At 34.4% G+C, this 139,206-nt stretch overlaps 11 protein-coding genes across 13 annotated transcripts; 4 read left to right on the plus strand and 7 right to left on the minus strand.

The window, feature by feature from the left end:
• Nucleotides 1–216: 216 nt before the first annotated feature.
• On the plus strand, nucleotides 217–11,287 carry LOC129939541 (PAN2-PAN3 deadenylation complex catalytic subunit PAN2). The gene is made up of 19 exons (XM_056047583.1): nucleotides 217–405; nucleotides 607–791; nucleotides 978–1,147; nucleotides 1,236–1,356; nucleotides 3,659–4,802; nucleotides 4,872–4,993; nucleotides 5,053–5,149; nucleotides 5,208–5,312; nucleotides 8,278–8,393; nucleotides 8,468–8,641; nucleotides 8,773–8,969; nucleotides 9,039–9,180; nucleotides 9,245–9,314; nucleotides 9,386–9,530; nucleotides 9,604–9,760; nucleotides 10,023–10,234; nucleotides 10,298–10,519; nucleotides 10,592–10,701; nucleotides 10,768–11,287. Exons 1-19 carry the CDS (start codon nucleotides 342–344, stop codon nucleotides 10,932–10,934), a joined length of 3,720 nt encoding a protein of 1,239 aa, XP_055903558.1. The 5' UTR covers nucleotides 217–341; the 3' UTR covers nucleotides 10,935–11,287.
• Nucleotides 11,288–20,083: 8,796 nt separating this feature from the next.
• LOC129941772 (mucin-1) lies at nucleotides 20,084–27,301 on the minus strand. 2 transcript variants are annotated; one of them, XM_056050498.1, is made up of 3 exons: nucleotides 27,099–27,301; nucleotides 26,604–26,676; nucleotides 20,084–21,512 (listed from the first exon to the last, which is right to left on the minus strand). In XM_056050498.1, exons 1-3 carry the CDS (start codon nucleotides 27,138–27,140, stop codon nucleotides 20,326–20,328), a joined length of 1,302 nt encoding a protein of 433 aa, XP_055906473.1. In that variant the 5' UTR covers nucleotides 27,141–27,301; the 3' UTR covers nucleotides 20,084–20,325. The 2 variants fall into 2 exon arrangements, with proteins under 2 accessions (XP_055906473.1, XP_055906474.1); XM_056050499.1 differs by lacking the exon at nucleotides 27,099–27,301 and adding an exon at nucleotides 26,925–27,028.
• Nucleotides 27,302–30,548: 3,247 nt separating this feature from the next.
• On the plus strand, nucleotides 30,549–30,910 carry LOC129940498 (uncharacterized). The gene is made up of 2 exons (XM_056048852.1): nucleotides 30,549–30,698; nucleotides 30,763–30,910. Exons 1-2 carry the CDS (start codon nucleotides 30,658–30,660, stop codon nucleotides 30,908–30,910), a joined length of 189 nt encoding a protein of 62 aa, XP_055904827.1. The 5' UTR covers nucleotides 30,549–30,657.
• A 90-nt stretch (nucleotides 30,911–31,000) lies between these two features.
• Nucleotides 31,001–37,097, plus strand: LOC129940497 (mitochondrial import inner membrane translocase subunit Tim10). Its single transcript, XM_056048851.1, has 2 exons — nucleotides 31,001–31,151; nucleotides 36,700–37,097. Exons 1-2 carry the CDS (start codon nucleotides 31,001–31,003, stop codon nucleotides 36,825–36,827), a joined length of 279 nt encoding a protein of 92 aa, XP_055904826.1. The 3' UTR covers nucleotides 36,828–37,097.
• Nucleotides 37,088–39,332, minus strand: LOC129940496 (leucine-rich repeat-containing protein 57). Its single transcript, XM_056048849.1, has 4 exons — nucleotides 38,266–39,332; nucleotides 37,525–38,094; nucleotides 37,271–37,453; nucleotides 37,088–37,202 (listed from the first exon to the last, which is right to left on the minus strand). Exons 1-4 carry the CDS (start codon nucleotides 38,443–38,445, stop codon nucleotides 37,149–37,151), a joined length of 987 nt encoding a protein of 328 aa, XP_055904824.1. The 5' UTR covers nucleotides 38,446–39,332; the 3' UTR covers nucleotides 37,088–37,148.
• Nucleotides 39,333–61,991: 22,659 nt separating this feature from the next.
• Nucleotides 61,992–63,421, minus strand: LOC129940029 (GPI mannosyltransferase 1). Its single transcript, XM_056048253.1, has one exon. The coding sequence runs from the start codon at nucleotides 63,419–63,421 to the stop codon at nucleotides 62,081–62,083; it is 1,341 nt and encodes a 446-aa protein (XP_055904228.1). The 3' UTR covers nucleotides 61,992–62,080.
• A 28-nt stretch (nucleotides 63,422–63,449) lies between these two features.
• Nucleotides 63,450–63,659, minus strand: LOC129940032 (uncharacterized). The gene has a single exon (XM_056048255.1). The coding sequence runs from the start codon at nucleotides 63,657–63,659 to the stop codon at nucleotides 63,462–63,464; it is 198 nt and encodes a 65-aa protein (XP_055904230.1). The 3' UTR covers nucleotides 63,450–63,461.
• A 33-nt stretch (nucleotides 63,660–63,692) lies between these two features.
• On the minus strand, nucleotides 63,693–70,312 carry LOC129940031 (uncharacterized). The gene is made up of 2 exons (XM_056048254.1): nucleotides 70,173–70,312; nucleotides 63,693–63,940 (listed from the first exon to the last, which is right to left on the minus strand). The coding sequence occupies exon 2, from the start codon at nucleotides 63,932–63,934 to the stop codon at nucleotides 63,710–63,712; it is 225 nt and encodes a 74-aa protein (XP_055904229.1). The 5' UTR covers nucleotides 63,935–63,940; nucleotides 70,173–70,312; the 3' UTR covers nucleotides 63,693–63,709.
• Nucleotides 70,313–74,560: 4,248 nt separating this feature from the next.
• LOC129940247 (sister chromatid cohesion protein PDS5 homolog B-A) lies at nucleotides 74,561–80,186 on the minus strand. The gene is made up of 13 exons (XM_056048511.1): nucleotides 80,049–80,186; nucleotides 79,595–79,980; nucleotides 79,305–79,512; nucleotides 79,068–79,236; nucleotides 78,254–78,995; nucleotides 77,922–78,185; nucleotides 77,760–77,853; nucleotides 76,876–77,685; nucleotides 76,669–76,805; nucleotides 76,522–76,601; nucleotides 76,190–76,452; nucleotides 75,798–76,118; nucleotides 74,561–75,732 (listed from the first exon to the last, which is right to left on the minus strand). The coding sequence occupies exons 1-13, from the start codon at nucleotides 80,127–80,129 to the stop codon at nucleotides 75,637–75,639; spliced, it is 3,651 nt and encodes a 1,216-aa protein (XP_055904486.1). The 5' UTR covers nucleotides 80,130–80,186; the 3' UTR covers nucleotides 74,561–75,636.
• Nucleotides 80,187–82,171: 1,985 nt separating this feature from the next.
• LOC129950466 (uncharacterized) lies at nucleotides 82,172–95,318 on the plus strand. The gene is made up of 2 exons (XM_056062407.1): nucleotides 82,172–82,803; nucleotides 95,228–95,318. The coding sequence occupies exons 1-2, from the start codon at nucleotides 82,172–82,174 to the stop codon at nucleotides 95,316–95,318; spliced, it is 723 nt and encodes a 240-aa protein (XP_055918382.1).
• A 2,697-nt stretch (nucleotides 95,319–98,015) lies between these two features.
• On the minus strand, nucleotides 98,016–115,746 carry LOC129940916 (metallophosphoesterase 1 homolog). Of its 2 annotated transcripts, XM_056049444.1 has the most exons (6): nucleotides 115,307–115,746; nucleotides 115,040–115,242; nucleotides 114,862–114,971; nucleotides 114,645–114,744; nucleotides 99,577–99,739; nucleotides 98,016–99,515 (listed from the first exon to the last, which is right to left on the minus strand). In XM_056049444.1, exons 2-6 carry the CDS (start codon nucleotides 115,063–115,065, stop codon nucleotides 98,853–98,855), a joined length of 1,062 nt encoding a protein of 353 aa, XP_055905419.1. In that variant the 5' UTR covers nucleotides 115,066–115,242; nucleotides 115,307–115,746; the 3' UTR covers nucleotides 98,016–98,852. The 2 variants fall into 2 exon arrangements, with proteins under 2 accessions (XP_055905419.1, XP_055905418.1); XM_056049443.1 differs by having other exon boundaries at nucleotides 115,040–115,746.
• Between the last annotated feature and the right edge of the window lie 23,460 nt (nucleotides 115,747–139,206).

Raw genomic sequence — 139,206 nt, forward strand, 5'->3', positions numbered from 1 at the left:
ACATCTCAACGGATTGACAGCCACGCAGTGCGCAATTATTTGTTAGGGCTATATTAAGCTTTGTGTACATTCACATTTAAAAAAAAACATTAAGAAAAAACACTTCTGGCAGTACCTTTGTTGTCAAATCACTCAATCGAAATCCAACTGAGCAATAGATATCATCGCTGTTCGCTGTCCAAATTCAGCCTGACAAACACACAAAGTAAAGTAGTGTATTTTGTTTTGAGTTTTGATTTTGAGTTTTGACGTCGAAACGAAAAAGTGGAAAGTTGGCTCGAATGCAACAAAAGATTTTACAATTAGATTTTCGATATTTTTTGCCTGAAATTCCGTAAATAATGGACTTTGTTTATGTTGGCGGGGATCCAATAGTCCAGCCAGATGATATCCTATCCATATCAAGTGAGTATCAAAACAAAGCGGCTTCGTTTCTTAAAGAAGATTTCTTCAAAATCTTTTCTTGATGAAGATTATGGTGGGTCGGATGGGGTCGGGTCGGTCCACCATTACTGTTGCACTTCCAAACAAAGAAGAGTCAACAAAATGTGTATATACATTGCCTACATTCTATATAATATTGTATATAAATGTTTTTCTTTTGAGATGTTTATGATGACCCAAATGGCACTGGACACTATTCCCCGAGCTTTGGTGGATTCAATGTGGTCTCCTCGGACGTTGATTACGTGGAACTGGTTCCCATATTGGCTGATGGCGGTGAAAACTTTGGAGTCTCAGCAATTGCATTCGATGACTATGAGGAATTGGTTTGGATGGGAAATCAAGGGGTATGTATATATTTTATACGGTATAGGTACCTTACCTACATAATATGTAGGTACCTATATGCAAACATTGTAAAATCCTAACTAGGTCAAGTATTGTTTTCATTTTGAAAACTTTCGTTTTGTGTTAATTTTTCTTTTTATTTGTCTTTTCTTGTCTTTTCTTTTTGTGGAAACAACAAAACAAAGGGACACGTAACATCTTACTATGGCGGTAGCTTGCAAAAGTATACATCGTTTCAAGTGCATGCCACTGATATTGTACGGCAAATTACAACTAATGATTCTGGTATCTTGGCACTAACCCAAACATCACTGCGTCATCAGATTCGACGAGGTATTCCAAAGTTTACACACAGGTATGTTAGTATGGAGCCTCAATTAATCCAAACAAAAGTCAATATTTATTAAAGATAGTTTAATTATTGTTTTTGTTTTTTTACTTAGATCTAAACACATGACAGAGATGGTGTGTATGCAACAAATGTCTCCACATAGACTTGTCATGGCCGGTTTACAAGATGAGATGATTGATCTTGATTTGATAACATTGAAGGAAACTAAGTTGGTACGTGTGAATATGTAAAGCTAGTGCAAAATTCTCGATGCTATGAAACAAACCTTAAATTACAAGTAATATAAAACCCTTATAGGTATTTTGAACCATAATAAGTTATTTTCCAGTTGAAACAGTTTATCCTAGGTATGTTGAGAAAAACTAACAAAAATCTACTATAAGATCATAATTATACACGGGCTTCTTTTACTTACTTCCTTACTTTAAGGTGGCGCTATAGTCCTGTGTAAACTAGGGCCTCACCCAACAATCTTCTCCATCTAGCTCAGTCCCTAGCGAAATGTCTCAAGTTTCGCGCTCCAAGTTTGGTGAGGTCACTTTCCACTTGTTCGCGCCACCTGATCCGCGGTCTTCCTCTACTGCGCTGTCATCTGGGTGTGGATTCGAAGACTTTCCGGGCCGGAGCATTTGTTTCCATGCGATCTACGTGACCCAGTCATCTAAGTCTTTGGACTTTTACCCTTCCTGCTAAGTCTACGTAGCTGTACAGCCCATACAGCTCGTCGTTCCGTCTTGTCCTTCACTCCTCTTTGATGCACACTGGACAGTAGATCACACAATGAACTTTTCTCTCGAAACGACCCAAGGTGCTTTCATCCGTTCACCGTTAAACCCATTTTTGCCGCCTCTGCCTCAATACTCACAAAAGCTCCATTCACATATTACGGCAGAGAAGATTTTATAGGCGATGATGTGAAGAAGACTGATTCCTCTATAGTTGGTGCAACTTATCTTTAGCTGCTTTAAAAAGCTCGGCATTGAAGCCATCCGCTTCAGCGGCTTTATTAGACTTCAGCTTAGATATGGCAATCTTTACTTCGCCTAAGTCGAGAGAACGGGATTGTTGGCTTTCGTCGTCTAATTTGAATGTATCGGTTCGTCGTCGCCGTTATACAGTCTGCAGAAGTGGTCCTTTCATATCGTTAGCTCTCGTCCTTTTATGTAGCGCAGCTTTGCGTGCCTGTTGTTTGGCTGCATTTGCCTGCCGACATTCCTCATCAAACCAGGGGTTCCTTGTTGGTGGTTTCTTCAGAGGCGACTTCTCTGATTGCATCTTGGCAATGTTGGCACTGGTTTTCAATACATTGTGATGGCGGCAGGGAACTTTGAGAGAGGTTACTTGTAACTCGTCGGAAAAGGATTTGGCGATCTCTTGCGATTGTAGCCTTATTAGTCAAAAAACATCTCAACATTAAACTCGTACAGTTTTAAAGTTTGTTCGTATTCAAGGGCCAAACATCATGTAGTTTTTGTTTTTTTTTAAGACAAGAAATAAGTTGCTATGCAAAATAACAGTTAGAATAATTCAAGAGAATAAGGAAGAATTAAAAATAACTGCTCTCAAACAGGCTAAAGAGTTTATAAAAGTATCTGGGAAAAGTATATCCAGAATGCGTTCAAATAATTTTTATAAAAACAACAGAAAACACAGTAAAACCCACAAAGAGAATGTAGTTGTATTTCCACGAATGGCGTGAAATGCTTAAGAAATGTTGTTGAAATTATTTAAAAGGAACAGTATCGAAGTGATTTATGGTTTATCAATTTTATAATGGGCCAACCTCAAAAATTAGCATAATTTCCCAGTGTCGAAAAGTTAAGAAAAAGAGAAAAGAAAGTTTGAAATTCTATCAAGACATTGTCCCCAAGTACAACGCTCAAAAAATGCGTTCTTGGGTTGCTGTTAACTGTCTGAACGTGATCTAGAGTCTGCAATCAGCAAACATTAATGTTTATTTGGAAAACCGGGTGAGATCGCACAATATTTCTAACAAAAAATACCTCAAAAGGCGCTGCTGGAAGAAACATTAGGGTGTTGCAATCAAAATATCAATGATTTTTTTCTTAAAATCAATATACTTAGTTATATGATCTTGCGGTAAAGGGTTCCTGTCGCTAGGCAGAATTCAAAACGTTTATACCCATATTAAATAGAGGTCTTTAAAATTTTATTTTTAAGCTATTTCTGTTTTTTTCTTATTGCATTTGATTTTTAGTATTTATTTATAGCAAAAAGTTATAGTTTTAGTGGATCTAAGAAAATTTTACATTTAAGTAGAAAAATAATAAATAGATAGTCTGTATTCCTCTGGCTCTAGGGAGTAGGTACCACTCTGTGCTCTAGTTATCTAAGTTAGAAATGATTTAAACAAAAAATAAAAATTGAAATCGTAGTGAAATGTGTTCTAAATATTCAATTGATTTTTCTCTCCTTCCGAATGTTGTAGGTTTAATTTCCAATCTTAACCTTAATCTTAAAAATAACACTTACCCAATTTAAATATTTTTTTAGCAACATGTTGGAACAGCGGGCTGCACTGTGCTTCGAAAGAATTCTCGTTATCTATTCGCTGGCGATCCATTCGGTACGGTTACGCTTCGCGATATCAATTCCCTGAATGTTGAGCATACAATCAAGACTCACGCTGGAAGTCTCTCGGACTTCGATGTACAAGGCAATTATTTGATTTCTTGTGGATTTAGTGGCCGTCAGGGAACATTATCTGTCGATCGGTTCCTGATGGTTTTTGATCTAAGAATGCTTCGTTTAGTTTCACCAATTCAAGTTCTTATTGAACCGCAATTGTTGAAATTCCTGCCATCGCAGAGTTCTCGACTAGCTGTTGTATCTTCGTACGGACAGGTTCAATTGGTGGACACAGTTGAATTGAGTGAGCCCAAGGTGTGTATGTACCAAGTGAACACATCCGGCAGCCAATGTCTATCATTCGACATCAGTTCATCATCGCAAGCAATGTCGTTTGGGGATCAATCTGGGCACATTAGCATACTTGCATCGGTCAACAGTCCGCAACCACAGTTCAATGCATTTTCTCGCGACACCGAGTTTGCTGATCCAGTTGCCCAGCTTCCCATGGTTCCCATAACCGATACGAATTTCCCTCTGTCTTCAATTGTTTTGCCCCATTTGGTTACTGGCACAAGGTGGTTCAGTGATTGGCCTGAGGAATTGCTACGTTATCAATATCGCCGGCCAAAGCCCATAGACCAGGATATTTTGGCAACAATGAAAATGCAAGGACCCATTGGTTATTCCCCAAATCCTCGACTAGTAAGACGCAACCAAATACCATACGTGATGGAAATTAACGGCGGAAACTCAACTAATGGAAATGGCATTCAAAATTCGAACAAGACAACCGAAAATGGAGTGAAAATTATACCAAGGAGATACCGAAAAGTCGATATGAAGTACACAAAGCTCGGTACTCAAGACTTCGAATTCGAGCAGTACAATCAAACTTGTTTCGCTGGCCTCGAAGCAACATTGCCTAATTCGTATTGCAATTCAATGTTGCAGATTTTGTATTTTATTCAGCCATTGAGGAAGCGTTTGTTAGCTCATTCGTGTGTCAAAGAGTTTTGCTTATCTTGTGAATTGGGTTACCTATTTCACATGCTCGACAAATCAACAGGTGAGTCAGAGGGAGAAGTAGAATTTGTTTGATTTAACTTTGTTATTATTTCTTTATTTTTATTTTTAGCTGCATCACCATGTCAGGCCAGCAATTTCCTTCGTTCTTTTCGTACTGTTCCCGAAGCTTCAGCATTGGGTTTAATTCTATCTGACCGTTCGTCGAATGTTAATCTTGTTAGTTTAATCCAGGTGCGAGTATTATTATTACAATTGGTCTCTTCTTTTGTTAATAGTATTTTTTCTTATAGAACTGGAATCGGTTCATATTGCATCAGATGCATTCAGAAATTCTCGATTCACATAAAAACAGTCATTTGAATAGCTTACTGTTCCCAGCAACTTATGGTTTGATAAAAGTTTAAGATAATTTTAAATTGTTACAATATGTTTTTGTTTTTTACAGATGATTATAAAGCACTAAATGAAAAAAGCTCAAGAACAACTAAACCGCAATCCACGCAAGAAACTAGTTTAGAAAAACAACCTGGAGAATTCACTCATACAGCAGGTAAGACAATTGGTTTAATTTAAATTATGTCGCTATAAAAGACTTAGGAATTTTACAATCATGTTAAGTTTTAACTTTACACAAATTACTGATCAATTTAAAAAACGTAAGTATCCATATCCTTGATTTGAACGCTCCTTAAAAATGTTTGCAACACAGTTGCTGTAAATTCGAAGCCCAAAAAGGGCTTTCTATTCTAATCTCCTGCATACTCGTGCAGCTGCAAGAATATTGATAGACCTTGATATACACAAATGCGCTGGCCCAGCATATCGAGCCCTTCCCGCCATTTTATCGTAAGCGACATTTTCAATAAAAAAGAAAACTTAATTATTAAAATTTGCTAATAACACATAGAACCTTGGAGGCTGTTGCTATTTCTTAACTTAAGGATAATTACTAATTTTCAATACTGACTATGGGTACAAGTTGTTTCAAGGACCAGCAGTAAGCTTTTGATTTGTCGTTTACGATAAAATTAATTTTGGCGCTTACAATAAATTTGCGGGAAGGGCTCGATATGTCCAGCCTTTTCCAAAAAAAAAAAAACAAGATCTTAAAGGCTCATCAATCATCAGCTGAAGAAATACTTAAAACAATGGAAGCTTCTTAATGACATAATTTGTGTACCACCAGTAATTTTTTGCTTTATCTAACTAAATGGTGGCACACATCTTTATGTGGCTTTGGAGAAAGTAAAACTATAGGGTTTTTCAATAAGACGGGTAGATGTTGTGTATAGATTTCGTGGGGTTTGCTGTATGACACGTAACGACGTCTCTCTTAGTTATCATCGTTATGTAGCACCTGCTGTTGGTGACCGCCTCTCTAAAGTCTTTTTCAAAAAAATACCGCAAAAGGCCGAGGTGTTGTGCACGGTGATGAATAGATTGCCTTGGGTTTTGATGTACATTTCACGGACCGCGGCGTTATTCTCGGCCGATCTTCCGTATAAGAGTCGACTGCGAAGAGCCACAACGTCTACCGTCAAATGGACGCAATGATTGCGAACACTCATTTTGATAATAAAGTTGTATCATTTGAACGTGCTAAACAACTACATAATACACAAAAGATTTTTCAGATGTAACCAAAACAAAACGGCTGCCACGAGTCGCCGAAATCTACCAGCGCAAATTTAAAACCCCTATATTACACATGATATTTCAAAATTCGAAAGAATTTGATTTATTCTTATTGTAAAGATATTCTTTCCTTGTAACAGTTTAATACAAAATGTTTTGAATAGTTTAAATGCTGGTGTTCCTCTGGTCTCAAATTTGTCTGTGACTATTTTGCTTATAAATAATATTTTGGGTGCAACTTCTAATCAATTGATTTGTTTCGCAAATGACAGTACTCTTAGAACTTTTTTATTTTTTTGTATCCTATCAAAATCTTTAAGCTATGTTAAAGCTAGACAAAAATTCTTGAAAAACTATCGTAGATTTCAAAAACTTAAAAAATATCTTACTGGCCCTATGCGGGTGCTCTAAGTTAATCCATTGTCTTATAACTACTAACTTTCGGCCTAAGAACAATTTTAATACTAAATAACAAGAACTTAATCTAAAACCAAGGAAATTAAAAGAAAAAAAAACAAAAAAATTGGTATCTTTATCATTATTTTTTTATTTTATATAGCACTTAAAACTAAATTTAAGAAAAAAAAAAACGAAACCATTATAATACTTAACCTCCTTAAAACCAACCAAAACCAATAATACTACTTAAAAACTAGAACAGCCACAGTAGGTTTTTTTTGTGTTATTTTAATTTTTTTTTTGGTGCCACCCTGACTGTTCCTAACTTATCCTCAAACCTATGTAAACCAAACGCCCTAGACAACTCTAAATGACATTGTCAATTTGAAGCCACCAAAACTGGTTCTCCTGCTTCACACTATCTCTCTCATCGGTCCCAATTGGGAACAGTCCTACTGAACAGAAGGCACTCGGCTTCGTCCAGTGCGAGGACTTCTCGACTATAATATGTAAGCGGAACCGCCTCCTTATCCTGTATCAGCCCTAGATTGCACTTAAACGTGCACTTTTGTAGTACTCAATGTTGGGGTATTAAGCCCCAAAAATTAAGCTGTTAGCCAACGACATCGCTCTTGCAATGTGACCCCTACCAAGCTTCAGCAAGATATTATCTAATCTGTTTATGTTGGCTCTGTTGTATAAAACCTAGTTAGAATAGTAGTGTAAATGCTGAATAACATCGGGTAGTTAACCGCAACCTTAGCATTTTATATTCAATACCAGATTCACACCCTTGTCATTCGTATATCGAACATCATCTTATGATGAGCCCATTAAATTCAGATCGTGACAGCACACTTTCCAGTAGAGAATTAATAATCGTGTAGAATTGTATGTTTCAAAAACTCAATGCTGTCTTGTGTCGTTAAAGCGCTACCCACACCTTGAGTAGAGGAAACTTTCAGAACTCGGGTGTATCACAGATCACTTTCGTGCAATCCATACATATTCGACGTTGCCAAAAATGCCCCTATGAAATGAAATAATAAGTTGTAATAATACTCGAACTTCCAAGAATATCAATCAGTTCACCATTGAGCTAAATTTCAAACGTGCTTTTATGTGTAGAGATTCCTTTTTCAACTCAACATCAAGAATGTAGAATTTGTTCACCTTTATTTTCCCCTCTTATTTTTATTTTTAATTTAAGGAAAACGTACACCGGTATCTTCTCTTAAATCCTTCGTTAGATAACAAACCTAATGCTTGTTACGTTGTTGACAGAAGTAACCCCTTAAGTGTAATCGTTCACATCAAGAGAAAGAAGCAAACAAAGTTAGGGATGCATTCAGTTGCTAAATTAAATTTTTGAACTGACATACATTTTCTTTTGTGAATTTAACTTAAGAAAAATAATACAAACATCGATTTAAATATAATAAAGCTGAAAGTTATGTATTTAACTTTTTATTTTAACACAGATGAATCGAAAGAAGAAGAACGTGAACGCAGTAAAATTAATGAAGAAACCGATATCAGTAAACTTTTTGGTACTCGTCAAATGTGCACAAATCGATGTTTTAAATGTAATGAAGAGGTAAATTGAATACACAAATATTTATATTTAAGTTGTTGTTTTAAACTATGTATTTTATTTTCTTAAATGAATAGAAATTCAAGTCAAATATACTATTGGCATGCGATATATCATATCCGTCAAGTAATAAAGAATTGGAACACTTTAATTTTGGTACGATACTCAAAGGATCCCTTGGAACCGAAAAGAACATCCATGCATTCTGTGAAAGCTGTAAAAAGTTTTCACCCACATTTCAAACAGTTAAGGTATGAGAGCAAAATTGAAATTTTCATTTAAGACGATGAAAATTCTATCAAAATCGTATCCATTGTTTTCCTTGCGCTAATTTTGGAAAATATTTTTCTATTTCATTTAAAAACTAAATTTCTACTTTAAGGTAACCGGTCTTCCACAAATCCTTTCCGTAAATTGTGGTTTAAGCAACGAAAAGGATTTGTCATTCCTTAAACGACAACTTAATCGCAATTTCGTATCGACGCCCTCTGAGAGCCCGGCAATATTGAATACCACCAAACCGTGTCGATATGGAGTGAATTGTTCGCGTGGTGATTGTCATTTTGTACATCCAGACAGGTTATTTTATTAAAATAAAATATATTATGCTGAATAGCCAATTAATTTTATTCCTTTTTGTTAATCCAGAAAGTCTCCTTCAAATGCAACAAACAATAGTTCCCCGAATTCTCGACAAAATTCGTGGTTCCCTTTAAACTTTTCAATGGCAATAGACGTAAATGGCGAGTTAAGTGTTCAGACTGAGAATAGCAATACAAAATCTGAAGAGGTTTGAAGGACACTTCATATAATATTACAATGTTACTTATAACGATTATTATTATTTTTGATAGTCATACAGTGAAGATGCCGATTCTCCTGTAAAACGTACATCTACTCCAATTGATACTCCAAGAAAAAATGGTAAGAAAATAGTTTAACATAAAGTTTAAACTATATTAGAATCAATTAATACCCGTTTTTCTTTTTGTTAGTCAACGATACTTATAAGGAATACTCGCTTAAAGCCGTAGTTTGTCAAATAGATGATGGAACACAGAAGAATTTAGTGTCTTTGATTAATGTGGGCTCCCGTGGATCCGATGACCAGAATCAGTGGTATATTTTTAATGATTTTAGGTAGGTTGTTACTACAATAGGTCATATTGTGCAAATTAAGCTCTATTCCACTATTTTTCATTTTTTAACTTAGCATTTCACCAGTTTCAACGCAAGAGTCTGTTTGGTTTACTTTGGATTGGAAAGTGCCTTGTGTGCTCTTCTATAGCAGTGTGAATACAGATGATGAATTTGAGAGTACCACTGAGGAAACTGAAAATGATAAATCCTTCTTAAATCCTTTCCTTCAGGTAATGAATTGATTTGTTTACTTACTTACTTACTTAAGGTGGCGCTACAGTCCTGTGTGAAATAGGGCCTCACCCAACAAACTTCTCCCTAGATAGATGTCTCCAATTTCGTGCTCCAAGTTGGGTGAGGTTACTTTTCATTTGTGCTCGCCACCTGATCCGCGGTCTTCCTCTACTGCGCTGTCCTGTGGGTGTGGATTCGAAGACTTTGATTTGTTTAATATTTAAAAAAAAAAAAAACTATTTCTGTCCCTTTTTCTAGGACATGCATAATCCAATCCACCCGTCTGTTAAAAGTGAAACACTCTTCAAGCCTCTGCAACCAAATGAAATGCCGCAAGCAGGAGATCTAGTTGCAATGGATGCCGAATTTGTAACTCTCAATCCAGAGGAAAATGAAATTCGCCCCGATGGCAAAACAGCAACTATAAAACCAGTACACATGAGCGTTGCTAGAATTTCTTGCATTAGGGGGTAAACAAAAAAACAACAGCAATCATTGTAGATCATAGATATTAATTTAACTTTGATTCACAGCCAAGGGCCTGATGAGGGAGTTCCTTTCATGGATGATTATATATCAACACAAGAAAAAGTTGTCGATTATTTAACACAATTTTCCGGAATTAAACCTGGCGATTTGGATGCGAACTTTAGCAATAAACGTCTAACAGCTTTGAAGAACTCTTATCAAAAACTCAAATATTTAGTTGACATAGGAGTTATATTTGTTGGTCACGGTTTAAAGAATGATTTTAGGTATATATATATTATACAAGCATAAAAAGCCAAATGCAAACCTTATACAAATCTTATTTCATTTCATTTTAGAGTAATCAATATGATTGTGCCATCTGATCAAATAATCGACACAGTACATTTATTCTATTTGCCACACCATCGAATGGTGTCCCTGAGGTTTCTAGCTTGGCACTTTTTAGGTATGTCTTGTGAAAAACTTTGCCTCCAACAAACGTTCATGCATTATAAAAATAAAATAATTTCAGGAACAAAAATACAATCAGAAACACACGACTCTGTCGAAGATGCCCGCACAACTCTGCAACTATACAAGCACTATCTTAAGTTACAGGCCGAAAAGAAATTCACAACAGCCCTTAAAAACTTATACGATCGTGGCAAACAATTATCTTGGAAAGTACCAGAAGATTAAAAAAAAAACAACGGCCAACGCTTTTCAATCCCAACGTTTACGGTTAATTTTCTTCCAAGGACATACATATATACATATAAGAAACGAGTACAAACAACAAAGCTGATTTTTTTCGTTCGTTATTCCACAATTTTTGAACGTTATAGTTTTATACAAAAACAAAAAGTTAAACAAATAATTAAAAAAAAAAAAACATGTATCATTGGAAAAGATAAAACAAATTTCAAAAATTTAAATGATCCTTTTGTGTTTAGTCGACGCGGTTTATTTGTTTTTTAAAAAAAGTATATTTATTTTCATACGGACTTTCCAATGGATGCAAAACAAAAATAAATATTTGCAAAATATTAAAATAGTGTTTTTTTTTCAATTTTTCTGATTTATTTCAGGATGTTAAAATTTTGATTGGATAGCAATTTGTGTCAAGGTCCTTCCGATTATTCTAATTAACATATTCGATGTTATTCTGCTGCCCGCTCCGATTGAAAATTCTATTCACTTCAATGTTTCACTAAATTTTTCTCAAACCACTGGTTAAAAGGATTGAAGTAGACAAAAATATGGATGACATGACATGCTTTAAATTGGTAAGAAAAGAAATGACTCATTTAAAATGAGGAAGTCAACTTATTTTCGTTTTACACGACTGTCTACTGTATTCTCCTGTTACTAAAACATCCAACAATCACAGGATTTTTATATAGCAATAATAAATATCTATGTATCTCACTATGCTTCTTCTTCAAGCTATAATCTGTCGACGATATACCTACTTGTCATATTTGTGCACCTTTTACTTTAAAATCCCATGACCCTCAGTGTCACGTTACTATGTAATTTTTATAATTTACAATATGCTTTTTATTCGTTACTATGGTGTTTGTATAAACTGTACCTATCGTCAGCATACCTACTGCTACTTGTCGTTTCTGTGCACCACTGTGTAGCGTTAGTATGATATTTTTATTGATTACTATGCTTAACTTTGAAAAGCATTTTTTTTGTACTTTCATGAGTGCATTTTCATTGCACAGCTCGTCCCTTCTTCAATCTTGTATTCATGTACCGAAATTGTCTTAAATATAGCATAAAATATGAAATCCAAGAGGAAATCGACACTATTATGGCTACACTTGCTGGTGATACTTCCAAATCATAAAAATTCTTTACAAAAGCTAAACAAAAATTGAAAAATGCAGTCGATAATGTTATTTGAATACAGAAAAAGGGATTTAAAAGAAAATATATGAAAAACCCATCCAAATATTCCATACCAAAGCCGATTGTGGAATATAAATTTCAGGAGTCAACTCAATGGAAATGTTCAAATGGTAGACATGTGCATTCAAGAGCACACAAGCGTCCACAGGTTTTTCTCAAAACCCACCTCTGTCTATCAACTCCTACTCTCACCTCCCCGCGGTGAACATCGGGTGCCTAGTACCTCAACTGGAGATTGGGTTCCAACCCCAGTGGAAAGTTGTTGGGGGCAGCAAACGAAAGAGGGGGGGAGAGGTGTTTCCACTAAGGCACCTCTCCTTATCCAGGCGGCAGCGGACGACTTCTCGAGATAGAATTAACGGTGGCGTCTTCAGTTCCAGTAAGGTTGAACTACTTAGTGAACACCTTATAGGGCTTCTTCGACATATTCGGAGCTCAGGCCTGTAAGGAGCGGTTTATCCGGCTCCCCTTCCTTGGAGTTATACTAAGGATCTGGCCCTCCAGGTTGGGGGTTGTGCCGTCGGGGTGACTTTCTGGCCACGTAAAAATACCTTAAGTTTCGAAGCACCAACAAGCCTCGGATACTGACGGATTCACTGTTGACAACCCACGAAAACGAAATAAGGACAACAAACTTCGGATATGTACGTGGAATGTTAGGTCCCTTAACAGACCACAGCAGCCGAACAATTAGCGGAAGCCCTAAACTGCTGCAAGGCAGATATAACAGCCATCCAAGAAGTGCGATGGGATGGACCGGGCAAACGCAAACTAAAAGACTGCGATATCTACTACGGCGACTGCTACCGAGAACAAAGACAGCAACTATTTGGGTGTGGATTTGTTGTTGGAACTAGGCTCAGGCAAAAAGTCTTGAGTTTCAACAGTGTGAGCGAGCGCATCACAACAATCCGCATCAAGGCTAAATTCGCCAACATAAGCCTAATATGCGCGCATGCCCCAACAGAGGAGAAAGATGAAGACACCAAAGACATATTCTTCGAGCTCTTGGACAAGACATATGAGCAGTGCCCTGACTATGACATTAAAATTGTCTTAGGAGATTTTAATGCCAAGCTAGGAAGAGAAGACATCTTTGGTGGCATAATCGGGAGATACAGCCTGCACGACACTACCTCCGACAACGGATTCAGGCTGGTCGATTTCGCTGCGGGGCGAGACGTTCTGGTAGCTAGTACACAGTTCACGCATCTTAATATCCACAAGGGGACATGGAAATCTCCTGATCAATCAACCGTCAACCAGATTGACCACATTGCGATCGACGCACGACACTTCTCTAGTATCCAGGATATCCGAACATTCCGAGAGGCCAACATTGACTCGGACCACTACCTCGCTGTAGCCAAGGTACGGCTACGGATATCACGATCCAAGCCAAAACAAGGAAGTACTGTGAGAAGATTCGACGTTAGACGGCTACAATCGCAAGAGACTGCCATGTCCTTCTCCGATCGAGTCTCTAATAACCTCTTAAGGAGTCCTATGCTTCCTGCATTAAGCATTGAAAACCAGTGGCAACATTACCTTGCAGCCATCAGAGATGCCGCCTCTGAAGTGCTAGGTTTCACAAGGCCACCACAGCGAAACCCCTTGTTTGACGACGAATGCCGGCAAGCGCACGCAGCGAAACAAGAGGCATACAAAACGGCGCTGCACAAAAGGACTAGAGCTGCTCGTGAGCTCTACGAGCAGAAGAGGAGAGAGGAACACCGGCTTCTTAGATGGAAAAAAAGAGAGCATGAGAAGCGCGCGATCGAGGAGATAGAGGGATGTCACAACAGGAATGAGGTTCGTAAATTTTACCAAAAGGTAAAAAATACCTCCCAAGGGTACCAGCCACGAACCGAAGCCTGTAAAGACGATCAGTGGAACATCGTAGTAGAACCGTAGTCGATGCTGAGAATATGGAAAGATCACTTCTCCAAATTATATAACGGCGATGACGAACCGAATTCCGCTGTAAGGGAGATAGAACCACTCAACCTCGGCGACGCAGATCAACAATTCCGCCTACCCGACCTTGACGAAGTGAAGATCGCTATATATAAACTTAAGTCAAACAAAGCTGCTGGAGCTGACGGCATCGCTGCCGATGACTTGGTACGGAGCATGCACCAACTCATCTGCAAAATATGGTCGGAAGAAAGCATGCCCGATGAGTGGAATCTCAGCATAGTGTGCCCGATACATAAGAAAGGAGACCCTCTAAACTGCGCCAACTACAGAGGCATCAGTCTCCTTAACATTGCGTATAAGATCCTCTCTGCCGTATTATGTGAACGTCTGAAGCCATTCGTCAACAACCTGATTGGTCCTTATCAGTGTGGCTTCAGAGCAGGAAAGTCCACTATCGACCAAATATTCACACTACGGCAGATCTTGGAAAAAACCCAGGAGCTTCAAATCGATACCCACCATCTCTTTATCGATTTTAAAGCCGCGTATGACAGCATCTATAGGGAAGAGCTCTACCGAGCAATGTCTAGTTTTGGCATAGATGGAGAATGGAGGAGAAGATATAACGACCAACTGTACAGCGACACTGACCTAGTTAGCAGAATTAAAGTCCAACGGCTTAGATGGTCATGTAGAGCGGATGGACATCAACGCTCCAGCCCGGAAGGTCTTTGAATCCAATCCCGAGGGACGGCGCAGTAGAGGAAGACCGCGACTCAGGTGGCGCACGCAGGTGGGAGAGGACCTCAACCAACTTGGCGTGCGAAACTGGAGACAGCTAGCTATGGACCGAGCTGGCTGGAGACGCTTGTTGGTTAAGGCCCATGTCCGCCCCTGACTGTAGCGCCACCTTAAGTAAGTAAATAAGTCAACTCAATATTAACAGAAATAACCATTGAATTTTAAAATTTTTGTTCATACATTTTTTTAAAATACTATCAGCCCATTCATAGTATACGAATGGAACAGGCATTTCTCCGACTCATAACATTTTTTTATTTTTCATTTTAATGATACAAATTTCTCATAAATCGGTAACACCTCCGGAAAATTTGTTTAACGAATGCCTGTTAATTAATTAAAAAAATAAAAAATTAATATTTCTAAAAATTCGGAGAAAATTCCGTTCCTATCGGATACTATGATAGGCCTCTAGTTTATATATTGGCTACTATAAAGTCTCTTAATAAGGATACCACTGCAATTGTTGGGGATGGTTCATGTTAGTCAGACTTCATCCCCACGAAGCAAGGTCTTCCTTAAGGTTGTGTTCTGTTTTTTAATGATCTTCACGCGGAACTTCAAATTAGTACTGTTTTAGACGATCTTCAAAATAACGCCCTCTTATATGCGGACGATATTGTATTGTTGTTAAATGATCCTTCCAATTTGCAACAGCTAATTGAGGGTTTTAGGACTTACTCCATTCAATAGAATCTTGAAATAAATCTTGATAAGTTTGAAATAGAAGAAGAGCAGTGTGCGAAAAATGGTTTTACAATAATTCAGAATTAAAAGTGTCTAATCCATACAAATATCTTGGCGTAGTGTTTAATTACGACATGTCTTGGAATGAGCATCTAAAAAACAAATTGGGAGCATCTATAAATTCCATAGTGGTCGAGACTGCTGCGAGACAATACCGTCCAATACTTAACAAAGTTCAAAATAAACAATGCCGCCTCAAAAGCTATTATGTTGTATTCTGCTCAAGTTTGGGGATACCGCGAATACAAACAAGTCGAAAAATTGCAGCGCTTCTTCATGAAAACATGCTTTTTACTGCCCGATAATGCACCTAACTATGCTCTGCAAATTGAAGCAGGTTTACCGAAGGGTTTTCTTACGTCCCTCCAGATACAATTTTCTTTCATAAGACAAAATCTAAGTCTTCCTGCTAATAGATTACCCAACATTTTATCGAAAGCCATTATAAACAAGGATATCTTCTGGCCTAAGAAATGGTTGGATCTTTTTCATTGATGTTCGTTGAATTTTTCTTTTGATATGATTTTACTTGAATGGCCCAGCTTACATACCATTCTCTTCCTGAAAATGAAAGAAAAACACTGGACTGAATTTACAGTTAGTTGCAACTTGATGTATGATATGCTATGATTTCCATACTTTTTAAAGCTCGCTGCGGGCTCCTAAACATCAATAGAAGAGCCTTCCAAGGAGATACATATGGAATATGTACATTATGAAATACAAATTGATTGGAAAATACCATGCACTGTATTGGAACCTGCCCAGTATTCAAAACGTACAGAAGAAAATTTCTTTGCAGCGGCATGCTTTCTCATTCTCAACTTTTCAACATTCTTAATGGCTACTGCTACTCAAACTTATATTACTTTGTATAAGCGTCAATTAAATACCGCAATCTTATTTTATTACAAATTAATTTTCATAACAAATGTATGTCACTTACTAAGTTTAGTAGACTAGAAAGTAAGGTAAGCTTCTAGCATCTGATTGGCCAGCTGCCAAAAAATTGACTTCCAATGAAGACAAGTTGACTGGACATTTAGTAAAATAAAAATATCCCTAACTATCAAGTCAAGTCAACTTATGTCAAAATGACAATTGATCATGTTTTTTTTTATTCAACTGCAATCTGAACTTTATTACTCTATGATTTATTTATTTTTTGCACGACTCCATATAACGTTTTGTGTAAAAGGGATTTATAGGCAATAATGTTTTTGATAATTTTTGTACGATGAACTGAAGGTATAGGTAAGTGAAGTAATGTTCCAAGTTTTAAATTTATGTCACTTGAAAAACTAGCTATGTAGCTGCCTTGGTCAAAATGGTCGCATTCACAAAGCTAGTGGCTACGTAGTCAAAATTCAACTAGCTTTGTGAATGCAAAACTACACTACAAAGCTAGTCAATCTGGAAATGTCATAGTATTGACAAATGCAATTATATAAAATAAGAACAAAATTTGATTTGATAACTTTAACTTATCTTTCGTATTTATAAATTTAATAAAATCAAAACACAATTTTAATGATTTATATTATATTTAAATACTGAACGATTTATTTCATTTTGAATTCGTGTGGTTTACCGAGCAGCTGATTGTGAAACGTCAAAATCATTCTCCACTAACTTTGTAGCCGAATTTTTTACACTACGTCGGAGGGGAAATTTCAACTACTTTTTTAGTTGGATTTAGCCAATCAGAATCCCTTGACTTCGTAGCCATTATCTTTGTGAATGCGACCAATGTACGTTTAAAGAATGACGTTGGGCAGGTTCAGACAACATAAGGGACTTCATTTGCAGTCAACTACATTGTGTATTTTGACCAAGGCAACTAGTTAGTTTTTAAAATGTCATGAGTTTCAAATTGAGAACTTTATTTCGCAAACCTCTACTTTAAGTTCATATTAAAAAAACTAACAAACGCATTATTGTCTAAAAAAATTCAATAGGCAAGCTGCATGTCCATCAAGATTTGTATTTTGTATTGAAAAGTAATATTATTTATTTGTTTTCCAAATTGAAAAGAAACCTTTTTGCACAAAATATTTAATGAAGCTGTGCAGAAAATAAATAAATCATAGCGTAACAATGTTCAGCTTTTAGTTGAATGAAAAATCATTATCAACTATTATTTTGACAGAAGTAGACTTGACTTGATAGGTAGGGAGATTTTCCTTGACTACCTTTCCAGTAAACTTTGCAATAAAATTGCGTTAATTGGAAGGCAAATTTTTGGCAGCTGGTCAATCAGATATTAGAAACTTGCCTAACTTTCAAGTCCTTTTATCGCCTGAACCTGCCCGTTGATTGCAAATGAATTGAATTTTAAACCAGCAGTACTCATTTTTTGTAAAATCTTTTTGAAGTTTATATATGTCCAATGTTATGAAAATATAACTAATCTATAATACATTGTAAAAAAATGATCATTTTCGAAATCCCCGTTAAGTTTTCAAGAAAATAACTTACAGATAGTGTAGATATTTTTATATGGAAATCCTTAAAAATCGAGAAATGTAAGATGAAAACATAAGTTTCTTGTTAACTGTGCCTTACACATTATTTAAAGGACATTTTCGATGAATCTCTTTAGTCAAACAATTTAGCTTTTAAAGTGAAACATTGAAATAGGATTCGTGAAATGAGTGGTTTCAAAAATGCTCGTTTTCAACCGAAAGTTCGATTTGCTATCCATATGAAGGATAAGGATTAAAATATTTTTATCTTGGGATCTAACAATTCTGGAGGATTACAAACTGTAAGCTATGTTTTATTCTGAAGTTTCATTGTAAAACAATACTAGTGCAATATATAACCTACTATATGTCGATTCTTTAGAAATAATGCCCAACGCCCCACGTTGGGCGCCAATTTGTAACACTTTTTATTATTCGCGAGTGAAGGGTTTTTAAGATTATTTATTATTATTTTGAACAAATTATTACAAAGCAAACTAAACCGACGACGGCGGCTGCGTAGCGAGGAACTTATCAACTCAAACAAAAAAAGTGCGACAATACAGCTCGTTGGCGAAGCTGTAACCGCGGCTGTTAAGCTGGGTTGGGTTCTTTTGGAAGAATTATTTTTATAAATTGTAACAATTTTGATTGATTTATAAACTCAATCGAATTGCTACAATTTGGAAATATATTATTGCAAGTACCTACAGTGTGGTACGTTGCAATTAAAATTCCAAAACTTTGTGATGGGTGAAGCGATTAAAAAAAAGACACAATGAACGTTAGTTTTTTTAATTAAAATGTATTTTTTTGGGAAACCGTGGGATTGAAATGTATTCCAAATAAAAATTAACAAATTACAAGAATTGAAATAAAAAACAAAGCAAATGGTAAAAGAAAATAGCAAACAAAAAAAATTGGGCTTTTAATACCGGATGCGTCTCAAAAAAAAATATACATATATTCGAAAAGAACAAATAAATAAAGAAACAAACTACTTATCTTTTTTTTTCTCGTATTTATCCTCTTATTCCCGATTCTCACACCTCCATCCTCGAATCTTAATTTTTCTTGTTAATTTCCTCGATTTCCTGACCTTTTATCCTTCTCCTCGATTTTTCTTTCTCCTTTCAAAATTCCTCGAACTTTTCCTTCTCTATCACTTATCGCTTGCAAGGTTTTTTTAAGAGTGCCTTCCAAGCTAGTTCCCATCTATATTTTTCCTCCCTCGTCCATTCCATTCACACACACATTCCTCCAACAAAAACATTCGTTTTCGTGATTGTCGGTCATGGCATCACGGCTACCTGCAAGCTTTACGCTCATCAGGAAAGCCGCAGTGTTTGACTCTCAGCGAAACTTTACTTTCACACACACAATCACGGTTTCGACAAGTTGTTCGTTGAGTTTCCAAAACTTGCCGAAACGTAATGGACGAGTTAAGCCCCTTTCTCAGCTTCTTATTTTTCGAGGAAAATAAAAGAAAAACAAAAATCGACAAGAAGAGTCTTCTAGGCATTTTCCTATTACTACTTATTACGCACAAGGTTCGAGGTGTGAATTTCGTACCAACCATTACGTTAAATTAAATTAAAAACGCAACGTTAAAAGCCCATTTTTTACAAAACGATTAAGAAAATCTACGTTACTAGTTAAACGTTTAAATTGAAATATGTTGTTGTTGTTGTTGAAGTAAGGGTCCGACTGTCTCATCCGCCGGCATTTTCGACCTTGTCGAAAGAACTCGTTCTCGACCACCTGCTTTTGCAAAATGAAGGCTAGGTACACCTGTGCCCGATAAGACCATGGTTGCCCTCAACTTTGCCGATATTTTGCAGCCACAACTAGGGAAAAGAAAAGAACCAAAGGCTGGTTTTTGTTGCGGTAAAATGTACCTTTAAATATTTAAATGAGAAAAAACTGTATGCGGTATTTGAATATAAAGCTCTTCCTGACGCCCATAAAAATCATACTTAAAGAAAAGAAATCACATTTAATTTCTATTTCTTTATTTGTTTTAAACGATCTTAACAACAACTTTCAATTATTGTTTCATCGAACATTTTTACAAGGCTCTTTTTTTTTTCTTTTGTTTTTTTTTTTACTTTAATTTCTTAATTTCTTTTAATTACAATAATATAATTAATTATTTTTATGAAAAATAATGATTATGCATCATTTTAAGTTTTTCGTTTTTTTATTTATTTAATTTAAAATTTTTCATGAACTTATCTTTAAATATTGTCATAATCTTCGTCCAATTCTAAATATGAGTTTTTATTTGTTGTGACTGCTGCTGATGCTGCAATTGGTGACGTTGTTGGTAATGAAACCGGACTTATTACACTGGGTAGTGTAGACGTTGTGAACGTTCCACTTGTTACTATATTGGAAAGATCTATATTTATGACTGGACTCTCAGGTGCTGTTATGGTCGGCGTTTGAAGCTTGGCTAGTGCTTTATCAATAACACTCTTATTAGGTTGTTCTACGGTCGGTGAGGACGATGAAGAAGATAGTGACTCTGAATAATTAGTGTCTGAAATGTTGGTATGTAAAGCTAAATTACTATAATCTATTTTAATAACTGGCTTATTGCAGAAGTCGATGCTGACAATGGGCGCAGGGATGACCGGTTTGTTTGTTTGATTTATGTACGACTCTGCTTTGGTTGTTGGTGCTGTCGTATCTGTACAATTATTTCCTGGTACAGATTTAGCTTGGTGTCTTAGACGGCGGAGATCTGTTGGTAGAGTTTGTTGATTTGGTTGGTCGTGATGTTCTTGTTCCTGTTGTTGTTGATTTTGCTGGACTTTTACTGATGTTTTTGTTGTTGAAAATTGTTGTTGGGCTCGTGCTATTGCTGCTGGAGCTGAATCTGTTCGATGGAGTTTTGGTGGCGTGCTTACAGGTTGTTTGTCTTGTATTTGACTAATACTACGCCCAATAGCATCCCATTGGCGTTTCAACTTATCTCGGTTCTCTTCAGAGGCAGTACAATTATTATTTAACCCTGGCGGAGTTGATTTGAACGTATTTGCCACCACTGTTGTTCCACAACTTCTTGTTACCCCATTATTTCGTATTACACACGAAGCGCCTCCACCGCCATTGGTTGGGTGTATTTTTTGTATTATCTCGGCGGCCGCGTTGCAGTTGCTTGTGGATGGCATACTTAAATCATACGGCATATCCGATGGATCGATTGTAGTGGCTTCTGGTGAGCTATCATTGCTTACTGCTTCTTCGGCTACACTTATGTCTGGGATATTTTTTACTAGTTCACGCAGAAAATCAAAGCGATTTTCAGCCATAATGCATTGTTTCATGTGGGAGGGTGATAGTGTTTTGGCATTGCGTGAATTGGTAATTTTTAATGTCTTCGTTAGCAATGATTCCACAAAGAGCTCCAATGTTCTAGGTATATTTTTAAAAGCAACAGTTAAGGAAAATATTATTTGGTAAATTAAAAAAAGATTATTTATACAAATAAACTGTATAAGGAAGTGAAATATAAATATGGTCTTGCGTGCTTAGATAACTATTTTTTTTAAAGAACCTACCTAGTACCTATCTTTAACACTTTACAACTATGTGCATGGCCTTGAAACAGGCCTCTTCGAATACAACTACAACAAACAAATTATTATAGCTTTAGTAAAATACTGTCATCGAATCCGAGACATTTGGCAGCACTTTTCATGATATCCAAATTTTATAACTATTAAATATTTTAATTGTAGGTATAAAGGTCTTTGTTTAGCTTTGTTTAAGAAAAATTAAATAAATTATAGAAATATTTGTTTATTGCTCAAAATGCTACTTATACAACTTTAAATGCTTTCTACGGGCTAGTTACCCTATTCTGCTGATTCTTTTAAATCTTTCCATTCATAGAATGATTTGCGAAATTTTCCTAAAATTGTTTCTTTAAATCTTTGATATTCGTTATAAAAATCAAATTCAATTGTTTAAGCTTACTTAACTGTCAGATAGCGAAAAATCAAAGATGAGTCAATCAAACAAATGATATTCAAATATTGTTAATAATTAAACCTCTTCAAAAAAATAACAAGTTAAATAAGAAACCTTAAAGCTACTTCCCTCATCTTCATTTTAAATATTTTCGTGCTTTGAATTAAATATAAATTCAGTGTTTCTAAATGTTATATATTACAAAACCTTTATCATTATTACAACCAAGTTTTGCGGCGCTACATTTCGTAGGGTCTAATGACTTGCAACTCTAAACCATTCCCAGCTAGCGAATTATGACAGAAATAGAGAGGACTAAAAGTGTTGATGCTGATTCGAAACCTCTGTTTTGAAAAGTATTACCGGTGTAAAAAAAATCTAATTTTGATTAGCACAGGCAAGGTTTGAAACCAAACATCTGATATGACAGGCCTACGCAATAACCGTAAAGAATAAATTAATCCATGGGCAAAACAAATCAATTTATTTTTGATCTAGGTCTGTCAAAACAAAATTGATTTATTTTTGATTTAAGATCAAATCTGCAGATCTAGATTTTTCGGCAGATTTAACCCTTTGCGCAAATACTAAGACAATTTTTATTTAGCTTGGAATTTGATACCTCTACCGCACTCCATACCACGTAAACAAAGTTACAAACAAAAATAATACAATGACAAACAAAAGAGCAAATCTAATTTTGTTCCATGCACCACGAAAAAAAAAACAATTTTTGTAGGAAATCTAAATGTACCCATGAAAAATCCCATAAGTTGTTTTTGTTTTTTCATAATTTGTATCCTATTCGATTACTTAACTTTCCTGAATGGCAAATGGATTTCGAATAAGACTTTGGAAATTCTAATGTATTTAGAAATCAAAATAGGGTTCTCATGTATGACATTTCCTTCTTTCGAGCAAATGAATCTTCAGTTGTGTTCCGATGAACCAATTTTTTGTCGTATTCTTTCTGCATATTTTTTTGACACACTTCCTACAAGCGCGAAGAAGTCATTTTCAGAGTGAGTGTCAATGTTAATTCATGGGTTTTCGCCAACATTTCACTATCCGCTTCTGGTCGTTATCTTGTTTAAATATCCAATATAATTGTAAATCATTAACATTATCGATTTCTAAATGGGTGTCCAGATTGTTTCTTAAGATTTCACAGTCATATGACCGACCCCATAAACATCCCAAGCCTATCACTGACCCGACGTGTCTAACCGTCTATTTAATGTATTAAGAGTGCAATTGTTTAGTAAATGATGTCTGACGTAAGGTCTTCTATCATTTTCAAACAAAATTTGGATTCTTCTTCAAGTCATCAAATTCCAAAAATACGGACTTTTATAAAGATGTCTTCCGAAGAACTGATGTCTTTGATTAAAATTTTGTTACGCTTAGCAAAGCTTTTATTCAAGTTTTTTTTCTTGAATGACTTTCTTGTAATCCATCATCAATTGGGCTCTAATTTGTTCCGGTGTTAAAAGGGATTTCGTTAGAAAGCGTTAAAAGCTGTTTTGATTTATTTGATAATATAAAGTGTGTTGCTAATTTAACTTCATGATAAACATAAAATTGGGGTTACTTAAACAAAGGTTCGAAGTTTTTGATAGCGTTCCCAGATGATTTGTCTATCGCATGGAGTTGAGCTGTTACTTTATTATTGTCTGCAGGTTAAATATACAAATAAGCTGAAATCAATTTAATTGTTTAATTATAATAGCTATAACTTGTGAACTTGTACAATTAGCTCTTAATATGCTCAGTAATTGGGCTGGTAAGTGTGAACTTAAAAAGTCAATCCACTTATGACAGAACTGATTTAAGAGAAAACGAAACGTTCCAATTATGAACTGCCCTACAATTATTGTGTTTTCTTACACATTACTGATACGACTAAATATCTTAGACTGGTTCTCGGTCGTAAATTAAACTGAAAATACAAACATCCAAGAAATAGAGAGAAAAGCCTCAGTTGCCTTTTATAACTTCAGCAGAATTTTTGGTAGGAGATAGGGTCCAAGCCCTAAAACCATTCTGTGGATGTACTGCCATTGTAAGGCCAGATCATGGTGGCCGACCCTTAAGAGGATTACTAATCTTAAAAATATGCAAAAAATTGAAAGAATTGCATGTATAGGTAATACAAGTGCCGTAGTCCCTTTCGATATATTCTTGCATACAGTTTAATGACTGAAAAATGGCTTCCTTTGGTCAAAGGAACATAAAGACCAGTATTATCATAGACATTGCTAGATGGAAAACTGGGCCTTCCGGTTCGGTATCTTTTCATGTGATCCTCCCCTAGCAAGATCAATAAATCTTCCATATTAATGAAGTGTCTTTCAAGCAGAAGTACTGGCGATTTCTGCTAAAGATCTTTCTTCCCACAATTTGGAAGACAAATGCACAGACATATTAGACATATTTATAGATGGTTATCCTCTGTTAGGTCCCATGACACTGTGTCAGTGACGGTAGTGAAAAGACAGACGAATTCGCCAGAACGTATATCAATGATATACAGGCCAATAGAACAAGTAAATTAAGACATTTAGCAAAGTTTCATTGAAATCACAAACAGCAGATGGGCAGCTCTTGAATCTATGTCTAAAGATTTCCAAAGGCAAAACAAAATTCCATTTGCCTTAGTTGTTTTTGGAATTACAAAGATTTAACTTTGGAACCGAAATAAAAAAGTGTTATCTCTAGTGTTTAAAATCTTATTTTTTTTAATAGTTTACAGGCCGTTCAAGAGGTTATTAATACCCTTAACATGTTTACGTTTAAACATAGTGTGAATGTTAGGAACATAGGGAAGGATTTAAGAGGAGAAACCGGTATACATTGGTCTTAAAGTTTCGAATATAAAAAATGATAGGGCAAAACAGAGTAATAATTCTACATTCCCGATGAAATAATCTGCAAAAGAACAAAAGGCATTAGTGGGTTAAAATAATATCGTCTATCAATTTCAAAGCTCTTTTTGGATCCTATCTAAAAGCTTGCTTTTGGGGTATCTGCTTAAATATGCGAGTTATATCAAGTTTTGGACAAATGAAGGCTTTCCAAATCACAGCCAGATCAGAAGGGGTAAACATTTCTTGCATCTTCGGAGAAATCCGAAGCACCTAGCAGCATTTTTGGTAATGTCGAATATGTGATCATTCCATAAGAGGTGATCTGTGACACAAATTACGATTACTTAAAGTTAATTAGTTTCCTGGATGCAAGTGCAACTCTTTAACGATAGGATACAGCTCCGAGTTTTTGAAGCATTAAATTGTAATAATTATTCCCAATTGGACAATGCTGTCGAGATCGGAATTTAATGAACATAACATACACTGCCATTTACATACGTCCTACATCCGAAGGGCAAAGATGTTAATCTAGAAACGAGTATGGAATGATAAAGAGAACTTTATTTACCGAAATAGTTTAATGAATTAGAAGTAGCAGACAAGTGATCATTTATAATAAAAGCAAAACAAATGGAGGCCTTGGGGAGATTTGAAACAATTCAATACAACTTGTATTCAAAGGTTAGAAAAATAGTTGATAATCCAAAGAAGTAGAAATTCATCAGAACCACAAGAACGCATTTTCGATAAGAGAGATTGATCCCAAATGCTATCAAATGCTTTTGAAATATAAAGTGCAATAATCTTACTCTCTCCAAAACGATGTAAATATTTGTTCCAGTGTTAGGTGAGAGAAACCAGTGGACCTATTGCTACAAAAGACATACTGCCGGTAATTAAGAAGCTTCTGTTCTTCGAGATATTTCTTAAGATTCTAATGAATAATACGAGTAGTTTCCATGATCTTGGAAAGAAGTGATGTGAGTGCTATTAGACAAAAGTTGGAGGGGGAGCAGGATTCGCCTTTTTTAGGGACAGACAAATGCTGTTTTCCATTCGCTCGGAAAGGGACTCGTAGAGTAGAAAAGATGGAAAAACTTACGCAGAGGTTTTGCCGACGTTAAAGAACACCTCTTCAGAACAATAGCGGGGAAACCATTCGGACAAAGAATTTAAGACTGATTTCAAAAGTGTCTGAAAACTGGGTACTGGTACACCTACCCTACCTGCTATACTACCTATCTAAAAGACTTTAATTTCAGAAACTAATTCTTATCTGCTTGGTTGGTTTTTTTTTTCACTTTAGCTGACACAATTGAACTTAAAAACTGAACAAAAAAATTATTATAATTTCCTGACTTAAACTTATTAACTGAGATAACAATATTTTGAAGCGTTGAGCAGAATACTCTTAATTTCAATCATAATCTATTATCACAAGCGACAAGAGGTTTAGATTCAAATTTGGAAGATATTTTACTTAAAAATTAATAAACTTTTAAACTCTAGGATAAATGACACCTCCACATTTTGAGCAAACAAATAGAAACACTATTTTATAAAGGAAAAACATTCACGAGTTAAATATATGTTGCTAGGTATTAGATAGATTGAGTATACCAAAACGATAGTTTGGTTTTAAGTCAACATAGCTTTAAAAAGGATATAGATTATAACTGGAACTGCTTGCGCCACTTTTCCAATTTCCTCGTCACTCTGCATTATCTTTTTTATTCTTCCCTGAAAGAAACAGAAATGTATTTATTATTTCCAAAAAATGTTAAAGCACCTGCCTCCACAATTATTTTTATCATATTAAAAAATATTATGCTAAACAGAAACACCAAAGAAACACAAAAGGGAATAACAAAGCTATTATAGTTTGTTTTGAATTTTAATTCATTTATTTGCGATTTGCAATTAATTAAAATTCAATGTTTGATCACAAAAAAAGGGAAAATCACAAAAAGAAAAAAAACTTTGATTACACATTTCCCCAAACGCCGCCTTCGTTTTCGTTGGGATGGATAAGAGTTGGATTAATTCAGCACAAATGGCATCATGATACAAACTTCGGACGACAACGACGACGACGACGGCGACGAGAGTTTTATTTTGGTGTCTCACGAAAATTGATACAAAATTTGTTTGTTTAAACTTACCGCCGGAAATCGAGCATTGTATTTTTTCTTTTTCGATGGCATTTTCAATTGGTTAGCACTTGGTTTGATATATTTTATAGAAAATTGTGTCTATAAAGTGAAAAATAAAATAGTTTTTGGCAGAAAAATGACATGGCATATGTCTATTTTGTATGTTGTTTGACTTTTCTTTCCCTATTTTTCTGGTGGCGGATGGAATTAAAAAAAAAAGTTGTAGAGATCGTAGATTGTTCATTTATTCATCTGTTCATCGGTTCATCGAGTGTGGATACCGAGTGAATGAGGATGGAGAATGAATTGTTGTTGTGCAGTGCTGTCGGGTAAGTTACAAATGTACATGAAAAATGTGCATTTTGCATACGCACTTAAATTAATTTGGATGTTTTTGTTTTGCACGTTCGGCTATGTGCGAATTGCCTTAAAATGTTTAATTCATTTTCTTTTGTTTAAATTTTTAAACTAGCATGGCGTATAAGTGGGTGCATGGTTCAACTTTCGGGGCGACTTTCCATTACCGCAGCACGAATTTCCTTCTGATTTTTTTTGTACAGTTAGGTAGGGGTCTCAATAGAACATGTTTAAAATATTAGGGCGAGGAAACAACTTTAAGTCATAAAAAAAAATATTTTCTTTTTCTGACTTAAACGTACTTTTTTTGTATTGCATTTTTTGAGCCTAAAACAAGTTTTTTTTAATTGATAGCACGGCGTACTAACAACTAGGTATGTAAGGTGGGGCATGCTGCCCCCTGCAACCCACCTGCTTGGGGTCACTATAGGATTTGGGGTGGGTGCGAGTTTGGGTATATGCAAAGTACTTTTCCATTTGAGCACTAAAATAAAAGAAATTACAAAGAAAAAAAAAAAACAAGTATGGCAATACTGAACAAAAAACAGGGAAGAAATGTCAAAATCAACCATTTTTGTGTGTTTTGTATGGAAAAAAGTGAACTTTAAAAATTAATTAAAAATAGAAATAAATGTTTCCTCGCTCTAAAATTGCTATAGTTATTATTTATTTGCACATATCTATCGAATAAAAAAAACCGCGAGTCGAAATTGGTGCTGCGGTAATGGAAAGTTGAGCCGCATTTGTTCTTTTGTTTCATGGTTACCGTACATTTTGAGAAAATTTTAATTAATTCCAGGCAGGTGCTTTTGAAATAGAACGAAAGAAAAGAAAAAAGAGATATGATGTATTTTAGGGTTCAAATGCAAAAAGCACTTTAGATAATACCCAACCCTAAAATGCTAGTAGGGGGGGGGGGGTACAGGGGACAGTGTACTAACCATTCAAAAAAACTTGTTTTAGGTTTGTAAAGTGGCTAAAAAAAAGACCGCAGAAGAAAATTTGTTATATGAACTTAAAGGTGTTTCATCGCCTCAATATTTAAAACATGTTCTATTGAGACCCCTATCTAACTGTAAATAAAAATCTGAAATAAATTCGTGCTGCGGTTAAGGAAAGTCACTCTGGATAAGTAGGTTTAAATTTATGCTGCCTTTGTCAAGATGAGTTGAATGTTACATTTAAAACAAAAAAAACAAACGATTTTTGGGTATGGAGATTTGAACATTTGTATTATTTTGTTTCATTAATAAATAAAATTGTATTGTTTTATAGATCCAATAAAAGAAATCAAACTTTTATTGGGCACAATAACACGGCCATATAGTTCGCACCACTAATTCGGTAATTGGAACTTTTAAATGCAAATAATTTGGAAAATATTGGAATAATTTGGAGAACCATTTTCAGAATTTGGAAAATCTTAAAGAAAAGAAATTAACAATCAAAAGTTTGGTGTATATATTAACAAAAGAAAGCTTTTTTTGTACTAATCGAATAGGAATGCTTTTTTCAAATTTGCATAACCATTTTTAAAGCTTGCAGAAGCATAGTTTTTTAAGAAATTACTGTTGCATTAACAATTAATAATTTATGCAGATACACGTTTCATAATTGGGAATTGCGACAGCAGTTTGTATATTTGTATTATGAGTTTATTACGTTATATTTCTACGCTGTTTGTTTGTGTTATTTTTAGTTTTTCTATTTTTTTGATAATCACTTCAATCGTTAATAGGGAACATTTATTTACAATAACAGTTAAGTTCACGTCGGGTCCGGCAAAAAGATCTCCCATACATTAAAAGGCAATGACAAATAAATAAACAATCTAACAGAAAAAATGTATTGCATTTTTTTAATTCGAACCAGACTTCTTTGTGGTTCCTAGTAAGCTGATTTAAGTTCTCTCTCTCTATCTATACCTGGAATACCATTTTATCTATAAATAGCTTTAAATACAAACGTTTAAAAATACGAGAGATTTTTTTTGCCGGATCCTGACATTGGGAAGTTTTTTCGGAATATTGATATCTATCTCAAAATCTAGGCGTTCCCAATTATTATGTGACTGTTCTGGATATTTTGACAGTTTGTTTAGTGCTTGATATTTCAAGTATTGCTACTTTAGGGAAAACATAACTATGTATTTATTAATGATTTACTATTGAATATATTCATGCCTCTCAAAGAATCAGATGAATGAATTGCGAATGGATTCGGAGTGATTTCTGGACATTTTTAGTAAAGTAGACATGACTGAATTGAAATTTGGTTCACTGTGTTACCTTTTCATTGCATTTCATATTGGTATAACGAAGATAAAAATGTTGTTCTTCATGTTTGATGTTAGTAGTTAATGTAATGTAAATTTTATCTTGAAATTACATATCAATCAATACAATATTCTACATTTGTAAGCTGTTTTTATTTGATATTAGACAATTAAAACCTACAATGCAACTAAAACAAAACTTGATACACGATTCAACAATGCATTGATATTTTTAAAATTCGAAAATAACTTCTGGGTAAAGTTGGTGATGTGAGGATTTGGGGATTTGGGGATTTTTTGATTTTTTTTTTGGCTAGCAGATTCGCAAGAAAAGTTACCTAAACGTTTTCTGTTCACAAGATTCGCAATTTTAAAATGTTTTTTAAACAAATGACTGGAGATTTGAATTTTATAAAAGATCTTTTTTGTGTTGATAAAAAAGGAATATGGTGCTGCAATAGCAGCCCTGGTAGCCGGCTAGTGTCGTTTTTTTTTTGCAATCAAATAAAAGAATTTAATGCTGCAATAGCAGCCCTGGAGGCTGGCTATTGTCGTTTGTTTTGCAATCAAATAAACATAAATTGACTTCTCTTAAAAAATACTCGTTTTTTTAAATACCTTATATGAGAATACTGGTATAAATTAAAATCATTTAGACAGTTCAGTTATCGTGTAGAGTAGCTTTAAATGAAAACATCATTTTTCCCATTTTTCCATTTTCTTTCGTGTGAAGTTCAATGTAAAATATTTTTTTTTTATATTTTTCTTCTTGGCAGTGCTCAGCGGCATCTCGTAATGAATCACAAAAATTTCAACAATATATTAAGTTAAAATATAAGAAAGCCAACAATTATCAAATGACACTGACATTTATCTCATGTTTTTGAGGTTAAAACGAAGTTTCTCTCTGAAATTTTGTATGTATGAAGAAAAGGAATGAAAGGGTTAGGAAATTTCGGTAAAATCGCTGTTGGTTGGTAAGTTAAAAACTCTAAGTTTGTATAAAATTATTCAATAATATCTATATTTTTTCCCAAATAGGAGTTTAATAACATTTTCGGGTGTATATGCATTTATTTTGTCGAAAAACTCAATTGATAAGAAACGAGTTGAGAGTATGCAAATTCGTGATCGAATGAAAAAAGCTAATTTTGGTGAATACGAAAAAAGTGAAAGAAAATTTGTTTAAATTTATACTCCGGATTAATTATTTATCTACCTAACAACTACCATATTTACTCCTCAAATTATAATTATTTAAAAATTTAAAACATCCAAAATGGCAATGCAACAAATTAGTCAAGTCGATCAGGCCAAACTCCAAATGATGCAAGACATGGAAATCGAAATGATGTCCGATTTATATAACAGGATGACAAATGCCTGCCATAAAAAGTGTATAGCACCGAAATATGGTGATTCGGAGTTAGGTAAGTTTTCTTTTTTCTAATTGGGAAGAAAATATTTAAAATAGAATACAATAACATCAATCTTAATTTTTTATTTTCATAAACTAACTAAAAATTAGCAGGTACTTATCGTATCAAGTTATAAGTAAAGTTAAACTTTGTAATTGCGTCCAAAATGTTAGATCACAAGAATATTCCTGTTATTAAGGACGTTTTATCGAATTAGTTTTCAAGGTTGAAGCTCTGCAATTGTGAGGACCTGAAAATAAAGTAATTTGCAAGTAAAGAAGTTAATCAGGGCCGGACAAAGCACATGTGCAAGATGTGCAAATGCACAGGGCGCACTACCAGGAGAAAGAAAATATAATCTGATCTTGCGCAAAAAAATATGTACTACTATTTGCCATTTTTTTAACCACAAACATTCTCAAAACAATCTCAAAAAAACATTCATGACAACTTTCCTAAGTTATTTTTTGCGCAATAACGCTCACTTTCATTGTTGCATTCAATGAATATTTAACTCAAGATATCGAAAAACTAAAAATCCTACCCATCTAATTTCCAAATATTTCACTCTGTTCGTACAAGAGAAAAAATGAAAAAATCTTACCATAAAAGTTCCATGCCACCTCATATGTGCAAGATTTATTTCCTTCACACCGAGTCCCAAAATCAACACAGAGAGTATGACAAAGCAAAATACTTATTCATATTGAATTGTATGGGCTAGAACGTGCAGGTTTTTTATTATGCACTGTTTGTGAGTTCTCATCTACATGCCTCCGAAAAAAGAGAGCAGGTATTTTGCGGTGCTACCTACTACCTACTACAAATGGGCAAGTTTACTTTTTTTGCACACAGAGTATAGAAACTAACATGGGAGATATTTAAAAAAAATGGGTAGAGCGTGCAGGTTTTCTTGTTGCTCACTGTATCTGTGTAAGATTCAAGTGCCTGCTTACAGCAGATGAAATATTTAATAGAATGGAAAAGGAGCAGAGAGTGTAAAATTTGAAGAGGGATGATTCTATGTGGAGTCGAATCGTTCTTGCGCAGGCAGTTTGTTTTTTTTTTTGAAAGTTAATGACTATTGTAAAGGCTACTTTTAATGTATATCTAGTCTGGTGCACAATGAAGATTGTTTCAATTGTTTTTTCCCTTTGTTGGTTAATTAAGATTAAATATCAGTTTTTAATAGAAGTGACGTATTTTGTGACAAGACAAGAGAGGAATGTGGCTGACTCAGTTGATTTTAGACACGCTTCAACTACATGGAATTTTAATAAGTAACTGTCGAAACCAAAGTTATGATTATGTTTCAAATATGAAAGGAAAAGAAGCGGGTGTTCAGAACCGAATTCGAACCCTGGAACCAAGAGCATTTTTCGTTCCATGTTGCTCGCATTCCTTAAATTTAGTGGTTAATGATACTGCTCGGTGCTAATTATATGCAGTCATATTTGTCGATACAATTCAATGTTTGTATAACTTTTTTTCAAGTTCCGTAACGAGGTGGGATATTTATAAGAACAAATTGCAATTCTTACTTGGAAACCCTTTTCTGAGACTAGATGGGCGAGCAGGTTAGAAGCATCGAGGTCTTTAAAAACAAATTTAGAGGAAACATATGAAGCCCTTATAGAAACAGGAAAGCAAAAGGAACAAAACATTGCAGAATGGTTAGGAAATACAATTTTTGATTCTACATTTATTTGCTGGTTGCTAATTTGGTTTGATATTTTAGAAAATATAAATAAAACTAGTAAATACATATTTGGAAAGGCCGTCCGTTAATCTGTCAACTGGCATACAAGTTTCAGAAAACTCAAAAAATAGTTTGATTTGTATGCTTTCCGATGAAAAATTTAATGGTTAGGTATATTCAATTAACCGAGCGTATTACTAGTTCCCTAGAAATACTAAATATGTTTCCTGAAGCTTCATTGATTGCGATCTTAACGGAGAAAAAGACTTTATGCTGATGAATGTCCTGAAACTATATTAGACCCGATTACCCGAAACTAAGATTAAAATTAATGGAGAAAAATTGTTACAAGAGTTAACCGTAATATTCTCGCTTGTTACACCACAATAAAGCTCAAGTTTTATTTTTAGTTCAAACCTTAAAGATTTTGCTCCGAATTTAGTAATTGCTCTCCAAATCCCTAATACAATCCCGGTCACGGTAGCTTGAAGAGAACGTAGTTTTTCTTAGCTTAAAATTTTTAAAAATCAACTTAGAACAACCATGTCTCAAGAGAGATTGGTAGGCTTATCTATAATGTCCATTGAAAAGGAATTATTAAATTCTTTAGACTTTGATGATCTCATTTCTGAATTTGCAAAATGTAAGGCCAGAAAAGTAAGTTTCCAATTTTAAACGTTTCCCCTCTGCTTATTTCATCGCTGCGTTTTAGTTTATGGTTTAGGGTTACTTGGGATACCTCATTAACAAAAAACGCACTGAAAGTCTACCTCCTGGGTAATGTTGGAAATGTTTATGCTTGTGTATCAGTTTATGTGTGAAAATATAAAAAAAGCCTTTTCTACTAATCTTGCACAGAGCGCAAGATTGCCTGGGGCCGGCCCTGATAGTTACTTTTAATAATTTTAAAAAAGAACTGATTACTATTTCACAATCTTAGAATTTAGAAAAGTGACAGGGATATCGTCATTTCTAATCTTTGAATATTTAAGGATAGAAAAGTAGAATAATAAAAACTAAATAATGCTCCAACCATACCGCACTATGTCTTTTGTAAATCATACAATTATTTTTTTATAATGGCACAAATTTAAAGAGTTGAATCGGAGGTAAAACCGGAGTAGGATTAAGCATTCCACATTCTTGATGTGCTGCTGTAAAAAAATTATATACTTACTCTCCGAAATTGAGTTTTATTGTTTTTAAACTTTAAAGCTTTTTTGTTTATTTTCTTATCTGACTACAATCTTCAAAGTCTTCATTTGTGTACAACGTGAGTATAACCTACATATCTGGGCAGGTGCTCTTAACTCTCGTTGTATACTTTGAAGATTGAAGTCAGATAAAAAGAGGTGACAAATTTAATGCAAATTCTACACAGTTATTGAGTCCCCAGACAATACTGTTCCTATTTTCAATGACGCCGGGACTGGGAATGAAATTCGATGTCGTTAATTTGCCAAATGGTCTTTTTCTTTAGCTCTTGAATAGTTGTTGGGTTGGCTTATTGACATAAATAAGTTAAAGTTAAACGGTGTCAAATTACAGGATGAAATTTAAACCGCTTTTGCAATTAGGAGTTCACGTCACGGACGTTTATAGCTTATTTGCAATCACATAGACTTCAAGGAATAGATCTCAGCAAACATAATAATAGTTCCCTGGTGAACTTATGGGTTATATCAACAAACAGTAGAGCAAATCTTTACATCGGTTTGGAGAAAGTAAGATTACTGCACTTGATATTTTAAAAGCATTTCATAGGTCTGAAACCTATGTCATAAATCCTTACTTCAACTAGTATTGGATGGGTTCAAGTTTGAAAACCACAAAATAAATGCTGATGTGCCCCAGGGTTCTGTTTTTATTTCCAACACTTTTTCACATATTCGTTTTCAGACTCACATCCCTCTTCTTCTCATGTGGAATGACAAAATATGATAAGCTCATTAAATTCCGACCCAAACAGCGGCCAAAGCTTGAGTAATACGTCCCATCTCTGGACTGGTATTCCTACTTAAGCATCTTGGATAGTATTGAACATATACCATTTAAATTTAATGGTGATAATATCATCATAAGTTCATTCACTTCGCTTGAACAACGCTTGTCTTATCAGTATACCCTCGAGTCCAACTTCGGCCGCACTGTCAAATACAGAGATTGAATGTGGAATGCCTTACCACATTCTGTCTTTCCTAGTCATTGCAATATTTAGGAATTCAAATCCAATATGTCCCGACATCTCCTTTCAAACCCTCTCTCCCATTCCTTGTGCTCACACTGTTTCTGCATAATAAGGGTAGTAATGTCCCCTTGAGTGTGCGCTTATTAATTGTCTGTCCCATAGACCTAAACTTGCTTTAAAAGCACCTACCCAAGTAAGTTAGTTATACTCTTGTTGTACACGAATAAAGGCTTTGAAGGTTGAAGTCAAAAAAGAAGAATGGACAAATTTAATGTACCCACATTGGATAAATGTAAAGAACCTAGTAACATTTATAGCAATGTCCGAATATGCGATCAATCCATATGTTTTGACCTGTGACTCATCGAGTTAAAGGGCTAAATAATCTTATTGTTTAGTTATTGAATAGTTGTTGTCTTGGCTTATTGACCCTTTAGCAATTAGGCGCTCACGTCATGCTAATTTGAAATCACATAGACTTAAAAAAACAAATAGAAACAAATAATGACGGTACACTTGGGCGTACAGTACACGCACTATTCTCTTTGTTCTACTTATTGAAAAAATCGATTAAGCTGTCACATAGCTAGGCAGATCTGTTCTGTTAAACATTTCTTTCTAAATTATATTAAAATAAATACAAACAAAATATTGATTGGTTCATTTGGCATTAGAAAAATAAACAATTCAAAATAACAATCTCAGCCATATTTACTAAAAACATTTACATGAAATTGAAAGTTTCGATCGAATCGAATATTTAAATAGGGCTGATAAATTGGGGCATTGAAAGCAGATGTGGCGTAACCCCAAATTATCTTGTCTCTGTCTGTAGAAACACTTGTCAAGTTCTAATAAAAGTCCTGGTAACTCGGGGGAATAAAATTTGGTAACTCAAGTAAATCTTTCTTTTTCGCTTCACTTACGGCGTTTTATTTTGGAAACAGTAATTCGAGATCTGGGATTAATGCAGATGTTCTTTTTTTTAATATCACAGTTTCAAAAAGCACGTGCTGTTAGTGTAAGAAATATTGAAGGGGGTCTCTTTAAAAATTGAAGCCATTGAATCTTAAGCCATGCCACTTTCCCTTTTTTAATTTTAATCTTTGGATTTGTTATATTTTTGTGTCCAATTTTTTGTCGAAAACATCACAGATCCATCCATAATGTTAAATGGATCCCTCTTTCTTGCCACTGCTATATACAAGTAAGACACAGACAATTGTCCAAAGCTGCCCCTTATAATAGCACAAACCCCTTGAATTGACTGGATTTGGCAAGGTTTTCATAAGATCAAATGCAATTACGGAAGTGTCATTAGATTCCTTTGCTTTCCGACTTCGCTTTTCTAAGATGCAGTTCATGTTTAATTTAGCTGTACTATTTTGGTGCAGAAATGGCGTATGTGTTTGGAATTGATGAATTTAAAAAAAAATGCATAATGCAGAAGTGGCGTAAGCGGGTTATGCCATTTCTGTCCTACGAACAATTGCGTTGAAACAATGTTTCAACAATTTTGTGCAGGTTTATGAACTAAAATGAGCTACGCCGCTTCTGCATAGAAAGAAAATTTAATTTTGGTCAAGGCCTCAATTAATAAAACATATAACATTATAGAAATATCTAAAATATTCTGATAATAATGTCTTTATCTTTTTTTGTTCTTATTCCAGGAAAAGGTGAGATGGTTTGCATTGATCGTTGCGTAGCAAAGTACCTGGATATTCATGAAAAAATTGGGAAAAAGCTAACAGCCATGTCGATGCAAGATGAAGACCTTATGAAAAAGATGTCCTCTTAAAAAAATATGAGTTCCAAAGTTGTTGCTATTGTTTTTTAATTAGCTTTAAGTACCTGGTAAAACAAATTAATAAATAAAACAACATAAAAAAGGAAATGATAACACACCTGCAACCAACTACACAAATTAATGAATTCAGTCAGGTCATTTGATGGATTTACAAAAGACAAAAGTAATCAATAGTTTTTTTTATTTTTGTTTGTGTTTTAACTGGCAAAGTTATTCCAGTTTTAGTTGTATTGAATAAAAAAAGAAAAAAATAATAATTGACTTGATTTGTTTATTTTCATTTTTGTTTTCAAAAAGGTTTTACTATTTTTTTCAGTTAAAATTGGTTATATAACGTGATAGTTCCGGGATAAGAATTGAAATGTCCTGAAATCAAAGGAAACCAAAACAAAATGAATTGTCAATATTTGTGGTGTTTAAAAAATATCTCTTACTTCTATGTCATTTTCTTCTGAGCTTTCGTCAGTTGTGTCAATATCACTAGTCTCAATACTATTTTCCCAATCGGACAGATCTGAATCGTTGATGTTTTCATCATCGTCGTTTGCATCAATGTCTGAGTTATTAGAGGCGCTCATTTGTGCAGCGGGTCTGTCTACAACAATGTGTGAATGTTTCTAAAAATACAAACAAAAATGGATATACTTTCAAAAAGTCATTTAATCGAAGTACACTTTTTATCACTAACCGTTATGTCAATACTATCCTTAACAGGATTGTCATTTAAATTGATCATTTTTATGAATTGTGTTTTATCTAAGATCTCCTCATTAACTTCACTAATTCTATTGAAATTAAGAAAAACAAACTGCAATTTTTTCAAAGAACTTAAAAACTCCGGCATCTCAGTTATTTGATTACTTTTCAAATTTAAATGAACCAATCTTTTTAAGCCAATTAAACTTTGTGGTAAGCTCTTTAGTTGATTGTTTTCCAATGTTAGCCATTTAAGTCTATTTAATAAACCAAAATTTAATGGTAATGTTTCGATTTGATTTCCTCGTGCACCAAATGTTTCTAATCGCTTGCATTTGGATATTTCATCGGGTATTTTGGTTAGTCCTGTATTATTACACCAAAATGTTTCCAATTCCCTTAAACGTCCAATTTCCGGTGGAAGTTCGTCTATTTGATTGCAACTTAAGTTTAATTCACGCAATGTTGTTATATTGCATATCACAGTGGGAAATTGTTGCAAATGATTGTAGTCGAGTGTAAGAATTTGTAAACGATGAAAACTGTCGAGGTAGTCTGGAAGCTAAGAGAGATTAGATTAGAATTATTATAAAAAAAAGTAGCGTAACACAGCAAAAGTTCTACTTTGCTCGTCAACAAAACTAAATTATTACGAAAATATCTTCGATTCGACACATAATTTTCCAATTATAATCACAAAAATATTAACAAATACTTGTGTCATGATACTAACCTGTGTCAACTGATTGTGATTAAGAAATAACTTCATAATACTCTCACATGCGTGCACCAAATCCGGTATTTCCGTCAGCTGGAAGCGGGACAAATTAAGCGTGAAAGACAAGTTTTCCAAGGCATCTTCGACAACAGCTAGGATATGGTGATTTCGAAAGAACTCGAAAACTCTATTCATTTTTATTTTTTCAAAATATCCAAAAATAAAATTTTGTCACTCAACTTAATATCACAGACTAAATGTTTAACAAATTATTTTTGTTTTAAGGAAGTTTAAGGTTTAATGACTAATATGACGAAGCATTTTGCTTTTTTTTTTTGGTTAAACTGTTTTCTTGAATTAATTAGAGTTTAATTTTGTCATAAGAAAATCCATAGGTAAATAAAATTAAAAACAAAACAAAGTTATTTTACAGCAATAAACAATTATTTAAATGTTCACGTGGTGTAGTCTACACAGCCAAATTGAAGTTTCTCGGTCTCTACTCTAAAGTGTCTAGCCTACGACTTGACTACGTCAGTCGATGTGCAATGTTGTATCTTATATGTACGTAAATAGAATCAATCATCAGATATTAAAGGTTCGGACTTCTTTGCAATGGGAGTAGATAATTTATTTATATGCAATTAATTTGTTTGTCGTTCTATTTTAATATTCCAACACACTTTTCCTTTGAAGAAAACCAAAACAAACACTTATGTAAGTTGCTTTGCTATACACATACGAGTTTTTCAATTAATATCTATTTAGGTTTATTTTTTTTTTGTCTGCAGATACTCGTAGGTATCGGTTTAACACTAGTTACATATTCTGCCGAACCCTTTTATCCAAGATTTCACAAAAAAGAAGGAATACAAAATAAATCGAACGTTCGGATTGCCTTTCACCTGTGCGGTGGACTAACACAAACTAATGAATGAGTTGGAGACTTAGTTTGTTTTCGTCTCCAAATGAAGATGTTCTAAAAATAATAGTATATTGCAAAAAACAAAAATATGTATAGGTACAACCAAAAATAAAATACGAAATTGATGAGCAATTTTTGTTGATAATGATGTCACTCCCAGCTGATAAATGTACCAATTATATATTTATGAAATATAATTGATAAGATATTTCTTAACAAACAAAAGTTATCCATAAAAAGTAGATAAGAGAGTCGAGGGGCGATAATATTAATGTGAAAGTATGATACAAGGGGGGCTACAGGTCGTATACTTATTTTATTTATTATTTATGTTGTGTTAGTATTTAATCTATATTATATGGGTGCTTTTAATATATACATATGTATGTTTTTTGTACTAAAAGAATTTATTATAATAGAATTAAACGACAAACTCATGTTAAGCAATTTTTAACGTTTTTGGGGTGTTTGGATTTTAAATTGACATCGTCATTAAATTTTGGAAAATTCACTTGTACAATTGTTGTGAGCTTCGAATTTTTATTCGGTCTATTTTGTATTAAATTTGCGTTGAATTTTTTAAGATAGGTATAAGGAACACTTTTCTTATCAATAATACTTGTTAGAAAAAAACCTACATGCAATGCAAAATAAGAACTATCTGTTTTTCTGCAAGACCAGATGGCATAATACCAGCCAAACTACAAAAAGCCTCAGACATAATTGCACCAATCATGGAGGCAGCTATCTATAAATAAAATAAATAAATTGGGTGGCACCACAGTCCGTTTGAGAACTAGGGCCTAGTGACTGACAACTCTCAACCATTCCTGTGTGCGAGTACTGTTGTCAGGGATGGAAGAGACATAGGCAGAGATCGAACCCAAGACCTCTGGCATGACAGTCCATCACACTAACCACCATGCCACGGGTACGGCAGCTGTCTATATCTGGTCTTTATTCCCTCCCTGCTCCATACAGAGAAGTAAAAGTTGTTTTTATACCCAAAGCAGGGGTGGAATCGGGTAAGGTGATTTGTGATAGGTGACAGGCACAAACAACAAATTCGGTCTGTGTAAGGTAATAGTCACCGGTGACAATCACGATTTGGTAACTTTTTCTGGTGACAGCTCTTTAGTTGTCACTGTCATTGGAAATTTATTTTTATTTTTATTTGCTGAAATTTCAAGATAATATGAATGTGTTTGTGCCTTTGATTTTACATTCTAAAAATGCTGAAAATGAAAATTTTAACATAATAGAAATATCCGGCTCTTGAAGATTAACCTCCGCAATAAAATAAACATTCTTGATCTTCCAAGTCCAAAGTAAGTACGCATATTTGCTATATATGCGGTCAACACACATTCCCCCTATTCTTCGATTAGCCGAGACTTAAAATTTTCTTGGAGGTGGTGGCTACCAAAGGCTAGTATCCGTGGCATGATGGTTAGTGCGTTGGACTGTCATGCAAGGGGTTTTGGGTTCAATCCCTGCCTGTGCCACCTTAATTTAAAAAAAAAATAATTTTCGCGGGTACTGCCTCTTGCGAGGAATTGACAAATCCTTCAAGAGTAATTCTTGTCATGAAAAAGTGCTTTCTCAAACTAGCCGTTCGGATTCGGCTTAAAATTGTAGGTCCCTTCCATTCCTGACAACAGTACTCGCACACAGGAATGGTTGAGCGTTATAAGTCACTAGGCCCTGGTTCACAACGGACTGTTGCGCCACCCAATTTGATTTGATTTGGTGGCTACCAAAGGCAAGTTGGCGCTGTTATTGTGAGGTTATTTCTTTGAACTTTGCAACAAATGGAGGGGAAATTGTGCCCACTTACAATCAAATTTAATCAATGGGCTTCAGAAGCAACAAAAATGTTCTTCTACGAAAAATATCAAATTCCTGGAGGTAGGATTTTGTTTCTTAGTAAAAATAAACTAATTTTATTACTTGTTTTTTATTTTATTATTTGTTTCCTAGTAATCGGCTGCAATGATAGGAGTCATATTATGATTCTACGAACTTCGGAAAATGAGCATATGTATTTCAATAGAAAAGGAAGACATAGTGTAAACGCTATGATCTCAAGTCAATTTTTTGATTCATTAATTTTTGTTGCCTAGCAATAAATGCAAAATATGGCGGGAGTGCTCACGACAGCTTTGTATGGAGACAGAGTGCTCAACGAGAAAAGTTAAATGCTGACTATTGTGCAGGCAGAACATCATTGTGGCTACTCAGTACATCAAAACTTATAATTACATAATAATCCGGATAGCTTCAGATCGGTTTTTCAATACAACCACTGAAATTGTAACAAACGTCAGTGAATTTCTTTTAAAGTGATACCAAATTCTAAACAAAATTTGGTGATCACCTTACACAGACGCAAAAATTAGTTCGATCACTTTTTATGATCACAAAGGTGACAATCAAAAATCACCTTAGCCGATTCCACCCCAGGTAATGTCTATTATCATTCCTTTTTAAGACCTTAGATTGATTGATGTCCATATAAGGGCCAAGTATTGATACAAGACTTCGTTCTACGTCTCAACATGCCTACCAAATACTACCTCCATCATAGCAAGTTCAAAAAAAAGGTGCTTTTAACAACATGGATACATAAGCAATGGGCGCATTCACAAAGCTAGTTGCTACGTAGTCAAAATTTAACTTCCTTTGTGAATGCAAAACTACACTACAAATCTAGTCAATCTGGGACTGTCATATTATTGACAAATGCAAATATGTACATATACATAAAATAATAAACATTTTTGATTTGATAACTTTAAATTATCTTTTGTGTTTTTAATTCTATAAAATCAAATTGAAGACACAATTTGAATGATTTACATATACATATTTGTATTTAATTACTGAACGATTTATTTCATTTTGAATTCGTGTCTTTACCAAGCAGCCGATTCTGAAACGTCAAAATCATTCTCCACTAACTTTGTAGCCAACATTTTTACACTACGTCGGTCGGAGGGGAAATTTAAACTACTGTTGTAGCTAGATTTAGCCAATCAGATTCTCTTGACTGGTCGCATTCACAAAACTAGTGGCTTCGTAGTCAAGGGATTCTGATTTGCTAAATCTGACTACAAAAGTAGTTTAAATTTCCCCTCCGACGTAGTGTAAAAAATTCGGCTACAAAGTTAGTAGAGAATGATTTTGACGTTTCGCAATCAGCTGCTCGGTAAAGTAACACAAATTCAAAATGAAATAAATTGTTCAATATACGAGTATAAATACAAATATTAATCAATCAAATTGTGTCTTAAATTTGATTTTATTGAATTTAAAAACACAGAAGGTAAGTTAAAGTTATCAAATAAAAAATGTTTCTTATTTTATATATTTGCATCTGTCAATAATATGACAGTTCCAGATTGACTAGCTTTGTAGTGTAGTTTTTTATTCACAAAGCTAGTTGAATTTTGACTACGTAGTGTAACCGAATGGGCTTTTGTTATTAAATTTATTCTAATTGACTGAATATTTTTTGAATTAGAAAAGAAAACCTTAAAACCCACTTGACACCGACCGACGACGACGAACGCTTTCAATTTATGTTTTTTCTTGTATGACTGTTTTCAATTCCAAGTTGTAAACAAAATTTAACTACCCTCTCGCTCTAAAGCTAGGATAGGTGCACTGCTCCTACTAAAAGTAGATCTTTAGTCTTATGTGTGTGTAGTGTGTAATGTTTTCCCTTTTTTTAAATGTCACTCGACAGCACTATAATTGAGTGACATTCACCACTCCATTTATAGGATGTATCGGTGATGGAAAATCGCAACTTTGTTGCCGCATCATATGGCAACATATTCATGTTGCATTACAGGGTTTGAATGCAAGTTAAGGAACAACATTGTATGAGTAATAAAACCTGGAGCTTTTCACCCACAAGTGCATTATGGATAATGGGTGTAGGTAGGAAGAAACAAAGGCTGGAAAAGTAGGGGTAGGTGTGTGGGTGTTAAGATGAGGTCCATAAAGAAAAAGCGTTGGTAGGAGGTTTCTTTTTTAACCAAGACACCCCAGAGACAAGTCGAGCAGCAGAAATCCTATTACCATACTCACCCAGAAAAAGACTTGGCCAATCGGTTATTTTGAAGTCAGATAGGAAATTTAAAACTTTGTTTGAAAGTAAGTAAATTACATCAATATAGTGAAGTTCAAATGAATAAAGAACTTATTTAAATTTTAAGGAAATTAGGACGAACGTCCCATTATACGAGGGAGAATAGATATATATAATCATATATATTTATATATATACACATATATACTCCACCACATTCCCTAAAAGGAATAAAATCATTAAACCGCCTAAGCTAGGTCGTCAAAATAAAATTTGGCGGCCTGAACAAAGGGACCTAAGGGAACAAAGGAATACCTATCCTTATGACGGTACAGGAAGTGGTAGCAGAAAAGAAAAGTTAAAGTTCAACAAGGCATAAGTCAACGTCAATCTTTAAAATTTTTTTTAATTGCAAAAGTGCACAAAGTGATTTTTATAAATTAGTTAATTTAGTAAAAAAAAAAAAAAAAAAAATTAATAATTTTCTTAATTAATCATATACAAAAAAATCAATTTTTATTAATTAAAAGTGCATATATACATATATATATATATCAGTATCTCTGCGTGTATTCATATGCGTACTCAGATATATATATACATATACTTATAATTGAATTTTTAGTAATAATTTTGCTATAGTAATTTTTCAAAAAGAAAGTGGTGGTAATTTTTGTGTGATTTTTAAAACAAAAAAAAAAGGAAAGTGCATATTGCTCATCAGAACCGCCAGGATTCATCGAGGAAGTGGCCACTGCGTCGAGAATTTTGGAGGTAAGTTTTTCTTGTAGTTCATGTCCCAGTTGACATATATATATATATCACTCAAGCGTTGCCCCCTTTTTCATTTCAAATTTTACTCTTGTTTTAAATAATTGAAAGCATATATTTTGTTTATATTGGTTTTAATATAATGATAATAACCTGAATTATAATTAAAATAAATGTACCTAATGGAGTTATTAAATTATATGCAACATATATAAAAAGATGGAATTTTAATTTGCTTTAAAAAGGGGGAGATGAGGAAGTGAAGATGAAAGGGTAGGAAGGAGGAAAAGAGGAGGTGAATAAAAGGGGTTGTTTAGCGAGAAAGCAACCAGGTAGGGTGGGTAGAGGGCATCTCGCGCATCAGTACCAGCTAGATGGAAAGACTGGCATATTTTTTTGATAACGAGGAGGTCATGGAATCCACTCCTGAGCTAGCGAGGGATATTTTATGTGCCAGCAAGGACCTCATCGCAAGAAAACTCGTTACAAAAATGGCGCCCAGAACGTGGTGTCCCACTATCAGCAGATAGTGAGGCAAACATTTTTTTTTTTGAGTCACAAATTTCAGTTTAACATTTTTTGTCTTTTTATATTTTTTTTATTCAGCATCATGTCGATTGCAGCAACCTTGTGAGTCCCGGTTACTTGAGTTGATGACTTGGTACCGCGTTGCAACAAGGAAGCTAAAATCGATTTGCTATTACGCAACGAAATGACCGTAAAAACCTAGTCTTTGGGCATCTGAAGAAAAAAGGTATCCAAATCGCAGGTGGATACGGTACATCTCAAATTTTTTTATATTCACATTTATATGAGACCTCTTGATGCAAGTGGTGTCTTGGATGGTCCGTATAAAATTTTGATTTTCACAAATTTCAGCTGAGTTTTTGGAATTTTTCAGAGTCTTCATATGATGATGTTGATTGTCACTGATGTCCTGAAAAGTTTTAAGAATCACAGCTGAAATAATTTACAACACATTACATAAACAAACCACTAGTTTATTTTATTTTTTTTATCATTGATTTTTTTTTGTTGACTCGAAATAAACCTCCTTTTTATCCTCAGCAGTTACCTTTTTCGAATTCATTTCTCATCCTCCCTTTATATTTTTATGATACGAACAAAAAAAAAATTGATTTTTTTTATTTAAAGATTCAACTACAAATATATAGTAAGTAATTACGATTCCCATCATACTTACATACATATTATATACCATATAATATATAAATATTTAATATAGAATTTTCTTTTATTGAATTACAATATTCACATCATTAATTCTTTTAATATACATTTTATATAAATCACTTTTAGAATATTTTTTGATTTAAAACAAACATTTACATATTTTGAATTGAAACTACAAACCCGTTAAGGATTTATCTAGTTTTTGAAGAAGCAATTTCGAGAAGGAAATCGATTTTTTTTTCGAAGTAGGTTTTTAGAGTGAGGCTTAAATTTTAGTTCAATTAAAGGTCAAAAGACAATTAACTAAAGTTAGGTTCTTTCGACCGAAGTATGAGCAGAAGTCGTCGGATTTCAATTTACGACGACATAGACGTTATAAACGCTCACCACGAAGCAACCTTCGAAGAATTTTTTCAAAGATTTAGAAATACGGTGGATAGGTTCAACCTAGATAACTCGTTCAGTTTCTCAGAAGAATTGGAGTCGGTTATTTCAAACTCAACTTTTAATATGGCGGATCAAGAAGATCCTCAGGTTTTGGAAGGCCAGTTACAAGCCGAAGATCTTAGTGAGGAACGAACAGATCAAGGTGAAGTTAATGTTAATCCGAATGAAGAAATTATTTCTAGGTTAGAACGGAGTATGGTTCAGAACCAAATGAGAATTTTTCAACAAATGGATATTTTCATGGGGAACGTGTTACAAAAATTAGAAGGTTTGCGCTTACAGCCGCAACAAACAGTCAACCCTCCTCAATTAGATAGGCAAAGCTCTAGGACGGCCCAAGTTCCTTTACCCAGGAGTTCAAGTGGCTCAACAACTTTTAGCGCTTCGGGTCCATGTAGGCTAGATCGTTGGAGCATTAAATACGATGGTTCTGATAATGTTTCTGATTTCCTTTTGAAGATAGGGAGAATGCAATCTTCGTCTTCTTATACCGACGAGCAAATCGCAGCAAATTTTCATGTTTTGCTTGAAGGCCGACCAAATAAATGGTTTTGGGGATACGTAAAGAAGTATCCAAACGCGGATTTAGCTTCTATAAAAGAAGCCATGAAGAAAGAGTTCGGTAGGATGGAGTCTGAAATCGACATCTACATGAAACTCATGTGTCGAAAACAGGGTCCTAAGGAATCCTTCGACGATTTTTATGTTGCAATCAGTAGCTTGAACGACCGTCTGAGAGAACCTTTTAATGATAAGAAATTGATCGAAATTATTAGAGGTAATTCGAAAGAAAAATTAGGCGAGATTTTGTTGTCAGCTGAAGTCAAAAACTTAGAGCAACTTCGACAAAAAGCTCGCGAAGCTGAACGGTTTTTAAACAAACGAAATTTTAGTCATCGATCAGTCCATGAAATCGTAGTCGAAGAAGAATATGATGGCGATCAAAAAGTTGAAGAAGTTGCAGCTATTTCTTCAAGACAAAAACCTATTTCAACTGCAAACTATATTTGTTGGAATTGCGACCAAAAAGGTCATGCATACCATTTTTGCCCATCCGAAGTAAGAAATTTATTTTGTTTTCTGTGCGGTGAAAAGGGCGTAACCACTATTCAGTGTGGTAAACACCAAAAGGGAAACTTCCCGAGGGACGAAACGAGGAGTGGAGAGATTCGTTCCTTAAGGAATCCCACGAACCACTCACAAAATTAAACAACAAACATGAAATGAATTTCACGGATGAAAACGACGAAGACCTGAGTCCGATTAAAATTCTAAAAAGGGAAAGGTCTAACGTCGAAATTGAACAATTTCATCCGATGGAATTCCATAATCTTAAATCTCTTCACGAGAGAAAAGTAAATTATGAGAAGGTTCGATCCCGAATCTTCGGAACCAACATAAAACCAATAAATTCTAAAATTTCTAAGTGTCGTTATCGTTTTCAAAATCGAAAAAAGTTTCGAAAACAAATAGTTGAAACCATTATATCGTCTAATACAGACGGACGCATGTATGCTAACGTCTTTTTAAATAATGAGTCGGTTTTTGGACTTCTCGACAGTGGAGCCTCGATATCCGTATTGGGTGAGGGATGCTTCGAGTTAGTTCGTAAGTTAGGGGTTGAAATGTTACCCTACAATAACGTCGTGCGTACGGCAGATGGCAATTCACACAAAATTGTGGGATATTGCGAGATCGAGACCAAATATAACGGCATATCAAAGAACTTAACTTTTTATTTGATACCAAATTTGACGCAAAAAGTTTATCTCGGTATGAATTTCTGGCGAAGCTTTCAGTTAATACCACAAATAAGCGAAGTCGAGCTGGATTTCACCTCCGGTGAAACTGAAGAAAACTTTAAAAACGAAACCGAGTTGATGAAACTTTCATACGAAGAGTCCTTTCAATTAGAAAATGTCAAGAGACAGTTTCCAAATTTCGTTGTCCTTGGGTTAGGAAAGACAGACCTTGGGTGTCACGTCGTTGACACTGGAAATGCAGCCCCGATTAAATCTAGGCATTATCCGTTGTCTCCAGTTCGACAAGGCGAAGTCTATAAGGATCGTATGTTGGAGCTAGGAGTAATAGAAGTAAGTAACTCCCCATGGAGTTGTCCCGTTGTTTTGGTAAGGAAACCCGGTAAAGTCCGCCTTTGTTTAGATTTCCGAAAAGTCAATTGCCACCGTTAAGGATGCGTATCCGCTGCCTCATGTCGAAGGTTTGTTAAGTCGGATAAAAGACACGCACTTTATCACGGGGATAGATTTAAAGGACGCCTATTGGCAAATTCCTCTACATGAAAAATCTCGGGAGAAAACAGCTTTTGCCGTACCTGGTAGGCCGCTCTACCAGTTCAAGGTAATGCCATTCGGTTTGAGCAACGCTGGACAAACGCTATGTAGAGTTATGGATCAAGTAATCCCTAGTCATCTCCGTGATAATGTGTTTGTCTATTTAGATGACTTACTGATATGTACTTCGGATTTCGAGTCGCATTTACGCATCCTTAAAGAGGTTGCATCTTGTCTTCGCCGAGCAAATCTAACCATCAATTTGGAAAAAAGTAGATTTTGCATGAAGGAGATCAACTTCCTAGGCTTTATCGTAGGTCAGGGAAACCTGAAAACTAACCCAGACAAAATAGAAGCAATGGTTAATTTCCCAGTTCCAACAACTGTTAGGCAAGTGAGGAGATTTTTGGGTCTGACTGGTTGGTATAGGAGATTCATCCGGAACTATGCCGATTTAGCCGCTCCCTTAACCAATTGCCTTCAAAAGAGATCTAAATTTGAATTTACGTCGGAAGCACTTGAAGCTTTCGAAAAACTTAAAACAGCTCTGTCGTCAGCTCCAGTTTTAGCTGAACCAGACTTTTCGAAACACTTCATAATTCAATGCGATGCTTCGTCTGAAGGAGTAGGCGGTGTTCTCTTTCAAGTGGATGAGAACGGTAATGAGAAGCCCATCGCTTTCATGTCGAAGAAGCTTAACAAATCCCAGAAAAACTACACAGTTACGGAACAAGAGTGTCTCGCTGCGGTATTAAGCGTGCGAAAATTTCGACCTTACGTCGACGGATTGCCCTTTACAATTATCACCGACCATTCGAGTCTTAAATGGCTCATGTCGATGAAAGAGTTATCAGGCAGACTTGCCAGATGGAGTCTAGAACTCGAAGGGTATAACTTTTCAATCGAACATCGCAAAGGAAGCCTAAACGTAGTGCCCGACTGTCTATCACGGATAAACATGGATGAAATCACAGCGAGCGGAACGGTAGTGGGTAATGGGATTTATGAAGATTCTTCGATAATGACTTGCGGTGATATCGATTTAGATTCTGCTGAGTTCGATTCGCCACAATATACCCACTTGAGAGAAAACATTTCCGAAAACCAATCGACCCTTCCAGACCTCGTGGTGTCCGGAAAATTCATTTACCGGAGAGTCAAGTTTAGAACCGGAATTGCTGACGAAGAAGATTCACTCTGGCGATTATGGCTTCCAGATGAACTAACTCAAAAGTGTATTGAAATGTGCCATAATACCAAATTAAGTTGCCATAGTGGTTTTGATAAAACTTATGCTCGCGTACGATCCAAATATTATTGGCCGAAAATGATTAGAGATGTTAAGACTTACGTGAAAAACTGTGAAATTTGTAAAATGGTTAAGGCGCCAAACGAAATTCTACGCCCACCGATAGTTAACCAAACAAAAACGGAAAGGCCCATGCAACGACTCTACGTTGATTTCCTTGGCCCGTATCCGCGTACTAAGCGAGGAAACATTTACGTTTTCATTGTGGTTGACCATTTCACAAAGTTTATGTTTTTCAAAGCCTTACCAAAAGCTACGTCAAACCGTGTGATTCAATATTTGGAATCAGAGATTTTCCATACTTTCGGGACCCCTGAACAAATCCACTCCGACAACGGTCGTCAATTTGTGTCCAAAGATTTCAAAATCTTCTTGGATAACTACGGCGTTAAGCATGTGCGAACGGCAGTGTATTCGCCTCAAGCCAACATTTCGGAGCGGGTCAATCGTAGTTTTCTTAGCAAGTTGAGAATTTTAATTTCAAAGGAGCAAAATGACTGGGACCTTCACTTGTCCAGTATAGCATGTGCGTTGCGATCCGACATGCACGACTCACTCAATTGTCAACCCTATTTCGCCATGTTTGGACAAAACATGATAAACCACGGTTCAACTTATGCTTTGCTAAGAAAAATAAACGCATTGCACGATCCCGAAATGTTGGTCAAACCGCGCGTACTTAAATTGACACTAGCCAGACAGACGTTGTCGGAGAATTTGGACAGGGCATACGTTAAGTCTAAAAATCAATATAATAAAAGGTCGAAAAATGTCACTTACCGTGAAGGTCAGGAAGTGTTTCACAGAAATTTCGCCCAAAGCAATTTTGCACAAGGCATTAATGCCAAGTTGCTTCCAAAATTTTTAAAATCCCGCGTCAAAAAAGCAGTGGGCAACTGCATGTACGAGCTGGAAACTCGAGCTGGTAAACCTCTCGGTATTTTCCATGCCAAAGACATTCGGCAGTAATGCTGAAAAGAAAAGAAAATTGACCACAAAGTATCGAGTTCAATTCATAAAGAAACTTTGTTAACTTATCTGATTATGTTTGTTTACATTCTTCTGTTCCGGTAAGTGGATTCGCGCCCCACATTTAGCATTTATGCTGGCACAAACGAAAAAGCGAAATAATTTGACTTTGACAAAACGCGACCCGATATACGTAAACGTAATTATGTATAATATAAAATGAAAACTTTACGACGAGGAATTATAATTCCCCATAGAACTCGATCACTGAAACCCCGTCGGCAATCGATCACTGAAACCCCGTCGGCAAAACGCAACTATAATCGATTTATTATAAACAAACATTTTTTTTTGACACGAATGCACTTATTATAGAAAGAGGTGAACGACCTCTCTTCTTTTAACGGAGTTAAGTTGCGGCATTTAATTTTAAAAACGAGCAAACGGCTTGCAATTTAATTTTTTCTGCATAGCGGATTTTTATCGGGTATCTCATTCATACACGCTCTCGAACAATGGCTGTCGCAGTCACACATGTCCAAAACGAAATTTATGTTAAAATTTTTTTTTATATTTTTGCAATAAAAACACTTTTTGGGAATCCAATTTTCAAAAAAACACTTGCACTGATTATCACTAAGTAATCACAATCGTACTGGCTTAAGAGATTATAAGCGAAATCATCGCTAGAAATAGCACTTCCACCTGTGTTTACACATGAACAATTTTTTTTTGCACACACTACCCGGCTACACGAAGAGCTGAAGTGGGTTCGTTTCGCATATTCCAGATATATTATCTGAAAAACGCGAAGCCCTGTAACCGAATGGGCTTTTGTTATTAAATTTATTCTAATTGACTGAATATTTTTTGAATTAGAAAAGAAAACCTTAAAACCCACTTGACACCGACCGACGACGACGAACGCTTTCAATTTATGTTTTTTCTTGTATGACTGTTTTCAATTCCAAGTTGTAAACAAAATTTAACTACCCTCTCGCTCTAAAGCTAGGATAGGTGCACTGCTCCTACTAAAAGTAGATCTTTAGTCTTATGTGTGTGTAGTGTGTAATGTTTTCCCTTTTTTTAAATGTCACTCGACAGCACTATAATTGAGTGACATTCACCACTCCATTTATAGGATGTATCGGTGATGGAAAATCGCAACTTTGTTGCCCTGCATTACAGGGTTTGAATGCAAGTTAAGGAACAACATTGTATGAGTAATAAAACCTGGAGCTTTTCACCCACAAGTGCATTATGGATAATGGGTGTAGGTAGGAAGAAACAAAGGCTGGAAAAGTAGGGGTAGGTGTGTGGGTGTTAAGATGAGGTCCATAAAGAAAAAGCGTTGGTAGGAGGTTTCTTTTTTAACCAAGACACCCCAGAGACAAGTCGAGCAGCAGAAATCCTATTACCATACTCACCCAGAAAAAGACTTGGCCAATCGGTTATTTTGAAGTCAGATAGGAAATTTAAAACTTTGTTTGAAAGTAAGTAAATTACATCAATATAGTGAAGTTCAAATGAATAAAGAACTTATTTAAATTTTAAGGAAATTAGGACGAACGTCCCATTATACGAGGGAGAATAGATATATATAATCATATATATTTATATATATACACATATATACTCCACCACATTCCCTAAAAGGAATAAAATCATTAAACCGCCTAAGCTAGGTCGTCAAAATAAAATTTGGCGGCCTGAACAAAGGGACCTAAGGGAACAAAGGAATACCTATCCTTATGACGGTACAGGAAGTGGTAGCAGAAAAGAAAAGTTAAAGTTCAACAAGGCATAAGTCAACGTCAATCTTTAAATTTTTTTTTAATTGCAAAAGTGCACAAAGTGATTTTTATAAATTAGTTAATTTAGTAAAAAAAAAAAAAAAAAAAATTAATAATTTTCTTAATTAATCATATACAAAAAAATCAATTTTTATTAATTAAAAGTGCATATATACATATATATATATATCAGTATCTCTGCGTGTATTCATATGCGTACTCAGATATATATATACATATACTTATAATTGAATTTTTAGTAATAATTTTGCTATAGTAATTTTTCAAAAAGAAAGTGGTGGTAATTTTTGTGTGATTTTTAAAACAAAAAAAAAAGGAAAGTGCATATTGCTCATCAGAACCGCCAGGATTCATCGAGGAAGTGGCCACTGCGTCGAGAATTTTGGAGGTAAGTTTTTCTTGTAGTTCATGTCCCAGTTGACATATATATATATATCACTCAAGCGTTGCCCCCTTTTTCATTTCAAATTTTACTCTTGTTTTAAATAATTGAAAGCATATATTTTGTTTATATTGGTTTTAATATAATGATAATAACCTGAATTATAATTAAAATAAATGTACCTAATGGAGTTATTAAATTATATGCAACATATATAAAAAGATGGAATTTTAATTTGCTTTAAAAAGGGGGAGATGAGGAAGTGAAGATGAAAGGGTAGGAAGGAGGAAAAGAGGAGGTGAATAAAAGGGGTTGTTTAGCGAGAAAGCAACCAGGTAGGGTGGGTAGAGGGCATCTCGCGCATCAGTACCAGCTAGATGGAAAGACTGGCATATTTTTTTGATAACGAGGAGGTCATGGAATCCACTCCTGAGCTAGCGAGGGATATTTTATGTGCCAGCAAGGACCTCATCGCAAGAAAACTCGTTACAGTAGCCACAAGCTTTGTGAATGCGACAACTAGCTTTGTGAATGTGACCAATGCCACCAATCACATCTGCAATAACATCTCTGAACTTAGAGAGTTCGCTCGAGGAGTTAATTCATTTAATGCTGACTAACAGAATAATTAAGTCAAAACTTGGCAACTTTTGTGCTAGAATACTCGTTAGTAGAGGAACACTATAAGGTGGTGTTTTATCCCCTCTCCCCTGGAACCTGGTGATAAGTGAAATCCTAACTGATCTGGATTCGGAGGGTTACAGATTGGCTATGCGGTCTCAGAAAAGCCACCCTAAAATAACTCTTACAAAATGCCTTTGACTAATCTAATACTTTGGGCTGATCGCTGTGAACCCACACAAAACCGATTCAGTCCTATTTTCGAGGAAATACAAAATTCCATATGTTAACCCTCCGTGTATTAAAGGTATCCAATTAAAGTCTTATTTTAGACGAAAAACTAAATTGAAAACGTATATACAAAAAAGAGTCAAACAACCTACTTAATCTCTCTTTTCTTGCAAAAAAACTATTGGTTATAAATGGGTCCTACAACCCGAATTAAGCATTCGTTATACACATCGGTAATCAGAACGATGTGGCAGCATGGTAGATTGCGACGAGTCAATCCACTTTTTCGCAGATGTATCAAAAACAAATAAAGGGGTTGGTGGATATGTGTACTCTGAACGACTGAAATTAAGTCTGTTATTCTGTCTTCCCAATCATTGTAGCGTGTTCCAGGCGTAGCGTTTGACGATAAGAAAGTTTTGTTCTAACTTGAGGAAAACGTTATATCAACATCTAATATCCGTATTTTCTCAGATAGTCAGGTAGCTTCTAATCTCTGGACTGTGTCAATAAAAACTCTATTACAGTCCATAACTGTAAATCATCTCTAATAGAGATGGCACAACACCTTTCATCTTTGTTCTGTGCCGCGTCATAGAGACATTCCAGAAAATTGTAAGGCAGATGAACGCAGAAATGGTACAGTTCAACCCATTCTACCACGTTAGGCTAATTCTGGCATATCAATCGCTACATGTAAACTATTGCTAATGCAAGACGCTATGAAGAATGCAAATATCAGGTGGAATAACATTACAACGTATTAATTAGTCAACGTTACGAAACACATCTAACAACATTTGATTTAAAATGCTCAAGGTGCTTGCTATCTGCAAGCATCGCATAATGAGCTCGATAATCGCTTAAATAACCGGGTACTGTCTAATAGAAAAATACTCCACGCGGCTAGGCGTACATACCTTTTTGAAGAAGTCATTTGTGTAGACTCCTAGCTTCAGAGAATGTCTTCCTATGAGGCAGTGTCCTGTTATTACTCCAATTGTAGAGCTTATACTTTGTCTGCTCAGTGATATCAAGCCTTTTGACCGTTTTAAGTCTATACTTGGCCATATATGCTTGGTTGCTAGGCAGGTTGTACCCATCTAGCATTTGTTGATTCTAGAGCATATTGCTTGAGAAGATATTTGCATGTAGCAAGTGGTTATCGCATGTTATGTTTTTGTCTAACATTAGGCAAAAGTGTTCAGTTTTTGGCGAGCTCATCGGCTTTGCAATTTCAAGGAATGTCTCTGTGGCCCGGCACCCAAATAAGGTGAATGTTAAACTGTTCCGTCATCTCATTCAGAGATGATCGACAATCGTGTACTGTTTGACAGTTTGTGGAGACAGACGCGAAAGTTTTAAGAGCGGCTTGGCTGTCTGAGAAGATTCGTATATCCTTACAAGATATAACGTTTTCTTTGAGCCAGGATAGTGCTTCTTTAATCGCCATTACTTCTGCCTAGAAGACTGAGATTCAGTTGTTCCGAAAAGATACCACTTCCAACTCTGTGATCGGTCTTTGAACCATCTGTATAGAAGTGTACCGCATCGTCTTCCAGGAGTCTCTCTTCTTCCCAGGAGGATCTTGAAGGGATGGACACATGAAAACTTTTACCGAATACCATTTTTGGGGTGATATAGTCTTAGCGATCTGGGATAGATCTGAAACTGTCTAGAATAGTAGTATGTCCAGTATTGTTACTGGTCCATTGAGAGGTGACTTCCAGTGCTGCGGTTGGTGTTGAGCGAAGTGCTCCTGTGATGCACATACCTGCTGACCAATGAACTTTGATGAGCTTATTTAGATTTACCATCTTGTCCAGTGCTGGCCACCATATGACAGCTCCATAAATGAGTATCGGTCTGATTACCGAAGTGTATAGCCAGTGGGTTATTTTTGGGGAGAAGCCCCATTTTGATCCTATGGCCTTTTTACAAGTAAAAAGCGCTACAGTAGCCTTTTTTACTCTTTCATCAATATTTGCCTTCCAATTTAGTTTTTTGTCTAAAATGAAGCCTAAATACTTAGCTTGGTCAAAAAAGCTTAATGGTATTCCTCTAATGTTGGGTGGGGTAATCTGAGGATTAATCTCGAAAAGAGTATTAATTCTGTTTTATGTGGATTGACGTCCAATCCACATTGCTTAGCCCATTTTGTTAGCCTATTTAAGGCATTTTGTAGGAGTTCTGAGAGAACTTGGGGGTGCTTCCCAGATCCGGATATTGCAACGTCGTCAGCATAGGCAATCACCTTGAAACCAATGATGTAAGTAGGTCGTTTACTACCATGTTCCATAAAAGAGCCGAAAGGACCCTACCTTGCCTCGTTTCACCGATCTGGTGCTAGTAAAACTTCTCATGCTTGAAGTTATTGGCCTGCTTAAATGAAACTATTATATCTACAACAAAAATTGAAGACACGTGGATTCCAAACCTGAAGAAAATTGTCTGCAGTCATAACGTAATTTTCAAGCCAGAAGTGGTCTGCAATGCAAAGCCTGAAGATACATTCCTAGAAGAGATCAAATCTAATGAAAACATTCCTGGTGCTGAAGAAAGTACTAGAAACAGTGTTGAGCTTGTTTTTCAGAATGTAAATGGGGAAGCAAATACTGAAGAAAATGCAGAAACATGTGTTGAGTTTGGCTCTCAGAATGAAGACATTGAAATATGTACCGAAGAAACTTTAGGTTCTGAAGAAATACATCAATCAATTTCAAGTTTTCAGAATGAAGAAAATGCTTTATTTTTCGATGCTGAAGATTTAATGGAAAATGAATTGAACATCAATAGAAGAGAACGAAAAAAGCCAAGTTGGATGACAGGTGGAGGGTATCTCATGTTTGCAGGAGAAGGTGGTTCTAGTCAAGAACCAAGTTCATACTTCGAAGCCTTGAAGTCACCAGATAAAGCACAGTGGCTTTCAGCAATGGAAGATAAGTTATCATCTCTAAAAGACAATCAAACGTGGGTACTTGTTAAACGACCTAAAAACGTCAAAGTAGTCCAAAATCGATGGGTATTTCGATTGAAGAATGCAGGAAACGATGGAAATACTCGACACAAGGCACGGCTTGTTGCAAAAGGGTATGTTTAACAAAAAGGTATCGATTACGATGAAACATTTAGTCCTGTATCTCGTTATGACACAGTTCGCATGCTGTTAGCCCTAGCAGCAACCAAAAGACTGAAAATTCAACAATTTGACGTCAAAACAGTATTTTTATATGGTACTCTTGAGGTCCACGATGTTGGCATAAACGATTTTTGGCCTTTATGAAGAAAGCAGGACTGAAAAATAGCACAGCTGATCCATGTCTGTTTTATCGAAGTGAAAATGGGCAGGTTCAGACGACATAAGGGACTTGAAAGTTAGGCAAGTTTCTAGTATCTGATTGGCCAGTTGCCAAAAAATTACCTTCCAATTAAGGCAACTTTAATGGAAATTTGACTGGAAAGTTAGTCAAGGAAAATCTCCCTTACAAGTCAAGTCAAGTTATGTATGTCACAATGACAATCGATCATGTTTTTTCATTTAACTGAGAGCTGAACTTTATTACTCTATGATTTATTTATTTTCAGCACAATTTCATTTAATTTCTTGTGAAAAAAAGCTCTTGTGAATTTGGAAAGGAAATAAGTAATATTTTTGTACAATACAAACTCCAAATCGTGATAGACTTGTAGTTTACCTGAGGAATGTTTTTTAGGCAATTATGTTATTGGTAGTTTTTGAACTATCAGCTGAAGGTAGTGGTTCGTGAAGTAAAGTTCCGAGTTTTAAGTTTATGACACTTAAAAAACAAACTAGGTTCCTTGGTCTAAATTTAAGTTCAAAGAACGCAGTTGACTGCAAATGAAGTCCCTTATGTTGTCTGAACCTGCCCAATATTCTCTATGTAGCGATTTATGTTGGCGATGAACTAGTTCTTGGAAATAACGAAGATGAACTTCAAAATTGTATGTTTGCACTCAAAACTGAATTCAAAATTACATTTGGAATTTTTGAAAATCTGCAGCACGGAAAATGGAAAATCCTAGCAAAGATGACTGCAATATCGTTAAAAGAATCTCCGTGGTACTACAAGCTTCTCTTTTAGATACCAAGGAAAGAGCAAAGACAATTTGGCAGTGATGCTAATTATGCCGATGATCTTAAAACCAGACGTTCAACTACTGGAGTAATTTCATTGTTTGCTGGTGGTGCTGTATCATGGACGTGTCAGCTTCAACGAACCGTAGCTTTGTCAACAACGGAAGCAGAAACTATGGCTGCAAGTGAAGGAATAAAGAAAGCTATGTAGCTTAAACGTCTTTTGCAAGAACTAACAGGACAAAAAGAACTGGCACCAATATTATATGTCGATAGTGCAATTGCTGTAAGGCTAGGAATGAATCCCGAGTTTCACAAAAGAACGAAGCATATTGAGGTTCGCCATTTTTATGTTCGTGAGCGTTTCCTGGAAGGTTATTTAAGATTGGAGCGTATTGCAGGAGTTGACCATTTAGCAGATTTATTGACAAAACCACTTGAACACGTACGATATCAAGTGCTACGAAAGAAAACAGGTATCGACCAATTATAATTTCATTCAATACAATTTTGTTTTGTGTTTATGGAGGAAGTGTTAAAGCTAGATAAATTACTTAACAAAGTATATTACTTTGTAGCTTATATATAACTCTAAGTAGTTATTTTATTATGAGTTAATCAATTAGAAACGTTATTAATTATTATCAAATGAATTCTTGAAGCTGCAGAACGTCTTCCCTAAATAAATATATATATTGTTTTTTTGTAAGAATGCCTTTCATTTAGATAATCCTAATTGATTATACAAACTTAGGGTTTTTTCAATCCTTTCCAAATAAATAATTTTTGTTTCAACACTTTAAAGTGCCCTCCTATACGCTTTTACAGCACCATTTCTATGTACATACATATGTACTATGGTTTTGGAAAATAAATCAGCTTGCACGTTCGTCTGTTTTGTCCAATATTACCTTTTATGGGGATTGTGATTCAAGGTTAGCCTTCTGCAGGGTACGTAGAACCGTTCTAGAGCTTAGCTTTTGTGTCAAAATCTCGCTGCAAATTGTATTGTATATACATAAATAGGACAGTTTTAAGATTCCTTATCAAAGTTGTTCTGTCTCTAAAAGAAATTTTAAATGGATTCTTCTGGTTTCTTCCCATATTTCTCATTTAAATAACATTGAATAACGGTCCACTCGGTCTACTTTTGCGATCCAAGATGTTTTTTTTGCATTGTTTCGATGCATTCTCTTGGTATGTGGAATATGTAAAGAAAAGTCCAAATTTAAAAATTTCTACCAAAATGTGGATTTCTTTAACCAAACAAGACTATTGTATGAGATTGTTCGTCAAGTTTTCCTGAAAAATCTATAATTTCTTAAGGTTATTAATAAAAACGTAGGAGAAAATCTTTCGCTTTCTTAAAACTATATATATATAGTTATACTAGACTTACGACCTGGGTAGAAGATAATAACATAATAAGTTGCTTTCAAGCTGGTTTTCGAGCCAACCTTTCAGCTATTGATCAAATTTTTGTACTCAGCACCACAGCTAGGCATTTTATTAATAAAAAACATAACTTATATGCCTTTTTCGTCGATTTAATGCTTTTGACACTATTAATAGGAGGTCCTTACTCTATAAGCTCTCAGCAATTGGCCTATCTACTAAATTTATCAGAGTCTACGAACAAATTTTCGAAAACACGATGGCATCTGTTCAGAATGGTGGAAAAGTATCTAGAGAATTTAGTTGTGAAGCAGGTGTCCCTCAAGGATCTGTTATAAGCCCTATCATGTTTGCACTGTATATGAACGATGTCGAAAACAGTATACCTGGGGGAGTTCAGTTCGGGCATATTACACTTAAAGTCTTGTTTTATGCTGACGATCTAGTGATTTTATCAGAAAGTCCGCTTACTCTACAGCTCCAGATAAGCAAGCTGAAACAGTTTTGTGATCTATGGGATCTTAGAATAAATACCACCAAATCCAAAATAATGGTTTTCAGATCTCGAAATAGATCAACTGGCTATGGGCGGAAATTTAGATGGTGAGATAATTGAGGTCGTAAATTAATTTAAGTATCTTGGGTATACAATCACATATAATCTTAACATTCAAACCTTTATAGAAGAAAAAACAACCGCTGCTAAAAATTGCAATAAATACAATGTGGTCCCAGTTCTTCGCAAATAAACTCGTAGATCCAATCTCAAAATTCAAAGTCTTCAATGCCACCGTGAATACTTGTTTTTGCTATGGTAATGAAGTATATGGTTTCGAACAGTTGGAGGAAATGGAAAATATACAGAGGTATTTTTTCAAGCGAATTTTTAGGTTACCTATTAACACTCCTAATTATGCTATCCACCTAGAGACAGGCTTACCTCAAATTTTCTTGAAAAACTTAAAGGCTAACGCCGATTTTATGATAAGAGTTATGAAGCGATCTGACCAAAACTTGCAAAAAAGACTCCTTAAAATTTGTTTAGTTGTGGATATAGTCCGGTATGATCTTGCTGTAGCACATAACCTTTCAATATCATTTCCAGTGGACAATGTGGAAGCAATAAAAAATGCACTATATGAATGTATCTCTGTTACAGATGACTCGATGTATAGGCTTTGTATTGCGAGAGGGACTGCATCAACATCCAGGAATATAAACAGACAACTTAATCTGAAACTTGGTGAAAGAAACTATTTTAGAGAAGAGTTTACAGTTTCTGAAATGAGCTTGATCTTTAAGATAAGAACGGAAATGCTCGATTTGAATTATAGACCACATAGAACAGACTTAAACCCTGTGTGCTCCCTTTGCAACCTTGGTCAAAACGAAGATGTTTTGCATTTTTTAGCACTTTGTCCAATATTACAGAAAATCCGAAGGCTCTACTTTTATTCTATTCTAATAGATCTCTCGGTTTTATTAAGAGATGGTCAAAAGAATTTTCCAACCTCTATGTAACTAAAGCGCTTTACATTTCCCTAGTCCGTCCTTATCTTGAATATGCATGCCAAGTATGGTCTCCCTTTTATGAAAACCATTCACTCAGAATAGAAAATGTTCAAAGACGTTTCGATCGATTTGCCTTACGTGGCCTCCCCTGGGATGATACATCCAACTTGCCTCCTTATGCCGATCGACTAAAACTGATAGGTTTGCAGCCCTTATATATTATACGCAAAAACGCTGATGTATTATTTGCTCACCAATTGTTAATGGGCAATATAGATTTCCCGGCACTCCTGAGTGATATTCATCTTAACACCAACCCTCGAAATCTGCGATCTGTTTCCCTTTTCTATATCCCTCATCACCGCACTAATTACGGGCACTTTGAACCAATGTCCAGAATTCTTCGTGACTGCAACGCTGCTATGGAAGTTTTCGATTTCAACCTTTCCAAATCCCATCTGAAAGATACCCTTTATTTTTTCCCTTTTTGAGTTTGAATTCCCCGTCCAAAACCAAAGTCCTTAAAATTGAAAAATTAAATTAAAAAAAAAGAAAAACTTAAGAAATATGCAGTTCTTTTCCTATTTTTGTTTTTTTTCCTCACTTACAAACCATTATCTGTTTTAGCTAAACTAAAAGCCCATTAGCCCATTATTTTTGTTTTGACTAAACTAAAAGTCACATTTTTATTAAACATATAAATACCTGTTATTACTTTTTAGTACTACATATATATATATCAAAATATACTTTAATTGTAAATATTATTCCATATGGTTCAATGTTTTCTTTTTTTCTTTGTTTTTGACTAAACTAATAGTCACATTATGAAAATAATAATTTAAAAAAAAATGTTTTCTTTAATATTTATATTTATATTTACATTTTCTTTTTTTTTTTAACTTACTTACTTTAGGTGGCGCTACAGTCCGGGGCGGACCTGGGCCTCAACCAACATGCGTCTCCAGCCAGCTCGGTCTCTAGCTAGCAGCTGTCTCCAGTTTCGCACGCCAAGTTGGTTGAGGTCCTCTCCCACCTGGGTGCGCCACCTGAGTCGCGGTCTTCCTCTACTGCGCCGTCCCTCGGGATTGGATTCGAAGACCTTCCGGGCTGGAGCGTTGATGTCCATCCGCTTTACATGACCTAGCCATCTAAGCCCTTGGACTTTAATTCTGCTAACTAGGTGAGTGTCGCTGTCAGTGTACAGTTCGTCGTTATATCTTCTCCTCCATTCTCCATCTATGCGTACGGCACCAAAAATCACCCTAAGAATTTTTCTCTCGAAGCATCCTAAGACGGTTTCATCTTTCTTTGTTTTTTTTTTTTTTAACTATGAAACTTATTTTGTGAAATATTCTCTCTTTTTACTCAAATTGTACTTTTTTTTTGTTGTTTAATTAGTTTTTTTTCCCGGCAGACGGCTTATAAAGCCATGCTTTGTATATCTTTTATAATGAAATATTGTACTTATGAGAAAATTGAAAAAATAAAGAACTTATCTATCTATCTATTATTAAAAAAAGAAAAGATTGCAAAATTCTTTCAGGAATGAAGAAACATAAAAATTCTGTTTTCCCTCAATTATTTTGTGTACACCTTTCATATGCTTACTTTTGCTTTTCTGCAAAAATTAATGTCTTCACCAACAATGTTTTCCAATCAAAAAATATGTACGTAGCTCTTCGTTTATACTAAATTCAATAACTGTCTTTATTATACATAATATTTTATACAATAGATATAATTTATTTTATTACAAAAAAAAAGAATATTATTAGAATATTTTTTTTAATTTAATTTTAAAAGATGTAAAACTATAGTACTTGATCAGCCTGCTCAACAAAAATATATTTATTAGAAAAAAGAATACCGCTTGTCCACCAATCCAATTGAATGTGTTCCAAGTTTTGAATTCCAATAGATAGGCTGGCAATAGCCATAATCCCTGACCCAGCATCCAAATCATAAAGAACATAGCCGCTGTTCGTAATGGCATTGTTTGAAGATTATTCAAACAAATAGGCAACAACGCCAGATACCATACGAAATATTGCGATGTTACCACAGAATTATATGTTACAGCAATAAAGGTTTGTGCAAAGATACAAAATGGTAGAGTTTGACGAAATTGGCCAAAGCTTATAGTTAGATAAAACATCAACAGCAATTGTGGTAATATTATGAGCGCTTTTTCAGTTACCGATGCTGCTAAATTGCCAGATAAATATTGCATTAGAAAATAAAGCGAGAAATTGTGTCGAGCATCTTTTCGAACAAAGTGATAGAGGTACGCCTCGTAGATGTATTTCCAGCCGTACAGTTGATAGAAGAATCCAGTAAGTGCAGTCAGACTGATTATAGTGCCAAGAACTAGCAGGAGCTGTTGCATGTTCGGCATTAATATTTGTTTGAAAAATGTGAAAACAGTGACGATAAGTTTTTCGTTCAAACAAAGATATAACGCCAAGCTAAAAAGTATTGGATAAAGTCGCAGGTGAATGGCCACACCGTGGGACAAGCCAGCCAGAAAAGAATTCAAATTGGACTCATCTTCCGATTTGGTAATGAAGTAAATGGTTAGGATGACAAAAAAGCTCGAAAACGAGTCTCCATTTCCTCGCGTTGAGATGACCATTGTCAAGGGATTATAGAGCCACATGAGAACGGAATATTTCGCTAATTCTTCAGGCCGACTGTGGTTGTCTGGCAACTGCTTCCATTGCGGGTTCTTGCCATATTGCATGAGAATCGATTGGACTGCTTTTTTGTATTGCAACCGAAGCTTGTTAGAGACTATTTTATGAATTAAGATAGCAACGAATATATCGAAAAGCGAGAAGATGTATTTTCCCATTGACTGATGGAATAAAACACCAGGAATTTGTAAGAATGCCAAGAGAGGGCTGTACCGGTAAGTGTGTCGATCGAACGGTGAGCCTCCTTCCAACACATGTCGTGCTCCATCTGTCACCACTTTGTAGTCGACGTCTGTGTATGGTACTTCTGAATTCTGATCGTGCATTTGTCCATAGATAATTAGCATCAGTCTTATTACAATCGATGCAATCAAATGTTGATTGACCGAAATTCTATTGAAATATTCTTTAATTTTCATTTTTCTATTTTTGAATTATTTTCTCTGATTTTGTTTTTTTTTATATTCTAGTTTTCATATCTTTGGCTGCTTTTTGAAGGCAGTTTTTAAAGAGTTGAAATTCCTTATCGCAAGTGTGATGTTTGATATTTAAATCCCTTGCAACACAATCTGCATAGACGGTAGCACTTTCAGCACATTTCGCCAATAGAATTGGATAGTTGCGCATTCGTTGATGGGCTTTTCGAACCGATTCCATTTGATTTCTTTTTTTTTTGTTTTTTTATTGATATTATTGATTGAGTGTACTTAACGACGATGAGCAGGTACTCGTGGTCCTCCTGGTAAAGGATCAGCAAAAAATGCGTCGTATATTGGTTTCGAGAAGAACGTGAGCAAAGATGTGGTAAGGAAAACAATTTGAAAAGTACGTGGATTACGTTGGATCCAATTGCGTTTCGGCAATTTGGCTGTTTGTTGTCTTTGGAATGGCTGTGGCTTCTGTTGTTGGGACAGGAATTGGTACAGAAGCATTATTTTCTGAAAATTATAAAATTCAAAGGGTTAATGATGGCGGAATCAAATATTCGTTATTTCATTCCAATAACTTTTTTTATTACTTAAAAAAGCAGTAATTAAAACAAAGAATTAGGAATTTCAATCAATTTCGATACTTTACAAAAACCATAATCATCTAAGCAGTTATGTAACTTTGATGAGTATTTCTCTCAGGTTATCATAAATATCCTAATTCTGATAGGAAATTGGATATGATTAGAGTCTGTATATTGATTGAGTGGGACAAATTCATCCGGGTTAAGAGTTCCACATTAGTGGAGTGAGGCTAACAAAAGATTATCTCTACTTAATAGTATGTCAGGGTACTCAAGGGTAAACTTATGAGAATTTTAAGGCGCCGCACAGTGGAACGTTTATGCAAAACTACTTGCAATATTCATTTTTCGAGTGGGTCTGTAATACAAACGTTTTTAGTTAACTGGATTAACTATTACTGGGAGCTCAAGTAATACGAAAAATTATTCAATTTGGGTTATTGGTGTGGTTTATAGAGCACGCTAAAGTTGAAGATTGTCTATGATGATATTTTATTTTTATTTGTTTCTTAACTTTGAATATAAAAACTAAAACAGGGGCTGCGAATCGCTTTTCGTTTTTTTTTTCATAATATGATGTGTAATTATTTTGATCGATAATTAAAAAAATATTTTTTAATTGTTTTATTTAATGTTTTTGGAAGCACTACTTTTTGCACACTTTTCCGACTTCAAATTGTATAGAAAAAAAGGTTCAACGAGTGGTACTAAGATTTCAAATGATTCAGAATCCTTATATATTTCTTAACATAAATCCAAAAGATCAACTGCGTCAATTTGCATCGAACTGAGCTAGGGAGATTTGAATTAAAGAATTCAGTCATTTTTTTCTTCTCTTTTTCCATGGAAAATTCTTTGGAAGTACGATTTCTCTGTTTTGTATGGGGTGGATTTTAAAAAGATGATTTTATTTAAAAAAGACGTTAATTATTTATGTTTTATGTTTACTACTTAATATTTTCAAGAGTTTTAGAGCTAATTTATTAATCCTGTAATAAAATTTTAAATAATGCATTTGTTGATTATGTTCCAATATGTTAAGAGACTAGTGACATCATAAATACCAGTCAATAATATTAAAAGTCAATATATATAAACTTAATGAAGCAACAACTATAACTGTGAATCACGAGTTCTTTTTAACTATGATAGATGGAAAAGTATGATACGAATTAACGGAAAACAAAGTCTACACGGTCATTTCCGATATGCAGAAGGACATAAAAGAACTTTAATTAAGATGAATCAATTGAGAAAGAACATAATTACGAATATGGAATCTATCCACAAGAAGGAGAAGATACAGATGAATCGATTGGGACCAAGGAGGCGGAAAAAAGAAGAAAACAATAGATCCAAAGGCTTTTCGCGATGAGCTTGGCCTTGATGTGGATAAACCAAAGCAAGGTTTTATTTATTTATTTATTTATTTATTTATCATCAATTAGAGATTATAATAACTCTTACAGACTATAGAAATACAAAATTTGTCTTAACATAAATTTTAGTCAATTAACCAGAAAGAATAAGCTAAGCATATTTTTAAATGCATCTCTACTCAAATGAAAATAAAAAATCAATAAGATCAGATATTTGGTTAATATCTCTGACACAAAGAGATATTGGCTCGTTAACAGCATAATTTACTCTATGATATACCTCATGGAATAAACAACGATTTCTAAGCACTCTAGTTGGAGCATGTAAATTTATAAGAGACAATAAAAACGGACAGTCAATATGATAGGATAAAATATCTTTAATGAACATTATAGAATATATTTTGCGGCGATTTTCTAAGGTCTGAATGCCAAGAAGCTGACACCGAGTATAATAGGGTGGCATAACTTCAGCGTTCCATCTAAGTTTATAAATAACTATTCTTGTAAATTTTCTTTGAATTTTTTCAATTCTAATATAATGAGTTTTGTAAAACGGATTCCATACCACACAGCAGTACTCCAGAATTGATCTAACATAAACAATGTAAAGCGTTTTTAAGGTATAGGGATCAGTTAGACCTTTAGAGTTGCGGACAACAAATCCAAGCATAGAGTTGGCCTTGTTAACTATGAATTCTAAATGATTACTGAAGCTGAATTTAAAGCTGAATTTAGAGTCAAAAATCACTTCCAGATCTTTTTTGGTTGAGACTCTATCGAGAACTTTGTTCTCAATATGATAATCATATACAAAAGGAGAAGATCGGCGGAAAAATGAAAAACATTGACATTTAGAGATGTTGAGGTTCAATTTGTTGATTTTACACCAAGTTGATAAGCTTTGAAGATCTTTTTGAAGAAGCACACAGTCTACCCGATCCTTAATGCATCTCAGAAATTTGAGATCATCGGCAAACATTAAGGAAAAGGAATGTAAGAGAAAATCAGGAAGATCATTTATGAATATAAGAAACAAAAGTGGTCCAAGATGGCTACCTTGGGGAACACCCGAGGAAACATCTATTGGACTTGAGACCATCGAATCAATACGGACATATTGAATGCGTCCTGTAAGATATGAACTCAACCAATTTAACAAGTTAGAATGTATACCTAGTTTTTCCAGTTTATGAATCAAAATTTTATGGTGAACTCTGTCAAATGCTTTGGCAAAATCCGTATATATGACATCGACTTGAAATCTTTTTTTTAGATTATTTAAAACCAAGTTGGAGAAAATTGTAAGATTTGTAGAAGTTGATCTACCGGATACAAATCCGTGTTGAAATGGGGATATAGTCTATATTAATAAAAACGAAAGCTTATCGCAAACAATTTTTTCAAAAAGTTTTGGTATTACGGATAACTTGCAAATCGGGCGGTAGTTGGATATGTCCTGTTTTGGGCCACTTTTATGGATAGGAGTTATAAAAGATGTTTTCCATTCGGAAAGAAATACACCTTTCTCAAGTGATCTGTTAAAAATAAAACAAAGTATTCGAGACAGGGAAGGCGCACAACTCTTTAAAATAATGGGAGGAATTTCGTCTGGACCAGCATTCTTATCGTTATTCAAGCTCAATAAAACTTTCTCAACCTCAGTTATGTTAAAACTTAACTGCCCAATGTTAACCGTATTATTAGATGGTGCCAAAGAGAAAGCATTATTGTTATTTGAAACTAAATAATTAGATTTGAAAAATTTGGCAAAATTATTGCAAATGTTAGGTAGGTCAGTGTACGTATATCCCAAATACTCCATACACTTTGGAATTCCATTATTATTTTTTTTATTTTTAATAAAAGTGCAAAAATAATTGCTATTGTTTTTAAGTTTAGATTCCATTGAACAAATATAGTTTTTATAAAGAAATTTATTTAACAAGTTAAAGCTCTTTTCAAACTTCTTTATAAACTTTGTTCTTTTTATTTTTCAAATTTATGAGTCTTTTGTTGTACCATGGTGGCTTAGAGTTATTTTTAATTTGTGATTTAGGAACAAAAATGTCAATTGCTTCCTTAAGAGTACTTAGAAAGTCGCTATAGAAGTAAGATAAATCAAAATTATTATTAAAATCATTGGGCAAAACTAAACGATCCAAATAATTCGCTATGCCAACAAAATTGGCTTTTGCAAAGTTAAATTTAAATAAGTTATTAGTTGTATGTTTTGGAAACACTAATGACGTACAAACTGAAAGAAGATTGTTTGAACAGTTAGATGCAACCTCTTGAATAACTGGAGTAAATATAGAAGTTATAATGAGGCTCAAAGTAATATTAAACTTTTTGAATTGCAAAGAAGTACTGAATGCAGGTAAATTTGGGGAGTATCCTGAAAAACTACTCACACCTACTCTACCCGAAATATTGGGTCATAGTCAAAATATCATTACCACTACCACTTGGAGATATCGATATCAGAATACTTGTAAAGTTTCAAGGATTCCGCAGAATGAAGACCTATTTAACATGCTTGCAACCTCTTCAGATCCACTTATTTCTTCCTTAAGAAGCCAAACATATCTGAAAGAACGATACTCTCCAGAAATGATGAGTTTATTACACATTTCCTCGGACTTAGATGATAGTTTTCAAGAAATTTAGTGTTTATATATTAATTTGTTTTGTCTTTATTTCTTTTTACACTGTTTGACTTTTAATATAGTTTGACCAAAATACATTATGAACTCTTGAATACTGGAAATTAAAAAAATTTGCCTTAAAATAAAAAAAAAAACTTTTTTTCCCATTGTTTCATTCGAATTGGTCCTTTTTCTTTTTGCTCTACTGTTTCAATTCACTCAGATTACTTAAAAAATTGATTTTGACGATTGCATATTAAAAAACCCGCTATGTTTATCACCTTTGTTAGCACTTCTTATTTTAACACACATTTCTGAAACACTCTGTAAACAGTTTTTTTTTTTGGAAGTCACAATTTTTATAGCCTTGGAAATTTCCTTCAAGATAAAAAATTAAAGCAATATCTTTATTCGTTAAAGAGATTTTATATTTGCAACCAAAAAAGTCAAAACGGGCCACTGTGCGCCGTTTATAGCTTTCAGTGTATTCATAACCGGTTTCTAAAATTACTGATATTACGGTTAAATTGTTTGAGAAGAGAGAAACAACCGGCTATGTCACTAGAGGTTTGTTTTTCAAAATAAAGGTATTCTAACTTTCCAGTAAGACAATGGTCACCTATCTTTGGACCAGGCTTAGAAAAGTTTCAGCCAATATAAAGGAAAGAAAAGCTTTATGCCTTACTCTATCAAATAAAAATATAAAATCACCAATATGGCTGTAATAAAGAAGCTTCTTTTCTTAAAGACCTGTGATCTTAGATCTTTTATAATAGTTTGGACTGATTGTTTTGAAACCCTTTTTAATGGCTGTGGGTTTTGATTAAGTCGCTAAAAACTGACGTAAATAAGTCAATGTACATGTAAACTTCATTATTGGACAAGTTCCTATCAGTAGCTAGAAATACGCTGTAAAGTTGTGAGTCGAATTAGCTAAAAAAATTGGTCCAGTTGTTTTTTTTTTTTGAAGCAGGTAAATGTTAAATGTTGTTAAAAAAACAGAGAAATAATCGTATAGAAGATCCATTGAAGTGTAGAACAGATTTTTACCTGAGCGCAAGTTAGGTTAGGTTAGGTTAGACGTGGCTGCGGATTAGAATCCACACACATAGGCCAAAAGAAAGGCCCATTGTGATACCACATGAATCTAGAGAATTACTTCTTACTAGTCGAACCATTTTGAGCTTTTTATAAAGCGAAGAAGATATTTGATATCCTTTTTACCTAGTTCACTGGGATGATCAAAAGAGTAGTCTAACAACAGATGATATTTACGTCTGAGTGAAAGAGCAGGGCAAGTGCAGAGGAGGTGAGAGATTGTTTCCTCTTCTTCCTCGTCCATACAGCTCCTGCAGAAGTCATTTGAGGCTACACCAAGTCGTATTGCGTGTCTGTCTATAAGATAGTGTCCCGTAAGGACACCTATTAGGGAGCTAATATGAAGTCTGCTTTGAAATAGAGCGCTTTAGGTCCATTGAAGGCCATATGAGTTTTGTGGCTGCGCATGCTGGTAAGTTGTGCCATGGACCTGAGCGCAAGTTAGATGAGATAAAAAAAATCTATATGAGAGCTTGAGCAAGGCCTTGTTGGACCATGAGCAGCCACTATATCAAAGTTCAAAAAATACTAGTGGGCCAAGTGAGAATCATTGATCTTAGAGTCCCCCCATAGAGTGTGGCGGGTATTAAAATTACCTCCCAGAATGTTAAAATCAAAGTTAGAAAGCGTTTCTAGAAGATCGTCGAGGGCTTGGCCTAAACAGGAACCAGTATTGCAAGGAATATATAGTGATACAAGAACTAGAACAACATCGAATTAACATTAAACTGTGCTTCGAGCAAATTGGTTTTGTCAGTCCAGATTGAAAAAATTATTGAAAGTATGCTAAATGGAACCAATTTGCAAACATTTAGTCTCGTTAGGAAATAATTATGCAGGTTATAAGAGAATTGAAAAACCGGCTTTTGACTTTAAAGAGTTTTCAGGTGATGATATCTTGAACATTTATATTTTTAAGGCATTTGGAAAACAAATAAGTATCTGCCTAAATATGTTAAAATTTTATTAAAAAAAAAGCAGTTATTTGGTTGTCTAATGAGAATATGAGTTTTCTGGTTTTCTACAAACTTACTTTTTCAAATTATTGACTTCTTGTGATTGAGGCAAATAACTTTGTTCCAAATTAATTCCGGAGCAACACCAAGATTCCTTATGCCACTTCAAACAGCACAACCGCATCTGCTCCAAGACTTCAAGACACTCGCTTTCTTGATAATTGTTAGCTTTTATTTGTTATATAATTTAAAAAAAAAAATACAATTTATATCAATTTCACAATTTTAAAGAATTCAACAAGATTTAAATTTGTTTTAATTTACTACCTTTCAAACACGCTTGAATTCTACATGCATTTGTTTTACAAGGGTCCTTTCTTGTATCGTATTTATTCATCCAAAATAAAATTTAATGAAACTGTGCCGAGAATGATTTAAGTTTTCTTGATATAAAATATTACCATCACCTAAAAAATCAAATCTGTCATATTTTTTTCTGTCAGTTTGACAGATGTCATCAGTTCTTCTGATTTCGATTTAAAAACGAATCTACTACAATATGGCTTGGAATTGAACTGTTGTAAATGTGGGTCGAGTTAAAATTGCTTTCCTGTGGCTTGATCGCACTTAAAATTCGTGCTGAAATATTAAAAAAGGATAAGTGAATACAAAAATTGGGATATTTTCTTATAACAATGGCAACTTAAGGATGAATTAACATGTTATATGCAAAAAGGAATGCACATATGAAGTGTATCTTGCTAAATAAAGAGAAAATAACAAAATAGTGGAGAAAACCATTTCAGCAGTGAAGACGAACATTTTGAAGATAAAATCTTACTTACTAACTTACTTAAGCTTAGGCGCTACAGTCCTGTGTGAACTAATGCCTCACCCAACAAACTTCTCCATCTAGCTCGGTCCCTAGCTAGGTGTAGGTACAGCCCGTACAGCTCGTCGTTCCATCTTCTCCTCCACTCCCCTTCAATGCATACGGGACCGTAGATCACACGAAGAACTTTTCTCTCGAACCGACCCACGATGCTTTCATACGCTTTTGCTTCTGCACTGAATACCAGGACTGGGATGATAAGGGTCTTATCTTATATAGCGATACTTTAGTCTCTCGAGAGAGGACTTTACCACTCAATTGCTTTCTTAGTCCAAAGAAACAGCGGTAAGCAAGAGTTATTCTGCTTTTGATCTCGGCGCTGGTGTTGTTTGACTTTTGAAAGATAGTGCCTCTAGTGTTGACGTTTGAGCTCTGCACTATTCTTTCAAGCACGATGTTAAAAAAATCACATGACAGTGCATCACATTGTCTAAAACCTTTTTTGACATCGAAAAGTTCTGTTAAGTTGTTTCCAACCTTTATGGAGCAGCCTGAATTCTCCGTGGTCATCCTGCACAAACGGACGTGCTTGGTAGGGATGCCAAACTAGACATGGCTCTATACAGCTCATCCCTGTAGATGCTGTCATATGCGCCCCTGAAATCGATGAAAAGATGGTAGGTGTCGATTTGGTGTTCTTGGGTTTTTTTCCAGGATCTGCCGTAATGTGAATATTTGATCGACTGTGGACTTTCCTGGTCTAAAACCACACTGATAAGGACCTATCAGGTTTTTGACGATGGGCTTTAGACGTTCACGTTTTACGGCAGAGAAGATTTTGTAAGCAATGTTAAGTAGACTGATTCCTCTATAGTTGGTACAATTTAGAGGATCGGGCAAACAATACTGAGGTTCCATTCATCGGGCATGCTTTATTCCGACCATATCTTACAGATAAATTAGTGCGTTGATGCGTATGGTCATGAGGCGCTCATTGATGCACCTATAGCTCAACACTTCTTGCCTAAGTCTAGTTCCAATGACAAAGCCGCATCCAAATAAGCGCTGTCTGTATTCGTGGTAGCAGTCACCATAGTAAATATCGCAGTTTTTCATCCTCTTTTTACCCGGCCCATCCCATCGTACTTCCTGGATGGTAGTATAACTCCAAGGATGGGGCTCTGGATAAACCGCTCCTTATAGGCCTGGGCTCCGAATAATTCGTAGAAGCCCTATAAGGTGTTCCCTAAGTAGTTCAACCTTACTGGAACTGTAAACGCCACCGTTGATTTCATCTCGGGAATTCCTCCGCTGCCGTCTGGATAAGGGAGGTGCCTTAGTAGAAACACATCTTCGAGAGAAGCTAGCGGAATACCAACACAGTTCGTAAACATGGCAAAGCAGTGGAAACTATGTCTTTTATTCTTATAAATTTGATTTGAAAATACATTTTTACCTTCCCATTGTAACAGGAAGTTAATGTAATGGGTCCGATTTGTCAAATTGAAAATTTTGACATTTCTCGACGTTTCAAGATCCTTAGAGTCGAAATAAAAGATTTTAATAACCATGTCTGTGCGTGTGTACGTACTTTCGTACGTCCGACGTTTTTTTCGTCTTTTATAGCTCAAGAACTAGTAAAGATATCGAATTCAAATAAATTTTGTTATCAACAGACGGGATGGGAAGTAATCAGTGTAGAAAGAATCGATGGCCAACTGATAATATACTAGCAGAAGAAATCTATCAAGTGGACACGATTATGAGAGTACTCTCAGCAAGAAAACTCTCAATATTCTAGCAGAGAGATCGCGATAGCAAAACTTCGAAAATTTGGCTTTCAAATGGACAGTCTCCCGTGATTTAACTAGCAGAAGTACTCTCAAATGGACACACGAAATGAAAATATCTCACATCCAACGTTCGCTTCGCTAACCATAATAGGGGTATTAAGGGGCCTATTATGTAAGACAACTAAGAACAAAGTTGAGTTGTAATCCGGCAATCGGTATTACCGATCACAACTAGTTGACTGTCACAAGTCAACCAGTAGTCAGCTAAAAAATGGTTGACTTTTTAAATGTGTTAGGGGTATTATGTAAGCCAGTTGAGTTGTCTCTCAGTTGTGATTGTTGTTAAAATTAGGCAACTGATATTTACTAGGTTGTGTAGTGCATTTGTGTGTACAAAAAAATAACGGTAGGCATCAACAGTTCATTGAAAACAAATTTTTTTAAGAAAATGGAGAAAAAAATGTAAATTTTACAAACATGAGTTTCATCGATGCTTCCTATTACTCCAGGAAATCTGGTTTTCTGGTAAAAATGAATTTTTGATAAATTCATCTCATCATTTGTCATACGACCCTTAATCCATTGTGGACAGATAAGTTCTTCTACTACGTGTGCAGAGTTTGAGAATTGGTGGGATTGCGGAGGAACGCTGTGGTTGTTTCAAATGATCTTTGATTTCATTTAGCACATAAACAAATGCGTCTTTGTACATAAACAAATGCGTCTTTGTTGAGTCTAAAATAACTTATAAATCTGAAACAAAACGAAGACATTCAAATCAACACTCATCAAAGAATTTGTTTATAAATAATACTTTTTGTTTGGAAGTTCCAATGGATTGGAGTGATCTCGAATATTTTTTCTCATTAGCGCAACATTCAGGGGATTTTCTTCTTCCGAATTTCCAAGAAACAAATCAATAGAACTCTCTATTTCCTATTATTTTGTCTTTTTTATAAAATTTTGCACTGAATTCAAAATTTTGAAATTCCTACGTATTTTACTTTACACAGCTGATTTTGACACAACACAAGCACATAAAAGTAGGCAACGTATTTGGTCTACTCAACTGAAAAAAGTTGTCTCCCATAATACGATTTTATTTTCCAGTTGTCTTCAAATTGAGTTGTCTTGATTACAACTCAACTAAGTTGAGTTGTGATCCATAATAGGCCCTTAAGTTTAACTACAAAAGATTTAAATATGAACTCTTTTATTGAATGAAAAAGATTACTATTAGCTTTGTATAGGAAAACCATAGTAGTCTCATGGTGGAAGTCGAATAGGGCGGCATCTACATATTTTTTGTGGAACGTCTAGCGAAGACATTCATGGAGAAATCCATTGCAGTCGGGAGACTTACAAATGTTATAATTTGAAATAGAGAAAGACTATAGGGAATTAACGAAAGTCTGAGTGCGAGAGGAATACACATTTGTTTCTTTGTGTTTGTATTTTGATTTGGTTATATTTTTATATACGCAAAACGCTAGATTTTATATCCAAAGATGATAAGACAAAAGGAGGTAAATTGCGATTTCGTGCAGGAATTTTATATTCTTGGTTGAGATTTTATATTTTTGATGATTTGAGGATTGTATTAGGGAATTATAACTTGAACTATTATAGGCAAGTAAATATATAGTGTAGGTATTGCATTGTTATGAAATAACAGATAATAATTTGTTTTAATTTGATAGTTTTCATATACAAAGCTATTAGATAACTATCAGTTTTGTATAAGATGGACTTTTGAACAAGCTCACTTTTGTTCTAGAATCCAGTATTTTCTATTACGAGTCCTGACAAAAAAGGCACATACAATCAATTCGTAATTAAATTTATATAATATGATTTTATTTATTAAATATTATTTTGTTTTGAAAAAGGAAAAACGATAAATTCGAATTGATTGCGAACATAACTCTCCGTACCTTAAATTGAAACACACATTATTTTACATTCATTTAAAAATGATTATAATTTCTGTTTTAGCTTTCCATTTAATTTTTTTTTCAACTTACAAATTTAATTTAATATAATTTTTGTTTATTTGTTTGTTTCCTGGAGCTAATTTTTTATACTAAACAAGTTTTTTTTTTAGTTTTTGTTTTCAATTATAATTAATAATAATTTTTAATCGTGTTTATTTATTTTTATTTTTATATTTAAATACATATACATTATATTTAAAAATTAAAATCATAAAATGATGTTCAAAACTACTTAGTATATAAATATATAATTTTTTTTCGTGTTATTTCTTTTCTTTTTTATTATTTATTTGCAATAAAATTTGATCTCGTTTTCACTCAAAATTTGGCTTAAATAAAACTTAATAAAAATAAAGGAATAGAATATATAAAATAGGAAAGAAATTAACAGAGCGAAAGAAACGAAAATACGAATCAATAAAAAAAAAACTTAAAAATCTTTGACATCTATTGTTTTATAGAATTTATTATTAATTATTTTACATATCTAATTCCATGAATAAGTTTTTTGTTTTGTTTTTATTTTGATTTCTATATCGATGACTTAAAAACAACAGAAATAGCTTAAAATCAAACAAGTTTTAGAAACAAATAATACCCTACTTGTCTCTCATTCAGCCCTATCACGAATTCGGAATTGAAAACTTCTAAGAATCCCGACAAAATACGATCGTATTTTGTGATAGTTCTTATTCGAGATTCTTAAAAGTTTGCGATTACGATGGAATTCTTGTTGGAGCTGATTATTTCGTCAATGAAGAACAAATACTATAAACTCTCTTATAAATGTACTTTCCAATAACTTGATGTAACAAAAACAGAAAATATTATATATAAAAAAAATATATGTGATGAGTTCACTGTTTGAATTGTTTTTCTTATCTTTTTGCATCCTTCATGCAGGCGCCGTCCGTCGACCAATTTACGGGTCAACTCGCGTCGTTTTCGTTCTTTTTGGCGCTGGTGGATCATCTTCTGATTTATCACTTTTGATATCATCAAACGTTGAACTGTGATTCTATTTTTTTTTTACAAAATTTGATTAAAAAGACGTAAAAAGTAAAAGTTATGTTTTTATCTTACTTCATTTCTTGTTGTTGTTAGATCATCGAAATCAGTCGATTTGTTGTTGTTGGGTGGAAGCGAGGGTTGGCGTTTTTGCAAGGCGCCTGGTCCTGGTTTCTTTCTATCATTGGAAATATTTACAAATGTACCAGACTTTGGCGCAGTTGGATAATTATCCAGTATATCCATGGGGATATAGATCTTGTGGTTTTGGAAATCAGTTACGGATTTATAGTACATTTCTGGCAGGTGAATTGTAGATGAAAAATCTCGACCTTCGCACACGCCAACTTTCGAATTGATTATGTGCATTGAAAGATCGCATATAGCCCACATTTTCTAAAGAAAAAACAGTCAATCAATAAGATACAATCATAAAAACCGCGAATGACGAGCGATTGGCTACTTACAAAGTTATATGAATTATCATCTGCATTTGGTGTCGTATCTTCGTGGTTTTTAATTTCTTCAATAAGATTTTTATAAAATCCATACGAAAATGACTCTTTGTTGGCCAGCAGGGGTTCCAAAGTAAATCGCAGGCATTTTTCGACTTCTTTCAGCTGTGTTCGGTCCTCGTGATTAGTAAATTGTGGATCATGAGCTAGAACTGGAATCGCAAACGACAGCATGTAATCAGGTAAAATTTTTGTCGCTGCACAATCTTGTGGTGCTTTTGTTAAAAAAGAGAATAAAGTATTATAACAAAATTTTATACGTCAGATATATTAAAAGAATTTACTTGATGTGGCAATGGTTTTCATGTATTCCTTTCTTCTGCTAACGTCAGACTCAATGTAGTGCTTCATTTGCTCCAATAGTCTGCAAAATTTTATTTGAAAAAAAACCTTTAGTCACAAGTTATGAAAAATATGGTTTTGGCATTTACTTTTTGTCCTTCTCATGTCCACAAAGGGCATAGAATCCCATAAAGTCAAGAGGTAAACATTTATTTGGCAGTCCTTTGTTAAGACCCTTGTGCAGTTTTTTGACAAAGATTTCTCTAACTTCTCGGACTGGATCAAACTAAAAACAAACAAATAAAATGATTAGTTTCTTCTCTAGAAAAACCCCTAACATATTTATAAAAACTAACCATTAATTGTGACAGATTAAAATACTGTTCACTACTATACTGATCGCCGACACCTTTCTGCTCACAGATCTTCAACATCGAACAGGCCGCTGTTAACCGCAACCAGGATTTTTCAGCGGGACACAATCTATTCTGTTCTAGTAAATCACCTCGCTGATTTATGAACGCACTTAACATCCGGAATGTCTTCTGAGCCGAGTGTTCATCTGTTTTCAATCCCAGTAGCCAACGAGCCATCGTTTTCAGAGCATCTAATTTGCACAACGTGTCCGCAGGAAGTTCTGATTCTTCACACCATTCCTCAGTTGGTAAAACATATGGACGACTCTCGGGTACTCCCTGAATGAGCAGCTCTTTAACAACACGTCTTGCAATCATATTTTTGATTTGTGTTTGGAAGGCAGATGGCATATTGTATGCAATATGACCTAAGCACACAACCTTAGTTCCATAGTTCTCACAATTCGGACCAAATGTTGATTTTAGGACGTCTATGATTTGTGTAAACATTGGATGTACTATTGGTGGTTGGTCGGGTTCAGATGCAGTTGTTTGGGTATTTATGAAAATACAACGAACAGCATGTTTGGCTTGTTTTGTAGTTCCGGACAGTGCAAATTCACGACAAATTGGCACCATTTCATTCAGGACCGTACTATCGACATCGCAAAGTGGCTTATAACGACCCAAATGAGTGAATGCTTTAAGAATTAGTGGAGCTGCATATTCAACTTCGTAGCTCATTAAGGCAATCATGTGGCGCATTGTGGACTTGTTAAGGAAGTGAGCAGAAAATATATAGGAAAGAACCTAAACAAACAAATTGATTTAAGTATCATTAAGAAAGTGTCCAAAGCTTAACAAAACTAAAGTGGTACACTTACAGTTAATAGTTTTAAGCCACGTATACCGGCCTCTTCACGTCGAATGCCGACTTCTTCGATCATTTCTCCACCTTGCATACAATTTTCAACAAGTCTACAAAAATAAACACAGTTCTCTAATTCCAATCAACTGTTTGCAACACAATTAAAGACAAAACTTACCCAACTAAAATACCAATTGATTCCCTATCAACCATCACAGAAGCTATTCTCTCCAAGAGCATTTTAACTGTGTTGTAATACAAGTTGGTCATAATAGGATTGCCAAGCTTTTTCAACAAAGTCGACATTGTATCAGCGCATTCTTTACACGAAACATCACGCTTAAGAATAGTCTCCATGCAACGAAGTAGAACTGGATCTTTTCGCATGTTCAAACTGAACCTAGTTAGAAATTCGCTTGCCTTTAAGGGATCGGGTAGTAATCTTAAAACGAGAGTGAAATAAATGAATAAAACAACATTTGGTACCATTTCAGTGTAAAATAACCATACTTGGTAATAGCGGTAAGTCTAGTATTAAGATCTTTCTGTAGCTTTGGTGATACGTCCTTTTGATGATGTAATTTCACCCAATCGCTAACAGTCTTTCGAATTTTCATTTGACTCTTTTGCAATTCAATGAAAGCTTTGGTTGCATTCTCATCCAAAGTTCCCAATAGATGGTATAACTTTTTCATTCGATCAGTTGCATCCAATTTATAGGGCACCAAACACGTTATCAAAAGCCTCTCCACCAACAATCGATCTTCCAGGCCTGGCATATAATAACCGTGTAAAATTTTGTTCTTGATCCAATCGACTGCATTCTTAGTTGCTTCTGGGATGTCATTTGGCTCGCAGAGAGTCTGTTTATAGATCATGGCCAAGCCATTCATCGCTTCTTTGCGAATCTTGAATTTCTTATCGAGCGTCCGTTCTTTCACGAATTCTAACAGATCCTCAGACTCACACACGATCTTAAAATCCCTCTTGGCAGTCTCAACAATAGCCATAACCACCTCGTACCGAACGGTCTCATCAGAATCGTGTTGGCGAATTTTCAGATTTTCGATTATGTCCCCTCGCAGATGCGGATGGTTGAGAAGGAAGTGCATTGAGCTTTGAACGCATTTGATGCGTATCGATACGGCAATGTCACAAAATCTACCAAAGAACATTCGAAGCAATGACGGATGTTTCTTTGAAAGTGTAGAATTCTTCTCGGAGAACATTCGAGCAAGTAACGAAACGGCCTCTGTTAGACGACAAAAAAAAAGAAAAGAAGTTAAAGATATTTGAATATATTCGCATTTTTTGATGTCCTCACTATGTCTTTCACTTTCATTGGTGGACTTGAGCTTGCATTCCAATTGTGGCAAAATTGAACACAATATTTGTGGATTGATGACATTAAGCTCATAGATGAGATCATAGATTTTAAAAGATATCTGATAGTTCTTATCGATTTTATCCATAATGAGAACTTGATTGAAAAACTGCAAGCAAAAGAAAAAGAAATGATATCAAATAAAATAACTGCTGAATGTTATTTTTGTTTACTTACTATTTTAATAACTGATTCAAGTGAATCACTGGTCTTGACTATCAACTCCCTGGCTAGGTGATAAGCGTGTTTATTTTGTGTTTTTAATGGCTCAACAATATTGATTAGTATCATATCTAATAGATCGGTGGTAAAATTATCAGCCTCAGTTATTAATGGACTCAGTATATCAACAATGAAGTTCTTAACTTTTCCACTATGTTCATCACTGTAAAAAAATTAAATTTCAGTTATTTTGTTTGTTTTTTTATTAAAAAAATTAAAAAAAAACAAACAAAAGAAAAACTTACTTTATAATTTTAAACATCATGGAAAATAATTGGCCAAAGATCTCTTGACAGTCTTCTATTTCAAAGCACATATTAAATGATTTAACATAAGCTAGATTCTCCAAAAGATAGAAATATCTTTTAAACGATGGATCTTTAGGATCTTTGAGACCGTGCAATTGCTTGATGAAGAATAAAAAAATTTGTTTAATTTGTTCTTGGTCTTTGTATGGCGCCTCAGGCGCATATACACGTAGAACATCAGCAATGCAACATGCTACTAATAGTTGAACGTCACGTGACAAGTGTTGCAGAAAAAACTCATCGACTAAGTGTAAAGCCAATGGGATATATTGTTGATAGAGTCCATCATCTTGCCCCATTGCCTGAAGTGTATGGGCTAAGGTCTGTAAGATTAATAAAAGTAATTTATTAAAAAAAATTATGTGTCTATGATATATTTATAGAAATTTACCTTGAGTCTTCTTATAAGTTCGTCAGTTCCTAGATCCTCGGCGAGAGGTCTACACCCTTGCGGGTAGATTATATCCGTCATTTTTATTTATTTTTCTACCTTATGGATTATTTTTGCTCTGAAAACAATTAAATGTCGGGAATCATTATTACACTTATTTAATGGTTTAGTGAAATTCTAGTTGATCGAAAAGTAGTTAAACAATCGCGGTAATAAGAATAAAATGTACATAATATTAAACTCTCAACCAACTCAACCAATATGCGCAGCCACAAAACTCATATGGCCTTCACTGGACATAAAGCGCTCTAAAGACTTGTTATCTCAAAGCAGACTTCATATTAGCTCCCTAATAGGTGTCTTTACGGAATACTGTCTTATAAGCAGGCACGCATACGACTTGGTGAAGCCTCAAATGACTTCTGCAGGAGTCGTATGGAGGAGGAGGAAGAGGCCTTTTGGCCTAAGTGTGTCGATTCTGAATCCACTTTAACATAGCCTAACCTAAACTCTCAAGTCAAATACAATCGAGAATACCTGAAAAAGTCCAGATAAAAAGTCTGAATACACATGGAACATTTCGCTAGAAACGGAAAACGCCATAAGAATATGCGCAAGATGTAATTTTGAAGTACTACATGGAAAATATTGCCCTTATATTAATTAGACAAGCCACATAAAAAGCACTAAGCTCCTATTTCAAAGCCTTAAGACTAACATGGGATTGAATCCGCTATCGGACCATTTTGTAATCCAGGCAATGAAGTAGTCGATTCCTTAGCAAGAAAAGGAATAACGGCACCTTTAAGGGATCTAAAGTTCTTTTGTGACGAGAAAATGTGATCAAATGCGGGGAGGAGGCCATTCAATAACTTTGGAATGAACTTCACAGACTAAGACATGTCTGAGAATTAATGTAATGCCATAATTCATCAGACACACTGATATCTTGGACATTAACTATAACAAATAAGGAGCTGTTTTAGGGAAACAAACTGCATTTCGAAATCTTAAGCTAATGTACAATATTTTGTAAATTAATTTTAAATTCAAATCTGCTGGTTGAGATATCAAGTTCATTACATAAAGAATTGAAAAGTTTAATACACCTAAGAAAGGATTCATTGCAACCATTATTGTATCTATGTTTTGGATTATTAAGAAAATGACGTAACCGCGATTCTCTCTCCGCAATATACATCTCAAAGTACGTAAGAGTCGGTGGACACTTAATACGATAAGAAAATACATCATGCACAAACAACAAACACTGAATAGACCGTCTCTTTTCTAATGAATTAAGTCCAATTAAGGCATCCCTAGATACATATGATGGAGTAAGGAGACCATAAAATTAAACAATACTCAAGAATTGGACGAACTAAAGACATGTAAACTGATTTTAAAGCGTAAGGGTTAGAGAACTCATTGCAGTTTCGCTTAAAGAAACCAAGCATTGAACGAAAACAACAACTTTGAATCAATAATGACTCCAAGATCACTAATCTCAGATTTGCGATCCAGAATCTAATTTAAAATTTGGTAGTTGTTTATCATTGGAACGAAAGTTCGATGTGCAGTAAAAACATTACATTTTTGTATATTCAAAGGAAGAACATTTCTTTCACACCAAATGGATAAAATATTTAAATCATTTTGATGATAATTTCTATTTTTTATACAAAGATATATTTTAAGGTCATCAGCATACATTAAACATAAAGCATTTTTAAAAGAAATGGGATTTCATTAACGAAAATATTAAAAAGGAAGGGTCCAAGGTGACTTCCTTGAGGAACTTCAGATGAAACTTTAATAATACTTGAAACAAAATTTCCCAATTACAAACATTTTGTCAGTCGTTATTTGACTTTCAAAGAGTTAACAAGTGTTTAAAGTGGATAGTAGATAATTTCAAATTAAAAGTGCATTTGTAAGGCTTTTTATTTAAGAAGGCAGTAAGCCACAACTTTTACTAACTAATCGGTAGCCTAGTTGAGGTGGCGTCCGAAGACGGATCCAGAGGTCGTGGGTTCGAATCCCGTGCGGAGTGCACGAAAAACATTCTTGCTTTTTTCCACAATCGAGAAATTGTCGACTTCATTGATTGGGAAGAAAAGCTGATGGAGAGGGAGAGAAAAGCAGGGGTATCGAAAGATACCTCTGCCAACACATCAGGTGATGTTACGGTGGTGCCAGCAGCGGTACCAATAATAACAGCAACAACATCTGGTCAGGTGTCTGACCAGTGGATGGAAGCAACTTCTAATAAGAAGAGGAAGCTAAAAAAACACAGTCCCAATAAAGTTGAAAGAACCAACTCAGCTAAGCGGCGTGATATGAGAAAAAAAATGGAGAAGACTAAAGAAGGAATCACAACTGAAAGTGAATTCTCAGACTACGCCGAGTCTGAGAAGACAGAATATGTATCCGAAGGTGGGGAGGGGCTTTTCAGGTCTCCGAATATGGATTTAATCATATCGGAGCCAGAGACAGTCCCGCCGACAACGAAGGCTTTGGAGGTAGAGGCGGACCTCCAAGATGAGACAAGACTTGTAAAGGCCCTGCAAGCCAAACAAGCAACCATCAGCCAATTTGAGGAAAACCTCAGAAAGCTCAAGGAGGAAATGGAGCCCCTCCTCACGCAGCTGAAGGTAAAACAAGAGGCACGCCGACAACAAGAGGCAGCTCAACGGCAACAAAAACAACAGCAGCAAAAACAACTGCAACAGGGACAACAGCAACAACAACCACAGCAGCAAAAACAATCACAACCCAAGCCCGCTAATAAAAACACAGGAGCGGAGCAAAAGAAAAAACCGCCATCAGCAGTGACAGGCCCGGATGTTGAGGGCCCATCGACATCAAGCAAAGCAATGCAGCAGCAACAACAGCAGCAGCAACAACAGCAGCAGCAACAACAGCAGCAGAAACAGCAGCAGCAACAACAGCAGCAGCAGAAACAGCAGCAGCAGAAACAGCAGCAGCAACAACAGAAACAGCAGCAACACCAGAAACAACCACAGCCCAAGAAGGAGAAGGTGCCACCTATTAGGACCTACCGGGTTGACATACAGGACATAAAACAGGTATGTAAGTCGGCCACTAAGGGCAAATTTCTTATAAAAATTTTGAATGAAAAAGAAAAGAGCTATTCGGTCCAGTGCTTCTCACTGGCCGAATACAAGCTAGTAAAAGAGTTGCTTAAAGAGGCCACAGCTGAGTTCTTCAGCTACACACCCAAAAGTGAAAAGTTTAAGACGGTCCTTCTGAAGGGCATAAGTTCCTGCACGGAACCGGAGGAGCTCTTAGCTGAGCTCCGCCAAAAAGCCAGTGACGATCTCGATTTTATCGGGGTCAAGCCTTTCACTACGGTGAAGTCCAGGCGATGGGGTTATAGGCTTCCAATGTTCCTCGTAACATTATCGCCCCAAAGCAGTTTTAGTAGTGTCGAGAGAATCGAATCTCTCGACAATCAAGCTGTACGCTGGGAGACATTAAAAAGGCACGACGACATTCTACAATGTACGAAGTGCCAGAGGTTTGGCCATGCCAATGCCAACTGCAATATGCAGTTGCGTTGTGTGAGGTGCGGAGAAACCCACAAAGAAGGAGAGTGCAAGCTGGGGAATGAGCGGGTTGAGGATTTGACCCTGCTCAAGTGTGTCCTTTGCGGAAACCAAGGGCACCCGGCTAGTTATAGGGGTTGCCCTAAGGTCCAAGAAATTAAACAAAAACAGGCCAGTCAAAAAGCCGAAAGAAGTCGAACAGTTCGACAGGCTCCAACACAAACATTCGTGAATCCCAAATTCTCTTACGCCCAAATGGTGTCAGGGAGTGGAAACACGAGACAGGCTCCACCAACGGTTGCCCCAAAGGCCCCTGTGCCTAAGGCACCAGAGGTGCAGCCTGACATTGTAGCCTTGTTGTTGAGCATTCAAGGTCAACTAACAGGACTGCAAAGTCAGATAAAGGAGCAAGGCAAAAGGGTAGATCATCTCTACTCTTTGTTGCCTGGCCTGGCGCAATTTAGACAATAATGGGCGCGCTCCCGGAGACGCGCCTAAAAGTCCTAGCTGTGAATGTAAATTCACTGATTAGGATTGAACGAAGAGCCAATATGTTCCAATTGTTGAAAGACTACAGTCCCGATGTGTTTATGGCTAGCGAAACTAAGCTAAACCACAAACACAAATTGACTCATAAAAATTACAATATCGTAAGAAGAGACCGGCCCGATTCCACTCAAGGGGGCGGTGTCGCTCTCTTTATACGAAAAGGCATTAATTATAAAGTCATATACAACAATGAATTGCGAAAGCTCAAGACGCTAGAAGTTTGCGTTGTATGCATCTCTCTCTCTCAAGGGAAGCGGATGTATATGATTGCGGCTTATGCGGCTGGAGCTCCGCAGGTTACTTACTTTGCTTCAGAACTCGAGATTCTTTTTAGGGAACTGAAACTGAGCTTGGAAGAAAACTATTTCATCTTGGCCGGTGATTTGAACGCAAAACATGAAGATTGGGGAAATCAACATAGTAATCCCAGAGGTAATCATCTTTTTAATTTGATGAATCTTTACAGCGTTGAATATGGCGTCGACCTGCTGGCTACTGAAAGGCCATCGTATCCAAGAAGCGGCTCCTTTCTGGACCTTTTGCTGTACGACACCAGACTGACAGTTACAGACAAAGTGGGTAATCACCCGCGAAACTGCTTACAGACAGTCGAGTACGACAGTGATCACTGCGGACTGGCTGCTGCAATGCAGATTCCGAACGAACGCGTGGAGTTGGAGGAATACGTTCCAACGCATTCTTACAATTACAGTAAGATGCGGTGGCCTCGTTTCACCAATGCCCTAGCGAGAGAACTTCGTTCGAGTGACATAGCCCCACCAAACAACAGAAACCTGACAAATACAGAAATTGACCAACACTTACAACAGATGGACGAAACAATAAAACGAACGATGGAACGGACAATCCCAAAGTACAAAGAACGGGACCAAATGGACGCTTACAGAAACGCGACAATTGACACACTACGTAGGCACAAAAGTGGCTTACTGACAAGACTCAAAAACTTGCACAGACGACTTACAGACCCACGCGACTTGGAGGTTAGGACACTGAAATCGTCAATAAAAAATGTCAATCTGTTGATTAAGGAGAACTACAGGCTATCAATTAACAAGTACTGGGACCGCAAGATCCGGTCAGTTAATTCGAGTGACCCTGGTATGTTCCCCAAAATCAATAAGATATTCAGGAAAAAAAACGACAATGACCTTCCGTGTCTTAAACTCCAAAGAACCGAAGAGAACAGAGACGTACTCAGGACAGCTCAAATAGATCCAGAAGAAGCCATCTTTGACGATGACTTTTATATAATTGAAGATCCGAAGGAAAAAGTGGAGGCGGTGGGAGCTGCTTTCCAGCAAGTGTACAAGGTGAATGTTAGCATTCGCCCCAACCACGACCTGGAAAACAGAGCCCTACTTAATCACTTTTACCTCCGTAATGATATCACACATTGGCGATCTGAGAACCGCGGTTTCATGCGGTTCAATGACGATTCCTTGGCAAATGCCATAATCGCCGACCAAATGGGACCAAGTCCCTTGTTAGTGACGAAGGTTGAGCTTCAGCTCATCTTCAACTCAATAAAAAATAAAAAGTCAGCAGGTGTCGATGGTATATCCAACGTTGTACTAAGACATTTACCGACGGAAGCAATTGACATTTACACCACACTCTTCAACAATGCACTGAATAATGCATATTATCCAGTGCATTGGAAGACCGCTGTGGTTCATCCTCTCCCGAAAAAGGGAAAGGACAACTCCAACCCGTCAAATCTTCGGTCGATAAGTCTTCTTCCGAGCATCAGCAAAGTTTTCGAAAAGATCATTAATAGGGCTCTGACTAAGTGGGCTGCGGACAACAAAATAATTCCGGATAAACAGTTCGGGTTCAAGGCGGGTCATGACACAATTCATGCTGCGTCTAAACTCGTTTCTGATATCCAATGGAATAAATCAAAACAACAATGCACAGGTGCTGTTCTGGTTGATTTGGAAAAGGCCTTTGACACCGTATGGTTAGAGGGTCTTTACCTAAAACTGAGCAGGCTTGGCATAAGCAAGCCATTGTTGTATATACTTTATGATATGCTTAACGGTAGAAAGTTTGTTGTCAAAAGTGGCAATGTAACTTCTACCACAACATTCTCAATTAAAAATGGTCTTCAACAGGGAGCGGTGAATTCGCCGATTCTCTTCAGCATTTACACCAGCGATCTGATAGGTAGTCTTACAAAGGCAATTGCGTACGCCGACGATCTAATTGCGTACAGAACGGCCCGAAAGGTTGAGGTTATTAGAATTCTCTTGCAGCGTGATTTCGACAAGATTCAGCGATATTGCGACGACTGGAAACTGAAAATAAATGTCCAGAAGTCAGAGACAATTCTGTTCCGGACTCCGTTGGCTAGGGCCACGAGGGATACGTGTAAGAATTGGCGCAAGATGGTCATCGTTGATCTTCACGGGCAGCCATTAGCGAGCAAAAGTGTAGTAAAGTACCTCGGTATCTGGTTAGATCAATATTTATATTTCGACAGACATATAAATGCTGCTCTGACCAGGGCCAGAGGAGCCTTCGCTCTGACGAAACGGCTGTTTTTTAGCAGTCGGCTTGACCCCAGAGTGAAGGTAATTTGCTACATGGCCCTTATACGGCCAATGATCGTTTATGGTTGTCCTGTGTGGTTCAACGTTGCCCCTTCCCAGATGGAGAAGTTTCGGGTGTTCGAGCGGCAGTGTTTACGACGCTGTACCGGCTTATATCGAACAGCTGAATCTTCTTATGTGCATTATTATTCAAACGAGGTCCTATACAACGGGGCTCGAATCAACAGAATTGACAATTTCGTGATAAAACTCGTTCGAGGTCACATTGCAAGAGCTATGTCTTCGACCAACAATTTAATTTTCGGGGCGTTCTATCCGAACGACGAGTATTTTGAGAGTGCACGCTTGAGCGGCTTCATTCCCCCAGAGGCATTCCTCTTTTTAGATAGATGCGGTCTGATACAGGATAGATTGGCAGTTCCGTTAATCTACCACGTCAGACGAAGAACCGCGGATAGGCGACTCCTGTACAATCGGGACGTCATGGCACAAGGCGGAGCAGAGCTCCTTCGGTTCAGTAGGGCTGTGTCCGAACGGGACCGAACTGATAGGGTGAAGCAGGAGAACCAGTTTTGGTGGCTTCAATCGGCACTTGATATTGGGTAGTCGGGATGGGGTTTTAAGCCTTGGCCGGCTTACATACTTGTTTTATAGTTTTAGGGTTTAGTTTTAAGTAGAATAGGCATGGTGGCACGAAAAAAAAAAAAAAAAAAATTAAAAAAAATAACAAAAAAACAAAAAATAAAAAAAAAAAAAAAAAAAAAAAAAAAAAAACATTACAAAACATTAAAAAAAAAAATAAATAAAAATAAAAAAAAAAAAAAAAAAAAGACAACGAAATATGAAAAATAAAAATGTTAGATAGTTAGATTTGCTGCTGTGGTTGTTCTAGTTTTAAGTAGTTTATAGGTAGAATAGGTAGTTTAAGTTAGTTTTTAAGTTTTATTTAAGGACCTTATTTTAAGTAGTTTGTAAGTAAAAATAAATTAAAAAAGGTTATTGATATTAGTTTTTTCAAAATTTTCTAATAAAAACAAAACAAATAAAATTTAAATTGAAGTAAAATAGATCTTAAGGCCGAAAGGCATAAGTAATTAGTGTTATAGTTTAGCTTAGAGTGTCCGTATAGGACCATTAAGTTAGTTGTAAGTTATGGATAATTAGGCTAGTTTTATGAATTTTTGTCTAGCTTTAAGATAGGTTTAAGATTGAATAAATAAAAATGAATTTAAAAAAAAAAAAAAAAAAAAAAAAAACAAACATTTTGTTCTGTCATTAAGGTAGATAGATATCCATTTCAAAAGCAACCCATGAATACTCAAAACTTTTAGTTTAGCTATAAGAATTTTATGACAAATTGAGTTAAAAGCTTTGACAAAATCAGTATAGATAGTGTCAACCTGGTAGCCAGATTCAAAAGAATCTGTGACATATCTGGCATAAATCCATGCTGATCATTACAAATATGTTCTTTTATATTAAAAAACAATTGATCCTTTACTATGAACTCAAATAATTTAGGGATTGCAGAGATTTTAGAAATTGCACTATAATTTCCTACTAAACTTTTTGCGTCTGATTTATAAATAGGACTTACATATGAAAATTTCCATTGATTCAGAAATTGTCCAGTAGAAAGTGATTTATTAAAAATTATTAGAAGCGGTAAAGCTAACGAAAATTGACATTGCTTAAAATAAAAGATGGAATTCCATCAGGAGCAGGATTCAAACTGAGTTTTAATTTTGAGATACCATTTAGGATATCGGATTCAAAAATATTAAGTGTTGAAATGTTAGCATTACTCCTGGAATAGCTTTCCCTTTGACAAATATTAAATGAAGAATTGTTAACATAAACCGCCTTAAGAAATTGAGAAAAAAGTTCACACGAACTTTGTAAATCGTTTGATGTTTAACCATTAAACACAATATTTTCTTGGAGAGCAACAGCAACATTATCCAGGTAAATTGAAAGGCCATATCATATTGAGATGGTAGAAAAAAACCACAACTAAAATATCACCATTAGTATCCTGGGCTGCTCCAAGACAACATATTTCCAGCTCTAGTTTCGAATACTCGTACCATGATGGTTAGTGTGTTGGAATGTCATGCCTGTGCCATTTTAAGTTTTTTACGGGTACTGCCTTTTGCGAGGAATTAACAAATTCTCCAAGAGTAATTCTTGTCATGAAAAAGTGCTTTCTCAAATAAGTCGTTCGGATTTGGCATATAAACTGTAATTCCCCTCCATTCCTGCAATTAATAGCACACAGGAATGGTTGAGAGTTGTAAGTCCCTAGTTCTCAATGGACTGTTGCGCCCCTTAATTTATTTATAATTGCGAAAAAATAGTGATTCTTTGCATAATAAAGGAAATCTACACAAGTTAATCATCATCATCGGTTAGACAACTGCAATCCGGTCCTCAATTAACAAGCTTCACCATTATTCCCGATTGGCGTATTTTGATCTACGCCATTTCTTTAGCGTAAGCATGCTCTTCCAAAAAGCGAGCTTGTTAGTCAGCCCAATGCAGTTTACCGAGATTAATTTTAGATTACATTACATTTCAAACTTCATAAATGTACAGAGTAGAGAACACAGCACCTTCAGCGACTAGACTATGTAAGGTGATAACAACACAAGACAGAAAAGAAAGAACAACAGACAGAAAGAACACATGACATCAGCACGCGGTGGGTTTCGAGACGGTCTGTCTACTAACCACGCTCACTGATGCTTGATTAGATTAATTTTGTTTTCTGTATCTTGTTTGAGGTTGATACAGTGTTGATTGCAACGTCTCCGAAACCTTTCTATGTAAAACTTTCCTTTTGAACGCACCTAAGAGGTCGGAGTTATTACAGAAACATCGTCAGAAGCAGCTTGACAGACCATAGTAGGCTTTGAGTATTTCATTGAGTATTTCTTCTAGCATGGTGGTGCGAAATCCTATCGTCACCTTGTGGTGGTGCCTGCTGGATAGCCGAAAGGTGAACTAATGACGAACGTTGGATCCATCGGATCCAGAGCTGTGTCACCTGAGTTACCTTCTCAGGAAGTAGGACAAAAGACCAGATATCACAGGTCTCACAAAGCTGGCCATGAAAGGAAATTTGAAAGTATGATGAAAAAACAAGTAATAGCCTCGGATTAACGGACTGATAATGTTGAAAATCCCCCCCCCCCAAACGAAAAAACGATTTACGTGTATGTACATGGAATGTGCGTACTCTCAACGGATCACGCAAAGCAGAGCAGCTTGCCGATGCCCTCGCCGAAATCAAAGCTGATGTGACAGCCCTCCAGAAGATGCGATGGAATGGGCCAGGCAATATTTCTTCTTGCATAAACTACTACTATTGACGTAAGGTATTTGATGGACGTCAAATAAATGCTCCGCCACCTTCATTGCTTGGCAAACTGTCTTTTTTGTTAGCGACGCAGCCCTGTACTTTGTTTAAACTTACTAATTTCGCCTACCAGATCTCGACGAAGTGAAGGTAGTAATATCGAAACTGGAATCCTTCAAAGTTGTTGGAGCTAACGGGATCGCTGCCGAATTATTTAAAGCACCAGGGTAGGCAGTATGCACCAACTCATCTGGAAAATATGGTCGGAAGAAAGCATGCCCGATGAGTGAAATCTCAGCATAGTTTTTCCAATACACAAGAAAGTCGATCCTATAAATTTGGTCAGAGTCATCATTCTCCTGAACATCGCATTTAATATCCTTTCAACAGTAATATCTGAATGTCTATAGCCGTTCATCAACAACCTGAAAGGTGATTTCATACCAGGAAAGTTCACCATTGACCAAATATTTACATTACGGCATATCTTAGAAATAACCCAGGAACTTCAAATCGATATCCACCATCTCTTTGCAGATTTTTAAGCCGCGTTTTGGCATCCCTGACAAACTTATCAACTTGTGAAGAATGACGATGGAGATAGCACGCTGCTCTATCAAGGTCGGAAAAGATCTCAACGATGCATTTGATGTCAAAAAAAGGTTTTATACAAGGCGATACACTGTCATGCGACTTTTTCCACTTCGTTCTGGAAAGAATTGTGCAAAACTTAACCGTCAACACTAGAGGCACAATCTTCCAAAAGTCCATCCAATTAATCGGATACGCCGTTGACATTGACATAATTAAAAGATCAAAGCGTAATGTCACTGGACCGTTTTTGAGCATTGCGACGGGGGCGGAGTAGATGGGTTTAGTGGTCAATGAGAGCAAGACCACGTATGTCATCAAAAAAGGCATTAAACAAAGACGTCACAATGGACAGCTATAACTTTGAGATAATTAAGGATTTTGGCTACCTAACCTATAAATTCATACAACGACACCAGCGTTGAAATCAAACGACGAATATCTCTTAGAAATCGCTGCTCCTTTGGACTTAGAAAGCATTTAAATAGTAAAGTGTTCTCTCGAGCATTTAAAATCACCATCTATAAGACGGCCATCATCCGTGTTCTCAAATATGGTGATGAGGTTTGGACCCTGTCAAAAAAAAAGATGAGAGAATCTTAGGATGCTTCCAGAGAAAAATTCTTTGGGTGATTTTTGTTCCCGTATGCATTGATGATAAGTGGAGAAGAAGATACAACGACTAACCTGGTTAAATGAATAAAAGTCCAACGACTGAGAAGACTGTTTAATGTAGAGCGAAGGGACGTCAACACTCCAGCCCAGAGGGTCTTCGAATCCAATCCGGAGGCAAGTAGTAGAGGAAGACCGCGATTCAGATGGCGCACCCAGGTGGGGGAGGACCGCAACTAACTTTTCGTGCAAGAGTGGAGAAACGCATGTTGGTTGAGGCCCAGTTCGGCCACCATAAGTAAATAATGTAGTCTTTTTGATCTAAATAAATTAAACGTGTACAGCTGGTCTGCTTAAGTTAGGATCTGCATCGATCTGGTGACGTTGAGCGTCTTGCTGGCGTGTCAGGGGCCTAGAGGAGGCCGACAAGACAAGTATAGTGGGACTTTATTGGGTTTCTGGACATTTTAGGGTACAGAGAAATAAGTGCACAACTCCAATAGACCTTAACCCCAATTAGAAAATTAAATAAACAAGATTAGGACCACAATTAGAAACCATCTCAAAATGAGTTAAAATCTTGAGAAAAAAGAACTCCCAAAAATAATGCAGACAATAATACTACATATTTGAGTACTTTTAACCTAAGAAATATGCATATAATAGGCTACCCGCCGCCGACCACTGCCAGCTTAGTGGGCACTTGAAGTCTCATTAACTTATCTGCGCTTTGCAATAAGTACCCATCATCTATTTTAAAAAATAATATAATGGATTTTATCTCCAGAAAAGAACAACAAAAGTTTCTGATTTTACATCAGAGAGCGAGTTCTTCCGGGTTACAAATGGATAAAACAACATTTCCAGAATAAGAACATAATATGTTATTTGATTAGTTGGCACTGCGGACACATACTACCTTCTTTGAGATAATCGTACAAATTAAACAATTAATAATTTTCAATTAATTCATTTTTACACATAAATTAACAAAAAATAATTAATGTCGAAAGATACATAAAATTTGTATGCAAAAGAAATAAGAAAAAAGTAAATAAACAAATCTCTCCCAATCGCATTAAATCAAAGAGCAAAGAGCGAATAAATTATCAACCCTCAACCTCAACCCTCTGCTCGCTTTGACAACGTTTTCGTGTTCGTCTTCGGTTTTCCTATCGGAATTTGCGCCAAACGCGCCGCGATGTAGCTATGACAATAATGTAAAGGATTTGAAAAGGTGTTAGGTACGTAGGCCGCTACAAGACCCTACTATCGATGATAAAGTAGATTGTTGCGCGTTAGACAAATATGAATAAAATTCATGAAAAACCGAGAACTGCATTCATCCCGAACAATATTTAAATGAAATAACAAACCAGAAAACAAATAAAACTCCAAAACAGGAGGAAGGAATAAAATGTGAATTAGAAAAAGACAAACAGTAACCACACTCGGCTTTTTATGCCTTTTTTTCCTGGTGCCGCTGCTTCAATTGCCTGTTCTGAAGCTGACTGCCCGTACTACATCTCTCCACTACCGCCGACCCCCTCACCCAAAACTAACTTAAGTGTCCACACATCACACAAGACACAAACTATACGAGCGACGACGACGACGAAAAGAAAAATATACGAACCTTTTTTGTTTGCAGGTGCAAATTTTCAATCGGGAATCGGACGGAACGGCAACGGAATCCACCGAACCAACGAACACGCACCACGAAGAAAAAAACTTAACAAGTTTTCCGATTTGCGATCCCAATTAAAAAAGAAAACCGGGCGACTCGGGTCGGGACTAGTCGTGATCTGATCCTTTATTAACTAAACTTAAACTAAATAAAAATTATTTTTCACTTGGTGATATTTTAGAATTTCACTAGGGGCAGATTTTTGCGAGGTCTTTCTCTCGCAAAATTGTATATTTTTCTTTCTTCAATTCTTTGATTTTCCTTCCATCACTCACTTTACTGCATTTGCATTATGAATATTATTGCTTTTTGGCAGAGGGAAAAACTATGTTTAAACCAACGCACAATTGTTTGTATATTAATTAAAATTATTCATAAAATATTAGTGAATTTAATGCAGTTTTGCATTTTTGTTTTTGATTGGTTTTTGAGGGAAATATTTATCAAAAATAATCGCAGTGGTAGTTGGCGTGGTGTTTTGTCAAAAATACGCCATCTTTTGAGGCGTCTTCTTCCTACTGAGGGACAACTCGAAACGAAAAAGTTTCATAATTCTATTATTTCCGGCTTAGATGGCGCCATATGTCATAAGTGAATTTATTGAAATACAGATGGCGCTTGCAAAGATGAAAATATAGTTTTTCGTTGGAATACTTTAATTTTCTATTAAGTAATTTATGTATTTGGAATTATTTACAAAATAAAATAGTTCCTTATTGGAAATATTTAATTCAATTAATTATAATTTGTGTTATTTTCATATTTAAGATTTCAAAGATTGCATTCCTGTTGCATGTTTATAGGCGATTAGTTTGATTTGAAACAATTTGAGAGGTGACAGATTGCAATTAGCACATTTCAATTACTAGAATTTTAATTTATCTTCTATTCTTTGAATTACTTGAGGTTTTTTAATTAAAAATTAAACATTAAACAGTTTTGTTTGATAGAATTCACTTAACAGATAAATAGTTATACATTGCATAAAGATTTATGTAGGCTCTATGTATGTAACGTTCTCATTTATAAAAAATTCTGCTATAAATTTAAGTTATACAATACTTATGTCAAAAAAAGTACCAAAATGGAGCAATCTATTTCATTTATCTGTCTATGAAATTTGTTGTTTTTCATAACAAATAAAATATAAACATTTGTGTAGTGCTTTAGTTGTGCTTGAATTTAATAAAAATGGAAACTAAAACTAGAATTGTTCGTACCGCAAATTGGGATTCCTCCGACAAAGTAAGTAACATCAGCAACAAAAACATTTCATTTAGAAACTCCTTCGTTTTTTACTTATTTGTGTGCAATACTTTTCAGTTTCAACAGTTCTTTTATTATTATTATTCCTTTATTTCATTAAAAAACATTTTTTTTATTAGAAAATCAAAATAATATATGAACATAGCAAGATTGCGGTCTGCCAGAAAATTACATTTGCTTTAATATAATAAATATTTGGAAGGTTTTCATTAGATTTCTTGTTATACAAACAACATATAATTTGTTGTTTTAAATTCGCTCAAACAGAAAAAAGTAAATGATCTTTTGATAACTATTGATTTTTGCGTTTTAGTTTAAGTTTGTATAAATTCACATTATAAATTGTTTTAGAAATTTGTAAGTTAATATTTTTAGGAAAACGGAATTTAAAAAAAAAATTAAAAGGTTGAAAAACTTCTTCATGGTCACAGAACATGAAGAGATTTGTCCACCTAACAGATCCGTTCATTACACCAAACATTTGTTTTAGAGAGGACACTATGTTGAAAATAGAGCCTTCGAATTTCTTTAAGTATCGGGCAAATAGTTATGAAATGGTTAACATCGTCAGGCTCGTTTCTGTTACAATAATTGTTAAGGTGAGGCAGATCTGACCGATGCGGAATATAATTCAAGTTCAATATTTCAACAGGAAGTCTATTATTGAAATAATTTGTCGCATTAGTATTTAAAGAGGGACTTAGATTTCTATATATTTCTCTTGATGATGATGCTCGATTTAGATGTTGAAGATATATATTTTCATCAACTTTTGCGATAACATTCGAAAAGATATCTTGCCAGTTATCTATGTTAATCTCAGTCAGTTCAAGAGAAATATAATGCAATCGGGCAATTTAAGTCCATTCCTTAAATGGCTATGCTTCTGTTCGCAAAAGAACCTTCATGATAGATGTGTGAAGATTCGAACTTGGTTTACACATTACTCTTGTTAGAAACTATTTCAATAGGTTGGTTGTTAAGGAACCATCATTCTTCTCTCAATCTTCTACAACTCCGTGCCTCAAATACCATTTCTCTGAGTTTATTTTAAGGTTCTAGATATTGCAGTACGTTTGGGCCCTATTGATTTGTAGCTGGAGATAAGATGGTATAACCAAGTCATCCGCTTATAGAAGCACTTTTATGCGAATATCATAAAAAAGCAAACTCCACCGGGTGTTATCTGAAATATCATCAATGTAAAGGGCAAACAAGATTGGGCTGAGGAAAAATCCTTGGGGAAACCTTCAGCCGTTTGAAACCTCGGCCTTATCCCAAATTGTAGCATAAGCTTTACATATAAATTTTTCCTAGATATTTAGAAATTTTCAACATATACCAAGTGAGGCCATTTTGTAAATGAGAGCTTGTCGTTTGACGGTATCGAATGCAGCTTTTAAGTCGATAAAGCAAGCATACATCTTCTATTTCTTTTGGATAAATTTGTTAGCAATACTCGATAAAGCAAAAATATGGTCAACCGTTGAAAAGCCCACAAGAAAACCAGCTTGAAACATACTTAAGCGATTGTTTGATTCTACCCATTTGATAAGTCTTTTGAATAGGATTCTAGCAAATACTTTTTAAATGGAATTTAATATTGAAATCCCTCTGTAATTCTCAGGTAAGCTTGCATCACCTTTCTTAAATATTTAAAATATAACAGCTTTATTGAAGCTCGTGGGAATGTAAGCGGAATCATACAAGTTGTTGTAAAAAGAAAGAAGATATTGCTTGTATTCTAAAGATGAGTTTTTCAGAAATTCAACGGGGATGTTATCATTTCCTGGGGACTTACTGTTTTTCATGTTAAAAAGAGCAAGTTCCAGTTCATCAAGGACTGTGCATGGGCAAGCGTAATGAAATGAGTGTTAGTCATCTTGACATGTTAACAAGGATCGGAAATGGGGTGCCAGAACTTAAGCTTGTAATACACTTGAAGACATACGATTGTTTCACATTTTGAGAGAATTCACCAAAAAATCCTGCATTAACCCCTAAAAGCTTGGAGCTTGAAATGAAAGCCCTCCAAAAAAGTTCCGTTAGTGAAAGAAAAATTCGCAGACGTTTTAAAGAATATAATTTTGGGACGTATACCGTAAGAAAGATAATATTTATTACTCCTGAGAACAAATTAAAAAGATTAAAATTCGCAAGGTAATATGTAAACAAGCCTCTTAGCTTCTGGAACAAAGTTTTATGGGCTGATCAAATTTCTTTTGAGTTTCATGGATCACCTAAAAAGTAATCTGTTCGAATGCGGAAAGAAATGCATAAAAAGTTTTCTCCAGTCTTGCAGACCATGTCCCATGGTGGTGGATCAGTAATGTTTCTTAATGACATTGGGTTGGAAACCCTGAACGGCACCCTCCCCAAAGCCCTGACTTAAATTTCATAGAAAATGTATGGGCTTATGTAAAAGGAAAGAGGAATTCATCACTGAGTCGCAGGAGGGATGAGACTATTTTTGAGGTGAAAACTCTTTGGGAAGAAATACCTCAAGAAATGCTCCAGAAACTTGTAGAATTACTTCCAAGAAGACTTCAAAAAGTCATTTATCAATAATTTAGGTTTAAGTTCTACAAAATATGTTTTTTATGTTAAAATAAAACTGTCAAAATAATTATGCCATAACAAAAAGATATTTTTATTCACTAATTAATCTAATTATAATAAAATAACTGTGCCATCAAATTATCCATTTTTTGCCTAAGATCCAATTCCTATTTGAGTTTTGCCAAAAAATCTTTTAAATATCAAAATAACAAAACAAGATATTCACTCGGTCAAAATAGTTATACCGACCACTGTAATTTTTTTCTTTTAAATTTGAATAATGGAGAGAAATCAAAATGACATTTACAAAATAATAATAACAATAATTTCCCTATTTTCTATTCAATCTCATAACGCGTTTAGCTAATTATGGGACTACCTTGCATAAGTTTTATAAATAGCATTTTTGTGTTTAGAGGCATTATAAAGATTACATACATTTATGTACATAGGCCTATACAGCGTTTTTCAATAAGACTGTTAATAGTTTAAAGCTTGAATTGCATCGTTTCTTTTCTTTTAAAATTCCCGGTCGGATAGACCCACTCAGTGATGTCCTCCCCAAGCACCGCACTACCGCCGTGGCCACCTGCCTCGTCTACCGCGTGCGACCCCCGCCCCCGCCTCAACCTAATTATCAGAAGTAGAAAACAGACCCAGTGAATTATTTGTTGTACCTATGTACATGGCTCGTGTTTGGCGATTAACGGTTGAGCATAGCAAAGTTTAGGCTTAAAATTATTACTTGTGGAACTTGGTGGGAGTCACAGTTTGCGTCAAACGTTTAGGGCTTGATACACATGGCGGGCGAAGCTCGCGTTAATATACGTGTATGATAAGTTTAACATGTTCAACAATTTATTTCATAAGGATAGGGAATGCGTTGTTTTCCCGTAATACCAATTTTATCCAAATATTATTCAAATCTTTGGTAATTTAAGAGTGAGAGCGATCAGATTTCCCGAAAAGTAATTTTTCCCATGGGAATGCGTTGTTTTCCCGAGGTTAAAAGTAACTCATGTCATTTTATAAGTCTCAAACTATCTCCTTACCAAATTTCATTTAAATCTGTTCAGTAGTTTAGGCGTAGAAGCGATCGGCCCGCCTAAATTTTCACATGGGAATGCGTCATTTTCCTGGGGTAAAAAGTAGCCCATGTTCTTTTAAATATCTTAAATAAAATTAAAAACAAAAACGACATTATCGATTTTAACATTTTATTAAAACAAATAATTCTTCTATTTAAAACTGATATTACATTCAATACTTTCATTAAAGTCAAACTTTTTACTTAAAATTTAAATACATTGTATGCAAATAGAATGTTAAAATTTAATATAAGATTCAATAATACAACAAATTAATTTTAATAAAATCTTTTTTTAAATCGATGACTATAAGTTCCATATACCTACTTTCATGGTATGTAAGGAATTTGAGATTCGATCAACTGTGTCTATTAGTAATTGGCTAGTTTAAAATATTTTCTTGTCCATTTTGTGACCAAAAATAAATTAAAATACGTATTTTGATAGAATCCTTTTTCAAGCATAGATGAGACTTATGCACTTGGATTTTTATCTATAGATACTTTAAAATACATGTTTTGATTCTGTTTCATTTTTCCATATAAATATCGTAGATTAGAAATCGAAATGCGTAGATCTCATCACGTATAAAATTTGTTAAGATTATAGTCTTTAGTCTTGTAAAGTACGTTATTCGCTCTTCTATAATTATGTACCTAAATCATGAGCATAATAGGTGTAAACGTTTCGCTAAAAGGAGCGATTAAGTGGGAAATGGTAGTCTTTGATAAATTCATGTATATAAGTGGTTAAAATCTGTGGGGAGGAATTTTCTTAATTTCGAATATAATGATATGATTATTATCTATGTTATGTAGAGTCGTCTTAAGTTATATATGTAGATACACGATTCTAATACAAATATTAAACACAATTTTGTTCTATGTTCCTATAACATAGTCGAGAACATTATAAATAACACGATTATGATAATTATTTAGACTAGAATCTAAAATTGAGGTATAGCTGAGTATCTTGGTTGGATATGTCGTTTGGCAACTCGGAAAGGACAACGCGTCATCATATTAACAAGAATATAAATTGTCGTCGCACACACCGCCCAGATGACGTAAATTATAAGACATATAAATCGATTATTACCCCACAGCACAGTATAATAAAGCATATTGTTTTCTAAAACAGCAAAGCCATAACCCATTCGAGGCTTACCCATGCGATAAGATGATGTTGGTATCATTATTTCGAGATATGTGTGGTCGTTTTTTAATTCGTTTAAATCGAATGTTCGAATTTCGTTTTGATAAAAATGAATTGAATTTGTTGAGGGATATAAAAATATTCGAGATTCATGCCAATGGGCGGAGAACATAACATGGGGATCTATGTCGGAGAGAACTCCACGCAACAATGGTCCACCAGACATTAGTAGGGGCATGTGCGATAGCCCGATTCGAGTGCGATCCATATTATTGTCTCGGTCAGGATTGGTAAAGTCCATTACCATGCGATTTATTTTAAAGAAACGCAAACGATTGTCATAGTCGAAGAGATCTTGGTGCATGAATTCGATTTCGAAACGACGTATGTTCGAATTTGATATGTAATCGCCGTTTTCTCCACCTATATCGTTGTCACCGGGAATGTGTATTCGCTAGAAATTTTATGTTAGAATTAAAAGAAATTTTATGTTAGAATCAAATTCATTGACTTACTTGAACATTTTTGTATGAATGGAAGATATTTTTAAATCTTCTAACATAACCAGAATAAAGTTGCGGTGATGCGATGTTGCCTTCGTCTAATAAGTCTCCCATAAAGCACACAATATCTGGCTTTGTAAATGCACTAGCATGTTCGAATGTTTTTCTTAAGTACCTATTTAAATACAAGAATATAAGGTTTAGTTACCAAAATACTACAACCTTAATTTTAAAAATTTCGAAATAAATACTAAGTAGTTCTCCGTTTTAATAGTTATTCGACTTAATCTTTTTTAGTATACAGTCAAAATCGGGTATAGCGCGATCCATGGGAATTGAGAACTTGTTCGTTATTTTTAGTGTATCGTTAGACGATTGTCAATGGACAGGTTCAGACAACATAGGGGACTTCATAAGGAAATCTCCAATACATTTGCCTTAATTGGAAGGCATTTTTTTAGTAGCTGGCCAATCGGACACTACAAACTTGAATTGCTCAGTTAAATTCTTATGTCGCTTGAACCTGCCCAGTTTGTTGTTTTCTATTTAAAAAAAGACAGCAGTTTTTATTTTAGTGAGATTTGTATTTATTTATGGTTTCGGTCCATAGAGCTCTGTGTCTTGAAATAATTAAAGCTTTTTCTCTAATAGTTAAAAGTCTACGTTTTGTACTCATTTTCAAACTCACTCTTAACCTGATGGCTTAAGCTAATGGGCAGGTTCAGACGACAAAATGGACTTGAAAGTAAGACAAGTACTAGCATCTGATTGGCCAGCTGTCAAAAAATTGCCTTCCAATTAAGGCAACTTTATTGGAAAGCTGACTGGAAAGTTAGGCAAGAAAAATCTCCCTAACTATCCAGTCAATTGAACTTATGTCACAATGACAATTGATGATTTTTTAATTCAACTGAAAGCTGAGCTTTATTACTCCATGAATTATTTATTTTCTGCACAATTTTATCTAATCTTTTGTGTAAAAGGGTTCCTTGTCAAATTGGAGAATTAAGTAATATTTATCTACAATACAAAATACAAATCGATATGAATTTGTAGCTTGCCTGAGGAGTGTTTTGTAGACAATTATGTTTTTGATAGTTTTTGTACAATGAACTGAAGGTAGAGGGTAATGAAGCAAAGTTCTAAGTTTGAAGATTATGACATTTGAATAACTAACTAGTTACCTTGATCAAAATGTACGTTTATAGACTGCAAATGAAGCCTCTAATGTTGTCTGAACCTGCCCAATGTTCTGGTTCAGACAACATAAGGGACTTTACAAGGAACTTTCTAATAAAGTTGCCTTATTTGGAAGTCATTTTTTTAGTAGCTGGCCAATCGGACAGTACAAACTTGAATTACTCGGTTGAATTCTTATGTCGCCTGAACCTGCCCAATTTGTTATTCTGTATTAAAATAAAAACAACAGTTTTTATTTCAGCAAGATTTGTATTTATTTATGGTTGCGGTACAAAGAGATCTGTGTCTTAAAATAATTAAAGCTTTTCTCTAATAGTTAAAAGTCTACGTTTTGTACTCATTTTCAAACTCACTCTTAACCTGATGACTTAGCTAATTATACATGGTTGGAAGATCTTCCATTATAGGCCGAACTGTCGAAAGCGTCCAATTAGGTGACAGCACAGATAATAAATTTATACAGATGTCTCATCCCAGCAGGAAAAAATGAAACATTTATTTCTCTTAACAGACAAGCCTTAACAGACAAGAGCTTTTAAAAATAAAGCTGAGAAAGCTCTTTTTGCCTTGCATATTTTTTTTCGTTTTAAAAACTTTTCTCTTCTCATTTGTCACTTTGTTTGCCAACGAATACAAAAACAAAGTTTGGTCCGTTGCAAACAAATGTATACATTTTTTTATACGCGTTTTGGTGCGTAAAAGAAGAAAGGGGTGATAATGTTGGATCTTTTTTTTGTTTATTTTTTTGTGAATGTCGATTGTTAGGTGTCCGGTAATGAGAATAGAAGAAGTTGCTTGTGTATTGCTATATGAAAATATTGTGTGGGCAAGTAGGGGCAAGTGAATGTACAGATGATTTGGTTTCTGTGTTTTCTAATTTTAACTTCCCATATGTAGGAAGTTATTGTAATGGGTCCGATTTGTAAAATTGAAAATTTTGACATTTCTCGACGTTTCAAGGTCCCTAGATTCAAAATAAAAGATTTTTAGAAAGATGTCTGCGCGTGTGTACGTACGATTGTACGTTCGCGACGTTTTTCTCGTCGTCCATAGCTCAAAAAGAAGAGATATTGACTTCAAATAAATTTTGTTATACAGATAAAAATATATTTTTTGAAAAAAATCCAATTAAAGGTTTTTATATAAATAAAAAAAAACTAAACAAAAATTTGTCACCCAAAATTTTACGAATAAAAAATTATTTTATCTCCAAACCAATTTTGTGCAACGAAAAATAAAGTTTTTAGCATCTGGTAAAATTTTGACGGTTTTTTTTATAAAAAATAAAAACCTAAGAAAACATTACTCAAAGTTCTTAAAAATTGAACTTCGACTCATATATCTTTTCAAAACTTTGAGATATTGGCTTTAACCTACTTTTTAATTTTAAAAAATATTGTTGTAAAATTTTGAGAAAAATCGAATTGACAGTTTTTTTTACAAAAAATAAAAAATTAAAAGACAACTCAATAAAAGTTAGTAAAATTGATTTTCGACTCAAATATCTTTTCAAAAATTTGAGATCATGGTTTCCAACCAATTTTAATTTATAAGGAATATTGTTTTTAACATTCTGAAAAATTTTGAGAGAAATCAAATTGACAGTTTTTTTTACAAAAAATAAAGACCTAAACAAGAAAATTAATAAAATTTGATTTTCGACTCAATACAATTTTGAGAAAAATAGAACTGAAAGTTAAAAAAAAAGTTAAAACCTAACAAAAAAACAATGCTAAAACTTCGTAAAAATTTACTTTCGACTCAAATAGCTTTTCAAAATTAAATATATTGTCTTCAACTCTTTTTTATTTCACAGAAAATATTGTTTTCGATAATTAGCAGTTTTTTCTTATTAAAATCTAACAGTCCGTTTTTCATAAAAAATAAAATCTGCAAGAAATAGTACGCAAATTCGGTAAAAATTGGTGTTCGTTTCTTGATATCTCTTAAATTAATTTCATTCATCCAATTTGTAAAAATTTAAGAAATGCTACTAAAATTGATAAAAATTTGTTTTCGACTAAAAATCTATTTAACAAAACTAGATTTTCAAACTAAACTATTTCCTTATATTAAATATTGTTGGTTATTTTAAAATTTGTACAAATAATTAAACTAACGGGATGGGAAGTATCCGAGGCTTCTTTTTAATATCATTTAATATCAGACAGACAATAATGGTAGATAATAAGGTTGGGTTGCATCATAGTCTGACTCAAGAATGTCAAGACTAAGATACTTGAAAAAAAAATTGAAAAAACTGGACGAAAAGCAAAACTATTCAAATGCACGACTGGATCGCAGGAACCTTTAAAAATAAAAAGTAATGAATTTGTTGATCATTAAATATTATTAAGACACTATAATGGCTTGTGCAGAAAAAAAAATCGGTTCATTAGTTTTTAAGAAAACATATTTTATCGCAAACGTTCGTCCTGCGGTTTCAACTTTTTTTAGAGATCAACTTGGATTACACTTGCCCCATCCATCTTCCTTACATAGACGTAACATTATTATCTGTATAACAAAATTTGAAGTCGGTATCTCTTCTGGTTCTTGAGCTATGGACAGATAAAAAAACGTCGCGATCGTACGAACGTAGGTACACACGCACAGATATGGTAGATTCTATGCCACGGCGGTGTCAGGCTGTTATTAAAAATCGGGGAAATTCAACAAAGTACTGAAGCAGAATCCTTTTTTTTATTATTATTTCAATTGTTTAATATCACATAACAGTGATATAAGCTTAATTGAGACTATCACTGCTATTTCAATGTTACCTTTGAAAATTTAATTTACATTTTTTTTTAGTTAACAAAAACGCTGAAATTAAAAAAAGTTCTTTATTATTTACCTTATTAAAATACCTTTCTGTAGAACAGTTTAAATTTTAAAATAAATTAAAGTTTTAATTTTCGTTTCGATATTTCTTTTATTTTTTACCTACTGCTATTTTCGTGTTCACCACTGTATGTAGGTACCACATCATCCAATTGACACCACCCAACAACACTTCATTACGTTTAAAAACAGATAAAACAGAAAAATGTATTTGTGGAGATTTTACAAAATTGAAGAAAAAGAAGAATTTATAAAAAAAAAACGCAACGCAACTAACATTTACATATACGATTATAAGAACTCGAGCTATAAAGACAACCTTGTCCTAGCATTGTTTCTATTTCCAAAGACAACTCTAAATATTTTTTTTTCTCGTCGTCGACAAGCGATCAACTCTCCTGCACCTATTTTCAACGCATCACCACCAGCCACACTACACCACAAAAAATCAAAATAAAACAGTTATGTTTTCATTTGCGAAGAATGATCTTGGTGTATTATGTGTTACTGTGCATTAGGATTATGAGAGGAAAAGAACATACAAAAATGATTTCAGATTTTTCTTTGCCTTAGTTTTCATTCATAGGAAAGAAGACGAGCAACATAGCTTTCGTGTATTCATTTAGTGACTGTGTTGAACTTTTTGAAAAAGCTCTTTTTTTGGTTGATTTCAGTTTCATATATCATTTCTCGCCATAAGGGTGAGACATCTGTATATTTATTATCTGTGGTGACAGTTTCCAATTTTCTATCAAGTGAAAACTGCTCGTTTATACGGTTGGTTGATTTTATTGAAATATTAGATAATTTTTGGTAGAGAATCGGCTGACAATTGCCGAAAGTTGTTAATCTTTTAATTAATAAGTGTGTTAACGCCGTTGGATGACAATACAATTATTAGACTCATTGGGAGACTATGGGCAGTTTCAGGCAACATAACGGACTTTATTTGCAGTCAACTTCATTTTTTGAACGTAAATTTTGACCAAGGCGACTAGTTAGCTTTCCAAGTGTCATAAATTTCAAATTCAGAACCTTACTTCACAAAAATGTACATTAAGTTCATTGTACAAGAACTACCAAACACATTTTTGTCTACAAAACACTCCCCAGAAAAGCTACAAGTCCATTACGATTTGTCTTTTGTATTGTAGAGAGATATTACTTACAGAAAACATTAAATGGAATTGTGCAGAAAATATATAAATTATAGAGTAGTAAAGCTAAGCTTTCACTTGAATGGAAAAAAATTGATCACTTGTATTTTTGACATAAGTTGACTTGACTTGGTAGTTAGGGAGATTTTTCTTTACTAACTTTCCCGACAACTTTCCAATAAAGTTTCCTTAATTGGAAGGCATTTTTTTGGCAGCTGGCCAATCAGATACTAGAAACTTGCCTTGGTTTCCATTTCCTTTTGTCGCCTGAACCTGCCCAATTTTTTTTAATAAATGACCGAGGTTATGAAAATTTAATTTAATTTAAGTCGTGCAAAAACATTTAAAAAATATAAAAAAGGGAAACAATAATAAAGAAGGCAATAACGAATATCTTGTAAAATTTGTTCATGCCTCCAATCAATTTTGATTTTTGTATGACTTCTTTTTCGTTATTTTCCCAAACGGTACCATTAAAAATCCTATAAACTTTTGTTGTTGTTTCCTACTCAAAATTTTTCTGGATATGGACAATCGTCCAATTATTTTAAAATACAAAAAATGGGGTTAGACGAGTGCAAACGATTTCAAGAAGTAGGTGAATTTTATAGAAAACGATTGACTGTCAAGTTTTGTCTGTCACTTTTGAAAGATGAAATTAGGTGTTTACATGTGGCAGGTTCAGGCTAGACTTGACAGTAAGGCAAGTTACTAGTATCTGATTGGCTGCGTTCAATCTAGTGTTGGATAGGGTATCTTGGATAGGTGAATATTTAGATACCTTATTGAACGAGTCGGATAGCTGTATTGAGATAGCTGCCAAAAAATAAAAACAACTTTCAGCTGTTCACAAAAATCAGAGAAATATTTCCCCTTCGAAATCAAAATTGTTGTAAGATAAACATTTAATGGATAATTCAACTGATTCGTCGGACTATGATGAATTGATAGGTGCGTAACAATTTAATAAATAAGAGATAACCTTAATGTGTAAGCTATGTTTAATTTCCTCTTAGCTCAATTGTAATTCTATACGATTAATAATTTACTGGCGAAATCTCTGGTTTTAAACGATTTACGTTTAACAGAAAATTATCCTAACAGAAACTGGGAATATTATGAAGTGACAATATTTTTCATCATCTATTATGTATAGAACATCTTCAAATACAACTTCAACTAACATTTTGTATCCTTTTGTTTACCAACAAATACAAAAAGCTGAAATCAATTTTGCAGGTTTCTTGAAATTCAACCATATGTTGAATCAGCTGTTCTGTCAGATACCTACATACCCCATAAATTCTCGGATACCTTTGGATTCCTTTTTTGACATCTCAGCTGTTTTTGATGAGCTGTTATTTTACACGTAAATTACTAACAAAAAGGTATCCGGATACCCTATCTGTCTGAAATTGAACGCAACCAATTAGGGCAACGTTAGTTAGCCAAGAAAAATCTCACTTACTACGTGTAAAAGTTCCAGTCTTCTATGTCAAAATGACATACGAGACTTTTTTTATTCAACTGAAAGTTGAACTTTGTTTTTCTTTCATTTTTGTTTTCTGCAAGATTCCATTTAATGTGTTGTGAAAAAAATACAACTTGTAGCTAGACAATAATGTTTTTGGTAGTTTTTTTTTTAGGACGAACTGAAAGTAGGGGAGTGAAGTACATTTCTAAGTCTGAAGCAATGGCGGATCCAGAGGGGGGTAGTAGGGGTCATGACCCCTTTGGGAGATAATTTGTTTGCATTTTTGTAGGAATTCTCTTCAATTCAAAACTAATCGTATTTAGTTAATGGATATGAGCCTATTTTGAATTACTTATTTCTTGTATTATGAAAACAAAATTTGTATTTTACTTCTTAAACTTTGTTGCAAAAAGTAGCACTTTTAACTGAGGGCTGGACCAAGAACATAATATGAATCTGACATTCAGCCCTATTCCAAAAACTTATCAAAAATTTATCAAACTTTGAGCAATGGACGATCCAGGGGAGGGTGTCTTGTGATCTAAAGCTGACTAAGTAAAAATTTGTTAGTAATTTAAACACATCCACCAAAAAGTGGACTGCTGTCAAGAACATTTAAAATGTTTGTAATATTAAGTAATGCTTTAAATTATTTTCATAAAATGTGTTTTCAAGAAAAAGAGCAAATACTCAGGTTTTTAAAAAACCTTGAATAAAAGATTTTCAATTTTATAATAAGTTGTCTTTAAATACCTGAAGCTAGCCTTTCATCCCATCTTATTTTTGTATGCACATAAAAAGTGAACATTGAAGTGATTTTTACTTCCGACACATAAGAACTATCTATATATGGCAACTATTGCATTCGTACAAAATTTTGAATCAAACATGACATTACAATGGTAGAAAAGTTAAAAAAAAGTGGGTCCCCCATTCCATCCGTCTGACTCCCTACCATGCCCCCTAAAGCCTAAACCACTGTGCCGATTGAAACTAAACCGATTACCTTAAGACGTTTTTTTTCATGTTTTAATACTAAAAAAACTGCAGTCCCCATAAAAATTTTGTTGGTGTATATTCGAAAATTCGAATTTTTTCAGAAATGAACCGATGTTTTTTTTTTAGATTTTTTAACTTCCCATAGGAAGTTATTGTAATGGGTCCGATTTGTCAAATTGAAAATTTTGACATTTCTCGACGTTTCAAAGTCCCTAGAGTCGAAATAAAATATTTTAAGAAAGATGTCCGTACGTAAGATATCGATATCGAGATGAACCAGAAAAGATATCGATTTCAAATAAATTTTGTTATACAGATAATAAGGCAGAAAGATGCAGAAAGGGCTCTCAAGAAAATTGCGTGGGTGTTTTTTTTTTTACTATAGCAGTTTGAAAAAAAGGTCAAAATTTTGGTTAACCCTAAATATCTTACGAACCAAAAATGCTAGAGATTTGAATTAAATTTTATGTTATATATTGTACCGCGATACCAAAGAAATATATTTTTTGAAAAAAAATATATTTAACGTTTTTTTTATAAATCAAAAAAACTGAAAAAAAAATTCCAAATTCATCTCCAAAACAATTTGTTTGCAACGAAAAATAATGTTTTTGATGTCTGATAAAATTTTGAGAAAAATCGAATTGAAAATTTTTTTATAAAAAATAAAAATCTAAAAAAAAACCTTACTCAAAGTTGGTAAAAATTGATTCAAATATCTTTTCAAAAACTTTGAGATATTGGGTTTAATTTATTTTTATCTTTCAAAAAATATAGTTGTCAACATTCGGTAAAATTTAAAAAAAAAATCGAATTGACAGTTTTTTTTTACAAAAAATAAAAACCTAAAAAAATTGTATAAAAGTTGGTAAAAATTGATTTTCGACTTAAATATCTTTTCAAAAATTGTAGATATTGGGTTTAAACTACTTTTATCTTTCAAAAAATATTGTTGTTAACATTCGATAAAATTTTGAAAAAAATCGAATTGACAGTTTTTTTTACAAAAAATAAAACTCTAAACAATACTAAAACTTGGTAAAAATTTACTTTCGACTCAAATAGCTTTTCAAAAATTAAAAATATTGGCTTCAAACTAATTTTATTTCAATGAAAATATTGTTTTCAATATTTAGTAATTTTTATATAAAAATCCAACAGTCCGTTTTTTCATAAAAAATAAAATCTACAAGAAATAGTTCACAAATTTGGTAGAAATTGATACGAGTACATATAGACAAACATTTAAGCAAGACATATCGACAGACGGGTTGGGAAGTTATCAGTGTGGGTCGCATCCCAGCCTCGTTTTTTCTCTAATTTTGTTCTTGTTTCTACAAGAAAAACATATTTTGGAATTCCTCCAGAAAGGTACCTCTCATAAAGCCATTATTTTGTTTTCAAATTTTCTCAGCACTTACTCAACAGATTTCAATAATCTTGTCTTTCAATGCAAGCTCTTGTCGAAGGTCAAATTCTCAAATTGATGATGATTTTTGATGATCGAAAATGACACTATTTTTTTGTATAGCATTTTTAAGCGGTAAGTAAAATTTCGTTTATATGTTAATCACGTGACCATCACCCCCCCCCCCCCTCCTGATTAAAAAATCTGGATCCACCCTTGGTCTGATGTTTATGAAAATTGGAAAACTAACGATTTGATATGTCAAAATGTACGTTCAAAGAATGCAGTTCACTGAAAAAGAAGTCCCTTATATTGTCCGCACTAGCCCATGGTTAATAGAAAAATCTGCCAATATTGGAAAATCTTTCATTCGTGTATACTTAGCTTTAGTATAAATATGACTATTCAAAAAAAGATGCAAAGTTTAAAAATATTGGAAAAGGGAATTTTCCATAAATTATTATGATTTTAAATGCACGAAGTTTGCATTGTATCCAGTGATGGATTTACGCCTAGGCCAGTGAGGCCCGGGCCTAGGGCGGCATAATTTGTGGGGTGGCAAAATTATTGAAATGCCAAAATTTTAGAGACGAAAAACAGTTAAGCGACAATCAATTTTAAAAAAATGTTTCAGATTAGTTTATATAAGAAATTGTTTATAGAATATATTATAATTAAATTCATTAAGTTACTTCTTAATCTTTATATAGCTTTATTGAGTAATGTTCTTTACTTTCTGTTCCTTTAGTGAGATTAATCTCACGGGTATGAAGCATTTTGAAATTACTAAAGCTGAATAACTTCTCAATTTGTTTTAAGTGTGAAATAAAAATACCGTAGATTTGCATGTATTGAATATCATTTTGATGTTCATTTAAAAGTGTCAAAACATTTTTTGTTCAGAAAAATAATTTTTTATGAAATATAAATCCCGTCTTTTTCACATTTTGTGATTATGAAGAAAAAGCCAAAACACTATCAGGATTTCACGATTATTACCGTTATGATACTCATCGCAAAAAAACCAGAAGAATTCAGCCAGATGAGTCACGGGTAAATGAAAGAACACCTTTTTCTGGACAAGAAAATTTTCGCACAAACGAAAAGTTAAATTTTTTTCATGATTTATCCGAAATAGATACAAACGAATCGAAAAATCTTACCATTAAACTAGTTAGTAAGTATCCTGACGATTTGGAACTGAAAGATTCCTTAGCAAATACGGAAGATGTACGCTCTGCACAAAAAATATGCAATGTAATGCATTCACGGAGTCTTCGAGATGTTTATCCGAATTCCGAATGTGGACATTGCTCTCTGTATTTTTTTGAGTATTCCGGCTACAAATTGTTCAGGAGAAAGATCTTTTTCCACTATACAACGCGTAAAAACCTATTTACGCGCAAGCATGGGCCAAGATTCACTTAATGCTCTTGCATTACTGTCAATTGAAGGTCAACTAGTCCAAGAAATTAATTATGACCATATAATCGCCGTTTTTGCGGGGACCAAAGCCAGGAAAAAGAAATTTTAAAATTAATTAATATTGAAAAAAATATTTATGATTTCTCTGTTTAAAGTTTATAACTTATTTATCTGCCATGATTATTATTTATATTTAAAAAAATTATATTTCAATTAATAAAGTTATTTTAAAATAAAAATATTACATCAAAATTAATGAAATTCAATTTATCAAAAAGGGCGGCACATCGGACGGGGCCTAGGGCGCACAGTGGGACCGTAGTAGGTCATAGGGTAAAAGTTTGATGTTGTTATTATTGCCTCATATTTTCCTATAGTATTTACAGATAGCCATGCCAATGCCACCTGATTACACACAAAAAAAATCAGATCCACAAAAAGAACTTTTCATTCTGTGCTTCCGAAGTGGGACATACCAGACAAATATCGTTGTCATAGCAAGTGCTCTTTTTGCAATAAGCTTTAAAGTCCTTTTTTGTTAAGAATAGTTTTTTTTTTATATTTGTTAGTAATGGATATTCAAACTGAGGGTATGTGCTATGTTTATAAAGTATGTTTTATTATTTTGATTAATTCATAACCAAGAGCAAGTTCCCACAAAGAAAGCCCAAAATTTGTTTTTTGTCTCTTTTTCTCCAATTCAACGAGACTTTTAATAACAAAGTCATAGAAAGTCATGCATGAATCATATACCAAAATATTCGTATATATATGTAGTTCCAAAAACAACAACATCTAGCTGCGTCTAGCTGCGATGGGCTGCGATTGACTCTGCATTCTCCTTCTAACTGCAGCATATTTCATATATTTTTTTTGTTTGAAAGGTGCTTGTCTGAAGTGTTCTTTTAAACGTCTGGGGGTTCTGGATATGTGGCTGTCTTTGAAAATTATTAAAAATGAGGCTGAGAGGAATCGTAAGGTGTATAAGGCTTTGACGTTGTCCTTACCTGAAAACATTGAAATTGATCACTTGCAAAATCGGATTTTTTTACTGTGCAAGCGGTTTAAAATATATTGGAAGCAAGTAACTCGGTCGAAAACAAGACTGTACGAAAAATACAGCGACTGGTTAAGCGAAACCGAGGTATGGACTCTTAAAAAGCAGGCAAGTGCAGATCAACCATCTATGAAGCGAAAGCTGTTCAGAAAGAAGTTCGAAGACTGCGGGAAGAGGTCAAAACGTCGCAGGTTATCAATATTATCTGAATTGGATGATTCCGCTGTGAGTTCTTTACTTGAGAAAGCTGATCAATCCAATTCTTCTTTGGATTTTAACACGGACGAGGTGGTATCTTTGATAAACGAGGCAAAACTAACAAAACATCAATATTTATTACTAAAAGATTTTATTCACTCAAAACTTCCCAATGTTTTGCCTTCCTATCAGAAAGTTTTGAAAGCCAAGAAGCGATGTTATCCATCAGAAATTTCTGTAACGGAATCTTCGGCGGAAATTAATTTACAATCTTTGTTAGACCACACTTCCACAAGAATTGTTGAATCTCAAAAATCTATTTTAGATAATGTTATAAAGTCTGGTAGCGAGCTAGTTTTAATAGGAAAATGGGGATTCGATGGGAGTACAGGGCATAGTGAATATAAGCAGACATTTTCAGACCCAACAACTTCCGATGGAAGTTTATTTGTCACATCCTATGTTCCTCTTCAACTTATTTGTAACTCAAGCTCTCCTGACACAGAAATGGTTATCTGGAAAAATCCTCGGCCTTCCTCCACTAGGTTTTGCAGACTAATTCGTTTTCAGTTTGCAAAAGAAACAAAAGAGCTTTCTGTGCAAGAAGAAGCTTATTTCAAACAAAAAATTAGCAAACTGAATCCGTCCTTAGTTAGTGTTGATAACCAAGAAATAAAAATTGCACATTCCTTACAATTAACTATGGTTGATGGTAAAGTTTGTTCTGCCTTAAGTGACTTGTCTACGAGTAGGTGTTATATATGTGGTGCAACACCAAAAGAGATGAATGATTTAAAACAATGTTTAACGAAATTGGTGGACCCGAGTAAGTTTGAGTTTGGGTTATCACCCCTCCATGTATACATTCGATTTTTCGAATATTTTATTAAGATTTCGTACAGAACTCCATTTAATAAATGGCAATGTCGTTCGGCCGAGGATAAGGCTCAACTTTCTGAAAGAAAAGCATTTATTCAAAAGCAGCTTAGGGAACGATTAGGATTAATTGTTGACAAACCACGAAGTGGAGGAAGTGGCACATCCAACGACGGCAATACTGCACGTACATTTTTTCATAATTCTACCATTTCAGCTGAGGTCACGGGAATAAATAAAGACCTAATTGATAGATGTAATTATCTGCTGCAGTGCCTACCGTTTGGTTACAAAATAAACTCGGAAAAATTTAAGGTATACGCATTAGACACTGCGAAAATGCTTATTGAAGCTTATCCTTGGTACAACTTGCCTCCATCAATACATAAAGTATTAATACATGGCTCTGAAGTCATTGATTATGCTTTATTATCTATTGGTGATCTATTTGAAGAGGCTGCTGAATCTTGCAATAAGCTAGTGAAGCAGTTCAGACGCGAAAACACCAGAAAACATTCTCGGCTGGTCACCAACACGGATCTTTTGAATAGACTTCTTCCTTATTCTGATCCATTTATATCAAGTCTCAGGAAGTTACCTAGAAAAAAAAATCTGAACTGCCAAAAGAAATGAACGATTTATTAAGTTTCCAATAAACTTATCTGCCATACTGCTTATTAAATTTTTTAACACACACTCATACGCCATTACTAAAAACTTTTAGTTAGGTAGGTATATTGCAGTTTCTTACAATTTATTTATTTTACTTTGAACATAAAGAACTTATCCTTTTTTAAACATAAAAGAATAATTTGCTTTATAAGTGTTAATCCTTTAAATTTATTTTGTTTGTTTCTTTGAAATACTTTGTATGATTATTTTGATGTAAACTTAAAAAAATTGTTTTATTTAAGTATTTAAAAAAAGTGTGGTCTTTTTTTTGTTTTATTATAAAAAATATTTTGTTATGTAATATTATGAAAATAAAAATTAAGAAAACCTCTAAAAGTGGTTCTAGTAAAACTTTTTTTGTATTATTTGATCGCAAAAATGTGTATACATTTTTCAAAGATGAGAACTCAAAACACATAACCTCAATATTATTACCTTTAAAATAAAACAAAATAAGAAAGTCTCTACATAAAAAGTAAAAAAAAGTGGGAATTTTTAATATTTTAGAAAACTAGTATTTATAAAAACACGTAGTTTTCAGTGTTTGATAATAATTAATGTAGACAGCAAATAATAGTCAAATCGAATTTAGCACCTGATCCAACAATTTATAAAAAGAATGAGTATACGCTTGTTTTTATCATTTTTTTGTGTAAATTAAAAATATTTTTTTTTTCACTTTTCGGTTAATTTTACCGTTATATATTTATATTTTTTTTTCATTTGAAGCAATTTAAACACGTTTATAAAAAAATGATGTGATTTTCCTACCTACACGAATTTTTATTATTTGAAGATTTGAAAAAGTGGGCGTGTTAGTGGGCGGATATTTCGCTTGATGATTTCTTATACAATAGTTTATCGACCCTGAAAATTTCATTGAAATCGGTGCAATGGTTCAGATTCTATCAATCTATGACCGCCTCTCCATACAACTGGAACCACTGTGGGGCGGCAGGAAGCCTAAATCCACCACTGATTGTATCATATTTTTTTAATTTGTTGAACGAATTCGCGGGAACCAATTATTCGATATACGCAATTTCGTCTAAAAAAAGCTCCAAAAAGTCATAAAGATTAGTTCGCAATAAGCGATTATATTCATATAAGCGTTAGCCTTATAACCGATTTTGACTGTGTTTTGATATGCAAAGGTAATAATTGTTTTGATAGACCGTTAATTAAAGATCAGTCTTTTCCTAACCCCATCTTATTTCCCAATGCATATGACATTAATTTTAACATATGGTTTATCAAAAAGAATTAGTTAAAAAAGAATATAAAACGATTAGCATAGTCTCCAATTAAAGAAACATTTTTATATGAACATTATAAACATTTTTACAATGGATCCACTTTTTTCAAATTGACTTTAATATATTTATGCATGTATGAGCTCGAAATATCTATACTCATGCTACATTTAACCATAGTCACGCAATTGAAACACCACAGACAATTTGCTTATAAATATAAGTCATTATGAAATGGAAAGTTGAAGAGTCTACTTGTGTTATTTAGTAAGTGCCTCCTTTAGGTATAGATATCATTTGAAAGTAAGCTTCTCAGATGAGAATGAACGTTAAAAGTTCACTGATAAGAATAATTATTTAGAATTGCAAAAATTTACTTATTTACTCCATTGAATAAAAAATACTATATATTTCAACTTTTTTGTATACACACAAGTTAGCAAGTGATAAGACAATAATCATTATTTATCCCGCACTCGGTAGGTATTTTTGTTTGTTTCTCAAATTGTCTACTCACCTATCAGCATCGTTTCGAGCTATTGAACTATACCACGAGGTGTCGAACGTTTTGCCCAGCAGTTGTGGATCCGCCACAAATAATATTCGCGTGCAATTTTCTAAAAATAAAAACAAAATATTGAGCAAAATAAAATTGCATAAGAAATTATACCTTGAAGCGTTTTCACCATAAGGCATAAGTGCATTTTTACTAAAATAATATTTTTGTGCCTTACCATGTCTGCAATAGATTTGCTTCCACGACCATTCATTTACATGATAGATAAGAATTTCGCTAAAGCAAACTAGGGTGAGGGTAGCTAGAATAAGTGCCCGAGCAACTAAGCTGGAATGTTATAAAGTTCATTCAGTGTAATCATTATTAAAAAGGTAGGTCTGCCAAAAAAATCTTACCGATGCATCACTCTTTTTGATGCCATGACATCGCCATAATCTTTTAAGTTAAATTATTTTATTTTTGGCTTTTTTTTTCTATTTTGTTTAATTCGCGTTCGACTAGAATTAGACGGAGAGAGAGCACGTCTACGACAACCTAACGCAAGCCGCCAACTCACAACAATTGTTTCTTACAATCAATAGATCGACGATTTTCATTTCTATAATTAAATTATAGAACTTTAACATTGCTTAATTACCGCTAGCGCTATGAATGTTATATACCCATAGAGTGGTATATTTGCTAAGCCTGAAGCTGATGGGGCAGTGGCGATGGCGATGGCCGGATGCCGATGGCGGTAGGTCTAGGTACCCTCTAGTCTCTAGAGACACCACAAAGTGTTATCTAGGAATTCTAGATTAGGTACTATGCTAGTATTTAATTTTGTTTGGTGGCTTCTTGGTGCCGACGGAAGCTGGTTGGCTTGGCTTGGTTATTACTAACTATTTCTGGTATAAATAAATATTTGTTTACATAATGTGTTTTGGTTGTTTTGTGCGTAAAATGCTTTAGCAAGTGCATACAAAATAAAAAGTTGAATTTAAGCGCAATGTGCTAGGAAGGTGCTTAATAATTTTGTTTGCACTACTTTGTTTATTGTGTGGGAGGTATAAATAAATAAATAAATATGTAGCAACAAAATAAACACTTTGCTGGCTAAAGAAAAGAAACAAGAAAATTGGAAAATGATGTTTGGCTGTCAAAGAATGACAGAATGTAAACAAAACAGAATTATGTTTTTTTCTACTAAAAGTTCGCAGTGACATCTGTTGTACGGCAAGTGCATTTGTGTAGGGTTTGTGCATAGGAAGCTTCGGTAGAAATGAGCAGGGATGAACAAAGTTGTTTAATAACGTAGTTCCATCTTTGTATAAAAACCATAGTACTCTCATGGTGGAAGTCGAATAGGGCGGCATTTATATATTTTTTGTGGAACGTCTAGCGAAGACATTAATGGAGAAATCGATTGCAGTCGGGAAACTTATAAATGTTATAATTTGCAATAGAGAAAGACTATAGTGAATTAACGAAAGTCTGAGTGCGAAAGGAATACTCATTTGTTTCTTTGTGTTTGTATTTTGGTTTTTATATTTTTGATTATTTGAAAATTGTATTAGGGAATTATAACTTAAACTATTATAGGCAAGTAAATATGTAGGTATAGTATTGTTATGAAATAAAATATAATAAATCATTTTCTTTTATTTGAGTACCTAAACCTTTCTTACAGTTTGTTTTCAAATCGAGCATTAAGAAGTTTAAATCTTCAAAGTCTTAGAACGATGTTTTTTTTAATAAATAAATTTGTTGATTGATACTAAACGCAATTGAAAAGCTAGTTACACAATTATTGACAATTTATAGTGAAATAAAGTATTTTGATGCGTGTTAAATTTTATACACATATAAAAAGATAGTAAACATACCTACCTATTATAGCATAATTTAAGGACATTTTAGCTTGGACGATTTTAATGTTGTGAATTATTTAATTGGGATGAGTAACTGTTAAACACTTTTGTTTTAAAAATTAATACAAATTATTGAGTTAATAAAGTACCTAGGTAGTTATAACTTCCGGTCAAAAAAGTGTTTCAAGGACAAATTTGTAGACAGTTTTACTTAAGTTCTTATGATATTATGCTATATGTAGGTATTTATTATAAACTATCTACAATAGTTAGTTATAAAGGATGTAAGGAAATGCTTTCTTTTATTTTAGTAAACCTACCTTGGCCCATTTTTAAACTTAAATAAACTTTGCTTAGATCTTTATTTTTAGAGAAATATTAGACTTTGTTAGAAATATTTTTGGTATTAAATATCCATCAATTCGGGAACGTTTTTCTAAGTTTGATAAAATCAACAAGAACAAAACAAATCACATAATTTAAGCTTTAATATATAACATGAGTGTACAGTGTATCTATATTAAATAAGCAATTATGAAAACAATATTTACAAAATCTTTTACAAGGAAAATACGTCAAATCATGTCCGGGAACGTTCACGAAATGACCGTTCACGAAATGACGATTTTAAATAAGAGCGCCCTTTGATTATACGGCGGCCATTTTAAATGCGATCTGACTTTGCCAATAGGAACATATTTGAGATTTCTTTGTTATTTCGAGTTGTAAAAAAGAATTTCATCAATAATTAAATGTAATAAATACGTTCACGGAATGACGGACTATTGATGTACGCTCTACGAATAATGAATAGAAAGGTACTTCACATTTAGATATAATTGTTTTGACGAAAAATATTCTGACAACCGGCTTTGTTATTGTTCTCTTCCTCCAATGACGTTGGACACCGAATGGCAGGATTTATTTAAAATTATTTTTGATCGATAATCTAATGTTCACTGATTTGAATTGTGCGGTGTTGGACAAACTATTTTTGCATTTTTAAAGTTAAAAATAAATAATCTTTTAGTAACCCCTCTAAAACGACATAATATAAAAAATACGGTGTACTTATTGAGTAATGACCGGGGTTAAATATCGTACATTTTTCAATTATATTTTGGTCATGTTATTGAAGATTGTAAATCAAGGCGCGTTCCCTAAATGATTCTCTATGCGTGTATATTATAAAATTATATTGTTTGATGACACACAAAACATGTTAGTTTTATTATTTTTTAATTTATTTTTAATCAAGTCAAGATTTAAGGCATTAAATTGTTAGCAAAGCCAATTGTACACCTTGGTGATTTTGAACCGCCTGTTTAAAATTTTTTTTTTCAAAAGTGTTAATGCAATTTGATTTCTCATAAAAAAAGTTATAAGTTGAACAATTCTTAAAAATTTTAAAACTACCAACAATATTTTGCATATGATGAAATAGTTTCAAAATCTGAAAAATGTTGAGAAAAATCGAATCGACAGTTTTTTTTACAAAAAATAAAAACCTAAAAAAAAATTAATAAAAGCTTGTAAAAATTGATCTTCGACTCAAATAACTTTTCAAAACTTTGAGATATTGGGTTTAATTTACTTTTATCTTTCAAAAAATTTTGTTTTTAACATTCAGTAAAATTTTGAAAAGATCGAATTAACAGTTTTTTACAAAAAATAAAACTTAAAAAAAAAACAATACTAAAACTTGGTAAAAATTTACTTTCGACTCAAATAGCTTTTCAAAAATTAAAAATATTGGCTTCAAACTTATTTTATTTCACAGAAAATATTGTTTTCGATATTCAGTAATTTTTATATAAAATTCCAACAGTCCGTTTTTTCACAAAAAATAAAATCTACAAAAAATAGTACGCATACACAAACTTTTAAGCAAGATAAATCGACAGACGGGATGGGAAGTTATCAGTGTGGGTCGCACCCCAGCCTCTTTTTGTTTTTATTTTAAACTACATATTTATAAAAAACTGTACCAACTGTAAAAGCTAAGTACCTACCAGATCTGCAATACAAAAATCGAATCGTAGCTTTGTATACTTAATACAAACCATATTGTGCATATGTACATGTATGCATAAAGATCGTACACAAGGAGAAGAGCCTCATGGATGTAAATAAAAACAAAAATCGGTAAAAGATCCTTAACGGGTGATGTAAGCATACAAAAATTTCATTCATCCTCTTATTAGACACAATGTTCAGCCATTTTTGTTTTACTCTACCGTTTTCATATAAAAGTGCATTGATATAAAGAAAAAAAACAAAAACAAATTTATCGGCCTTCATATGGAAGCTTTGTATATAAAAACGTATACAAGGATGGACACAAATAGAATAAAGGAAATTGTGTAGACATTTTGGGTGGAAAAATAATTATCTCCCTTATTCTGCTGGCTGCTTATGGAAATAATACTTTTCTCTCGCTCCCCCGAAATGTCTCCACTTTCGATACTAGCGCCAATGGCTCGGCATCCGGTCGCCCAAAAAATTTTGATTATGAGAGCACTATAGTTTTCATATACAAAGGTTCCATTCGTAAGTTGTTTAACTTTTATTGTTCAGATGACCAACGCGATGGCTTCTTAATGGCAGGTATTATAGCCTGCCACTATCCGTATTTTTTAGGTTTAAATATATATATATATATATATATATATATATATATATATATATATATCAAGGGGGTGGGGGCATGGTTGCCACTTGAAAAAATTTGCATAACCAAAGCTGAAAATAAAAATGACCAATCGTACCAAAAAATAGCGCCACCTTAAGTAATCGTACCAAAAAAGGACCAACATAGTTTTTGTCCGCAATGGCTTTTAACTTCCCATAGGAATTTATTGTAATCTGTCCGATTTTTCGAATTGAAAATGTTGACATTTTTCGACGTTTCAAGGTTTTTAGAGTCTAAATAAAAGATTTTTAGTGAAATATCTGTGTGTGCGTACATTTGTACGTCTGTACGTTAAAGAAGTTTTTTTCGTAGTCCAAAAAACTGGAGTGGGCGTTTTCTTAACTGCAGCAATTAAAAACAACTTGTTAACCCAAAATAACTCACGAACCATTAACGTTAGCGACTTGAATTAAATTTTATATTATAAAATATATTGTAACGTGATAATAAACAAGTATTTTAAAAAAATCCAATTTACGTTTTATTATGAATCAAAAAAGCTGACAAAAGAAATAATTGTCACCTCGTACATTTACGAACAAGAATGGTTATATCTCTAAAATAATTGTATGCAACGAAGAAAAACGTTTTTGAAATCTGGTAAAATTTTACGAAAAATCGAATTTACAGTTTTTTTTTTATAAAATATAAAAACTTAAAAAGACATTACTAAAAATTGGTAAACAATTACTTTCGACTTAAATATCTTTTCAAAATTAAAAAAAAAATAGCTTCAAACTAATTTCTTTTAAAAATATTGTTTCCGACATTCCGTAATTTTTTTTATAAAAATCCAACTGTCGTGTTTCTCATACAAAATTTAAATCTACAAAAAATAGTACGTAAATTGTGCTAAAATTGGTTTTCGACTAAGAAATTTCGTTAACAAAAAAATTTGGAAATCAAACTATTTCATCATATTAAAAATATTGTTGGTAATTTTTAAATTAAGCAAGACTAATTGGCAGACGGTATTGGAAGTTATCAGTGTGGCATCCCCGAATCTTTTTTATTAAGATCACAATATGTTAACATTATTTTACTTACTTAAGGTGGCGCTACAGTCCTGTGTGAACTAGGGCCTCACCCAACAAACTTCTCCATCTAACTCGGTCCCTAGCTATATGTATCCAGTTTCGCGCTCCAAGTTGGGTAAGGTCACCTTCCACTTGTGCGCGCCACCTGATCCGCGGTCTTCCTCTACTGCGCTGTCCTGTTGGTGTAGATTCGAAGACTTTCCGGGCCGGAGCATTGGTTTCCATGTGCTCTAGGTGACCCAGCCATCTAAGTCGTTGAACTTTTACCCTTCTGGCTAAGTCTACGTCGCTGTACAGCCCGTACAGCTCGTCGTTCCATGTTCTCCTCCTCCTCCTAGATTACACGAAGAACTTTTCTCTCAAAGCGACCCAAGGTGCTTTCATCCGCTTTTGTCATAGTCCATGCTTCTGCACCGTATAGCAGGACGGGGATGATAAGGGTCTTGGACAGACTTTTGAAAGATAGTGCCTCTAGTGTTGACGTGTGAGCTCTGCACTATTCTTTCAAGTACGATGTTAAAAAAATCACATGACAGTGCATCACCTTGTTTAAAACCTTTTTTGACATCGAAAGGTTCTGTTAAATTGTTTCCAACCTTTATGGAGCAGCGTGAATTCGCCATGGTCATCCTGCACAAACGGACGGACATGGCTCTATACAGCTCGTCCCTGTATATGCTGTCATGAAATCGATGAAAAGATGGTGGGTGTCGATTTGGTGTTCTTGGTTTTTTTCCAGGATCTGCCGTAATGTGAATATTTGATCAACTGTGGACTTTCCTGGTCTAAAACCACACTGATAAGGACCTATCAGGTTGTTGACGATGGGCTTTAGACGTTCACATATTACGGCAGAGAAGATTTTATAGGCGATGTTAAGTAGACTTATTCCTCTATAGTTGGTGCAGTTAAGAGGGTCTCCTTTTTTCAGGATTTGGCAAACAATACTGAGGTTCCATTCATCGGGCATGCTTTCTTCTTACCATATCTTACAGATAAGTTGGTGCATGCTCCTAACCAACTTATCTCCAGCTGCTTTAAAGAGCTCGGCATTCAAGCCATCCGCTCCAGCGGCTTTATTAGACATCAGCTTGGATATGGCAATCTTTACTTCGTCTTAGTCGGGAGGACGGGATTGTTGGCTTTCATCGTCTATGTTGAATAGATCATCCTACCTGACAGCGGAATTCAGTTCGTCGTCGCCGTTATACAGTCTGCAGAAGTGGTCCTTCCATATCCTCAGCATTGACTGCGGTTCCACTATGATGTTTCCACTTTCGTCTTTGCAGCCTTCGGTTCTAGGTTTATGTACCTGTGAATTTCGTTTCACCTGTTCATAAAACTTTCGAACTTCATTCCTGCTTTTAAACCTCTCAACATCTTTGACCGCACGCTTCTCATGCCCTTTTTTTCCTTCTGAGAAGTCGGCGTTCCTCTCGCCTCTCTGCTGCTCATGAGCAGCTCTCGTTCTTTAATGCAGCGCAGCTTTGCATAAAAGCTTTGATTGTATTTTGGCACTGTTGGCACTGGTTTTCGATACATTGTGTTGACGGTAGAGAACTTCGAGTGAGGTTACTTGTAACTCGGTCGGAAAAGGATTTGGCGATCTCTGGCGATTGTAGCCCTTCGACGTTGTACCTTCTCCCAGCACCTCCCTGTTTTGCCTTGAGTCTGGAAATCCGAAGTGCTACCTTGGCTACAACGAGGTAGTGATGTGAGTCGATGTTAGCTCCTCGGAAAGTTCGTACATCCATAATGCTGGAAGCGTGTCGGGCGTTGATCGCAATATGGTCAATCTGGTTGACGGTAGATTGGTCTGGAGAAGTCCAAGTACCTTTGTGGATGTTGAGGTGTGGAAAACGTGTACTGGCTACCATGACGTTTCGCCCCGCATCAAAATCTATGAGCCTGAATCCATTGTCGGAAGTGTTGTCGTGCAGGCTGTTCTTCCCAATAATTCCACCAAAGATGTCTTCCCTTCCTAGCTTGGCATTAAAATCGCCTAGGACTATTTTAATATCGTAGCTAGGACACTGCTCATATGTTTTGTCTAAGAGCTCGAAGAACATATCTTTGGTGTTGTCGTCTTTCTCTTCTATGGGGGCGTGCGCGCATATCAGGCTAATGTTGCCGAAATTAGCCTTGATGCGTATGGTCATGAGGCGCTCATTGTCGAAGTTACAGGGGGTGAAAAACTTTATAAGTTTGATGCCCAGGACTTATTCTGTTCTCAAAACTTATGAATTTTCGTGTAAATTTTTGAGTTGTAGATTTCTTCAAGATTTTCTCGGAATCATTTCTTGTAAAGGAAAACTTATTATTTTTTAATTCAGCTTTGAAAGGTCGCTAGGAAAACGTTTTGGAATTTCCCAAGTTCTGTTAATGAAATGTAAGATTTTACCCCTTTTAATTCCAAGTTTCGTTATTTATACCTGGGCCTATTAGAAGGGTAGTAAAACCCTTCTATTGGATACCTATTTTTTTTCAGAGAAATGTTTATTTTTACCAAAAAGTAAATATTTGGCAAACTGAGAGTCATAAACAAATTGGGGTCATTAGGAAAACGCACGACTTTGCGAAAAAGTTGCCGGATCGTTAGTTTGGTTTTTTATATTAGATAGTAAACTGTTTTGAGTTTTACAGTTTTTCTAAAAATGTTTTATTTGCGAAAACTGTGGCTCTATGTATTTTGCTTCCATGATATGAAGACGAATACTGCGGATTTTTATACGTACCATGAAGGCATAGCAAAGCGAATACCTTATGACGTTTGCAGTCTGCTGTGGAAGAGAAAATTATTTTGTTTCTATTATTTTTTCCAGGATGAAATATCATAATAATCAAAAATCTACTTTTTGTCATTGTTTCCATTATATATATTATTAAAAATGTATCTGTGTAGTTTTTATTTTCTTGCTCTTCACAAATATCTTTTTATGTGTTAAAAAGAATGAACGCGAAGCTTGTTTCTATTATTTTTTCCATCACTGTATGTCCTTAAATTCAAGAACCAAAAATGTTTCACTCTATAATCTTTGAGTTTTGTTGACTCCTCTAAGGTGAAAATATTTTCAAAAGGTTTATCCAAAAAAGACATTTTTTAGATATGCCTTCAAGCATTAGCTCTAATGTACGATTAAGCAGATTTATAACGATAGTAATAATAGACTTCCAAATGACATGTTGCAAACCGTGTCAATTATTGGAAGATCGTATCGGTGCAGCATGAAATTCAATCTTTACAACTCTCATCTTGTCTAAAATATAGCCGATATTAATTTTTGATTAGAAGCAATAGGTACTTAAAAAATTTATTTCACAAATATTGTGTTGAAGACCTCTGTATGTGGCTCTACGTTAGGTGGGACATGCAGGGATCGAACCCAAGGTATTACTTAATGGATACACTCAAGTCTATATTTTTTTTCTACTTTGGGGATTAAATCATTGCATTTTTGACATCTATTCCATTGCATGAGTGCACGTTGAGGGTAAAATTCACATCACAATATTCAGCTAGTTCCTTTAATTTGAAAGACTCTCCTTTTGCGTAGTATACAGAGCTATAACTTTTGGCAATCTTTGATTAAGCATGTTAAAAACTCTCAGTGTGTAGCTTAAAAGTTTTAATAAAGAGCTGAGTCAGTCCGGTCTCAGTGATGATCATATAATTTGGCGTGATTAGTAATTTTCCAACAGTTTCATATTTTCCATATCCTTAAGATTGCTCTGCATACAGCATCATACATTCGGTTACTGAAGTAAAAGCTTTGTATTTCAAGTTACGTTTTCCAAACATTGTTTCCAAGCAGCGCTTATTTATTTTTAAAGTATGTCTTTAAAATGGGTTTCCATTTGTAAGTTGCTTGTTATCATTACTCCACAGTATTTATATATTTTAACCATTTCGATTTATTTACTTTTGAAATACCATTTTTCATAACTGGACACCACTATTTTTAAACACGATAGCCTTCACCTGTTCACAGCATACAATAAGGCGGTTGATCATTAGTTGCAGTGTTTAAGGTGTGAATAAGCAAAAACCGAAGTACTTTTTTATTGGTTTCAGCAAACTCTATCCCATCAGGTAGATCGTCAATGATGTCGTCGATTTTACAGGGAAAAAGGACAAAAATTGAAGGACATCCTTGTTTTACTCCCATTGTTATTTTAAACCATTTCACACCGCAGCTATATTTCCTTCACAAAGGCTCTTCTAACGAGCCTTGGGATATATGAATAGGGCATATAGCTTCTTTTTCTGCTGCAAGAGTGTTTCCGGAATGGTTTTTATACAAAAAGCCGCTTCGAAAACCCAATTGGAATTCCTTATGGCTGAATCACAAGGACGTTTACGAGTTCAGCCATAGGAATTCAATGCATTCTATCACAATGAAGCTTCGACCTCACGTTTTGTTTGACAATCGTAAGGAAAAGAACGTAATGTAACGTAATGTGACCCCAAACGAAAGCTCTGGTTCAATTATTTGAACATTTGCTTTGTCGGACAGCTCAACAGCTGTAAAAAATGTCAACAAACTAAATATTTGCTTTTGGGAGGGATGAAATAGTAGAAATATCATTCAAAGCAACCTCGAAGCAGGCCCGCGTAGCGCAGGCAAAGCCGAAGCTGAAGCGTGTTTGTGATTCAGCTATTAAGGATTTTGTTATGGTCAATACAAACTGTTAGGTTATTCCTTAGAATTGATACAAATACTTCGTAAGAAAATATAAGAAAGGTAATACCGCCCGAAGTTGTCTGCATCAGACATATCTAGTTCTTTATGGATTGGGAATAATATCACTTCCTTAAGCTCAAACGGCACGACTCCATTATTCAAGATGCTATTAAGGGCTTACATAAGTTTTTAAACAAATATATCATATATGTACCTCGTGCAAAAAGTCTTAGCACTACAGTTAAGCTAAAAATTTACCAATTTTGTGGAAAAAAGTTTTGTATCTTTAAATTTCAGTACAAAAAAATCGAGAATGAAGCTAAAAAGTTTGCCAAGCATTAAATGTTTCTTTTTAAATTTATCATCAATATTTTACTTATAATTATCACATCCAGGTTTTGTGTTTAAATGTTTTAAGATTATAATAATAATCTAGGCCATGTGACATAAGTTATATCTACACACTGTTGGAGGTGAATAAAGTGTATGAGAATGCATTCCTTCAATTCGATGCGGCAACGAGGAAGACGACACACTGCAGTAATAAAATCATTATAACATTTAAATAACATTTCTACATTGAAACTCAAAAATGTTGTGTTTTATTTTGAGAATTCAAATCAAAATATAAGAAAATAAAAAGCAACAATTAAGATATACGACACAAGAAGATCTCTTTTCTTCAAAAATGTTGACTTCCCATTTGTATCAGGCCTATCCACACAGGTTCGGTCTTTTCGTGCATTTTCTGGCAACCGAATGAGATTTCCAAAAAATCTTACTGTCTGTGCTTAAAATATCTAAAGTGCTCATCATAACAATTTTTTTAATGGAAATGTTGACAGAAAATGACAACGACTTTTCGAAACCTATTACATACCTACGTGTATTTTTGAGTATACACGCGGGGCGTATGAGTAATATGTTTTTTCTATTTAATTATTATTATTTGTCATGGTAGTTTTCAAATAGCTTTATTACTCGTGGTATTATTTATACTGCCTATAATTAATGTTTAAATAGAAAGCTATTAAATTTGAAGAAGACTTTGGAAGATGAATTCGTGGTTTTTTAAATACCTATAATTCATTTGTGTTTATTTATTTTAAGATTTAGCATTCATTTGTTAAGGAAAATATATTATCACATTTGTATTTTAAGAGTGTTGTTTTTCTTTCGTTGAATGTATTAAGAGATCAAATTAAAGGATCTGTGTTGTGTTAAAATATTGTTTTAGAACGATTTAAGGGTTTTCAAAAACAACTTAAAAACACCTTCGACACCCCTTTTTGTACCCAACTCTCTTTGTAGCGTGTTTTAAATTGTTTTAGCTTTGGCATACTTCTTTTGTTTTTAACAAATTAAAATAATTGGAATTAAATAAAACTTACATTAATAAAATTCAATTAAGAAACTAAGTGGATTAAATTTATTAATTGGAACAAGTTTTGCAGTACTTAAAATTTATGAAAATAATTTGATAATACTGCGCAATATTTTTTAAGATCAGTAAACAGATTTCATTCAATAATTATATCAAATTTACATATAATACATTGAAGATGTTAAATGTGTTGCTTTGACAAAATAATATATTAGCAAAACACTTGCAGTCGCATTTATTTAACTTGTCTTATAAAGGATAAAGGTTTAATTTCATTATAAAATTAAATATACAATTATTAATTTGTTGTTTTTAAGTTTCTTCATTTAAGAAGTTAAGCTTATTATTTAAATTACTTATTATTGATTTATGAACAGAAAGTATTGAAAAAAGAACATATTTTTCTAAATAATTACAAGATGTCAATAAATTAAATATATAATTTTGTTTTTAAAATATATTTTTGTCATTTTTTGTATTTATTTAAAAAGTTGTCAGTTTATTTTATTTTAAATTTTATATCAATTTTGCATAACGATATAATAAGTATAATATACATTTCATTCGTGAGAAATCAAAACTTTTTTAAAAGCCCTGTTTTGTATATTTTGATGTCATAACCTATAAAATACGATGTTCAAATGGTAGACATGTGCATTCAAGAGGACACAAGCGTCCACAGGTTTTTCTCAAAACCCACCTCTTTCTCAACTCCTATTCTCACCTCCCCGTGGTGAACATCGGGTGTCTAGTACCTCAATTGGAGATAAAATTATTGGGGCAGCAAACGAGAGCGGGGGAAGAGGTGTTTCCACTAAGGAAGAATTCCCGAGATGGAATCAACGGTGGCGTCTACAGTTCCAGTAAGGTTGAACTACTTAGTGAACATTTTATAGGGCTTCTTCTACATATTCGGAGCCCAGGCCTGTAAGGAGCGGTTCATCCGGGTCCCCGTACTTGGAGTTATACTAAGGATCTAGTCCTCCAGCTTGGGGGTTGTCCGTCGGAGTGACTTCCTGACCACGTAAAAAATACCTTTAGTTGCGAAACACCAAAAAGCCTCGGATACGGACGGATTCACTGTTGACAACCCACGAAAACGAAATAAGGACAACGAACTTCGGATCTGTACGTGGAATGTTAGCTCCCTTAACAGACCACGTGCAGCAGAACAACTAGCAGACGCCCTAAACTGCTGCAAGGCAGATATGACCACCATCCAAGAAATGCGTTGGGATGGACTGGGCAAACGCAAACTAAAAGACTGCTATGTATTCTACGGCGACTGCTACCGAGAACAAAGACAACGTCTATTTGGGTGTGGATTTGTTGTTGGAACTAGACTCAGGCAAAAAGTCTTGAGTTTCAACAGTGTGAGCGAGCGCATCACGACAATTCGCGAGACGTTCTGTTAGCTAGTACGCAGTTCACACATCTCAATATCCACAAGGGGACATGGAAATCTCCTGATCAATCAACCGTCAACCTGATTGGCCACATTGCGATCGACGCCAGACACGCTTCCAGCATCATGGATATCCGAACATTCCGAGGGGCCAACATTGACTCGGACCACTACCTCGTTGTAGCCAAGGTACGGCTACGGATATCCCGATCCAAGCCAAAACAAGGAAGTACTGTGAGAAGATTTGACGTTAGACGGCTACAATAGCAAGAGACTGCCATGTCCTTTTCCGATCGAATCTCTTATATCCTCTTAAGGAGTCCTATGCTGCCTGCATTAAGCATTGAAAACCAGTGGCAACATTGCCTTGCAGCCATCAGAGATGTCGCCTCTGAAGTGCTAGGTTTCACACGGCCACCACAGCGAAACCCCTGGTTTGACGACGAATGCCGGCAAGCGCACGCAGCGAAACAACAGGCATACAAAACGGCGCTGTACAGAAGGTCCAGAGCTGCTCGCAAGCTCTACGAGCAGAAGTGGAGAGAGGAAGCGCGCGTTCGAGGAGATAGAGGGATGTCACAACAGGAATGAGGTGCGTAAATTTTACCAAACGGTAAAAAAACCTCCCAAAAGTACGAGCCACGAACCGAAGCTTGTAAGGACGATCAGGGGAACATCGTGGTAGAACAGCAGTCTATGTTGAAAATATGGAAAGAGAAGTGCTCTTAACGATGTAACGGCGATGACGAAGCCACGTATGACAGCATCTACAGGGAAGAGCTCTTGAATTTCTAGTCTTGGCATCCCTGTCAAACTTTTCCGTTTGTGCAGAATGACGATAGAGAATGCGCCACTCTTTCAAGGCCGGAAGAGATCTCATCGATGCATTTGATGTCAAATAAAATCTACTAAAAATAGTACGCAAATTTAGTAAAAATTGATACGAGGATGGGAAGTTATCAGTGTGGGTCGCATCCCAGCCTCTTTTTTTTGCCTTTGTAAGACTACCTATCAGATCGCTGGTGTAAATGCTGAAGAGAATCGGCGAATTCACCGCTCCCTGTTGAAGACCATTTTTAATTGAGAATTTTGTGGTAGAAGTTACATTGCCACTTTTAACAACAAACTTTCTACCGTTAAGAATATCATAAAGTATGTACAACAATGGCTTGCTTATGCCAAGCCTGTTCAGTTTTAGGTAAAGACCCTCTAACCATACGGTGTCAAAGGCCTTTTCCAAATCGACCAGAACAGCACCTGTGCATTGTTGTTTTGATTTATTCCATTGGATATCAGAAACGAGTTTAGACGCAGCATGAATTGTGCCTTGAACCCGAACTGTTTATCCGGAATTATTTTGTTGTCCGCAGCCCACTTAGTCAGAGCCCTATTAATGATTTTTTCGAAAACTTTGCTGATGCTCGGAAGAAGACTTATCGACCGAAGATTTGACGGGTTGGAGTTGTCCTTTCCCTTTTTCGGGAGAAGATGAAACACAGCGGTCTTCCAATGCACTGGATAATATGCACCCTAAAATTTGGCGGTCTAGGATACTAGAACTCGGTTAAGCAATTTATTTATTTTTTCTAAATACCTAATTTTTAGATTCATGCCGGTTTTGGATTAAATTTCAAACCACAAGCCACCAAAATATTGAGTCTGCACAAATATGCATTAGAGCTATTAAAATTATGTCGAGAAATAAGATCCAATCTAAAAAAATCCATATTACCATGGACAACATAATCAGATAAAAGTGTAGATAAATCTGTTTATAGGAGACAAGGCGCCCGTTCTGACTCTATGTACATCTGAATATTTAAAAATACCAACAATACTTTTATCAATAAAGTTACATGTTTGGTCTCGACAGTAGGTAATCTTTTGGCTGAATCTGCTGAATACACTATTTTTTTTTCAACTTTTAAAAAATACTTTCTATCATTTAAATTGCAAGCTTCAAATGATATTATATGAGATTGCACTATTAAAACCTATTTCTTTTGGTCTTTATTCGAGTAAAGATGTCCAGTGTATATGTGTTATCAATAAATAATTAATTAACCTGTGCCCAGCGTTTGGCACAGGTTAATTAAATTAAATTAAAATAAATGTCCGCTTCAACGAAAAATGACAACTTTTTTTTTAATTTTACGGGGTAGTACAAAATTAACAAAAAATGATTTTAAGCCGAGTTCTACAGACATGAATAGATGTAGAGATAGCTCGAGTTCTAAATAATTCGAATTAAATTAGGGTTCCATACATAAACCGAGAATAACTATAGGTAGATCGAAATTTTCTAATGAATACAAAAATTGAATTGAAGTTAAAATAGATCTTAGGGCCGAAAGGCATTAGTATTAAGTATTATTGTTTAACTTAGAGTGTCCGTATGCGACCATTAAGTTAGTTGTAAGTTATGGATAATCAGGCTAGTTTTATGAATTTTTGTCTAGCTTTAAGATGGTTTAAGATTGAATTAATAAAAATGAATTTAGAAAAAAAATAGGTAGACTGAGTTTTTATTAAAAATTAGGACTTCGTCAAGAAGTTGGCCGTTACAGTGACATTTTGGTAATTAAAATAATAAAGTATAGTTTTTATTTCAAAATATATATAAATAGAATAGAAATAGAAATCCCTTAATTGTTTTAGATAACCTTAAGCCAGATATGTTTTCTTAATTTTGTTTTGTTACTATGTAATTGTTAGAGAACGTTTTAACTTAAACTCAAACTTCGATATGTTCCAACAGTTGAAGCTTTATATGACATCATCGTTTAAAAGACAAAGTAAAACCAAAAATCTTGTTTTATACCCTTAAGCTAACTTCAAGCTTGACCAATTATAATTTCTCATGTTTATAAAATATGATTTTACATATATTTCTCATCCATTATCTACATATATATTGCTGGTATAAATAGTATACTCATTTAAAATTATAATTTTTGCATTATAATTTTTTTTTTCATCAATAATTATTATGATTATCTTAAGTCCCACGTCTTCAAGTCAATAAAACACAAAATAAAATAAAAATTTAATTTCTTATTACAAAAAAAAGATTCTGTCAGTCTATAATTTTTATATCTAACCACAAACCATCACCATCGTAGACAGAGAGAATTAAAAATAAGATCCACTTTCTCCCGCGTCTGATTAAATATATTTTCTTAGAAAAAAAGATTTTTTTTCAATTCAATTTCCCTTTCTATTCTATTTTGTTTGGGATTTTTCTAAAGTATATACTCAATGTTAAAGGGTAAATAAAAGATTCACGAAAAAGAAGAAACATTTGTATATTGATATTCTTGGTGAAGATTTTTTAAATACAATGATATGGAAGAGCTTTCAAAGTGAAGCTTTATACAAACGACTGTTGATAATTTCATGGCTTTCTTGTTTTTTTAAAATACTCAAAATTTATCTAAATTCATGTCAGTAGTAAAACATTTATTTAATAGAAGTTAGTAATTGCCACGCCCCCATCTGATCTTTTTAAAATTGTTTAATGTTTTTAATTGAACATTTTCCACTTAGAATATTTAATTTTTTAAGCTAATTTTAATTCAAAATTAAAAGGCTTAAGGTTAATTTTTGGGGTACAATCATCTTTTTCAATATATTCCCATAGGAATATATTGTATTCGAATTGTCGAATTGAACATTTTGACAATTTTAGACTAGAATCTAGATGGATCTTGAAAAACCAATGGGAACTGCAATATTGTTAGGAAATCTAGTTTTCCTCCAGTTTCCCATATCTTCAAGATAAGATGACCAGGTAAAAAAGCAGTTGCATACGCGTTTTCCACATTTGCACGCTTATGAAAGCAGTGCCAGAACGAATGTCCCTAAAATCCCATTGGAAAAAAAGATATTGTCTACATAACTGGATATATTCACCAGAATCATTTCAATGCTGATTAGAGAACATCTATACATAAAGAGCTATCGATGCTCTACACCTTATTTTTTAACACTTCAACCCCAAAAAGTCATCGTGAAAAGAATAAAAGGACTTTTACTGTATAACACGAGAAATGAGCATGAAATATTGCTTGTTTTCGAATAAAAAGATTTTTACCGTTGAAGAAGTTTCAAACAAAGAAAACGATACAGAAACTATCGTTCTAAGTTTCAAACTTAACCATCAAAAATTGAAAGTCTCATTCCAAAGTGTCATAAAACGCAAGTTTTGGAAGCAAATGAGAAAACGGTTGACAAGTTGCACCACGGAAAAGTGGAACAGGGCTTGGTAAAATGTTTAACAAATAGCTTTATTAATGGAAATAGACGAATTCTGCTCCAAGATATTGGAGAGACAAACAAAGCCAAGAAAACCAAAAAGTGCCTTAGGGACAATATAGAAAGTTTTAGAAAAGAAGAAGCTTGAGCTTGGCTCTCGGGAAGTCCATATTTTAAGACCTAAGATAATTGTTTGTGGTTAGAATTGGAGATCTTGCCTAAAAGACTTCTTACGAAAATTTGTAAGCTCTTAAGATAGAATTAACGGAAGCAGTGTCAAAAATATCAATAGAAACAGAGCGCGTTGCTTTATAGGTCGATGGTTTTAACTAATCTTATATTATGATAAAATAAATGAAACAACAAGAATAGAAAATATTATTACGTTTCGCAGTTTCAGAAGTATAGGCTGGAATTCGACATCTGTCACACTAAGTTGTTTTTTCAGTTGAAAGTCTGACATTTACGAAAACCATATCATTTTTTAAAACCTACTACAAAAATGGTGATTCTGGCACATCCACATAACGTGCTCTACCATATTTGAAATAAATTTTATCATTAATTTTTTTTATTAAAAATGTATTAAATGGTACAGGGAAAAGCTGTTTTTTTGTCATTGTCGCATAGGTATAAATTACAATGACTGCATTTAAAAAAAGGCTTTGACTGTATTTTGTTAATACTGCAAACCTCAGTGAACCCCCAGATTACCCAGTCGAACGTCTTCGGAAACAGATTCTCCTTTGCCCCTTTATTTTTTGCTACATTGTGGAGATTCGTCACTCTGTGATGTTTTTTTCAGACTAAGTCCCTCAACATGCAAATCCTTATGTGATAAAAGTCCCAGCGTAACACATCTTTAATATTCCAGAAGAGGAACTTTTTCATTAATTTGCCAGTAAATGATAAATTAATTTACGAAACAAATTTCGAGCATTCCCCAAAAAAGACGATGCCACCACTATTGTAACCTCTCTTTATTGGCTTCATGGGATTGTACTGCTTCGACTCGTCAACAGAAAGCTGTCTTGTCCTATGGTAGGAAGTGCTGAATTTTTTCATTCAACGAATCTATCATTGAACGGAGCTCGAAAAGTCGATCTTTGTTATTTCTTGGAATAAGGCTGTTATCAATTATGTATGTGCGAGCTACTCAGAATCGTATAGAATATATTTTGACTCATCTTTTTATTCACTAGAGATACTCCCAAATCCTCACTTTCACTCCAAAAGTGCCTCCAGTTGGGTAGTTTATAATATCCCATAAGGAAGTTTATTAATATAAAAGCTAGTTGATTGATTTCAAATCCAAACTCTAATTTATACTATTTGCTAAAGTTTTAAAAATATCCCTTTTCAACATTATTTTTATATTTTCTAATATATTTCAAAAACTTGATATTATAGAACTGCTTAGACAACAGATTCGTTACATTGTTACAAGAACCAAAATTACTTCCAATCTGTTTTGTCTTCTTCTGTTGAAAACTATTTTAGCAAAAATGATTTAGCATTTCCATTAGATTTATGTAAAACAAGCTTTTTCGAATATTATATAAAATAAGATAAATATTTCAATTGAATATTGATGAAAAAATTATAGATTTGGAAAACTGTCGCGTCGTATAGTGACAAAATTTTTCTTCATTAATTTAGATATCCTAAAAAAATTGAAAAAGTGATATCTCAAAAACCTGACGTGATACATACATTTTGAAGTAAATCGCCAAAACCCATTGAAAAAGTGCAAATTTATCGATCAATGTTATCTATTTAAAAAGATTAATTTATTAAATATAAAACTCAACAAGAACATAAGACGCCGATGTGCTGCGCTGCGCGGCGTCTAATTCCATTGTGCGTCTACTTTTTTCTTCGCTCTCCGGGTGCTGTATCTCGGAATAATATTTGGCGTGTCAGTTTCTTATATTTGATTTTATTTTCAGTTTAATTCGCATCGTATCACACAAAACTCACTCAGGTCAGGAGGATGATGAATGAAATAGATGAATCGGGAGTTCTTATTCTTTGTATTTCTTGAGTTTGGAGATTTTCATCTTATTCGTTCGTTCACAACAGCATTTGTTTGTCATCGGACGAACGTTCGATTTCAGTGTGAATTGAGACAAAGACCGGAACGGTTCGTGAAGTAAATATACACTTGTTCGCATAGAAGTCCGGCATTAGCCTGCGGCGGCATTTCGAAAAATAATTTATAAATAAATAAAAAAATATCCTTCGAAAGGATATTCAAAAATAAATGTATTCATATGAAAAATTAAAACTGTGACAGCAGTGCAATGTGACACAAGAGAATAAAACCTAGTTGTTGTGCAATTTTGTGTATTTGTTTTATAATTTTCTGTAATCTACCTGTTATCCAAATAATTTATCTAAATAAGCTTAAAAATACAAATCTCAATGAATCAATCAAAAATGTCCTATAATCCATCACCACCGCCTCCAGGGGCGGCAGCGGCACCAGCACCCCAACCCGGTAATCGTCCTCGAGCTCCAAGGCCACCACGGATACAAATTCATGGCAATGGCTCATACCTGAGTTCGATGCCTCCAACCGGACAGATTCCTTTTACAGCTCAAACAAATCACACTCTAAATGGGTCACAAGGGCAGCCCTATAATTGGCCAGCATATTCGAATCCTTTTGCTGCAGGGAATTTCATGTCAAAAGGATTCGAAGGCTTTGTCGATTTCACAAAATCGGGGATGAGTTTTGGAGAAAAGTTCACCTATGGACTGTACGTGAAATTCAGCAAATGGTCCAAAAAGTGGTTTACTCATATATTCCTGTTTTTGGTGGTGCTCCTTTACAGTGTCGGCGGAGCGGTGCTATTTCGAACTGTTGAAGGTGAGTAGTCTCGTCTTTTGCTCTTTTGCACTGCAATATGATGATGTCATTTTGGCAACAAAAACAAAAAACCGTATTTCCATAGAAATTGTTTGTAGGTCAATATTTTTGTTTGGCATTAGTAGGACTTAAGTTTTTCCTTATTCAAAGTTCAAAAAGGATATAATGGCATAGCAATTGCAGCACTTATTACGGAGGTTGAAAGGCCAAAAAGAAAAGGATGAAAGTTTCGATTTTTTGTGAGTAAACAAGTGCAGTGTTTTTAATTAAAACAAATAAGGACTCTGTAAAAAGGCTAAAAGAGTTTATATTTGGGGACATGTGGGTATATCAGGAGCTACGGATTTATTTAAATATTGATTTGAAAATAAAATATCACATGAACATAAATCTTTCATCGTGACAAATAGTTGAATAGTTGACATTTTTTAAAGGTCATTTTAAGGAATGTCCCAACTCCTCTTCTGTGAAAACATTTACAAGTTTTATATAAACATATTTACAAAGAACTTGGAACTTGGTGTGTTGAAAAAGTTTTTGGGATAATTTGAAATTACGGGACATGTTTGATGTGATGTTTTTGACTAGACATGTTTTTAAAAATTCATTAGCGATGTTCAAAATTTGTGGATTTCGGAAATGTATAAAATTTGCAACAAAGATTTGTCTGAATTTTTGATTAATTTCTAAATTTAAAATCAATTAAACAAAAACAAAGTAATAATTTTGAATCTCAGGTAATTATGTTTAGGCTCTAGCTCGAATTATAGCGGAATTTAAGACCGCCATTTATTGAATTAAGGTGTAAATAAAATAGAAATCTAAATCCTCGTTTATGATACGACTTATAGAACTTTAACAACTTGCCCTATAGAAAACAAAAATGATATACAGCCATTGACAGAGAAATAGCACATCTTATGGAATAAAGATTGCTTAATTCACTTCAATAATTTTAACTTCCCATAGGAAATTATTGTAATGGGTCCGATTTGTCAAATTGAAAATTTTTACATGTGTTGACGTTTCAAGGTCACTAGAGTCGAAATAATTTTTTTTTAGAAAGATGTCTGTGCATGAGTGTGTTCGTACGTCCGTACATTCGCGAATATTTTTTCGTCCATAGCTCGAGAACCAGAAGAGATATAGACTTAAAATGATTTTTTTTTTATATGGATAATAATGAAGACAGATGCAGAAAGGGCTCTCAAGAAAATTGCGTTTTTTGTTTTTTTTACCATAGTAGTTTAAAAAAAAGGTGAACATTTTGGTTAACCCTAAATATCTCACGAACCAATGAAGCTAGAGACTTGAATTAAATTTTATATAATATATTGTAACGTGATACCATACAAGTATATTTTTTGAAAAAAAACTAATTTAAACTTTAAAAAATTTGAGATTATGGCTTCCAACTAATTTATCTTATAAGAAATATTGTTTTCAACTTTCGGAAAAATTTTGAGAAAAATCGAATTGACAGTTTTTTACATAAAATAAAAACCTAAAAAAAAAACAATTTTAAAACTTGGTAAAAATTTACTTTCGACAGCTTTTCAAAAATTAAAAATAATGTCTTCCAGCTTTTTTATCTCACAGAAAATATTGTTTTCGATATTCAGTAGTTTTTTTTGTAAAAATCCAACAGTCCGTTTTTTCATACAAAAAAATTAAATCTTCAAAAAATATTACGCAAATTTGGTAAAAATTGATGTTCGGTTCTTGATATCTCACAAATTAATTTCATTCATCCAATTCGTAAAAATTTTAAAAATGCAACTAAAATTAGTAAACATCTGTTTTCGACTAAAAATCTATTTAAAAAGACTAAGACAGAACTTAACTGTTTTTTGACATGAAAAATAGTGTAGGTTATTTTAAAATTTGTAAGAATAATATAACTGACAACTTTTTTAACCTAACCTACAAACTTTTAAGCAAGACAAAACGACAGACTATAGTTAGTTGGTAAATTATGAACATTCAAAATGGAATGATTTTTAAATATTGTTTGAATTTAAATAGTTTAAATGGTTGCCTTTAATTTAGGATGTTTGTTTAGTGGGGAAATGTAGTCATCCTACATTCGGCCATCTATCTTGTTGGCTGCCTCAGAAAGACAGTCATCTTTGGTAAGGTTTCTTCATCACTAAACTTTTTTGTCATTCTTTTCTTGATCTTCGGAAAGGTTTCTACATCACTAAAACTTCTTAACATTTTCATCATTGTCTTCGAAATCATTTCCATCACTTTCACTATCATCTTCACTTCGCCAGGGTTTATAAAGTCAGAAGAGGACGAGGTAGAAATTGGTTACTCGTGAACTCTCACTTTACGAACTTCTTTTCGGTCATTACGCTTGACTTTAACGACTTCATGCGGGCCTAAGTATAATGGGTACAGCATATTTCCGGGTGCAAATTGAGTTTTCTTTCTCGCAACCAGATCGCCCAATTTGTATTTCGTAGCAGCTTTTCTCTTTCGGTTATAGCCTTTTAGATGACTTCGCATCTGCTTCCTTTTGTCATCAAATTCTTCGATAAGTAACTCTTCCATCAGTTTCCTCAGTTGAATATTCTTCACACATTTCATAGTAACTCCGAACATTAACTTAAATGGAGTTTTTTCTGTGCCTTCAATTTACTGTTGATTTCAAGTTTTTTTGGCAGTCCTGGAACATGTGTAAACCACTTATCAGGAGCATCGACTGGAATTTTCGTCAACATTTCAACAATAGTCCTGTTGACTCTCTCCACCTGTCCATTTCCGCTAGCAACCCCTGTAGTCACCATCGAATGGTTGATCTTTCGTTCTTTGCGATACTCCCTATATAAATTTATTTACCTCTAATTAGAGGTAAATGCAGAACTTCCGTATTACTCGTGACGTGATGGTTAGCTCTTTGGACTTTCATGAGAAAGGTCATAAGTTCGATCCCTGTCCGTACCACCTAAAGTTTTTTTCCCGGGCGAGGAATTGATAAATTCTCCAAGAGTAAAAATGACTCTCACTGGATCACCGAAAGTTTCACTCTGGAACAACATCTTCTTCACAACTTCTTCAGCATCTGTAGACTTTACCGGAAATATCCAAGTAAAAATGCGAAAAAGCACCGACGATAACCAAGAAATACTTGTAACTCTTTGCTGTCGAATTCACAGGACCAAGATCATCAAGATGATACGTATGGAGTGGAGTATAAAATTTGTTGATTGGGTTGATTAAACACTCCTGGTTTCCACTCTTTCTCGCTCCAAGGATACATGGTATACAATTCGCAATCACTTGTTTAATTTTCGATGACATATTTGGTATACAAAAATCTTTTCTTGCCAAAACATCGACCTACCTTGCATTCATGTGAGATTGCTCGTGTATCCCAGTACTTCTCTTTGTAGCTTCTTTGGAACAACCAAAGAATAATCACATTCAACAAATGTGTAAAGAACACTGTTGCGCAAAAGAAAATCTTCATGTTCTTCTACTATCATCTACCCTCATTATTGACGAAATTCAACTAAGCGCGTCTACGTGCCTCATCGATGTACCAGCTCTGTGAAGAACCTCGCAGTTGAAATCTTGAAGAAATATTGCCCACCTGCCAACTCTCGTACATAGCTCCATCTTCCTCATAGCTTTACAACTAAACGCCTTACAATCCGTAAATATTTTGAACAGTATCCCCAAAAGATATACCCTTAACTTCTACAAACACATTACAATTGCCAAAACTTCTTGTTCATAGCTGAAAAAATTGCTTTCAGATTTCGACGAATTATACATACACTTTTGAAAAAGAGTTTTAGGGACAGATTCAAAAATTGACACTGGATTGAAATTTAAAAAGCGTGAAAATTCATTCAACGTAATAAGTACCAAAAGTTGGTCTAAAGTTTACCTCGAAGATGTGAGGCAACGGGTTGATCAACAAAATGATTGGACAAATAAAATGAATTTGAAAAGTATTTGGTTGTGCCCTAAAACTTACCTTTTCAACAGTTATTCAAATGTATTTCTATAAGTCCAGGGAAAAATACGTCATCATTGATTTTCCAAATAACGATCAAGGAAATTATTTTAATGTCTTGATTGAATTCGCCTTTTTTATCACTGTGTGTAAATATATAAAAATATTAAGTTATTATATTTATAAATAAAAAACTACATATTTTTTTGAAAATAAACAAAGAGTGTGCTATTTCTCTGTCCATAGCTGTAAAAAAAGACTCGAGTAAGAAACATCGTAACTATGTAAATTAGTATGTTTGTTTTGTAACATAGGAAACAAAAATAAACAATGAAATCAATAAAAAACAAACAGACAAAATAATACAAAACTAATTAATTAAAAATACTTAAATAAGTAATATGCAGCGTAAAGCTTAA

Source organism: Eupeodes corollae, chromosome 1 (assembly GCF_945859685.1).
Source record: "Eupeodes corollae chromosome 1, idEupCoro1.1, whole genome shotgun sequence".
Classification (NCBI taxonomy): Eukaryota; Metazoa; Arthropoda; class Insecta; order Diptera; family Syrphidae; genus Eupeodes; species Eupeodes corollae.

Excerpts from the sequence above, each read along its gene's own strand:
- LOC129939541 (XM_056047583.1), top strand. The coding sequence starts at position 342 with ATGGACTTTGTTTATGTTGGCGGGGATCCAATAGTCCAGCCAGATGAT. Across the intron at positions 5,150-5,207 it reads ACTGTTCCCAGCAACTTATG|ATGATTATAAAGCACTAAAT; the intron begins GTTTGATAAAAG and ends TGTTTTTTACAG. Across the intron at positions 10,520-10,591 it reads GGTTTAAAGAATGATTTTAG|AGTAATCAATATGATTGTGC; the intron begins GTATATATATAT and ends ATTTCATTTTAG.
- LOC129941772 (XM_056050498.1), bottom strand. The coding sequence starts at position 27,140 with ATGCCATCGAAAAAGAAAAAATACAATGCTCGATTTCCGGCG. Across the intron at positions 26,677-27,098 it reads ACAATGCTCGATTTCCGGCG|GGAAGAATAAAAAAGATAAT; the intron begins GTAAGTTTAAAC and ends TGTTTCTTTCAG. Across the intron at positions 21,513-26,603 it reads AGCAGTTCCAGTTATAATCT|CTAGAACATTGGAGCTCTTT; the intron begins ATATCCTTTTTA and ends TTAAAAATATAC.
- LOC129940498 (XM_056048852.1), top strand. The coding sequence starts at position 30,658 with ATGAAAGGGTTAGGAAATTTCGGTAAAATCGCTGTTGGTTG. Across the intron at positions 30,699-30,762 it reads GGTAAAATCGCTGTTGGTTG|GAGTTTAATAACATTTTCGG; the intron begins GTAAGTTAAAAA and ends TTTCCCAAATAG.
- LOC129940497 (XM_056048851.1), top strand. The coding sequence starts at position 31,001 with ATGGCAATGCAACAAATTAGTCAAGTCGATCAGGCCAAACTCCAAATG. Across the intron at positions 31,152-36,699 it reads ATATGGTGATTCGGAGTTAG|GAAAAGGTGAGATGGTTTGC; the intron begins GTAAGTTTTCTT and ends TTCTTATTCCAG.
- LOC129940496 (XM_056048849.1), bottom strand. The coding sequence starts at position 38,445 with ATGAATAGAGTTTTCGAGTTCTTTCGAAATCACCATATCCTAGCTGTT. Across the intron at positions 38,095-38,265 it reads ATCACAATCAGTTGACACAG|CTTCCAGACTACCTCGACAG; the intron begins GTTAGTATCATG and ends AATCTCTCTTAG. Across the intron at positions 37,454-37,524 it reads AGGATAGTATTGACATAACG|AAACATTCACACATTGTTGT; the intron begins GTTAGTGATAAA and ends TTGTATTTTTAG.
- LOC129940029 (XM_056048253.1), bottom strand. The coding sequence starts at position 63,421 with ATGAAAATTAAAGAATATTTCAATAGAATTTCGGTCAATCAACATTTG.
- LOC129940032 (XM_056048255.1), bottom strand. The coding sequence starts at position 63,659 with ATGGAATCGGTTCGAAAAGCCCATCAACGAATGCGCAACTATCCAATT.
- LOC129940031 (XM_056048254.1), bottom strand. The coding sequence starts at position 63,934 with ATGCTTCTGTACCAATTCCTGTCCCAACAACAGAAGCCACAGCCATTC.
- LOC129940247 (XM_056048511.1), bottom strand. The coding sequence starts at position 80,129 with ATGACGGATATAATCTACCCGCAAGGGTGTAGACCTCTCGCCGAGGAT. Across the intron at positions 79,237-79,304 it reads TTGAATCAGTTATTAAAATA|TTTTTCAATCAAGTTCTCAT; the intron begins GTAAGTAAACAA and ends TTTTGCTTGCAG. Across the intron at positions 76,119-76,189 it reads ATGATAATTCATATAACTTT|AAAATGTGGGCTATATGCGA; the intron begins GTAAGTAGCCAA and ends TTTTTTCTTTAG.
- LOC129950466 (XM_056062407.1), top strand. The coding sequence starts at position 82,172 with ATGGAGAGGGAGAGAAAAGCAGGGGTATCGAAAGATACCTCTGCCAAC. Across the intron at positions 82,804-95,227 it reads CAACAGCAACAACAACCACA|GTTGGTTGTTAAGGAACCAT; the intron begins GCAGCAAAAACA and ends CTATTTCAATAG.
- LOC129940916 (XM_056049444.1), bottom strand. The coding sequence starts at position 115,065 with ATGGCATCAAAAAGAGTGATGCATCG. Across the intron at positions 114,972-115,039 it reads TCAAAAAGAGTGATGCATCG|CTTAGTTGCTCGGGCACTTA; the intron begins GTAAGATTTTTT and ends ATAACATTCCAG. Across the intron at positions 99,740-114,644 it reads GCTCGAAACGATGCTGATAG|GTACTTAAGAAAAACATTCG; the intron begins GTGAGTAGACAA and ends GTATTTAAATAG.